The 144,179-nt window shown below is 42.7% G+C and overlaps 3 protein-coding genes and 1 long non-coding RNA gene across 12 annotated transcripts; 1 reads left to right on the forward strand and 3 right to left on the reverse strand.

Moving 5' to 3' along the window:
- The first annotated feature begins 9,526 nt into the window (after positions 1-9,526).
- LOC115150740 (hematopoietic progenitor cell antigen CD34) lies at positions 9,527-27,897 on the forward strand. 2 transcript variants are annotated; one of them, XM_029694339.1, is made up of 8 exons: positions 9,527-9,704; positions 19,807-19,914; positions 20,069-20,307; positions 20,800-20,880; positions 22,606-22,726; positions 22,816-22,868; positions 24,369-24,518; positions 26,563-27,897. In XM_029694339.1, the coding sequence occupies exons 1-8, from the start codon at positions 9,617-9,619 to the stop codon at positions 26,707-26,709; spliced, it is 987 nt and encodes a 328-aa protein (XP_029550199.1). In that variant the 5' UTR covers positions 9,527-9,616; the 3' UTR covers positions 26,710-27,897. The 2 variants fall into 2 exon arrangements, with proteins under 2 accessions (XP_029550199.1, XP_029550200.1); XM_029694340.1 differs by having other exon boundaries at positions 20,072-20,307.
- On the reverse strand, positions 22,870-57,795 carry LOC115150741 (uncharacterized). 3 transcript variants are annotated; one of them, XR_003867156.1, is made up of 4 exons: positions 57,690-57,795; positions 45,531-45,619; positions 43,511-43,649; positions 22,870-23,179 (listed from the first exon to the last, which is right to left on the reverse strand). It is a non-coding gene; the product is annotated as an uncharacterized LOC115150741 (long non-coding RNA). The 3 variants fall into 3 exon arrangements; XR_003867154.1 differs by lacking the exon at positions 57,690-57,795 and adding an exon at positions 55,074-55,249; XR_003867155.1 differs by lacking the exons at positions 22,870-23,179; positions 57,690-57,795 and adding exons at positions 36,578-38,308; positions 55,074-55,249.
- Positions 57,796-78,955: 21,160 nt separating this feature from the next.
- Positions 78,956-87,214, reverse strand: LOC115150742 (complement decay-accelerating factor-like). Of its 2 annotated transcripts, none has more exons than XM_029694342.1 (14): positions 87,144-87,214; positions 86,167-86,352; positions 85,928-86,030; positions 83,044-83,114; positions 82,675-82,860; positions 82,321-82,404; positions 82,076-82,153; positions 81,822-81,908; positions 81,577-81,654; positions 81,453-81,503; positions 81,311-81,352; positions 80,951-80,999; positions 80,137-80,219; positions 78,956-79,939 (listed from the first exon to the last, which is right to left on the reverse strand). In XM_029694342.1, exons 2-13 carry the CDS (start codon positions 86,291-86,293, stop codon positions 80,156-80,158), a joined length of 1,020 nt encoding a protein of 339 aa, XP_029550202.1. In that variant the 5' UTR covers positions 86,294-86,352; positions 87,144-87,214; the 3' UTR covers positions 78,956-79,939; positions 80,137-80,155. The 2 variants fall into 2 exon arrangements, with proteins under 2 accessions (XP_029550202.1, XP_029550201.1); XM_029694341.1 differs by lacking the exon at positions 87,144-87,214 and adding an exon at positions 86,531-86,823.
- A 28,677-nt stretch (positions 87,215-115,891) lies between these two features.
- LOC115150744 (complement decay-accelerating factor) lies at positions 115,892-125,086 on the reverse strand. 5 transcript variants are annotated; one of them, XM_029694343.1, is made up of 13 exons: positions 124,792-125,083; positions 124,428-124,613; positions 124,189-124,291; positions 119,756-119,826; positions 119,387-119,572; positions 119,030-119,116; positions 118,785-118,862; positions 118,540-118,617; positions 118,416-118,466; positions 118,275-118,316; positions 117,915-117,963; positions 117,101-117,183; positions 115,892-116,903 (listed from the first exon to the last, which is right to left on the reverse strand). In XM_029694343.1, exons 1-12 carry the CDS (start codon positions 124,853-124,855, stop codon positions 117,120-117,122), a joined length of 1,059 nt encoding a protein of 352 aa, XP_029550203.1. In that variant the 5' UTR covers positions 124,856-125,083; the 3' UTR covers positions 115,892-116,903; positions 117,101-117,119. The 5 variants fall into 5 exon arrangements, with proteins under 5 accessions (XP_029550203.1, XP_029550206.1, XP_029550204.1 ...); XM_029694346.1 differs by lacking the exon at positions 118,785-118,862 and having other exon boundaries at positions 124,792-125,086; XM_029694344.1 differs by lacking the exon at positions 117,101-117,183 and having other exon boundaries at positions 124,792-125,086.
- Positions 125,087-144,179: the final 19,093 nt, after the last annotated feature.

Consider the following 144,179-nt stretch of genomic DNA (forward strand, 5'->3'; position numbering starts at 1 on the left):
GTACGTTAAACTTCACAGCACAGTTGAAAGACATACACTACCATTCAAAAGTTTGGGGTTACTTAGAAATGTCCTTGTTTTCCATGAAAACATACATGAAATTATATTCAAAATGAATAGGAAATATAGTCAAGACGTTGACAAAGTTATGAATAATGATTTTTAATTGAAATAATAATTGTGTCCTTCAAACTTTGCTTTCGTCAAAGAATCCTCCATTTGCAGCAATTACAGCCTTGCAAACCTTTGGCATTCTAGTTGTCAATTTGTTGAGGTAATCTGAAGAGATATCACCCCTTGCTTCCTGAAGCACCTCCCACAAGTTGGATTGGCTTGATGGACACTTCTACATACCATACGGTCAAGCTGCTCCCACATCTACTCAATAGGGTTGAGATCCGGTGACTGTGCTGGCCACTCCATTATAGACAGAATACCAGCTGACTGCTTCTTCCCTAAATAGTTATTGCATAGTTTGGAGCTGTGCTTTGAGTCATTGTCCTGTTGTAGGAGAACATTGGCTCCAATTAATCGCTGTCCACAGGGTATGGCATGGCGTTGCAAAATGGAGTGATAGCCTTCCTTCTTCAAGATACCTTTTACCCTGTAAAAATCTCCCACTACACCAGCACCAAAGCACCCCCAGACCATCACATTGCCTCCACCATGATTGACAGACGGCGTCAAGCACTCCTCCAGCATCTTTTAATTTTTTTCTGCGTCTCATGAATGTTCTGCTTTGTGATCCAAACACCTCAAACTTAGATTTGTCTGTCCATAACACTTTTTCCAATCTTCCTCTGTCCAATGTCTGTGTTCTTTAGCCAATCTTAATCTTTTCTTTTATTGGCCAGTCTGAGATATGGCTTTTTCTTTGCAACTCTGCCTAGAAGGCCAGCATCCCTCTTCACTGTTGCATTGAGACTGATGATTTGAGGGTACTATTTAATGAAACTGCCAGTTGAGGACTTGTGAGGCATCTGATTCTCAAACTAGACACTCTAATGTACTTGTCCTCTTGCTTAGTTGTGCACCGGGGCCTCCCACTCCTCTTTCTATTCTGGTTAGAGCCAGTTTGCGCTGTTCTGTGAAGGGAGCAGTACACAACATTGTACGATATCTTCAGTTTCTTGGCAATTTCTCGCATGGAATAGCCTTAATTTCTCAGAACAAGAATAGACTGACAAGTTTCAGAAGAAAGTTCTTTGTTTCTGGCCATTTTGAGCCTGTAATTAAACCCACAAATGCTGATGCAAACCCTAGACCCACTCCAATTTGCATACCGCCCAAACAGATCCACAGATGATGCAATCTCTATTGCACTCCACACTGCCCTTTCCCACCTGGACAAAAGGAACACCTATGTGAGAATGCTGTTCATTGACTACAGCTCAGCGTTCAACACCAGAGTGCCTTCAAAGCTCATCACTAAGCTAAGGACCCTGGGACTAAACGCCTCCCTCTGCAACTGGATCCTGGACTTCCTGATGGGCCGCCCCCAGGTGGTGAGGGTAGGTAGCAGCACATCTGCCACGCTGATCCTCAAAACTGGAGCTCCCCAGGGGTGTGTGCTCAGACCCCTCCTTTACTCCCTGTTCACCCATGACTGCATGGCCAGGCACGACTCCAACACCATCATTAAGTTTGCAGACAACGCAACAGTGGTAGGCCTGATCACCGACAACGACGAGATGGCCTATAGAGAGGAGGTCAGAGACCTGGCCGGGTGGTGCCAGAATAACAACCTATCCCTCAACGTAACCAAGACTAAGGAGATCATTGTGAACTACAGGAAAAGGAGGACCGAGCACGCCCCCATTCTCATCGACGAGGCTGTAGTGGAGCAGGTTGAGAGCTTCAAGTTCCTTGGTGTCCACATCAACAACAAACTAGAATGGTCCAAACACACCAAGACAGTCGTGAAGAGATCACAACAAAGCCTATTCCCCCCGCAAGAAACTAAAAAGATTTGGCATGGGTCCTGAGATCCTCAAAAGGTTCTACAGCTGCAACATCGAGAGCATCCTGACTGGTTGCATCACTGCCTGGTACGGCAATTGCTCGGCCTCTGACCGCAAGGCACTACAGAGGGTAGTGTGTGCGGCCCAGTACATCACTGGGGCTAAGCTGCCTGCCCTCCAGAACCTCTACACCAGGCAGAGTCAGAAGAAGGCCCTAATACTTGTCAAAGACCCCAGCCACCCCAGTCATAGACTGTTCACTCTACTACCGCATGGCAAGTGGTACCGGAGTGCCAAGTCTAGGACAAAAAGGCTTCTCAACAGTTTTTACCCCCAAGCCATAAGACTTCTGAACAGGTAATCAAATGGCTACCCGAACTATTTACATTGAGTGCCCTCCCACCCCCCAACTCCCCCCCAAACCCTCTTTGTACGCTGCTGCTACTCTCTGTTTATCATATATGCATAGTCACTTTAACTATACATTCATGTACATACTACCTCAATTGGACCGACCAACCAGTGCTCCCGCACATTGGCTAACTGGGCTGTCTGCATTGTGTCCCGCCACCCACCACCCGCTAATCACTCTTTTACGCTACTGCTGCTCTCTGTTCATCATATATGCATAGTCACTTTAACCATATCTACATATACATACTACCTCAATCAGCCTGACTAACCAGTGTCTGTATGTAGCCTCGCTGCTTTTATAGCCTCGCTACTGTATATAGCCTCTTTTTACTGTTGTTTTATTTCTTTACTTACCTATTGTTCACCTAATACCTTTTTTGCACTATTTCGTTAGAGCCTGTAAGTAAGCATTTCACTGTAAGTTCTACACCTGTTGTATTCGGCGCACGTGACGAATAAACTTGGATTTGATTTGATTTGATACTCAACCAGTCTATAGAAGGCCAGGTTTATTGCTTCTTTAATCATGACAATAGTTTTCAGCTGTGCTAACATAATTGCAAAAGGGTTATCTAATGATCAAGTAGCCTTTTAAAATGATAAACTTATATTTGCTAACAAAATGTGCCATTGGAACACAAGAGTGATTGTTACTGATAATGGGCCTCTGTACGCCTTTGTAGATATTCCATTAAAAAATCTGCCGTTTCCAGCTACAATAGTCATTTACAACATTAACAATGTCTGCACTGTATTTCTGATCAATTTGATGTTATTTTAACGGACAAAAATGTGCTTTTCTTTCAAAAACAAGGACATTTCTAAGTGACCCCAAACCTTTGAACGGCAGTGTATGTTGCGTAGAAATCCAAAGAGGGTGGCCAGCAGAGATAGTTGGGATGGGCTGAGGGAAGCTGAGGGTTGGGATGTGGAATTGGAGACAAGTCGGAGTGGAGTTGCTGGGCGGGGGATAGAATGATGATCAAAGATAAAAGTATAAAAAATAAAGTCAAAATAAAATATAATAAAAAGTATGTTTGAATGACAGGGAGGGGCACTGTTTTACAGCTAATGCCGGTTTGCCTGATACCGATGCCGTGCAGGTGTTTGTACACATGTATATACACACACTCTAAATCAAATGCACACATACTCGGACACAAATGTAAATAGTGCCAGACATGCACTCAAACATATACAATTGGCCTTCCTGTTATGATTTTAGTTGTCCTTGATGTCCTTTGTTTTTTGCATTGTTGTTTTCTGTTTTGTTTTGTCTTTTTTCTCTTTAGTTCAGTTTCTTGGTTGTTGGTGCATTGAGGGTTTTCTTGGGGGTGGGGAATGGAATTATTTACATTTTTTCTTTTTTTCTTGGGGGGGACTGTGGGAGAGGTCTCGGATGGTTGAGGGACAGCTCTTGGGGAACTGTGGTGGGATTTTGGAGGGTTCGGGTCCCCGTTTTTGGCCTTGTGGGAGATCTGTCGACATGCCCTTGAGCAGGGCGTTGACCCTGGATACTTCTGCGTGTCCCTCTGAATGGGAGTTTGTTGGATGACTGGTGTGGTGTAGTTGTTGAGCGGCTTCACTGCAAGTACGTTGTATGTTTTGGATATTCAATAAAAAATATATAAAAATAAATAAATATTAGGAACACCTGCTCTTTCCATGACATAGACTGACCCGGTGAATCCAAGGTAACCTGTTAAATCCACTTGAATCAGTATAGATGAAGAGGAGAAGACAGGTTAAAGGATTTTTAAACCTTGAAACAATTAAGACATTGATTGTGTATGTGTGCCATTCAGAGGGCGAATGGGCAAGACAAAATAATGAAATGCCTTTGAACGGGGTATGGTAGTAGGTGCTAGGCGCACCAGTTTGAGTGTGTCTAGAACTGCAACGCTGCTGGTGTTGCAGTTTTTCTCGTTTGTATCAAAAATGGTCCAACACCCAAAGGACATCCAGCCAACTTCACACAACTGTGGGAAGCATTGGAGTCAACATGGGCCAGAATCCATGTGGAACACTTTCGACACCTTTTAAAGTCCATTCCCCAACGAATTGAGGCTGTTCTGAGGGAAAAGGGGGGTGAAACGCAATATTAGGAATGTGTCCTTAATGTTTTGTACACTCAATGTAGGCCTACTGTACACTCAATGTAGGCCTACTGTACACTCAATGTAGGCCTACTGTACACTCAATGTAGGCCTATAAATATTTACATGGCTAAATGGACAGAGACTGTGTTTTCAAACTCCTTAAACTACAACAGATTTGGCCAACAGTCAACATACTGTAAACAAATAAAAGCTATATTTAATGCCTAGGCCTTAAATCACAGCTAAATGTAAGGAGGAGAAATGCCTTCCAGATGAGCTTTTTCACAGGCTGGAGAGGAATGCACATGCTGTCTGTATTGGTTTCCTGGGCTGAGACGATGACAGACCGGGCTGCAGCACGCCATCTAAAGACAGACTATAGCTGGAGTCAGAAAGAGAGGGAAGGATAGAGCGCAGAGAGAGAGGAAAGTAAAAAGAGACAGAGTTAGAGAGACCGTGAGAGAGAAACAGATAGAGGAATTTGCCATGGCACTTCCAACTGCTCTTTCACAGTGGAAAAAAAGGGAATTCTGTGCTTTTACTGCTATATGAGAGGAAGTCATGATTCACTGGGACACCAGCAGCCAAAATGCCTCTAACTATTTAACAGCCTAAGTAGTGAATGTTTTACTGCTGTGACATAGGCGGTGTTCGCCAGCTGTGGTGTGTCCATTCCCCAGTTACCCATACTACCCCATCAACCCCCCAGTCCTACCGCATCAACCCCCCAGTTCTACTCCATCAACCCCCCAGTCCTACCCCATCAAACCCCCAGTCCTACCCCTTCAACCCCTCCAGTCCTACCCCATCAACCCCTCCAGTCTTCCTCCCAGGATGAGGGCAAAGCTTAGGCTGAGAAGCAGCAAGAAGCGAACTATCCACATCAGTGGCCGCTGTTTCCACCTACTCATTCAAGGGTTTTTCACTTCTGGCGCCGACAGAGATGGCCGCCTCGCTTCGCGTTCTTAGGAAACTATGCAGTATTTTGTTTTTGTATGTGTTATTTCTTACATTGTTACCCCAGGTAATCTTACGTTTTATTACATACAGCCGGGAGGAACTATTGGATATAAGAGCAACGTCAACTCACCAACATTACGACCAGGAATACGACTTTCCCGAAGCGGATCCTCTGTTTGGTCCATCACCCAGGACAATGGATCGGATCCCAGCCGGCGACCCAAAACAACGATGCCGTAGAAGGGGCAGACGGAGCGGTCTTCTGGTCAGGCTCCGTAGACTGGCACATTGCGCACCGCTCCCGAGCAAACTACTCGCCAATGTCGTCTCTTGACAACAAGGTAGACGAAATCCGTGCAAGGGTAGCCTTCCAGAGAGACATCAGAGACTGTAACGTTCTTTGTTTCATGGAAACATGGCTCACTCGAGATACGCTATCGGAGTCGGTACAGCCAGCTGGTTTCTTCACGTATCGCGCCGAAGAAGGGCGGGGGTGTATGCCTTATGATTAACGAGACGTGATGTGATCATAACAACATACAGGAACTCAAGTCCTTCTGTTCACCTGACTTAGAAATCCTCACAATCAAATGCCGACCGCATTATCTACCTAGAGAATTCTCTTCGATTATAATCACAGCCACATATATCCCCCCCAAGCAGACACATCGATGGCCCTGAACGAACTTCATTTGACTCTATGTAAACTGGAAACCACATATCCTGAGGCTGCATTTATTGTAGCTGGGGATTTTAACAAGGCTAATCTGAAAACAAGGCTCCCTATTCTGTCAGCATATCGATTGCGCTACCAGGGCTGGCAAAACCCTAGATCATTGTTATTCTAACTTCCGCGACGCATATAAGGCCCTCCCCCGCCCTCCTTTTGGAAAAGCTGACCACGACTCCATTTTGTTGCTTTCGGCCTATAGACAGAAACTTAAACAGGAAGCTCCCTGTTTAAGGTCTGTTCAACGCTGGTCCGACAAATCGGATTCCATGCTTCAAGATTGCTTCGATCACGTGGACTTGGATATGTTCCGCATTGCGGCGAACAACAACATTGACGAATACGCTGAGTCGGGTTTAATAGAAAGTATATCGGCGATGTCGTACCCACAGCGTCTATTAAAACATTCCCAAACCAGAAACCGTGGATTGATGGCAGCATTCGCACAAAACTGAAAGCGTGAACCACTGCTTTTAATCAGGGCAAGGTGACCGGAAACATGACCGAATACAAACAGTGTAGCTATTCCCTCCGCAAGGCAATCAAACAAGTTAAGCGTCAGTATAGAGACAAAGTAGAGTCGCAATTCAACGGCTCAGACACGAGAGGTATGTGGCAGGCTCTACAGTCAATCACGGACTATAAAAGGAAAACCAGCCCCATCAGAACAGGATGTCTTGCTCCCAGACAGACTAAACAACTTCTTTGCTCGCTTTGAGGACAATACAGTGCCACTGACACGGCCCGCTACCAAAACCTGCGGGCTCTCCTTCACTGCAGCCGACGTGAGCAAAACATTTAAACGTGTCAACCCTCGCAAGTCTGCAGGCCCAGAGGCATCCCCAGCCGCGTCCTCAGAGCATGCGCAGACCAGCTGGCTGGTGTGTTTACGGACATATTCAATCAATCCTTATCCCAGTCTACTGTCCCCACATGCTTCAAGAGGGCCACCATTGTTCCTGTTCCCAAGAAAGCTAAGGTAACTGAGCTAAATGACTACCTCCCCGTAGCACTCACTTCCGTCATCATGAAGTGCTTTGAGAGACTAGTCAAGGACCATATCACCTCCACCCTACCTGACACCCTAGACCCACTCCAATTTGCTTACCGCCCCAATAGGTCCACAGACGACGCAATCGCAATCACACTGCACACTGCCCTAACCCATCTGGACAAGAGGAATACCTATGTGAGAATGCTGTTCATCGAATACAGCTCAGCATTTAACACCATAGTACCCTCCAAACTCGTCTTCAAGCTTGAGACCCTGTGTCTCGACCCAGCCCTGTGCAACTGGGTCCTGGACTTCCTGAAGGGCCGCCCCCAGGTGGTGAGGGTAGGTAACAACATCTCCACCCCGCAAACCCTCAACACTGGGGCCCCACAAGGGTGCGTTCTCAGCCCTCTCCTGTACTCCCTGTTCACCCACAACTGCGTGGCAATGCACGCCTCCAACTCAATCATCAAGTTTGCAGACGACACTACAGTGGTAGGCTTGATTACCAACAACGACGAGACGGCCTACAGGGAGGAGGTGAGGGCCCTCGGAGTGTGGTGTCAGGAAAATAACCTCACACCCAACGTCAACAAAACCAAGGAGATGATCGTGGACTTCAGGAAACAGCAGAGGGAGCACCCCCCATCCACATCGACGGGACAGTAGTGGCGAGGGTAGAAAGTTTTAAGTTCCTCGGCGTACACATCACGGACAAACTGAAATGGTCCAACCACACAGACAGTGTGGTGAAGAAGGCGCAGCAGCGCCTCTTCAACCTCAGGAGGCTGAAGAAATTTGGCTTGTCACCAAAAACACTCACAAACTTTTACTGATGCACAATCGAGAGCATCCTGTTGGGCTGTATCACCGCCTGGTACGGCAACTGCTCCGCCCAGAGGGTAGTGGCTCTCCAGAGGGTAGTGAGGTCTGCACAACGCATCACCGGGGCAAACGGCAAAGGCTCTCCAGAGGGTAGTGAGGTCTGCACAACGCATCACCGGGGCAAACTACTTGCCCTCCAGGACACCTACACCACCTGATGTCACGAAGGCCAAAAAGATCATCAAGGACAACAACCACCCGAGCCACTGCCTGTTCACCCCGCTATCATCCAGAAGGCGAGGTCAGTACAGGTGCATCAAAGCTGGGACCGAGAGACTGAAAAACAGCTTCTATCTCAAGGCCATCAGACTGTAAAACAGCCATCACTTACATTGAGTGGCTGCTGCCAACATACTGACTCAACATCAGCCACTTTAATAATGGAAAAATGTATGTAATAAATGTATCACTAGCTACATTAAACAATGCCACTTTATATAATGTTTACATACCCTACATTACTCATCTCATATGTATATACTGTACTCTATACCATCTACTGCATCTTGCCATCTTGATGTAATGTATCACTAGCCACTTTAAATAATGCCACTTTATATGTTTACATATCCTACATTACTCATCTCATATGTATATACTGTACTCTATACCATCCACTGCATCTTGCCTATGCCGTTCTATACCATCACTCATTCATATATTTTTTTAATGTACATATTCTTATTCATTCCTTTACACTTGTGTGTATAAGGTAATTGCTGTGAAATTGTTAGGTTCGATTACTCGTTGGATATTACTGCATTGTCGGAACTAGAAGCACAAGCATTTCTCTACACTTGCATTAACATCTGCTAACCATGTGTATGTGACAAATAGAATTTGATTTGATTTGAATGTTACTGATAGGGGTTTGGTTAGGGGGATGGGGGATGAGGGAAAGGGAGGAAATGGATGAAGGGAGAGAGGGGAATCGAGGCCAAAGCAGGGACAGGGGCCATTAGGTATCAGGTTACGGGCCTGTTTCTTCAGCATCAAAAAATAAAAAATGTAAAGGCCTGTGTAGGAAGGTCTTGTTTTAGCATAACAACAGGTCACACCAATGTTTTGGCTAGCATCTTAAAAGCGAATTTTACCTCAGTGCATCTGCATAAGGCCATTAACACACAAATGGCCCACAGTCTACCTTCCATTGTGTGCAGAATGACTGCTTCCCTCCAAAACCCTTTTAGGAGTGATCTGGGGTCAAAATAGAAGTGAACCACTTTACAATGTGAAGTTATAGCCACTCATGATACACATTTCATTTTATAAACCGCAGGCATTCTAACTTTGAAGTTATTAATTAGCCAACATAATTTGTAGAACAAAATAACAGATTTTCAAACTACGTTCAACTATACACCCCATTTTTCTCTTCTTCTCCCTCCTTCTGCCTTGCCCCCCCCTAAGGAAGATAGCATTAACCAGTGAGAGAAGGGGTGTGGGGTTGAGCCTCAGCGAGGGAGGAGAGCCATATAAAAGTGCCAGAGCAAAAGTGGCGCTTTATCTGCCCCGCTCATGATAGGAGGAAACCCTCCTTCTCTCTCACACATTCACACTGGACAGGAGGAGAATGTTAGCAGCAGCATCCAAAAGGAGAATGAATGAGACCCACAAAATGATAGCTTTCGCTTTGCTTTTCATCGCCACACTCCTTCACGGTAAGTAAAACCTCATACATCCAGGCGTTCCAAGCTGAAGTTGAAAGAAAGCATGGCCATCTGCAGAGATAGGGAGGGTCAAGCTAGAGACTCTTCAGAAGTATCTTTGCAATCACTGTGCCTAGAGTATAGACTAGTCTTTACATGGCAGAATAGAAGCTATTGTCTGGAACATAAACACTGGAAACATGCCTGATAGCAGGCTAAAGCTCCCAATCCTGTACTATCTCCACTTGAACTTTGAGCCATATGTCTTTGTTCTGATGGCAACACCAAACGGCATTTAAACTAACATTACAACAATAGCAGTTATTTATGTTATACTTAATTGCATTAGACTTTTGTTGCCGTGGAGGATGACATATTGAGATAGTAATTTGTTTCATCTCAAACTCATGCCATGTTGATGGGATTTATTACAAATGATGTCAATGGTAGTGGAAGTATCAGATTCTATTTCTACGAGTAGAAGACAACTGGTTCAGCTATGGAAAGTGCCTCGATCTGAGGAACACATGCATGTAGATTAATGTTGAAAAGGAATCATTATACAGTACCAGTCAAAAGTTTGGACACACCTACTCATTCAAGGTTTTTTTTTATTTTGATTATTTTCTACATTGTATAATAATAGTGAAGACATCAAAACTATGAAATAACAGATATGGAATAATGTCTTAACCAAAAAGGTGTTAAACAAATCCAAATATATTTTCGATTTTAGATTCTTCAAAGTAGCCACCAATTTGCATTGACGATAACTTTGCACACGCTTGGCATTCTCTCAACCAGTTTCACCTGGAATGCTTTTCCAACAGTCTTGAAGGATTTCCCACATATGCTGAGCACTTGTTGGCTGCTTTTCCTTCACTCTGTGGGCCCACTCATCCCAAACCATCTCAATTGGGTTGAGGTTGGGTGATTTTGGAGGCCAGGTCATCTGATGCAGCACTCCATCACTCTTCTTCTTGGTCAAATTGCCCTCACACAGCCCGGAGCTGTGTTGGGTCATTGTCCTGTCAAAAAACAAATGATAGTCCAACTAAGCGCAAACCAGATGGTATCGCTGCAGAATGCTGTGGTAGCCATAGGGCTATCTTCTGTATAACACCCCTACCTTGTCACAACACAACTGATTGGCTCAAACCCATTAAGAAGGAAAGAAATTCCACAAATTAACTTTTAACAAGGCACACCTGTTAATTGAAATGCATTCCAGGTGACTACCTCATGAAGCTGGTTGAGAGAATGCCAAGAGTGTGCAAAGCTGTCATCAAGGCAAAGGGTGGCTACTTCTTAAGATTCTCAAATATAAAATATATTTTGATTTGTTTAACACTTTTTTGGTTACTACACGATTCCATATGTGTTATTTCATAATTTTGATGTCTCACTATTATTTTACAATGTAGAAAATAGTCAAAATAAAGAAAAAACTTTTGACTGGTATTGTATCTTACAAAATCTTGAATCTTAAGAATGCGTGGACACTTATTTAATATAACTACCCATTCAATGAAAAGATGAACATCACAATGCCATGCCAAGCTAGCTGACATAAATTACTGGTACCAGAATGCCTTACAGTTGTTCCAAGCAGTGTGAGGGAGAATGCATGGGTGCAAGAGGTGGAAAAGCAACAGGAGAAGCAAGAGGAACAGTAGGGACAGAGAAACAGAGAGGGAGAAAGATGGCGAGAGTGAGAAAAGAAGGGAAAAGAACAAAGCAGTCTATAGTTTGTTTAAAGACTATATTTCCTGAGAAGAAGTCTTTTTGCTTTCAAACAAATTCATATTTATACAATTTGTTTTATCGCTGGGTGCTACCATCAACTTTAGAGATGTGGAAGAGAGAGGGCTGTATTATGTTAGCACTACGCAGAATTACTGTAGTACGCTGGATTGAGTCAGAACTAAAAGACACTGGCATACAGTAGCTGTAGTAGGAGGGGCTTGTGAGAGATGGGGTTAGAGAAACGATTCAAAGAGGGAATCTACTAAGGTGTTGTGGAACCCCAGAACTTGATGCAATTGTAACTTTTTAATGTCACCTCTAAAAGTTCAACTAAACAAAACAGAGAATAGATGGATCTCATCTGCAATCTCTCCACCTTATTACAGCTTCACATGATGAGATTGTAAATGCCTGCCGGTCTGAGTTTGAATTTGAGTAAAACCACCTTGTTTTCTTAACTGAAGTCTCTAACATTTCTAGAGGTTGTGTTTGTAAACACACTACAAAGGATTTAAGCCATATGCTTTTCCTTGGTTTAAGGAGGCTTACTAGTTTCAGAGAGAACTTGACCTGACCTCAGGGCCTGTAATTATGTGAATCATAGATATTGTTTTAGCAACATCTACTGAACACAAATGGCCTACGGCTGAAATGGCCTACGGCTGAAAACCCAGCACCCAATCTGAGCCAGGGGTTGCTTGTAAATACCTACTCAGGTATACACACATTTATTTTACCTTTATTTAACTAGGCAAGTCAGTTAAGAACAAATTCTTATTTACAATGGGTGGGTTAACTGCCTTGTTTAGAGGCAGAATGACAGGTTTTTACCTTGTCAGCTCGGGGATTCGATCTAGCAACCTTTCGGTTACTAGCCCAACGGTCTAGGCTACCTGCCGCCCCGTAGCAGAATTAAGCAGATTTGTTTTTATCTCAGAGACAACACATGGACTTGTGATAATAATGTTGGGCTATTCCTAATGAGAAGTAGGCTGCTTTTCCACCCAGTTCTGCTGAGCTAATAAGAGTTGAAAAAGAAGAAAAAAATTGACCAAAAGAAATGAATCATTCTAAATGTAAAAGCATTCTGTTTTTTGTTAAAGGCAAGCCCATCTTTCCTTTTGAGTGTCCTGATGTTGTTTAGTCCAGTCTGGACATGACTGTTATTCAATATCACCTCCAGAGGCATGTTAGTAATTAGTCTGCAGGAGATATGAGATCTCCTTGTGATTCTCTTAGGACTGAATCTATGTCCAAACCTTTTCTTATTTACTCTGTCTAGACAGGAACATTTAAGATAATGTATACAGCAGTGAAACTGTAACGGACAATCGGTGGAGTGAAATACATACACAAGTAGAAACAGATGTCGTGTGTACTGAATCATGACTGAAGTCCCCAGCACTTAGCTGTCATAACCTCAGGGTGGGGCAGCCATGGGTGCAGCATTAGGGCCTGATTGAAAACATGAGATCCTCCATCCTCTTTCTGGGTTTAATGCCAGGGAAAAGATGTCTGGGTTGGTTCTGGGACAGACACAGAGATAAAGTTGGCAAGTCAGGATTCTGCTGTTTCAGAGGCAAGAGCTGCAATGCTGTGTTTATACCCCGAGGGACTGAGGTCCAATGTCACATTCCTCAGCCACTAAAAGCAGCACTTTCAGACGCAAATTCCTTAGGTCCACTAGGAGAGATGTACTATAGTGTCATACACAAGAGAAACCTGAAGAGTGACTAGAATTACCAGTAGAGTGAGGTTTTATTCAGCATCGTTCCACCTCTAAAAGCACAAGAAAAAGGATTGACACCTACCATCTCAGATTGTTCTGAAATCGTTTCTGTTAAGATTAGCATTCATGCAACATTATTTTGTTGAAATATAATTTGATCTCTGAGAAATTAAGCCAATTGATTGCATCTAAAAATTGGCAATTTTAATTTATACGATTCATATAATATTCAATAAATATAGTACCTAACATCCAATTTGGACCAAAAATATTTTAACAATGGGCTAGACATGAAGAATCTATACGAATGGTCAAAAGCTACCCACTGAACCCGCCCGAGCCAATCCCATCCCAACAACGAGTATATAGTATCAGTTCTCTGTCTGACAAGTAGTATGGAGCTGTGGCTCGGAGTATTGTTTCTCATCCTATGTAAGCAGCTTCATTAAATACTACCCGCAAAACACCAGTCTCAACGTCAACAGTGAAGAGGCGACTCCGGGATGCTGGCCTTCTAGGCAGAGTTGCAAAGAAAAAGCCATATCTCAGACTTGCCAATAAAAAGAAAAGATTAAGATGGGCAAAAGAACACAGACACTGAACAGAGGAACTCTGCCTAGAAGGCCAGCATCCCGGAGTCGTCTCTTCACTGTTGACGTTGAGACTGGTGTTTTGCGGGTACTATTTAATAAAGCTGCCAGTTGAGGACTTGTGAGGCATCTGTTTCTCAAACTTGACACTCTAATGTACTTGTCCTCTTGCTCAGTTCTGCACCGGGGCCTCCCACTCCTCTTTCTATTCTGGTTAGAGCCAGTTTGCGCTGTTCTGTGAAGGGAGTAGTACACAGTGTTGTACGTGATCTTCAGTTTCTTGGCAATTCCCCGCATGGAATAGCCTTCATTTCTCAGAACAAGAATAGACTCATGAGCTTCATAAGAAAGTTCTTTGTTTCTGGCTATTTTGAGCCTGTAATCGAACCCACAAATGCTGATGCTCCAAATAATCAACCTGTCTAAAGGCCAGTTTTATTGCTTCTTTAATCAGGACAACAGTTTTTAGCTGTGCTAACATAATTGAAAAAGGGGTTTCTGATAAAATGATAAACTTGGATTAGCTAACACAATGTGCCATTGGAACACAGGTTGCTGATAATGGGCCTCTGTACGCCTATGTAGATATTCCATTAAAAATCAGCCGTTTCCAGCTACAATAGTCATTTACAACATTAACAATGTCTACACTGTATTTCTGATCATTTTGATGTTGTTTTAATGGACAAAATATTTGCTTCTCTTTCAAAGACAAGGACATTTCTAAGTGACCCCAATCTTTTGAGCGGTAGTGTATATACATATTAGGAACACCTGCTCTTTCCATGACAGTAGACTCACTAGGTGAATCCAGGTAAAAGCTATGATCCCTTATTGATGTCACTTGTTAAATCCACTTTAATCAGTGTAGATGAAGGGGAGGAGACAGGTTAAAGTAGGAATTTTAAGCCTTGAGACATGGATTGTGTATGTGTGCCATTCAGAGGGTCAATGTGCAAGACGAAAGATTTAAGTGCCTTTGAACGGAGTATGGTAGTAGGTGTCAGACGACACCTTGTAGAGTCCAAGCCCGACAAATTGAGGCTGTTCTGATAGCAAAAGGGGGTGCAACAGAATATTAGGAAGGTGTTCTCAGTGTTAATACAGTGCCTTCAGAAAGTATTCACACCCCTTGGACTTTTTACACATTTTGTTGTGTTACAAGGTGGGATTAAAATTGATTTAATTGTCATTTTTTTGTCAATGATCTACACAAAATACTCTGTCAAAATGGAATACAAATTCTAACAATTGTAAAAAAATATATTATAATAATAATTTAAAAAAATAAGAAATATACTGTATCTTGATTAGATAAGAATTCAACCCCTTGAGTCAAGACCTTTGGCAGCGATAACAGCTGCGATTACAGCACATTATACTTTTTTTTATTCTTCAAGCTCTGTCAAGTTGGTTGTTGATTATTGCTAGACAGTCATTTTCAAGTCTTGCCATAGATTTTCAAGACGATTTAAGACACAATTCTAGCTAGGCCACTCAAGAACATTCAATGACATTTTGGTAAGCAACTCCAGAGTATATTTGGCCTTGTGTTTTAGGTTAATGGACTGCTGAAAGGTGAATTTGTCTCCCAGTTTCTGTTGGAAAGAAGACTGAACCAGGTTTTCCTCTAGGATTTTGCCTGTACTTAGCTCTATTCTGTTTATTTTTGTCCTAACAAACTCTAGTCCATGCTGATGACAAGCATACTCATAACATGATGCAGCCACCACCATGCTTGAAAATATGAAGAGTGGTACTCAGTGATGTGTTGTGTTGGATTTGTCCCAAACATAATACTGTGTATTCAGGACATAAAATTAATTTCTTTGTCACATTTTTTGCAGTTTTACTTTAGAGCCTTGTTGGAAACAGGAAACATGTTTTGGAATAATTCTTATTCTATACAGACTTCCTTCTTCTCACTCTGTCATTTACATTAGTATTGTGGAGTAACTACAGTGTTGTTGATCCATCCTCAGTTTTTTCCTATCACAGCCATTCAACTCTGTAATGGTTTTAAAGTCACCATTGGCCTCATGGTGAAATCCCTGAGCGGTTTTCTTCCTCTCCAGCAAACTGAGTTAGAAAGGACACCTGTGTCTTTGTAGTGACTGGGTGTATCGATACACCATCCAAAGTGTAATTAATAACTTCACCATGCTCAAAGGGATATTCAAAGTCTGCTTCTTTTTTTTTTAACCATCTACCAATAGGCGCCCTTCTTTGCGAGGCATTGGAAAACCTCCCTGGTCTTTGTGGTTGAATCTGTGTTTGACATTCACTGCTTGACTGATGGACCTTATAGATCATTGTATGTGTGGGGTACAGAGATGAGTTAGTCAGAAAAAAATAATGTTAAACACTATTGCTGCACAGAGTGAGTCCATGCAAATTATTATATGACTTGTTAAGCAAATTTGTACTCCTGAACTTATTTAGGCTTGTCAAAACAAAGGGTTTGAGTACGTATTGACTCGAGACATTTCAGTTTATCATTTTTAATGAATTTGAACACATTTCTAAAAACTTACTTCCACTTTGACAATATGGGGTATTGTGTGTAGGCTAGTGACACAAAATCAAAATGTTAGCAATTTTAAATTCAGGCTGTAACACAACAAAATGTGGAAAAAGTTAAGGGGTGTAAATACTTTATAAAGGCTCTGTATATATTTTTTTACTAAGTCCCTTAAACGAGATCCTAAGTCATTCAAACGAGATAATTCGTAGTCTCTTCTTTTTTTGCCTTGGGCTTCAGGGTATCCATTAGTAAACACAATTCAATTGCCACAAAATTGCAGGAAAAACCAAACACAAGTGACACCTGTATTAACAGTTGCTAGCCTACGTATACCAGTGTGAGAACCTCCCTCAGTACTGTTGACTCACCTGTTTACACGGCACGCTGACTGTTTGACACTTGTGGCACCTGCTTATCATACGGATTTAGCCAATCCAATCAATGCAACACACATTTAACACACTGCAACAACTGACTGTAAATGTTAAATTCCATAAGCAAACACGTTGGAAAGACAGTTGGAAATGTCCAACCTAGTGATACAGTAGCCTATCCAAAACCCTGCCAATTATTCTACAGACTTTTATTTTAGAATGGCTATGACCTGTTCTTGTTTGGACAATACTTATGTGGCTTTAACCAGAAAACAACAATGTGTTACTGTATGGGGAAATGACAGGGAGGGTAGGGAGGAGAGATATGTAATGAGATCTACAGAATTATCATAATGCCTAGTGGGTGAGGTAATGACGTTGTGTGAGAGGAGTGGAAAGGGAAAGGAGGGGGCCATTAGTATCTCAGTAAACATGTTCAATCTCAGGAAAAAGGGAGTCAGATGCATGGCTTATTAGTGTTTTTTTATACCAGTACGATCTATGTCATGTTTAGTCTATTAAACATACACCGCCCAGCATGGTATCCACTGTATTAGCACTGCCCGTAGTAGCTGACAATAGTAGCATTCAATAGTACAAACTATTAAGTCTGAACCTGATTCAACCCACAACAATAACTTACTTGAAAATTTAAATTGGCACATCACGTAAAACAGGCTTTCACCTCAGAGGGCCTGATGGGTAGAAGTAGTAAAAAAACAATTTTTGGGAAAAAAACGTATTAATTCAACATCACTGTGAGCCAACAATTTCAGTAAAGCAGTAGTATATTCCAGCAAGGAGTTCAGATGTTTAACAGGCTAGCTAGATGGAAACGTAATTCACCTAGATGATTTGATATTGTGTATTCCACTGACTAATGAGTCTGAAACTGGCACTGGTGTCGTCTAGGGAAGCACAGCTCTCCTATTACTTCTTCATGGCATGTGAGAGCTGGGACTGAGATGGAGTCACTATCAAATCCCATTAGTCTAAAAGACATGGCCATCCCCATGTAAGGGTATCAGTGATATATCAAGACCCTCATTCAAAAGGCCCCACTTACAGGCACAGACGGGCACAAGGGACTTATATTTCACATTATATTTCACTTTAAAACTTGCCATGGCGTTTATATGCCCATGGTTTCACCCTGTTGGAGGATAATGGGTGTTACACACTGGAGAGATATCCTTACCCTCTTTTAGCAGTGAGTGGCACCTCTCTTATAGCATAACGCCTGGCAAAGAAGACTTTAGACATACCATCTTTGATGGTCGGGTTATTGAAATATCAAATGCTTCAAGGGTTTAGAAATAAGTTCATTTTCGAGAGTGTTAAAGCGGTGCAGGTGTTATGAAACAAATATAAAAACAACATGCAACAATTTCAAATTTTTTACTGAGTTATAGTTCATATGAGGAAATAAGTTAATTGAAATATATTCATTAGGCAGTAATCTATGGATTTCACATGACTGGGAATACAGATATGCATCTGTTGGTCAAAGATATCTTTTAAAAAATGGGGCTCACAATGGGCAACAGAATCTCATCACTGTATTTTTATGCATTCAAATTGCCATCAATAAAATGCAATTGCATTCATTGTCAGTAGCTTATGCCTGCCCATACCATAAGCCCGTCGCCATCATGGGACACTCTGTTCACATTGTTGAACATCAGCAAACCGCTCGCCCACACGACACCATGCACATGGTTTGCAGTTCTGAGGCTGGTTGGAGACACTGCCAAATTCTCTAAAACGATGTTAGAGGTCAGCTTATGGTAGAGAAATGAACATTCAATTCTCTGGCAACAGCTCTGGTGGACATTCCTGCAGTCAGTATGCCAATTGCACTCTCTCAAAACATTGTGTTGTGTGACAAAACAGCACATTTTAGAGTGGCCTTTTATTGTGGCCAGCACAATGCAAACCTGTGTAACGATCATGCTGTTTAATCAGCTTCTTGATATGCCACACCTGTCAGGTGGATGGATTATCTTGGCAAAGGAGAAATGCTCGCTAACAGGGATGTGAACAAAATTTGTGTGAATGAAACATTTCTGGGATCATTTATTTCAGCTCATAAAACATGGGACAAACACGTCACATGTTGCGTTTATGTTTTTGTTCAGTGTATATTAATCCACATGAGTAGTTATGTAGTTTTGAAGAAGAAAGAATCTTATTTGTCTGTCCAGCTACATAGCTAACTGGGTATGAGGACATGAATGCACATACTAAGACTTTAAAGAGTGTAATAATATAACTTCCATTTCCAGTAAATGACACAGAGGCCTATGTATTAAAGCCAGTGTACTTGCTACATAGCTCTGATAATGTCTGTCATTAGACCAGAGGGAAATTTCCCTCGGAGGCTCGTACCTACCATCCCAGCGGGAGTGTGTCTGGGGTCAGGCTCCCTGGCTGGCGGCGACAAGAGAACGTTTATTTGCACTGGGGCCGTGTTCCCACGCATCCGGGACATCTACTTGAAACAGTTACTGAGGAAGTCCCGCAGCATCATCAAGGACCCCACTCGAGCTGTTCACTCCCTTACCATCGGACAGACGGTATCGGAGCATGGTCTGCAACAGTTTCTATCTAAAAGCCATCAGACTGTTGTACACTTGAACTGGACTGACGACCTGCACTGACTCTCCGTCCCTTAGCACACATGCATGCACACACACACATCACAATTGCTGCTACCACTCTTATTTACTATTGCTAATACTGCACAATTTAAACACTTGGCCCATAATCCCCCCTTTTCTGATACATGTGTAAACATTGTAGTATAAATTGTGCCTTCCTGTATTATACTGATGCTATCAGTTATGCAAGTCCAGGTGCTAAGTCAAGTCTGTTTGCACACATGCTGTAGAATTAATGTGGTGATATTAGCCAGGATAGGTCTGGGCTCAGTTGAGCATAGCTTGGAAAAACAATGTCATGTAAAAGTCAATACAAATGACCATGTAGCTTGGTGTAAATTAGAATAGCAACCTTCAAGCTAAGTGACACAGAAGACTCTACTCTTTCAGGATTGGACATCATTGTTGTGACAAAGTTGTCATAGTAGCTACAGTACATGTTGGGATGCAAGTGTTATAGTATAAGTTATCCAAATGTTGTTCTCTTCCAGGTGGCGTAGTTGCAGAATATGAGGTTGTTACTGGGCCCACACGGCCAGTGAATGATGCTGGAGTCATTCGTGGGGACGACATTGATACTACACAACAGTCAGATGAAGGTAAGAAACTTATCCATTAGCACATTATCTCCACAGAGCCACTATGGGTGTTGCTGTATTTATATGCCGTCCTATAGGCTCATCCCATAATTTTTTGTCAACAATGAATTAAATACAATTGGACATTGGCCCTAACCCTAATCCTTTTTTTCAGAAGCAGATACACTCTTTGTCCAGACCATTGTATTCCCCAGTATTCCTGGGCTGGACCTCTCATACCTCTCAGACATTTTAGATGACACCACAGCGGCTCCAGTCACCGAGGTGGTAGAGGAGACCATGAGGGAGGCCACAGGGAAGGCTGGTGAAGCAGCAACCACAGACGACCAGGAGACCCAGGCTCCCCAGCAGATTCTGACCTACCAGTCAAGTGACATTGTGCTCATCCCAGAGGTGATCCTAGAGTGCAGTGACAATACCATCCAAATTGGGCCTCCCGAGTGGCGCAGCGGTCTAAGGCACTGCATCGCAGTGCTAGAGGCGTGACTACAGTCCCGGGTTCAATACTGGGCTGTGTCGCTGCTGGCCGCGACCGGGAGACCCATGACGCGGCGCACAATTGGCCCAGTGTTGTCTGGGTTAGCGGAGGGTTATGTCCTTGTCCCATTGCGCTCTAGTGGCTCCTTGTGGCGGGCCAGGTGCATGCACGCTGACTTCAGTCACCAGTTGTTACGGTGTTTCCTCTGACACATTCGTGTGACTAGCTTCTGGGTTAAGCATGCACTGTGTTGCAGCAATGGGACAAGACTAACTACCAATTGAATATCACAAAATTGGGGTGAAAAAGGGGTAAAAAGTACAAAAACAATTATCATATTATTTGTATTTTTTATACCACCCAATCCAAGTTCAGTCTAACTGAGGTGGCCTGGTCTCTCTGCACAGGCTGGTGTGATGTGTGTTGATAAAGAAGCAGCCCAGGACAGAGATGCAGTAAGTCTGAAACTAAAGGCCTCGTCCAGCTGTGTAAGTACTGTCCACGCCACAGGTACGCACGCACACACGCACATGTATGGACACACCTCACCAAAGGAAAATCCCCTGCATTCCTGATCTGACATTCAGGAAACACTCTTCGCAGCAGTGTCCACCTCAGTTCAAACTGTATCCAGAGGGTAGTCTCAAGGTGGAAAATGTGAGCGGAAGCTAAGATGGTCAGAGTAAGAAGTTACAGATGACTGGGTCTTGAAGCAAAATCATAACAGGAAAAAGGAAAAGGAGTTTGTTTACAGAGATGCCACTTTCAATTTGCCCCTTTTCAGACCATTGCACATGAGCTAAGAAGGAAATTCCTCTTCATTAATCAGCAGTGATTAATATGTCTCCAGTGGGCAGTTTTCGAGGAGGCAAGTGGCACACCAGCCCTTCTCCCTAGTTTTGCCTGCCAGGTGAGGAGGGGGAGTCAAAATTGTTTGTTACAACTCAGGAGAGAGGTCCAGAGAGGGCGAGAAGAACGTGTTGAAAGGTTTGGCGTGAAGGGTGGCTGGGCGGTGGTGGGGCTGCTGCTGTAGCGTATGTATCAAAGTGATTTCTCAGCGTCTTGGGGCAGTGCCGGCTGGGCTAACAGGGATTCCGCTCCGTGAAGGTCGGGCCATGTAAGGGAAGGGATGTCTGGCATTTCTCAGCTGTGTCTGTCTGCCTGCCGTCTGGAGCTCCTGCTCCTCTGATCTGTCAAGATTAAATTGTATTAAATGGTTCCCTGAATAATGGGGGATAGACTCCTCTAAGAGGCCTATGTAACAGTATTGAATGGGACCGAGCTCCCCCCACTCTTTCTCCATTTAGGCTTGCATTGGAAAGCCCCTGCAGCATGGCATGTAATCAGTGACACGCACACTCTTACACCAGACTAAGCTTTATGACTTGATTGGCTTCATCCGGGTTAGACACCACATTTCCTTTGAAGTGGGGGATCTTAATGACACATCCATGTATGTTTCCAATCATATGAGGATCATATTTAGATATATAAAAAAAATGTTTTCAATTAAAAACAAATTACTGATGAATACTGATACAATTCTGAGGTAAATGGTGCACTACACAATATAGCTGCATCAGGGGCTGGAGGTAAAACATGTTTTACCTTGAGCGAACAGCAACTACTCAAACTTCTAATAGAACATTCCTGAATGATAGCCTACTTTATGTTATCAAATACATAATGTCATCCAATGACCCCTCACCCTTCAATTCTAACCCCTTGCAGAGAGTACTTGAAAATAAGATTATAGTTTGTGTGCTGTACATGCATTATATTCTACATGCTCTGAGTGCCATAGCAGATGAGGCCTTGAGAGCAGTCTAGTTTCCTTGGCACAGAGCCGTGAGCTTTGTAATGAGGCCAGCTGTCCACTCTGGGGCTGGGATCAAGGGTTTGATCAGAGCTGTCTGTGGGGGCTGGTGGCTCTATTTGGATCATGTTACATAGTGTGGAGTATAATTGCACAAGGTTTTGGTATCATTTTTTGTCTTATGGGAAAGAGGGAAATATGGGATGAGGTAAGTTCCTTTCAGGGTATACATTTCTAAAGAGCCATAGTTGTGAATGTGTATGCACAATAATGTACTGTATGTGAGCACACTTCGGGAAGACAATTCACACTTCAGTTATCTAAATGACAAGGACTAACGAGAAGTTCTGTAGCCAAGTGCAAACACTGTTTATTAATCCAACTAGTCTTTCCACAGGAGGAGACCAGGTCTAAAATTGAAAGTGTTCTGGAGCACCTGTGTGGGGTCGACTGTAAACTGGAGGTCTTTCAGGAGGACAACTCTAATGAAATCCTGATCTTTGGCCAATACATAGAAGGTCAGTCTCCTCCTCTGCTTTTTATGTGGGACAACTCCGATAGTCTGTTGTTGAAAAAATATGAACCAAATCATATTCTCTTCTTACAGCTGATGCTCAAGGAATGGCAGAGAAGTTCAACAATGACAATATAAAAGACAAGGTAGAGTCTCACTTCTCTTTATTTCTAATTAAAATACCAGGAAAACAACACATTATTCCAATTCCACATATGAAGTTCACATAATTCACACCACGTACACTTCCATGCCTGAATCATGAGAAAGACATTACGTTCAGTGGCCACTGCAGTCACACCTACAATAAAGGGCTTTAATTTGTGCACAGTGGTAAGTGAGGAAAAGTCACAGTGCTGATTTGGCTCCTGATATAACCACAGTGAAATAAACAAGGAGACACGCCTCCACCACAGACATGATTCCTCACTCACGGCTCCAAACTGCCGGGAAGATGCTGCATGACAAACAGAAGAAAGAAAAAAAAAACAGCTGGAATTCCTTTTTTTCCCCGGTGGACATGGTGTTGAGTGTTCCCAGCGGGAATGAGGAATGGGTGACGCCTTCTCATGCTCCCTCCAACCACGTTGTCCCTTTGACATTAGACACTCTGTGCTCCATCTATACACTCGTCCTTACACCCCTTGCAACATTAAAAACAGTTAAGTGAGCTGCACCCAGCCACACTTTTCTCATTATGTTGGTCAGTCAGTTCAATGGCACCTTTGTGTTCAGACTGTGGAGGGTTGGGAGATTATGCCCTTTCTCCACTCAGTCAGTTATCTCTATACTGTATAGCCTTACGATAGCCCTGGGTACATAAAGCCTATAGTCATCCTCTACAGCAGGGATGGGCAACTTTGATAGGGGCCACAAAAAAAACATAACTCATTATGTGGGTCTGCGTTTGTAGTTTTACAGCTATTTTACTGCAGTTCTACACACTTTACCATGCGGTGAAGACAAATGTTTCCAGTTTTTAATGATAACTGATGATCAAAATGGGCAGTACCCTGGTTAGTAATTCAACCATGCTTACCACAAGTTTAGATAGCTGGCTGCTAAACTAATTTACCAATCTAAAATAAAATTGCTAACAGGCTAATTGAGTTTGATTTATTTTAATTTCACCTTTATTTAACCAGGTAGGCCAGTTGAGAACAAGTTCTCATTTACAACTGCGACCTGGCCAAGATAAAGCAAAGCAGTGCGACAAAAAACAACACAGCTACACAACAAAATTCTAAAATTGCACCTTGTATATTCTATTATTCTAACTCTCAACAGGAAGTTGAGACCCCGACTATTTTAATTGGTTCATGGTCTACTGAAGGTGGCTGCCAGTTGCCCATCCCGGCTCTACAGTCTAGGGGTAAAATATCCTGATCCAGATGGCATCAGAGGCCCTGCTATTACTAGTGACAGTGTACAATCTATACCAGAAAAATGCAGATGACTGCTGTAATTCACACAGGGTATTTTGTAAGAAAGACCATATATAGTTCCAGCCATGCAGGGATTGTGGATTCTTTGCTTGTATAACTATTTAGAACTTTTCCCCCCTCCCCCCTGCGTCCCCCTCACATTTATTTATGAAAACCCTGAATTCCCGATATTAATGTGTATAACTCTCCTCGTCTCTCCAGATTGATTTTGAGGAAGCCGTTCCTCGCTGGGAGAAGAACTCCAAGCTAGTGCTGGTCTCCCTGCTGCTCACTGGACTGCTCCTGGCTATTCTGCTCATCGCAGGTTACTACCTGAAAACCCACCGCCCACCACCCAAGGGAGCGAGACTGGTGAGTGGTCATGATATGAGAGAGACCCATAGAAAACTAAAACTGTGTAAAGGACCCAGTTCACTGGGAAGACTGTGTGGTTGCTTGTCTATTTAAAATGTTATGACTGGATTTGAGGTGAGGCTATCCTTTGGTTGCTTCCTCACTCAAACCCACACTCACATAAACAGCTCTAAGTCTTCTCTGCTGTTTCCATTTCATCCTCATGCCAGGTGGCCACAAATGTTACATTTCTTTTCTCCGAAATAGCTTTCATATGGGCCACACCCATGTGCTGGTTTATACAAAAGAATGTGGAACTGCCTTCCTTTGGCGTCTTCTTTTCACAGTCAATCGTCATAGGCATCGTATAAACTAACCTCAATCTCATCTGATTGACACAAACATTCCTAACCTCAGCCCAGACTCCCTGTCTCCACCATACATGTTTAAATTGCATCATAGAGTGATTGTGTTTTATTTGTACATTTACATTTTTTAAATATTTTTTATTTATTTAACTAGGCAAGTTCAATCAATGAGATGAGATTGGAGATGCTGGTTGGAGCTGCCCTGCAATATAAAAAACACTCACAAAATGTGAGAGTTTGCTATTCACATGAAGCATTGCCTGATGTGAACCATGCCTCGAACAAAAGAGATCTCAGAAGACTAAGAATCGTTGACTTGCATAAAGCTGGAAAGGGTTACAAAAGTATCTCTAAAAGCCCTGATATTCATCAGTCCACGGTAGGACAAAATGTCTACAAATAGAGAAAGTTCAGCACTGTTGCTACTCTCCCTAGGAGTGGCCGTCCTGCAAAGATGACTGCAAGAGCACAGCGCAGAATGCTCAATGAGGTTAAGAAGAATCCTAGAGTGTCAGCTAAAGACTTACAGAAATCTCTGGAACATGCTAACATCTCTGTTGACGAGTTTACAATATGTAAAACACTAAACAAGAATGGTTTTCATGGGAGAACACCACGGAAGAAGCCACTGCTGTCAAAAAAAAACCATTTCTGCATGTCTGCATGCAAACGAGCACCTGAATGTTCCACAGCAATACTGGCAAAATATTCTGTGGACAGATGAAACTAAAGTTGAGTTGTTTGGAAGGAAGGAACACACAACACTACGTGTGGAGAAAAAAAAGGCACAGCACACCAACATCAAAACCTCATCTCAACTGTAAAATATGGTGGACGGAGCATCATGGTTTGGGGCTGCCTCAGGGCCTGGATAGCTTGCTACAGTATCATTGACAGAAAAATGAATTGCCATGTTTATCAAGACATTTTGCAGGAGAATGTAAGGCTATCTGTCCGCCAATTGAAGCTCAACAGAAGTTGGGTGATGCAACAGGACAACGACCCAAAACACAGAAGTAAATCAACAACAGAATGGTTTCAACAGAAGAAAATACACCTTCTGGAATGGCCCAGTCAGAGTCCTGACCTCAACCCGAATGAGATGCTGTGGCATGACCTCAAGAGAGTGGTTCACACCAGACATCAATAGGGGAACTGAAACAGTTTTGTAAAGAGGAATGGTCCAAAATTCCTCCTGACCGTTGTGCAGGTCTGATCCGCAACTACAGAAAACATTTGGTTGAGGTTATTGCTGCCAAAGGAGGGTCAACCTGTTATTAAATCCAAGGATTCACATACTTTTTCCACCCTGCACTGTGAATGTTTACACTGTGTGTTCAATAAAGACATGAAACGTATAATTGTTTGTGTGTTATTAGTTTAAGCAGACTGTTTGTCTATTGTTGTGACTTAGATGAAGATCAGATCAAATGTTATGACCAATTCATGCAAAAATCCAGGTAATTCCAAAGGGTTCACATACTTTTTCTTGCCACATGTCCTAAAATCAATACTCAGTGCAAACTGTATGTGATGTGCCATTGTTTGCCATTCCTTCAGTTGAATCTGTACTGTTATCACAATATTTCAGTAGTAAGTCCAAGCTCTATACCTCTTAACACTTATGGCCCATCTCAGCCTGCCGTCAGTGTTTCTTTAATTGAATCTATATGGTTCCTCTGTTGTGCCTGCAGGCCGAAGAGGGTTTCCAGGTGGATGAGGAGAACCAGGCCAACACCCTGGTGTCTGTGGCCCCTCTGCAGCCACAGAAGCCCCTGGACAAGACTCCCACCAACGGCCACTCCGCCACCCAGACCCCCGTTGCCGACACCGAAATGTGAACAAGCTCTGAATGACACCCCCACCGCCCCATTCCTCCATCACCACATTCCCAATACATCTCCCCCTCAGAGTTACCTGGGGATACTGCACTCTGACACTGACACAGATTCAACATCCAACCCCATCCTACCTGATCCAACCCTCCACCCCCAGGATGATGACAATGAGGAAACTGATGATGACGATGCCTGTAATGTGAAGAAGAGATTGTGATCACTGGCCTCTATTAGGTTTCAGTAGCGTCAGAGAACGAGCCTAGACTGAGTTTGGGGGACTGGACAGCTGGGACACAGACTGCAGTCCAGAAAAAAATCACAGTAAAAAAAGGGCAACAGATCACCGAAATTGACAGTTTGTGTTGCTGTTTCCAAATTCAAGTATAAATCAAGGTATATGCTATATCTTAAACACTTGCAGATCTGAAATGTACTCATTTGAACTAAAGGGTCATCGTAGTTTAAAGTATTGATTGCTTGGTTCATTTGTTTGTATGATCTTATGTGATTGTTTGCTTGACTCGCCTGTTCGAGGTAAGAAGTCAAATTTGGGTAACAGAAGTAGAGAAAAGAGTGATTCAATTAATGGAGATTATTTGAACCATTGAAGAGGTTGAATAGGCAGCTTTAAAATAAGTATCAATATGACTGGCTAGTGCAGAGATCAGAGTTGAATCCTGTTGCCTTTAATCGAGGCCTGTCATAAGTTGTGAGGGGCTGCTGTACGTTTGTTTCAGAATTATGTACAGTAGGCTTAGTGTGTCACTATTTCTATCAAGACAAACTTTCTATTGTAGTATTTTGAAACATGTTTTTTCTGTTCTGACTTACCACTGTGTCTTTGAAAATGTTGCACCAGGTAGACTCATTTTATCATTCAGGAAAACAGACAGACATAAGTTGTGTGTGGTGAATGTGATCAATAATATTAGTCTCTATGGTGCACTGCCGTTAGATTTCGACAAAACCCCCTAATAACATATTCAACATTCCAAAGACACTTTTTTATGTCCTCAATAAATCAGTTCATCATGAAACATACAGTATATTACATGGATGAAAGTAAAGCTGTATTTCAGCTATTGTTTTTTAAGGACTGATTGTTTTCATACAATATTGCATTTGTACATATGCCATTTTTCTCTGTTCGTAATATCTGTGTGTCCCATAAATTGTGATTGTGTCAATGTTGCTACTGTTTCTTTGTCTTTCTGACCATGTCACACAGCATGGCACACACACAAACTTCCATCTCTTTATAGACCCCATATGAGGAACAGTGAAGGCATTATTCCAATGAGGTTCTTATGATACCTACAGCTGTTTTGGGTATCAAAGGCTATACATTTTTTTCTCAACAACATACAGTTTACAGTATTAACTAGCATTGCCTGATGAACTTACCCACAGATTACATTATTTTGGACATTGAATTATCTGACAGTGTATGCTAATCATGTATATTTCTAGCAAGACCATTCTAAATATCATGATCATATGACAGACAGAAATGTTTGTTCATGGCCATAGAGATGACATGTGTTAATTGTTGCTGCAGAGTCCATACAGAAATAGATCTACCCTATTCTATGGGGAACTGACGAGCATCTGTAGTACACGGATAGCATGAGAGTTAGTGGGCCTGCCCTCGTACAGGTGTAGGATTTTAAATTTGATCACCCTATTGCAGGAGAACTTTCGAACTTGTAGTATATTTGAAGTTTAAAAGGCTTCTGAAGTTGAAATTTCAAAGTGGAAATTACAGACAATTTCCCTTACGAAAAATGTTTCATCCATTTTTACATTTTAGTCATGTAGCAGACGCTCTTATCCAGAGCGACTTACAGTAGTGAATGCATAATTTTTTTACTCCGTACTGGTCCCCTGTGGGAATCGAACCCACAACCCTGGCGTTGCAAACACCATACTCTACCAACTGAGCCACACGGGACCCTACAAAAAAAGCAAACTGGTTTAAATTAAGATCCTACATCTGTACTATAAAAGTTCTTACAAGTAGATCCTTATGGCCCAGGGAACAACTATGGTTGTTAATGTTTAAATCACCAGGGAGGTGTATGCAGAGAAAACCCTGCACAATGTGTACTGTACAGAAGTCATAGGAAGTATTCTGCCCTTATGCATTCTCATTTCGACATGAAACCCATCACTGGTGTGCTTGGCCAAAGAGCTCCATTTTATTAAATGTCATCTGACCATAGCACCAGTTCCAATCGGAGTGCCAAAGCCGTTCAGCAAACTCCAGACAGTGCCATGATCAGATGACATGAAAATAGAGCTCTTTAGCCACAAACACCAGTGGTGGGTTTCAAATAAACTGAAGCATATAAAAAAGTACCTCATACCTACTGTAAAATATAGTGGTGGGTCTTTGATGTTATTGGGCTATTTTGCTTCCACTGGTCCTGGGGAACTTGTTAACGTCAACGGCATCATGAACTTTACCTAGTACCAGGATATTTCAGCCAAAAACCTGGTAGCCTCTGCTAGGAGGCTGAAACTTGGCCGCAAGTGGATGTTCCAGCAAGACAACCACAAGCACACATCAAAATACACAAAGAAGGGGCCTCCCGAGTGGCACAGCAGTCTAATGCACTGCATCGCAGTGTTAGCTGTGCCACTAGAGATTCTGGGTTTGAGTCTAGGCTTTTTCGCAGCCGGCCGCGACCAGGAGACCCATGGGACGGCACACAGTTTGCCCAGTGTCATTCGGGTTAGGGGAGGGTTTGGCCGACAGGGTTGTCCTTGTCCCATCGCGCACTAGCGACTCCTGTGGTGGGCCGGGCGCAGTGCACGCTGACACAGTTGCCAGGTGTACGGTGTTTCCTGCGACACATTGGTGGGGCTGGCTTCCGGGTTAAGTGAGCATTGTGTCAAGAAGCAGTGCGGCTTGGTTGGGTTGTGTTTCGGATGACACACGGCTCTCGACCTTCTCCTCTACCGGGCCCGTACGGGAGTTGCAGCGATGAGACAAGATTTTAACGACCAATTGGATACCACGAAAATGTGGTAAAAGTAACAAAAAAAATCAAATACACAAAAAGGAATTATAAATTGACCACAAAATCTAATATGTTCAATGGCCATCTCAGTCTCCAGACTTGAACCCCATTGAAAACCTGTTATTTGAATTAAAAGATGACAGTCCTTAAGAGTAGACGAAGGATATCAAGGATCTGGAAATATTCTGTATGGAGGAATGGTCTAAGATCTCTTAGATCTCCAATCTCATAAAACATTTTGAGAAAAAGGCTCAGTGCTGTTATCCTTGCAAGGTGAGGTATTGTAAGGTATTGAAAACAGGGATGCGAATAATTTAAAGAAAAAAGTATTACTTCTTTAAAACAGCAAAAAACATTTGAGAAATTGCATTAGGATAAAATAATATAATTTCCTTTATTTTGTTGCATACAACAAAGCTCAGTAGTTTTGTATGATTTATTGTATAATGTATTTTTTGCAAATTTTTATCAAGGGTGCCAATAATATTGAACCTGACTGTAAATATAGTTAAAAAATCATACAACAAAGTCAAACAACACCTGGAATGTCCCTCATGTCATACATACCATGTGGTATTGCATAAATCTATACTGCGTAAACCAAAGCTTTGCCATTCTATGTTGTTTGAACTTTTCCGTAAAGTGATTAGTCCGAGTTTGGTAATGTACCACTATCTAGGAAGTCAACTAATCTCAAAGGAAAATCAGAGAGTGGTCTAACTAAATCTAATTCATCAAACTATGTTTCATTAGAGAGCGGTGTATTGTGGGTCTAATCCCACCCCATTTGTTTTTTTACAGCTCAAACTGATTACTTCAAATTCATATCATGGATAATTTTCTATTTCAGATGCAACAATTAGTGTAGGCCTATTGGGTAGCTCATACAGATAGAAAAATGTATCTTGTTGTACCCCACCATTAAGTACAGTTGAAGTCGGAAGTTTACATACACTTAGGTTGGCGTCATTAAAACTTGTTTTTCCAACCACTCCACAAATTTCTTGTTAACAAACTATAGTTTTGGCAAGAAGGTTAGGACATCTACTTTGTGCATGACACAAGTAATTCTTCCAACAATTGTTTACAGACAGATTATTTCACTTAATCACAATTCCAGTGGGTCAGAAGTTTACATACACTAAATTGACTGTGCCTTTAAACAGCTTGGAAAATTGTAGAAAATGTCATGGCTTTAGAAGCTCCTCATAGGCTAATTGACATCATTTGAGCCAATTGGAGGTGTACCTGTGGATGTATTTCAAGACCTACCTTCAAACTCAGTGCCTCTTTGCTTGACATTATGGGAAAAATCAGCAAAGAAATCAGCAAAGATCTCAGAAACAAAATTGTAGACCTCCACAAGTCTGGTTCATCCTTGGGAGCAATTTCCAAACGCCTGAAGGTACCACGTTCATCTGTACAAACAATAGTACGCAAGTATAAACACCATGGGACCACGCAGCCATCATACCGCTCAGGAAGGAGACGCATTCTGTCTCCTAGAGATGAACGTACTTTGGTGCGAAAAGTGCAAATCAATCCCAGAACAACAGCAAAGGACCTTGTGAAGATGCTGGAGGAAACAGGTACAAAAGTATCTATATCCACAGTAATAAGAGTCCTATATCGACATAACCTGAAAGGCCGCTCAGCAAAGAAGAAGCCACTGCTCCAAAACCGCCATAAAAAAGCCAGACTACGGTTTGCAACTGCACATGAGGACAAAGAGTACTTTTTGGAGAAATGTCCTCTGGTCTGATGAAACAAAAATAGAACTGTTTGGCCATAATGACCATTGTTATGTTTGGAGGACAAAAAAGGGGGAGGCTTGCAAGCCGAAGAACACCATCCCAACCGTGAAGCACAGGGGTGGCAGCATCATGTTGCCACGGTGCTTTGCTGCAGGAGGGACTGGTGCACTGCACAAAATAGATGGCATCATGAGGAAAGAAAATTATGTGGATATATTGAAGCAACATCTCAAGACATCAGTCAGGAAGTTAAAGTTTGGACACAAATGGGTCTTACAAATGGACAATGACCCCAAGCATACTTCCAAAGTTGTGGCAAAATGGCTTAAGGACAACAAAGTCAAGGTATTGGAGTGGCCATCACAAAGCCCTGACCTCAATCCTATAGCAAATTTGTGGGCAGAACTGAAAAAGCGTGTGCAAGCAAGGAGGCCTACAAACCTGACTCATTTACACCAGCTCTGTCATGAGGAATGGGCTAAAATTCTCCCAACTTATTGTGGGAAGCTTGTGGAAGGCTACCCGAAACATTTGACCCAAGTTAAACAATTTAAAAGGCAATGCTACCAAATACTAATTGAGTGTATGTTAACTTCTGACCCACTGGGAATGTGATGAAAGAAATAAAAGCTTAAATAAAATAATTCTCTCTGCTATTATTCTGACATTTCACATTCTTAAAATAAAGTGGTGATCCTAACTGACCTAAGACAGGGAATTTATACTAGGATTATTGTTTTTTTTTCGCCTTTATTTAACCAGGTAGGCTAGTTGAGGGCAAGTTCTCATTTACAACTGCAACCTGGCCAAGATAAAGCAAAGCAGACAACAGAGTTACACATGGAATAAACAAGCCAATAACACAATAAACAAGTCAATGACACAGTAGAAAAAAGAAAGCCTATATACAGTGTGTGCAAAAGGCATGAGGAGGTAGGCAATAAATAGGCCATAGTAGCGAATAATTACAATTTAGCAGATTAACACTGGAGTGATAAATGAGCAGATGATGATGTGCAAGTAGAGATACTGGTGTGCAAAAGAGCAGAAAAGTAAATCAAAACAGTATGGGGATGAGGTAGGTAGATTGGGTGGGCTATTTACAACTGCGGCAATCGGTTAGCTGCTCCAGCGATTTTTGTAATTCGTTCCAGTCACTGGCAGCAGAGAACTGGAAGGAAAGGCGGCCAAATGAGGTGTTGGCTTTGGGGATGATCAGTGAGATATACCTGCTGGAACGTGTGCTACGTGTGCTGTTATCGTGACCAGTGAACTGAGATAAGGCGGAGCTTTACCTAGCATAGACTTATAGATGACCTGGAGCCAGTGGGTCTGGCGACGAATATGTAGCGAGGGCCAGCCGACTAGAGCATACAGGTCGCAGTGGTGGGTGGTATAATGTGATTTGGTAACAAAATGGATGGCACTGTGATAGACTGCATCCAGTTTGCTGAATAGAGTGTTGGAAGCTATTTTGTAGATGACATCGCTGAAGTCAAGGATCGGTAGGATAGTCAGTTTCAGTAGGGTAAGTTTGGCGGCGTGAGTGAAGGGGGCTTTGCTGCGAAATAGAAAGCCGATTCTAGATTTGATTTTGGATTGGAGATGTTTAATATAAGTCTGGAAGGAGAGTTTACAGTCTAGCCAGACACCTAGGTATTTATAGTTGTCCACATATTCTAGGTCAGAACCGTCCAGGGTGGTGATGCTAGTCGGAAGGGCGGGTAGTGAACGGTTGAAAAGCATGCATTTGGTTTTACTAGCGTTTAAGAGCAGTTGGAGGCCACGTAAGGAGTGTTGTATGGCATTGAAGCTCGTTTGGAGGTTAGTTAACACAGTGTCCAAGGAAGGGCCAGATGTGTCAGGAATTGTGAAAAACTGAGTTTAAACGCATTTGGCTAAGGTGTACATAAACTTCCGACTTCAACTGTAGGTGCAGTACAGACATGCATTATCAGAATATTACATGATTTACCAAAATGTATTTATGGATCTCTACAGGGCAAGCTATAAATCAAAATTTGTCTCCATCATTAGTTAGAGCCCTTGTACTAACTTTAACCAATCAAAATAAGGAGTTGAAAAGAATCTCTGATTATAAAGCCAGTAGTGTAACTGTTCAGCTAGAAACAGCAAATAAATGGGAAGTAGAAATTGCGGCACTGATCTGCTTAATTGATATCAATGGTGTAGAACCATGACTGTTCAATCTCCTGGGCCACAAGTGCAGACATGGAGAGAGGAGCAGACAAAGCAGACTCCTACAACCAAATCAGGTCTATCCCAGGACACCCATTTCTGCTGACCACGAAGTCCATTTTAGGGGTACTGGGTAAGAGACAATATTTTTAATCCATTTCTCAGAGACTCATGCATAAAATACTATAAGGTAAGGAGCAAATGGGAAAAACTTTTTTCTAACCATCCCCAATTCTCAAAATACACAAGAGGAAAACCCTGTAGACCCTCCCTTCTTACCCCACTCTGACTCAGGGTGGCGGGACCACCCTCTCCCCTTCCATTAGGGCAGGGTTTCCCAAACTGCGGTGCTTGTTTTGGTTTTTTGCCCTAGCACCGATTCAAATAATCATCTAATCAAGCTTTGATCATTTGAATGAGCTGTGTAGTGTTGGGGGAAAAAAACTAAAACACGCACCCCTTGGGGTCCCGAGGACTGAGTTTGGGAGACTCTGCATTAGGGTGAGCCCCTCTCTCAGGATACCCCAGGCTCTCAGTCATTACAGTCAACAGCATGTAAAATATGATATAGACGCTGCTAGAAATGTAACACATTCCTTTGACATACACTTTCAATCCTATTACATCAACACGCCTCCTCCTACAACCAGATATATTGCACATATGATAGTACTTGTCTGGAGACTCTCATTCCGCAAATCTGTGTAATGGAAAAAAGTTAACTGAAGGCCATGACATGCCAGTAATCATACCACCAAAAAGTCAGCAATGATTTTTAATCAAATTATGAATGTATGAATGTGTTTTGATTTTCATTTGTTGTAAAAATGCACAGGGATAGAGATGCAAAGAACACACAAAGCTAGACAAAACCCTTCGATCAGAAAATGAGATATAAGGGGCCTGTTACTTCGTATGGCTGTTCAAATCAAACTACGCAGCAAAGTAATGGCAACTTGTGTAGGCCAGTGTCTACTCTGTATTATATTGCCCTCTGCTGTATTGAAGAAGGAATTACAATAACAGTTCAGGGACACTAAGGCAGTTGGATTAGACTGAACCGGGGTGTACTGGGCTAAAAACGGCACATTACGATGCAAAAGCGGTGAGGGAGGAGCACCCGACTCAAATCGAGAATCACCAGGCCTTAATGACAACAAAACAGCATGACGAATCTTTGAGAAATATAAAACACGTTAACATTTTCAAAGTAGTTTTCCTTGGAAAGGCAGCTTATGCGTTTTTACACTTTTGCACGTGAAAATACTGAATCCAAACTCACTACTCCATATGCTTGACATACACTTTTTTCCCCCGCCGACTTCGCCGTCGGCATTCAAAGGGGCATCCGGCTCATTCCCGGAAGGCAGCTCGGTTTCAAAACGAATGCAATCAGTTTTAACTCTGAGTAAGCTCCTCTCTATGGGGGAACCCGGGCGAGCTAAATCGAACTCCCTGGCTGGCACAAATTTTTATCCCGCTGCCGCATACCAAAACAGGAGGGAACAGAACATCAAGTACCACTTTCTCCAAGAACATTAGACATTGTGTAATACTTATGTAATACATTTTAATATCTGAAAAATGCTTTTGTACCTTATACCATCCTACTATAAGCTTATAGAATCCCATAGACCTATTATAAACATGTTAAAGGCAATAGTATAGCCATGTGAATGTTTATTTTGAGGCCGAAGGGATTATATAATACTTTACAACTACTAGTATAGAGAGCAATAGTAATGCCGTCTTTTTGTAGGCACTAACGGAAATTAATGGGATTTTGTAGGGTTTTTGGATAAATCCCGAAAAGAAGGTCTGTTGTAAACACAGGCTTCGTAGATCTATACGTTTTGTTCTCTGAGATAATATTAATCGGCTAACATCACTTTGTGAATTTTGAAGCATTTACGTAATCAAAATAAGCACATAATGGCTTCAAAATTCATACAGGTCATGTTTTAACTGACTGTTATTGTTATTATAATAATAATAACAAATAATAATAATAATAATAATAATAATATAGAACAAAATGTATAAGATCTCTTAAACCCGTGTTAACCTCATACCTTATTTTCTGCATTCACAATGCCATAGTAATGGCGGAACGAACCAGAGGTTTCATTTCCGTTTTTTAGGACTACAGTCTGGCGAGCTCTATAAAGAGCAATAGTAATGCCGTATTTTTGTAGGCACTAAGTCCTGCATGGCTAGTTGGCCAATTAATGGGGTTTCTGACGGTTTTTTGATGAACACCGAAAATACGGTCTATTGTAAACACATGCTTAGGAGATCTTATACGTTTTTAGTTCTATGAGATAATCTTAAATCAGCTAAGTTTTTTAAGCATTTATTTAATCAAAACAAGCACATAATGGCTTAATAATTCATACAGGTAATGTTGACTGACTGATATTATTCCATAGAACAAAACGTATAAGATCTCCTAAGCCTTTGTTACCCTTAGACTTTATTTTCGGTGTTTCTCCCAAAACGCCATCAACTTTCCCCATAGGAATGTCCGAAAGAACCAGAGGTAACTCATTTCGGTTTTTAGGACTACAAGCTGACGAGCACTAATTTATGCTTAATGTCGAATGGTTTACGGTAAACTGGGTCCCATCACCATGTGATCTCATCCAATGTTTGTAAACATGCGTCAACCACATGTGATTCCGACGTAGGCAAAATAATTCACCAAGGCCTGGCCAACCAGCAGAAGGGGGAGTGTCAGGGGCGGGCTTCTCGTGTTGCGCTATGGAAAAATCGATGGGGATACTGTAATAATGTGAGGGGTGCTTCATGGAAACAGGTGCTATCCAGTTATTGAAAACTGGATCTAACCGAAAGGGTCGCCAAGGGAGGAAAGAAGACATACGTTGAGGTAAGCTATCAGGCTAAATCATAATTTTATTCTAGGAATTACAGAAACGTGTTGCCAATTTCAGTAGCCTAATGCAAACGATGTAGTAACGACACATTTATCTAATACAATGTGTTATCACAAACATCTAGAAACAAATCTGATATAGCTTATAATATAGTGATTGTGGATATGGTCCTCTTAAAATGCTCTTCACCTTCAAATAAATATGAAAATGCCAATTTAGTAAACGATACATATAGTGGAGGTAGTAAACTAATCGAATACAACACCATTCTCAATTATGAGCGACAGGTAAATAGTTACATTTGTCTGCGTCAGAGCGAGTGCTATTGTGACAAATGCAATGGAATCCGGTGGGAATTGTAGCCTACCCCGCAGATACTGGAAACCCCTCAGAAACATAGCCTATATTAAGTAATCGGCTTCATGCTATTTGTTTTGGATAGAGGAATGTTAGGCAGGCTAAAACTGTTGGCGACGAGATGGCGTGTGAAGCGGGGATTGGGAATAGGATGCTGCGCAAGAGATGGATGTGCGTAAATAGGAGCGAGGAGGATGTTACGCACTTGCACTTAATATTGGCATGGTCACTATTTATTTCCTCATGGCGGTATAAAACATCAAACACAACAGAGCCCAATAATAAAAACGAGACAGAAAAACAACAAAAAAAGTAATTGTTTACAAACAAGTTGTTACTGATTAAATGAAGTTACTGTAGACTATAGTCATGTTTATAATAAGTTCGCGTTTATAAAGGACTATGCATGCTACTTACATAATATATTAATATGAATCTTATGACTGTTATGTGAATGAAGGCCATACTGACATATGTGGTGTTGTGATTGCATGACAGTGCGCACTTGATATACCTAGATGTAAACAAACCAAAACACCATGTAGGATACTTCCCAGGAGTGTAGGGGCGCTGTTGGGCATATTCACATGACTTGACTTTTCTCCATTCGTGGCATTGCTTTATCTTCTCCAGTATATAGGCTTCATATTAAGTAGATATTTTTGCACCATATTACAATAATTTACAGACAGAATAATCAACTGAAGGGGCCTAAATGAGCTCAGTTTTATAAATGTGAAAAATAAGAGAAGCGACAGGATTTCTCCTATTCTGTATTGGCATGACGGGATGTACACGTTAAGTCAGTTAGCAGGCTTGCCTCGTTTCTAGTGGGAACATAATGAAATCTACACCTGCCAGAGAAAGCCTTTTTCACAATAGGTCCTCGACACACCTGTTTGTGATGATACTTATTGTTGACAGTCAAACCACAACCCACTGGGCAAAAACTGGTTGAATCAATATTGTTTCCATGTCATTTCAACCCCAACATTTTATATGACGACGTACGACGTTGAATCAACATGGAAAACTGATTGGATTTGAAAAAAAGTCATCAACGTAAATGGAATTTAGTATTTTTTTCTCTCAACTTTTAACCTAAATCCAATGACCTTGTGACATTTTTTGTTAATTTCATGTTGAATTCATGTTAGCTGACAACTCAATCAAATGTAAATCAAAACTAGATGATGAACTGACATCTGTGTCCAGTGGGAAGCTTCCCAGCCCTGGCTAATGACCCTAATTATCGATGTCTAGGTCCATCCCATTGCTTCACCTCGGGGGGCAGGTCATGAAACTCCACAGGTGAAAATGATTCACAGTACAGGACCATCACTGATCGCCCCCACCAAGTAGATCTGCCCAGTCACTAAAAAAAGAGTCCGTCAGTATGCTTCACACCATAAATCTAGCATGTCAAAAAAGAAAGGTGCGTTAAAATAACTTCCCATGTTATAGTCTGAACAGAAAGAAGCATTCAGCAATTGTGCATTAAAAGCTTGCAAGATGCTGTAGACTGACTCCATTATTTTATGTTTCTATATATTTTGATATAAAAACAGCCGTTTCATAAACATTTCAAACGTTGACCATACCCACCCTCTACTGACCAGTTAATGATCTGGCCCACTTTCAGAGACAAGGAAAACCTGTGACATCAACAGCAGTTTTTCTGCTGTTCCAGCCAAACAAACAAAAGCAGACAGACATGTTTAAGAACAACTTTTCTTAATTTTAAAAAGCTGCAGTATTTCACAATGTTTTTGTTGAGGACTATGAAACAAAAACTTAAATGTGCAATTTAATTTAATTTAGCAAAAGCAGGTGCTATCTCTGGCTGCCAATACTCTGCATCTGTCAATCCGTAGCAATGGCAGGAAAACATCCATACTAAATGTTGTTGTTTACTGCAGGAACTGAATCACATGTAAATTAAATTTAGAGAAAAAAAGAGACCCTGGCACTTGTCTTTACAATGGAGCCTTATCCCTCCTACATGGAGATGAGAGTTTGGAAGGTGGAATACTGCTGAGAGATGACAGTGCTAAAATTAAACCCCACTGCCTGCTGGATGATGATGTATAAATAGACAAGTTGGAAGAAGCGGTGTTCGTTCACAGGCATCATTATCAGCTCTGCACTTAAAGTGCTGCTGAGGGGAAAAACCTATTGCGCAATTTTTTTTATTTGCGTCGCTTTGTTATCGTCCCTGTTAATAATACCATTTATTTCCAATACGTCACTGAGATGCAAAACTCCATTAGAGTAATTATCTGCATATACAGCAGTAAATTGCTTCATGTGAAGCCTAGTGAACTCATGGACTACTGACCAAAGTATTTGTACGAAACAGAAAAACCTGCAGATCATTTGTCTTCCACTCTCAGATCATGTGACGTGCAGCTTATATTTCACTACAGGCAGAGCAAGAGGTGGAACAGGATGTAAGCCAACTCTTCCGTCAATAGCCCCACCGCTAACCCCACCCTCCTGCCAGCCAAACACAATGTCACGCTTATCAGCAGCCTGATCAGGTTGTCCACTAATGTAGCTCATCTCTCAGACTCAATTTGTTGCTTTTTCTTTTAGAGTCCCTGGGGAGGTTCTCAGGGCGATGAGGAATGCAATATACCCTCAACACTTCATGCCTCAAACCTTATGTTTTTCCTCTGCCTCACTGCACCTCAGTGAGGTAGTCAAAAAAGCTTTGCTGCGCCATCTCCTTCATCACAGAGTGGCTGTTTCTGCTATCTACCATATAAGTCAATGTGCCCCTTCCTCTTACAATTATACAAGATATAACATGCAAAACATGGGGATAAATTATAATTCTTCATACGATTAACTTTAACAGTTTTGAATGTTATTGTACCTCCATTATCTCATTGCATGCCAGCTAAATTAGGACCTCTAATCTATCAGAGGATAATCTGTCAATGCTTTGTCACCTACCCCTCCTCCACCATGTTATGTCACTATGCCTTAAAGTATACATGACTCTACAAACATGTATGTATCATATAGGCGTTGCAATACCAACTGACACACTTGACAGCCTAAAAAAAAAAAAAAAGGGCCACACAACGGCCTCCCTATTTTGGTTTAAAAGGGAACGATGCGCCTTTAAAAGCAGTAGACAGTACGGTGACTTGGTAAGCAAAAGCGAACTTAGCTCTGAAGCAGAAAACAGAGCAGCTGCGAACAGTACAGAAAGATAGAAAGCGAGAAAAACAAAAGAGGGAAAGAGACCCAATTCACGTTTGACAATGTTGAAGCAGGGAGGAAAGAGAAGATAAAAAAAAAAACAGGGAGAGGGAAGAAAGAGGATGTCGCGGTGGCCCTAAAACTAGATGACGGTATAGTGGTGAGGCTGCCAGCCTGAGTAGTTCAAGAAGCTGCATTCAATGTGTTTAGGTATACGGGGGAATTCCTGGAACCGCTGAATAAATTCATTGGAGAGACAGTGAGCTTACACACTAGTCTTAAGAGCTTCTGGTTGTGAGTGAGGCTGACTGTCAAACTAAACGTTGTGAAAAAAAGAACACAACCAATCTGTTAATGTAACGGTCATTGTAGTGGAGAATATGGCAAGATGGGTGAGAGATGGGAAATTGTGAGAGGGAGACAGAAGAGGATATTTTGGAATTAGTTATATTCGTTTTTTTTACATCGGTAGGGCAACAGCCAGGGTAATTTTATTTTCAATTAGGAAGAACTTTAAAGCCTGTTTACCTTGCTCTCCATTTTTTTATGTTTGTATTTTTTAATTTGTGCTCTACTGCATTGTCATTTGAGATGCTGTCTTCTTTCAGGGAAGAGTGTGGATGCCTGCAGGATGCTGATTATGTGGCAGCCAGATGTTCTACTTTGGAATTAATATTCCTGCAGTGAGAGATATTCCTGTTTTCTTCTTATTCCAGATCATTTCTCCTCTGTAATACTCTGACACCTGCAGTGAAACCCTTAATGGGCCAAAATACTGTATGCTTGTCTAATGGACAGAGGGAGGCTCAGGGGAGGATACAAGGCATGTGTTGATTTTCAGAAAATCCGCAGGAGACCAAGGAGAGCCATGGGAAGCTAGACATCACTTTTTTACCCTAGCCTAGGTTCATCCATGGTGCCAACCAGCTGCACCCTCCCTTCCTACTCACTTTTCCTGCAGTGAGAGCAAGGGTGAGTGGCGTACTTTTCCTGCCAGGAAGTAAGTTGCAGTGTGGCTCTTGGAGACCTTGACGGATTGATCCCTCTCCTCCTCTGTGCCAGCAGAGCGACCAGCTGGTTATGTGCCTTTTTCTTTCGTCTCTTTCTCCCTGCTCTCGCTCTCTCTGTCTCTCTCCAAGCCCTGTCAGCCAGTCAGGGGAAGGATCCAGGCTATGCTTCCTGGAAGAGCTTCTTAAAGCAGCATCATAGAGCCCTGTATATCATGGCTCCAGATCAGAGAGTTGTTAACCTTGCTCGCTTGGTGACTCAACATTGGCAGCAGTAGTAATGGGATGGAATACTTCATCATGCAGCAACTGTAACACAGGCTAAGTGGATGCATTTGTCCCCTATTAGTCTAGGGCAGGTGTGTCAAACATATGGCCCCCGGCTCCAATCCGGCCCACAGGTGGTTTGAGTAACCCCCCCCCCCCAAAATAGTAAGAAAAACAAAAAACTTAATATACTTCAAAATGCATAAAACCAATACAAAACTGTAGAAGTTTCTTGACTGTGTCTAGGTCCCTAATAATCACCTAAATGAAAGCTAGACAATCAGGGAGCATCGAAAATTCAAAAAACAATGTATTTTTTCACATTTTGACAGCAAGGAAATATAACACATCAGTGCGGCCCTCCAGACCTTGTTGAAGACCGAATGCACCCCATGGGGCAATATTTGTTTGACACCCCATGTCTTGTGAGAACTCCTCATTGGAAGATCTAAACCCAATCAGTGACAAGCATTGTTTTTGTTGTTGTATGGGAGAGTCATGAGATCTTTTATAATGTAGCCTATCCAATGTTGATTGAGAAAGACAGATATTGTAACCAAGATATTGTGTCCCTAGTTCTGCTTAAAACCTGTTGGGGTGTAGGGGGCAGTATTTTCACGGCCGGATGAAAGACGTACCCAAATTAAACTGGTTACTACTCTGGCCCAGAAACAAGAATATGCATATTATTAGTAGATTTGGATAGAAAACGCTGAAGTTTCTAAAACTGTTTGAATGGTGTCTGTGAGTATAACAGAACTCATATGGCAGGCAAAAACCTGAGAAAACTCCAACCAGGAAGTGGAAAGTCTGAGAATTGTAGTTCTTTTGATTCTCTATCGAAACTACAGTTTCTGTGGGGTCACGTTGCACTTCCTAAGGCTTCCATTGGCTGTCAACAGCCTTCAGAAAGTTCTTTCAGCATACTCCTGTCACTGGGCAGATAATAGGAGCTCAGTCAATCAGTGGACTGCCTGTGGACAAAGGGATTGGATATGCGCGATCCCGCGAGGGCGCCATTCCTTCTTTTTCTTCTTGAATGAATATGCTATTGTCCGGTTGGAATATTATCGCAATTTTACGTTAAAAATACCATAAAGGTTGATTTTAAACAGTGTTTGACATGCTTCTAAGTACGGCAATGGAACATTTTGACTTTGTCTCTGGTACCGCGCTCGCACGTTATGCCTTTGGATAAGTGATCTGTACGCACAAACAATTCAGAGGTATTTGGACATAAATATGGATTATTTCGAACAAAAACATTTCTTGTGGAAGTAGCAGTCCTGGGAGTGCATTCTGATGAAGATCAGCAAAGGTAAGAGAATATTTATAATACTAATTCTGAGTTTAGGTGACCCCGAACTTGGCGGGTGTCTGTATAGCTTGCTGTGATGGCGAGCTATGTACTCAGAACATTGAAAAATGTGCTTTCTCCGTAAAGCTATTTTAAAATCTGACACAGCGGTTGCATCCAGGAGTAGTCTATCTACAATTCTTTAAATAATTTTTATATATTTTGTCAACGTTTATGATGAGTATTTTTGTAAATTGATGTGCACATTCACCGGAGGGTTTGGTGGGAATACATTTTCTGAACATCACGCGCCAATGTAAAATGCTGTTTTTGGATATAAATATGACATTTATCGAACAAAACATACATGTATTGTGTAACATAATGTCCTAGGAGTGTCATCTGATGAAGATCGTCAAAGGTTAGTGCTTCATTTAGCTGTGTTTTGGGTTTTATTGACACATGTCCTTGCTTGGAAAATGGCTGTGTGATTATTTTTGTCTATGTACTCTCCTAACATAATCTAATGTTTTGCTTTCGCTGTAAAGCCTTTTTGAAATCAGACAATGTGGTTACATCAAGGAGAAGTGTATCTTTAAAATGGTGTAAAATAGTTGTATGTTTGAAAAAGTAGAATTTTGACATTTTGAATTTGCCACCCTGATATTTCACTGGCTGTGTCCCGCAGGTGGCTAGCGTCCCACGTAGCCCATAGAAGTTAACATACTCTTTCTCTATCCAACTCTGCATGAATCTTTTAACCAACATAGGAACTCATTCCTTGAAACATACTCACTCAAACAGTGAAGATGACATCTCTTTTATGTTGTCTCTTGCAGTGCTGACACCCCATGATGGCCAGAAGGGATGGGTGCATTCCAGAATGTTATTAAGAGGAGAGATGGGCCTGCTGTTCTCTACTTGACAACAGGCATCTGTGCAAGGTAATCAAAATGGTCTCTCATGCAACAAAGTGGAAATCAAATTCAGCCTTCCCAACAGACTAAGTTCTCTCTACACATGATTCCAAGCCATGAACCTCTGAGATTTAGTTAACTGCAAGAAGCCTTTACAGTTTCATTGGCTAAATAGTCGAGTCATCATATCTATGTCTACATTAATTCATTTACAGTTAGAAGAATATCATTATACAGTTGAAGTCAGAAGTTTACATACACTTAGGTTGGAGTCATTAAAACTCATTATTCAACCCCTCCACAAATTTCTTGTTAACAAACTATAGTTTTGGCAAGTCGGTTAGGACTTCTACTTTGTGCATGACAAGTAATTTTTCCAACAATTGTTTACAGATTATTTCACTTATCATTCACTATATCACAATTCCAGTGGGTCAGAAGTTTACATACATTAAGTTGACTGTGCCTTTAAACAGCTTGTAAAATTCCAGAAAATGATGTCATGGCTTTAGAAGCTTCTGATAGGCTAACTGACATCATTTGAATCAATTGGAGGTGTACCTGTGGATGTATTTCAAGGCCTACCTTCAAACGCCGTGCCTCTTTGCTTTACATCATGGGAAAAATCAAAAGAAATCAGCAAAGATCTCAGGTAAAAAAAATTGTAGACCTCCACAAGTCTGGTTCATCCTTGGGAGCAATTTCCAAACGCCTGAAGGTACCATGTTCATCTGTACAAACAATAGTACGCAAGTATAAACACCATGGGACCACGCAGCCGTTATACCGCTCAGGAAGGAGACGCGTTCTGTCTCGTAGAGATGAACGTACTTTGGTGCAAAAAGTGCAAATCAATCCCAGAACAACAGCAAAGGATCCTGTGAAGATGCTGGATACAGGTAAAAAGTATCTATATCCACAGTAAAACGAGTCCTATATCGACATAACCTGAAAGACCGCTCAGCAAGGAAGAAGCCACTGCTCCAAAACTGCCATAAAAAAGCCAGACTATGGTTTGCAACTGCATATGGGGACAAAGATAGCACTTTTTGGGGAAATGTCCTCTGGTCTGATGAAACAAAAATAGAACTGTTTGGCCATAATGACCATCGTTATGTTTGGAGGAAAAAGGGGAGGCTTGCAAGCCGAATAACACCATCTCAACTGTGAAGCACAGGGGTGGCAGCATCATGTTGTGGGGGTGCTTTGCTGCAGGAGGGACTGGTGCACTTCACAAAATAGATGGCATCATGAGGAAAGAAAATTATGTGGATATATTGAAGCAACATCTCAAGACATCAGTCAGGAAGTTAAAGTTTGGTCGCAAATGGGTCTTCCAAATGGACAATGACCCCAAGCATACTTCCAAAGTTGTGGAAAAATGGCTTAAGGAGAACAAAGTCAAGGTATTGGAGTGGCCATCAAAAAGCCCTGACCTCAATCATATAGAAAATTTGTGGGCAGAACTGAAAAAGCGTGTGCGAGCAAGGAGGCCTACAAATCTGACTCAGTTACACCAGCTCTGTCTGGAGGAATGGGTCAAAATTCACCCAACTTATTGTGGGAAGCTTGTGGAAGGCTACCCGAAACGTTTGACCCAAGTTAAAATTGTTTAAGGCAATGCTACCAAATACTAATTGAGTATATGTAAACTTCTGACCCACTGGGAATGTGATGAAATAAATAAAAGCTCAAATAAATCACTCTACTATTATTCTGACATTTCACATTCTTAAAATAAAGTGGTGATCCTAACTGACCTAAGACAGGGAATTTTTACTAGGATTAAATGTCAGGAATTGTGAAAAACTGAGTTTAAATGTATTTGGCTAAGGTGTATGTAAACTTCCGACTTCAACTGTATGTGTATTCAGTTGATCTTCCCGTAGGGTTTCTTACACCAGAGCATGCAATTGGTCACACTGGGCATCTTCCTCCTTGTAAGGTATCCATGATGGTACATGTGCACTTCAGCTTTGGTACCCATCCTGCAAAGGAATAAAAAAGGTCTTAAATCAAAACCTGTTCATACATGACAGTACTTGTAATAATTGACAAATCCAAAAAGGAGAGACGAGAAAAGCTAAAATATGCCAAAAGTGATACGTTGATGACCCTGATGATGGTTGACTTTGTTAAATGTATTTATTTATTTCACCTTTATTTAACCAGGTAGGCCAGTTGAGAACAAGTTCTCATTTACAACTGCGACCTGGCCAAGATAAAGCAAAGCAGTGCAACAAAAACAACAGTAACACATGGGATAAACAAACGTACAGTCAATAACACAATAGAAAAATATATACAGTGTGTGCAAATGTAGTAAGATTAGGGAGGTAAGGCAATAAATAGGCCATAGTGGCAAAATAATTACAAATTAGCATTAACACTGGAGTGGTAGATGTGCAGTAACTGAAACGTTTGTCTATGCACTATCCACATATGCACTTATTAGCCTTTATGATTGGCATCATGCTGTGATGTATTGAACTTGCATTTGAAACCTATGCAACTGTGGCTGATACTGTTCAATAAGTACTGAAAGCAAGGAACAGACAGCTCCCACTGTTTATCAACATTTGATAGTAACCATTTTTATTCTGAAACTTCTACAGGGCTGGATGCCTTGGGAGGCCAATGGAGATTCAGACACAGCCCTGACCATAACTTCCCCTGGAAACTGGTTTCAGACGGTGTTTTAGAGTATCAATAACATATCTAGCACCATTTGAAATCAGTGTTCTTGGTGTAAGGAGGACACCATTTAAAGCAGGATGGATGAATGCATACAGTAGGCCTACGGCAGTCTCAGTTTCGCACACATTTGGCTAGGTGGTACTGGTGGGGGTTAACATTATTTGTTGACTATCGCATGACAATAAAAACATTCTATTCCGTGTCCAATTATGTAACAATTATGTAAATGTCACACTGGAATATGTTATTATTGGAATCGCAGCGCCAGCACAACACACCTCCCCAGTGACTGACAGCAACCCCAGGATCACACCTCACCGCCTCACATCATGACCCCTCTTGCCAAGGCTGACTGTTTTCTTTTGGTGTTTAGAGTCTCTTCTATTTCTAGCACCATTTGAAATCGGTTACAATGTAGGGGGAATATCATCTGAACAGAAGATGAAAAAAACACCCTTGGTTCCTCCACACAAGTTCTCTTTGATCAAGTCACATCCTTTTTGCTCAAATCTCAAGTAACCTGAGCTAGCTTGTTGTAGGTAGTCAAATGTGATCAAACGCACATCCTGGGTGCAGGACCGAAAGAAGTTGGTATAAAAGAAGTAGAGCCTGCACACTCATACTGTAGGCTCCACCATGTACCTTTATTAATAAACAAACAACATTTAGATCCTGCAAGGATCTTTGTCAGGTAATTTCACCAGAAGTGTACCACACCCATATTTATAGACATAAGACAAGCACCAATTATATGGCTGAGCGATTAGTGCTTTTTGAGGTCCGTTCGGTTTCGACTAAGAAAAAATAATCATGATTTTCAATTTCGATTATATATTTTTATATTTTTTTTACATTAAATGCACTATGCATTATGTGGGTTGAATGATGTAAAAACACAGAATAAAAACAATACAAGTCCCATGATGGTCATGACTGCGTATCACTTATTAACCATCAGTTATTCACATTATTTTAAAGGAGCAATCAGCAGTTGCTACGTCCATTTCTGGACTTATAAATAAATTATATGTACCCATTGATTCTTGAAGAATATAACTTAAATATGCCTCATGAGCTTAGTTCAACTGTCGTACCCCATCAGAACCCAAAATATAAGCTTGTTTTACGCCAACCTTGTAAACAAAGTATACATAAACAAACACTATATAGGCTAAAAACATTGTTAAACTATAATTTTGATATCATGGATGGTCCGTCTTGCATCCATAGCTTTGTCTATGCATTTGAGAGAGGTTACATGTCTCCTGTCCCATCCCTAGGCTTCTTACAAAAAAAAACGGGTGAGGAGGAGCTTTGTTTTGTTTCAACTGCTGATTGCCGTTTTAATAAAAGATTTCAGCTGTGTATATTACATTTTTATTATTTGATGACTTTATTATTTAATTCCAGGTATACAGCTCATCTATTTAGCACTGCTGCCTATGCCTTCCTACAAAAATCACAATTTTAGTAGTTCTTCAAAGTAAATAAGGCATACTTTTATGACTGCTGAATTCCAACTATCAATCACTTAAATTATGTTTTCAGGTAGATACCTCAAAGAAAGTGTTCTCTCTGTATCCCCTCTTGATCGTGCATTCTTCTGTCTCTTGAGTAGCAGGTATAAAAGAAACAGACCGAACAAGTAGCCGTACACTGGATCATGGCAATTGTAGTTAATTATCACGTTTACTGCGCTAAAATACACTACATGACCAAAAGTATGTAGACACCTGCTCGTCAAACATCTCATTCCAAAATCATGGGCAATAATATGGAGTTAGTCCCTTCTTTGATGCTATAACAGTCTCCACTCTTCTGGGAAGGTTGTCCACCAGATGTTAGAACATTGATGCATGGACTTGCTTCTATTCAGCCACAAGAGCATTAGTAAGGTCGGGCAATGATGTTGGGTGATTAGGCCTGGATCACAGTCGGCATTCCAATTCATCCCAAAGATGTTCAAAGGGGTTGAGGTCAGGGCTCTGTGCAGGCCAGTCAAGTTCTTCCACACCGATCTCAAGAAACCATTTCTGTATGGAGTCATAGCTTTAAAAATGGACCAATAGAAGTATAATGAGGGGTTCCTGCAGATGCAGGAATGCCCACATGCAGGAATGCCCCGAACTGCAGGCTGCAGTTGCACCCTTCTCCTACGCAAAGGGAACGTATGTGCCTCACATAGTCCATCGCTTGAAAAAATTAAGAAAAACTGCAATATTGCAACAATACGGCCAGTATGCATTAATATACACACACACACACACACTTGATGACTGATAAGGGGCACTGTGTTGAAGCCACCGTGCCACTCCCTCACCATTGTAAAAAAAAATAAAAAAAATTGTAAGCTATAGAAATGCATTGATTAATTGATTCTATTGCAGACCTTAATGCATACTTTTACTACATTATATTATGTGAGCTAAATATACAAATAAAATAATATAAAAACATTAAAACGTAACATTTTGGGAGATTACTAACGTTACAGTTCCAACTACAAGAAAATACATGTAATTTCTTTGACATTTCATTAAAATACAGTGCCTTCAGAAAGTATTCACTCCCCATGACTCTTTTCACATGTTGTTGGAAATCATTTCATTGAAATACTGTAGAATTCCATTCATTCTTATGGAGGACTGCTCCTACTTGGGAGTGCCAATATGGCCAACCGGTGGCTTCAGAGCCTCTCAATGGCCAATACACAGCATCAGCAAAACAGGGTTCATATACATTACCTTCGGAAAGTGTTCAAACCCCTTGAATTTTTCTGTATTTTGTTACATTACAGCCTTATTCTAAAATTGATTTAAAAAATCTGCAATCTACACACAATATCCCATAATGACAAAGTGAAAACAGGTTTTTAGAAATGTTTACAAACTTATTAAAAATAAAAACAGAAATTATTTACATAAGTATTCAGACCCTTTGCTATGAGACTCAAAATTGAGCTCAAGTGCATCCTGTTTCCATTGAGCTATTTCTACAACTTGGGAGTCCACCTGTGGTAAATTCAACTGATTGGACATGGTTTGGAAAGGCACACACACCTGTCTATATAAAGGTCCCACAGTTGACAGTGTATGTCAGAGCAAAAACCAAGCCATGACGTCAAAAGAAGTCCATTGAGCTCTGAGACAGGATTGTGCCGAGGCAAAGATCTGGGGAAGGGTACAGAAACATTTCTGCAGCAGGTTGCCAAGAACACAGTGGCCTTCGTCATTCTTAAATGGAAGAAGTTTGGAACCACCAAGACTAGAGCTGGCCGCCCAGCCAAACTGAGCAATCAGGGGAGAAAGGCCTTGGATCAGGGAGGTGACCAAGAACCCGATGGTCACTCTGAAAGAGCTCCAGAGATCAGCATCATGCTGTGGGGATGTTTTTCCGCGGCAGGGACTGGGAGACTAGTCAGGATAGAGGCAAAGACGAAACAGAGACAGAGACAGAGAGATACTTGATAAAAGCCTGCTCCAGAGCGTTCAGGACCTCAGAATGGGGCGAAGGTTTGCCTTCCAACAGGACAACGACCCTGAGCACAGCCAAGACAACGCAGGAGTGGCTTCAGGACAAGTCTCAATGTCCTTGAGTGGCCCAGCCAGAGCCCTGACTTAAACCAGATCGAACATCTCTGGAGAGACCTGAAAATAGCTGTGGAGCGATACTCCCCATTCAACCTGACAGAGCTTGAGAGGATTTGCAGAAAAGAATGGGAGAAACTCCCCAAATATAGGTGTGCCAAGCTTGTAGCGTCTTACCCAAGAAGACTCGAGGCTGTAATTGCTGACAATGGTGCTTCAACAAAGTACTGAGTAAAGGGTCTGAATACTTATGTAAATGTGATATCAGTTTTTTATAGTTGATAAATTTGCTAACATTTCTAAAAACCTGTTTTTGCTTTGTCATTATGTGGTATTGTGTGTAGATTCATGAGGGGAAAAAAATATTGAATACATTTTAGTGTGTGAGTGTAAGACTGTGCAACGCTTTCATCAAAGGCAAAGGGTGGCTACTTTGAACAATCTAAAATATTTTGATTTGTTTAACACTTTTTTTGGTTACTACATGATTCCATATGTGTTATTTCATAGTTTGTCTTCACTGTTATTCTACAATGTAGAAAATAGTAAAAATAAAGAAAAACCCTTCAATGAGTAGGTGTGGCTCAACTGTTGACTGGTACTGTATGTTTCCCAAGTGCTGGGTGTTTGAAAATGTTCTCGTATAACAATTCATTTATTTATTTTTTAAAACACCCGAACATCAAGAAAAATAGAATGAATATCAATAGTCAGGTGGTTTATGCCTACTAGTTGAATATCCTTGCCATCAGCTTACTCTATATATAAACAATTGTGAGTCCCTCTACCATCTCTGCCTACCATTGCACAATACTAAAATGTCAAAAATTATATTTGATTCCTGCAGCATTTAATATCCAATGCCTTATTCAAAACTGTCCATGAATGGCTACAAAAATACATTTAGGGAATAACAGTACTGTTCTTGCTGACAATAATGTGTTTTTTCCCCCGTACTTTATTTTGGCATTAATAGTGTCACATCAGTTTGCAAACAATGTACAAAAAGTATAATTTAGTTAATAGAGCTGCATACAAACATACAAAACGCAGGTGTCAATAGAGCTGCATACAAAACGCAGGTGTTTCAGCCTAGCTCAGGTAAAATAAAATAAAAGTGCCCATCCAAGAAGGCTCAAGGTCATTGGCCACAGATAAAATGAAGTCAAATCATGTTATGTGTACCATAGCTTTGATTGGACTGATCATGTCAACATCATACTTCCAAAATCTTAGCTAGACAAGCGGTCATAATCATGAATCATGTCGACAATCTACTGGCAAATCCTTTTCAATCCTTGTCATATGAAGAGAAATGTATAGACAAAATGTATCGGTGCTCATCGGCCATTATGACATAATGGTGCATAATAGCGCTCCATGGTGCTGAAAATAAATATCTGCTGTTGGGACAGCTTTATGTAGGCCCTAACAGTTTGTGGGCACCGTTTGTCACCGTTATAGTGCAATTCATGTATTGTTGAGTGTTGAGGCTTTGCTGGCATGCATCCCCCGTTTTTTTGGGGGGGGGGGGGGGGGGGGGGGGGGGGGGGTTTGTCCCACCAAGATGTACATCCTAAAATCGCCACTGGTGTGGATTAAATCGACTTTAAAAGATGCTATCAAAAGGCCGGACGGGAGTAAGAGCTACCTAATTTTGTTGTCAACTTTTTACATAAAACAGCGCTACCATGTTGCTCTTTTTACAGTTTTCTAAAACCAGCAGAGAACGTTCTCTCTCCATTTAACTCCACTCTAATCTTGACGGGCGTTTCTTAAAACCCCCACATCCAATCCCCTTGATCCCTCACATAACTAGACCAATCATATGCTTCAGTGTGCCGCGGTTCAGTGCTGAGGCAAGCCAGAACAATAATATGGGTTCCGCCCGTGATGTTCAATTGCAGATGCTGATATCAAAATGACTTGGAGCACAGTACAAAAGTTAACGCGCTAATTAGTCAAATAAAGGCAGTCGTTTTCAATGCGTGAGAAGAGGGTGAAATGCGTGAGAGTTGGCAGCCCTGTCTTATAAAACAGCTCAGCTAGCAATGCTAAGGTTTTGGTAAAAGTGGCCGTAACAAGCAAAGGATCATGATTATGGTTTTCATCCTGCCCGAGCCTGTCGACCCGTGATTGGTCTATGTCAGCACGTGGTCCTGTGTCACGACAAATATGAATGGATCACTATTTAAAGATGCACCAAAATATGTTTTATAACTAACCCAAGATGGACCAGTCTGTCTTCGTCGCCCCCTCATGTCTACTTCTAGTTAATAGAAGTAGACATGCAATCATAATTGACTGTATCGCATATAAAGCACCCACAAGCTACCGGTGGCTGAAAACACAATCATTGCGGGATGAACGAGTGACGAATTTCCAACCAAGGACGTTCCATTAAAAAATAATTCCTACCTCCCTCGCCCTGCAAGAGTATAATCGTCAGACGTCATCAGAAGTGTCCACTTAATTTGAGGGCCGATGGGATAGGGTGTGTCTTTTAAGTGTTTGGAATGCAACCTACGTCCTCAAGGGGTGCACGTTTTGGGTTTTGCCCGAACACTAAGCAGCGGATTCAAATAACCAAGTCATTATCAAGTTTTGATTATTTTATTTGGCTGTGTAGTGCTAGGGCAAAAACCAAAACGTGCACCCGCGGTCCCAGTACCGAGTTTGGGAAACCCTGGTGTAGAGTATCGTTGTACCATCTAAACCGCTGTGAAATATACTTCCCATAACCAAAAATATTGTATTTTCAGCTGGTGTATAAAACCAAAAGAAAAAGACAAAATACGAAACTTACGAACGGGAAGCATATACATAGCGCACATAGAACAGATCTTCCGCTTCTTAGACTTGATTTCAATGACTGACATATCTATTTGTATATACATTTGGTCAGGTCGTCCAAAAGTTACATATTGCAGCTTTAATTCAAGTCTCGATTTGTAGCGAATTTTGAAAGAATTCACCGTGGAGATCAAACTTGATCACAATAAATGAACAGTGCTAGGTTGCTATGCAGTAGCCGACCAGCAGAGCTTGTTACCTCACGCTCCAGGTTACTGGAGGCCCAGTCTAGATTCTGAGTTCATGGGCACAGACATCTCACATTGGCTTCAGGAGCCAGTTGGTTAGATATGATTCCACCATGGGCAACAATAACTGGCTACTAGTTCGTTTACACCTAAATATGTTCACATCATAGTTAGTTTATCCACTGACCACCGCATTTAGGAGGATGGCTAAATGACTGAAAGTAGTTAGTGAGCTCACTGGTCAGGCAGTAGCCACTACTAGCCAACTCATCTTGGATTTCGTAATTCTTTGATACATCTGGGTCAATTTGCTCATAAAAAAACTACAGTTTGTGGAAAGGTCAAAATAGCAATTAGTGAACTCGTTTTATGAATGTTCAGAGAGTGAAAGTAAAATAGATTGGTAGCTAACTGGTGAGGCTTTTATTTATTTCATAATTAAGCTGAAGCGGGGGTTTCCACGTTGTTCTGTCCTCACCACAACCTTAGACAGCTATGCTGCGCATCCACAACCCCAAGAAGGCTAAACCAATCATCCAACGTAATTCATGAATATTAATGACTATTTATTAAGAACAAATTCTTATTTATAATGATGGCCTACCAAAAGGCAAAAAGCCTCCTCCAGGGGACTGGGAATAAAATAAAAATATAGGACATAACACACATCACAACACTACATAAAGAGAGACCTAAGACAACATAGCATGGCAGCAACATGAGAACACAGCATGGTAGCAACACAACAACTACATGGTAGCAACAACATGGTAGGAGCACAAAATATGGTACAAACATTATTGGGCACAGACAACAGCACAAAGGGCAAGAAGGTAGAGACAACAATACATCACGCAAAGCAGCCACAGCTGTCAGTAAGAGTGTCGATAATTGAGTCTTTGAATGAAGATATGGAAATAAAACTGTCCAGTTTGAGTGTTTTTTGCAGCTCGTCCCAGTCGCTAGCTGCAGCGAACTGAAAAGAGGAGTGACCTGGGACCTTTGACAGAATGTGACTGACATAACTGGTGTTGGATGTGGAGGATGAGGGCTGCAGTAGGTATCTCACATAGGGGGGAATTGAGTTCTAAGAGGGTTAAAAATAAGCATCAACCATTGCAAATAGTATACAGAGATGACCAGTTTACAGAGGAGTATAGAGTGCAGGAGTGGATCTATTTTCCTTAGCCCTACCCTTTGATAACCTAACGTAGCAGGCATAAAAAGATGCCTGAGCAAAGTTCCCACATCCATTTTTTAGGGGAAATGAAACAGTGGCATAAAGCAAAGATAAGTAGTACTTCAAAGTATGTTTAAGTAGTTTTGGGGGGTATCTGTACTTTACAATTGATATTTTTTGACAACTTTGAGTTTTACTCCAGTACATTTGTAATTAAAGTATGTACTTTATACTCCCATACATTTTCCCCCGACACCCAAATCTATTCTTTACATTTCGAATGCTCAGGCAGGACAGCATTATGGTCCAATCAACGCATTGTCATCCCTACTGCCTCTGATCTGTCAGACTCACTAAACACAAATACTGCTTTTGTAAATTATGGCTGAGTGTTGCAGTGTGCCCCCTGGCTGCCCGTAAATAAGAAGAAGAAGAAAAAAAAATCCAGCCATCTGGTTTGCTTAATATAAGGAATTTGATTAGCTTTTACTCTTTACTTTTTCTCAAGTATGACAACTGAGTACTTATTCCACCTCTGAGGGGTACTTTAAGTACATTTAAAGCAGATACTATTTGACTTTTACTCAAGTAGTATTTTACTGGATGACTTTCACTTGTACTTGAGTCATGATCTATTAAGGTATCTTTACTTAATACTCAATTATGACAATCGAGTACTTTTTCCACCACTGAAACGGAAGTTAGGTTGAAAATACTGTAACCCTGAAAACTGTATGTTAGGGTTTCTGGCGACCCCACATAGACTAAAATGCGATTTATGGTCATTCCGACATCTGCATTGGCCGTACAGCATTTACTGAGAGGAGGCCTCTGCAGAAGTCAGGGCATTCATACGCGCTTCGCAGAGCAAAACTGTTGTGAAGGAAGTAGTCAAGGAAGAGTGTGTGTTTATACAGGACATACCGCATCCACTTACCATCAACCAGATACTGCAGATACCGCATTGTTACAAGATTTGAGGGTAAAGGCACTGCGGTCGGTCAATCAATACAATGTCTTCATTGGTCGTTCAGCGTTTACGGTAATATGGCCTCTGCAGAAGTCAGGGCATTCATACTTCTTGCGTTTCACGGAGCAGCGCAGAGCTGTTGAAAGAAGTTGTCAAGGAAGTGAGTTTGTGTTTATCCAGGACCTCCCGCCCTCACCTACCATCAACCAATCATGTCAATGCGGAGCTATACTGAGCCCTCCACATTGTTAAACATTTGAGAGGCTCACGGTGATGCGGTACAGAACTCAATTTGGCCTATGCATGCCTTCGAAGCAGTGGTGATTTTAGCGTGTAAATCTTGGCGGGGCTAACTCCAAAACATTATTTTGATGCATGCCAGCAAAGCCACTACACAACAACACATTCATTGCACTATAACGGTGCCCAAACTATTAGGGCCTATATAAAGCTGTCCCAACAGCAGAGATTTCTTTTCAGCACCATGGAGTGAATACTTACCACTGCTACAAGCGAAGCCTTGTCTGGCAGCGAAACAGTTCATTCAGCCTCATTTTAGCTTATATGGCTGAATTGCTTTAAAAAAAAAGTGGTTTCTACGGACAATTGAGATGTACAAACTGGCATGAGGGAACAATGAGCGGATAAGAGGCAATCTGTAATTTCGATTAACTACTTCAAGGTCTCAGAGTGAGTGACGTCCCCGATTGAAACGCTATTAGCGCGTACCCGTTAACTAGCTATCCATTTCACACCGGTTACACTACTAAGAGGCCAGATCTGCATTTTGGAGCTGCCTTGCTCAAGAAAGCAAAAAAAGAGACTGTTTGTGTGGCTTTATTAACTCAATTATTATTGAAAAAATTATATTGTTTGCAAAGTGATATGTGACACGTAGTAATGCCAAAATAACATGTATAATATATAATATATATATATTAGCTAAACAGGTGGAGCTCTGCCTGATTTGTAACTATGAAAATAATTTTGTCAAACAGATTGTAAACTCAAATGCTTACGTTTGCTTCTAGAGTGGGAAAAATAGAAGTAGAGTTTGGTTAGGTGTAGGGGCAGATTTATGTAATCTTGTCTTCAGGAGATTTTATTATCTATTTACTTTATTTAGTCTGATCAGTGGAACAATTCTAATTCTTAACACTGGGCTAAAATATAGGGTAATTTATTTTATTGTCAGCAAGAACACTACTGTTATTCCCCAAACGTATTTTATTATTCCACTTCTTCAAAATGTTTCCAGTGTAACCACATATTTGAATTCTGATATGCCTACTTGTTTCTTTGAAAATGAATGATATGAGACTATGCAATGCAATGGCGTCACACCATCCAAATGGCACATCCGACAGCATGTTCAAATCAAACAGAAATTGGCCCTTACAAAATTTGAGGCGAAAAGCGATGCGGTACAAAGCTCAATTTGAGGCTCCGCGATTGCGTCACACCATCCATACGGCGCCTCCGACCAAATTTTCGGATCAAGCAGAAATGAGCTTGTACACAATGATGCGGTATGGAGCTTGATTTGGCATCTGCAAGCCTGTGGAGGCTCCGCAATTGAGTCAAACCCTCTGTACGGAGCCTCCGAACCACATTGCCAGATCAATCATGAATCGGTTTGAACCCTTTGCAAACATGTTGTGCAGTTTGCAGATGTGTCACTACCAACTCATGCTACTAAGAAATACCACAAGGTGGCAGCCGTTCACTGTGAAAAGACAGGCAATTCATACACTTGTTAGTTCTATCATGGCCAAACTGTAGTCGATGACGGGCTATGGGAAAGTCTAGCCCAACCTTCCTTTTATGTTATTTTCATAGGTAGACTGGCTCTGGCAGCCAAAACAGCCAAATACTCCAGCTACACATGAATCGATTCTCAATTGCGATACGGTTCTAGTATTTCATACCACATGAAAATAATTTCACAAGTGCAAAATATACACTTACTGTACATGGTTTTAGCCGGCTTTAACACAGTTGCAGCAGACTGTATTTTTCAGTGACAGCACCTTTCTCAAGGCCTTCTTCCGTTACGCACAGGGGTTCGGAGCATGCTAGGTAGCTAATTAGCAAAGGTGGTCCCTCTGGCTTGCGGTCCAAACACTTAAAAGACACACCCTATCCCCTCAGCCCTCAAATTAAGTGGACACTTCTGATGACGTCTGATGAGTTGACACTTGCAGGGCGAGGGAATAATTTATTGATTTTAAATGGACCGCTATTGCCCGGAGCATGCTAGGCTATCACTCGTTCATACCAAGGATGTGTTTTCTGTCATTATGGAACTGTTATGTGTGCCTTATATGCGCTACAGTCAATTATGATTGCATTTCATATCTTGGCTAGAAGACAACGCCTCCGCAGACATCGAATGTTAGCCATCCTAGTATATCAGGTCAATCGAAAATTACAATGTATAAGTGTGATGTCAGGGAAAGTTATATGCGCAAGCTAACGTTTCCAAAAGCCAACCAAACAAAGACATCATTACTTTTATGTGTTTGAGCCGTCATGTGCATTAGTAGCATAATTTCTAACTTATTTACATTCGTTTCTACTTACACTTGCATGCTGACTTCTCCATAGTAATGATTTGTGTTACATTTTGCCTGACTTAGCGGATATACAATCATCGCAAATTGAATTATGGGGCATTTCAGACCCCGGAGTGAACATAATTGTACACTCGCAAACTCGATCAAAAATGAGGGCTGAGGGGCTTACGTTGTCAACTTTCCTTGATTGGCTAATCATTTGGACCAACGACAAAGATGGCCGCGGGGATTCCCTCAAGAGCATAAGGCGAGGGTAAGTGGAGGAGTGTGTGTCTTTTATGAGTTTGAAACGCAGCCTCGGTCTTCCATAAACACGAGCTGTAACATGGATATATGGCCGTGTGGGAACACTAGCCCTACCCCTACAAAGGTGAGTATCAATTTAACAAAAATTATTTATCGCTGATATGATCATATTGCTTAACAAAAGACATGTGTAAGGCAATGGAACAGAGTCATGATCAAGAGCTAGGGAAAGTCTATAATCAGGTTAATTGACACACAAAGATGAATGTAAAATGGCAGGAATATAATTTGGTTAATTTGTTTAATCCAAAAGTATTTATTATTGTTTGTTTTATTAACCCTCTTTCAACTGCTATGCAGTAGCCTACTGTTTGGAAGCAGTTGGGGTCAACTGTTACATCGCATGTTGTCCTCCCTCCATCCAACCAGATGACAAAGCCGTCTCTTATCTACTCCAACACGCTGTACTACTGCTCCAGCAGTTCTGTGGTTATTGTTCACACAGCAGTTGGTGTCCTTAAAAATACTGATTAAGGCCAGAGGCTAAAATGACCTTTTTGCATGTTCTTATCTATTTTGAGATTTTTTAGTATGTTGGTCCATTAATATTAAAAAATAAAATAAAGTTAAAATGATGATGATGAATGTTAATTGTCATTAGTTTATCATGCCACCATCATCAAAATGTCATGAATTATAACCACTTTTAAATGGACATACATCTGTAATTTCAAAGCTCACTACAATGAATCACACATCATTTACAATCCCATTTCATAGAGAATGTTACAAAGTAGACTATATATGTATTAACTTACTTCGAAGAGATGGTGATTGGGTCTAAACATGTTTGACGTTTGGTTGTCTAAATTCACTGTCCTTGTCTTTAACTGTTATTTCCCGAAAGTCAGACTTTTCCCATATGCCAACACATTTTTCTAAGCCTCAGAAGCATCTGCATTCATCAAATTTGCATGGCTATCCTTAGAATTATTCTCCATACTTATCCATAGGGAATTGTTGATATGTTGTCAATCTTATTCTACATTACATTTACTTCTGAAAAAATTCATTTTATGTACCTTTCTTTAGTATTTTACAGATAGAAAGATGAAAAAAGTATGCATCCACAATGTGTAAGCCCGGTCCTGGAGTGTCTTAACGAAATGAAATCAAAATATTTAGACTATATTTAGACTAATATGCACATATTTAATGAGAACACTTAATTTGCATATTGTATACAATATTTCAGAAAAATTATAATACAAAAAAACGATTATATATGTGTCCACATTCAACTGATAAAAGTTTATTCTGATAGGGTGCAGTGCCTGGCCTTAAGTTTGTTTGAGCACAAGCAGTCTTAAAAATAATGTTATTAGGAAAATACAAAGAGACAACTAAGAAAGACACAGTGCTCAAATGAACAACAATCAATCATGGATAATGGCCATCATATTCAAATCCAGTTTGTTTGACAGGTAGTGTTTTTCTAGGGACAGTTCTAAATTTACTGGAAGGCTACAGGCCAGAAGGTTGCCAACCATCACGGACGAGTTCACTCTCCCTGCCTGTTTCATTACACTACGATCAAAGCCGGATGCAGACAATGATAAACTAGGGGGTAGTCAGATTTTCCACATTTTGATACCATATCTATAATTATATAAAATATACAGTACCAGTAAAAAGTTGAAACACCTAATTCAAGGGTTTTTCTTTATTTTTACTATTTTCTACATTGTAGAATAATAGTGAAGACAAACTATGAAATAACATATGGAATCATGTAGTAATCAAAAAGTAGCCACCCTTTGCCTTGACAGCTTTGCACACTCTTGGCATTCTCTCAACCAGCTTCATGAGGAAGTCACCTGGAATGCATTTCAATTAACAGGTGTGCCTTGTTGAAAGTTAATTTGTGGAATTTCTTTCCTTAATGTGTTTGAGCCAATCAGTTGTTGTGACAAGGTAGGGGTGGTATACAGACGATGGCCTTATTTGGTAAAAGACCAAGTACATTTTGAGAAACGACAGTCCATCATTACTACAAGACATTGAAGGTCAGTCAATCCGGAAAATTTCAAGAACTTTGAAAATTTCTTCAAGTGCAGTCGCAAAAATCATCAAGCGCTATGATGAAACTGGCTCTCATGAGGACCGCCACAGGAATGGAAGACCCAGAGTTACCTTTGCTGCAGAGGATAAGTTCATTAGAGTTACCAGCCTCAGAAATTGCAGCCCAAATAAATGCTTCACAGAGTTCAAGTAACAGACACATCTCAACATTAACTGTGTGAATCAGGCCTTCATGGTCGATTTGCTGCAAAGAAACCACTACTAAAGTACACCAATAGGAAGAAGAGACTTGCTTTGGCCAAGAAACATGAGCAATGGACATTAGACCGGTGGAAATCTGTCCTTTGGTCTGATGAGTCCAAATTTCAGATTTTTGGTTCCAACCGCCGTGTCTCTAAGACGGCGAGTAGGTGAACGGTTGATCTCTGCAGCTGTAGTTCCCACCAAACCATCTCAATTTGGTTGAGGTTGGGGGATTGTGGAGGCCAGGTAATCTGATGCAGCACTCCATCACTCTCGTTCTTGGTCGTTCTCGTTCTTGGTCAAATAGCCCTTACACAGCCTGGAGGTGTGTTTTGGGTCATTGTCCTGTTGAAAAACAAATGCTAATTACAAACCAGATGGGATGGCGTATCGCAGCAGAATGCTGTGCTAGCCATGCTGGTTAAGTGTGCGTTGAATTCTAAATAAATCACTGACAGTGTCACTAGCAAAGGACCTCCACACCATAGCACCTCCACACCATAACACCTCCACACCATAACACCTCCTCTTCCATGCTTTATGGTGGGAAATACACATGCAGAGATCATCCGTTCACCCACACACACAAATCTACACTTTGGACTCCAGACCAAAGGACAAATGTCCACCAGTCTAATGTCCATTGTTTGTGTTTCTTGGCCCAAGCAAATCTCTTATTATTATTGGTGTCCTTTAGTAGTGGTTTCTTTGCAGAAATTCGACCATGTAGGCTTGATTGAGAATGCTACTCATTGACTACAGCTCAGCGTTCAATACCATAGTGCCCTCAAAGCTCATCACTAAGCTAAGGACCCTGGGACTAAACACCTCCCTCTGCAACTGGATCCTGGACTTCCTGATGGGCCGTCCCCAGGTGGTAAGGGTAGATAACAACACATCAGCCACGCTGATCCTCAACACGGGGCCCCTCGGGTGCGTGCTCAGTCCCCTCCTTTACTCCCTGTTCACTCATGACTGCACGGCCAGGCACGACTCCAACACCATCATTAAGTTTGCTGATGACACAACAGTGGTAGGTAGACCTGATCACCGACAACGATGAGAGAGCCTATAGGGAGGAGGTCAGAGACCTGACCGTGTGGTGCAAGGACAACAACCTCTCCCTCAATGTGATCAAGACAAAGCAGCTGATCGTGGAATACAGGAAAAGGAGGACCGAGCACGCCCCCATTCTCACCAACAGGGCTGTAGTTGAGAAGGTTGAGAGCTTCTAGTTCCTTGGCGTCCACATCACCAACAAACTAACGTGGTCCAAGCACACCAAGACAGTCGTGAAGAGGGCGCATGACAAAACCTATTCCCCCTCAGGAAACTGAAAAGATTTGACATGGGTCCTCAGATCCTCAAAAGGTTTTACAGCTGCACCATCAAGAGCATCCTGATCGGTTGTATCACTGCCTGGTATGGCAACTGCTCAGCCTCCGACTGCAAGGCACTCCGGAGGGTAGTGCGTACGGCCCAGTACATCACTGGGGCCAAGCTTCCTGCCATCCAGGACCTCTATACCAGGCGGTGTAAGAGGAAGGCCATAAAAATATTCAAATACTCCAGCCCTCCTAGTCATAGACTGTTCTCTCTGCTACCGCACGGCAAGTGGTAGCGGAGCGCCAAGTCTAGGTCCAAAATGCTTCTAAACAGCTTCCACCCCCAAGCCATAAGACTCCTGAACAGCTAATCAAATGGCAACGCAGACTATTTGCATTGCCCCTCCACCCTCTTCTACCCTGCTGCTACTCTCTGTTATTATCTATGCATAGTCACTTTAATAACTCTACCTACATGTACATATTACCTCAATTAGCTCTACCACCGGTGCCCCCCCACATTGACTCTGTACCGGTACCCCCTGTATATAGCCCCGCTATTGTTATTTACTGATGCTCTTTAATTATTTGTTATTCTTATCTCTTACTTTTTTTGTTAGGTATTTTCTTAAAACTGCATTGTTGGTTAAGGTCTTCACCTGTTGTATTCAGCGCATGTGACAAATACAATTTGATTTGATTTCACACAGTCACCTCTGAACAGTTGATGTTGAGATGTGTCTGTTACTTGAACTCTGTGAAGCATTTATTTGGGTTGCAATTTCTGAGGCCGGTAACTCTAATGAACTTATCCTCTGCAGCAGAGGTAACTCTGGGTCTTCCATTCCTGTGGTGGTCTTCATGAGAACAAGTTTCATCAAAGTGCTTGATGGTTTTTGCGACTACACTTTCAATGTTCTTGAAATGTTCCGTATTGACTGACCTTCATGACTTGAAGTAATGATCGACTGTCGTTTCTCTTTGCTTATTTGAGCTGTTATTGCCATAATATAGACTTAGTCTTTTAGCTCTATTTGGTATCTTCTGTATACCCCCGCTACCTTGTCACAACACAACTGGTTGGCTCAAATGCATTAACTTTTAAGAAGGCACACCTGTTAATTGAAATGCATTCCAGGTGACTACCTCATGAAGCTGGTTGAGAGAATGCCAAGCGTGTGCAAAGCTGTCATCAAGGCAAAGGGTGGCTATTTGAAGAATAAAAAATATTTTGTTTAACACTTTTTTTGGTTACTACATTATTCCATATGTGTTATTTCATAGTTTTGATGTCTTCACTACAGTTGTGGCCAAAAGGTTTGAGAATGACACAAATATACATTTTCACAAAGTCTGCTGCCTCAGTTTGTATGGTGGCAATTTGCATATACTCCAGAATGTTATGAAGAGTGATCAGATGAATTGCAATTAATTGCAAAATCCCTCTTTGCCATGCAAATGAACTGAATCCCCCAAAAACATTTCCACTGCATTTCAGCCCTGCCACAAAAGGACAAGCTGACATCATGTCAGTGATTCTCTCGTTAACACAGGTGTGAGTGTTGACAAGGCTGGAGATCACTCTGTCATGCTGATTGAGTTCGAATAACAGACTGGAAGCTTGAAAAGGAGGGTGGTGCTTGGAATCATTGTTCTTCCTTTGTCAATCATGGTTACCTGCAAGGAAACACGTGCCATCATCATTGCTTTGCACAAAAAGGGCTTCACAGGCAAGGATATTGCTGCCAGTAAGATTGCACCTAAATCAACCATTTATTGGATTATGAAGAACTTCAAGGAGAGCGGTTCAATTGTTGTGAAGAAGCTTCAGGGCGCCCAAAAAAGTCCAGCAAGCGCCAGGACCATCTCCTAAAGTTGATTCAGCTGCGGGATCGGGGCACCACCAGTACAGAGCTTGCTCAGGAATGGCAGCAGGCAGGTGTGAGTGCATCTGCACGCACAGTGAGGCGAAGACTTTTGGAGGATTGCCTGGTGTCAAGAAGGGCAGCAAAGAAGCCACTTCTCTCCAGGAAAAACATCAGGGACAGACTGATATTCTGCAAAAGGTACAGGGATTAGACTGCTGAGGACTGGGGTAAAGTCATTTTCTCTGAATCCCCTTTCCGATTGTTTGGGGCATCCAGAAAAAAGCTTGTCCAGAGAAGACAAGGTGAGCGCTACCATCAGTCCTGTGTCATGCCAACAGTAAAGCATCCTGAGACCATTCATGTGTGGGGTTGCTTCTCAGCCAAGGAAGTGGGCTCACTCACAATTTTGCCTAAGAACACAGCCATGAATAAAGAACGGTACCAACACATCCTCTGAGAGCAGCTTCTCCCAACTATCCAGGAACAGTTTGGTGACGAACAATGCCTTTTCCAGCATGATGGAGCAACTTTTTTTTTTACCCCTTTTTTCTCCCCAATTTCGTGGTATCCAATTGGTAGTAGTTAGTCTTGTCTCATTGCTGCAACTCCCGTACAACTCGGGAGAGGCGAAGGTCTCGAGCCATGCGTCCTCCGAAACACAACCCAACCTAGCCGCACTGCTTCTTGACACAACGCATATCCAACCCGGAAGCCGGTTGCACCAATGTGTCAGAGGAAACACCGTACACCTGGCGACCTGGTCAGCGTGCACTGCGCCCGGCCCGCCACAGAAGTCGCTAGTGCGCAATGAGACAAGGATATCCCTGCCTGCCAAGCCCTCCCTAACCCGGACGACGCTGGGCCAATTGTGAGTCGCCCCATGGACCTCCCGGTCGTGGCCAGCTGCGACAGAGCCTGGGCTCGAACCCAGAGTCTCTGGTGGCACAGACCACTGTGCCACCCGGGAGGCCCCATGATGGAGCACCTTGCCATAAGGCAAAAGTGATACCTAAGTGGCTCGGGGAACAGAACATTGATATTTTGGGTCCATGGCCAGGAAACTCCCCAGACCTTAATCCCATTGAGAAATTGTGCTCAATCCTCAAGAGGCGGGTGGACAAAAACCCACAAATTCTGACAAACGCTAAGCATTGATTATGCAAGAATGGGCTGCCATCAGTCAAGATATGTCCCAGAAGTTAATTGACAGCATGCCAGGGCGGATTGCAGAGGTCTTGAAAAAGAAGGGTCAACACTGCAAATATTGACTCTTTGCATCAACTTCATGTAATTGTCAATAAAAGCCTTTGACACCTATGAAATGCATGTAATTATACTTCTGTATTCCATAGTAACATCTGACAAAAATATCTAAAGACACTGAAGCAGCAAACTTTGTCGAAATTAATATTTGTGTCATTCTCAAAACTTTTGGCCACGACTGTATTATTCTACAATGTAGAAAATAGAACAAATAAAGAAAAACCCTTGAATGAGTAGGTGTTCTAAAACTTTTGAATGGTACTGTATGCCACCAACATGTTTCTGTGCCAATGCACCAGATAACCAATAAACAAAGCATACCTACCAACTTCGGGCACTTCAATATCATTTCGTGTTTTCAGCACCACAATAAATAGACTATGTCAATCTCGACAGAGAGAAAATACATCCATCCCTACCTTGAAGGCCTACCCAGTATCGAAGACTTGACTTGACAATCTCTAAATGTCGTTAAACTTTTTGTTTTTTTATAACAGATGTCTCTTTTCATTCATCAAATGAGCGCTGCACAGTTTGGATTGATCAATTGATTGATTTTATTTGTCAGTAATAAACTTTAATGTGTGTGTATTTATTTTTAAGTGGATTGCAGGATTGCACAATAAAGTCGGTGACTTATTTCCTACGTGATCCCTATTTTTTTCCCCCCCGAAATACATATACAATTACATAGATAAAGACCAACAAAATGCTCCACCTCCAGATAAGTTTAGCTCAGAAAAAAAAACATCCTCTCACTGTCAACTGCGTTTATTGTCAGCAAACTTAACGTGTAAATATTTGTATGAACATAAGATTCAACAACTGAGACATAAACTGAACAAATTCCACAGACATGTGACTAACAGAAATTGAATAATGTGTCCCTGAACAAAGGGGGGGGGGGGTCAAAATCCAAAGTAACAGTCAGTACCTGGTGTGGCCACCAGCTGCATTAAGTACTGCAGTGCATCTTCTCATAGACTGCACCAGATTTGCCAGTTCTTGCTGTGAGATATTACCCCACTCTTCCACCAAGGCACCTGCAAGTTCACGGACATTTCTGGGGGGAAATGGCCCTAGCCCTCACCCTCCGATCCAACAGGTCCCAGATGTGCTCAATGGGATTGAGATCCAGGCTCTTCGCTGGCCATGGCAGAACACTGACATTCCTGTCTTGTAGGAAATCACGCACAGAACGAGCAGTATAGCTGGTGGCATTGTCATGCTGGAGGGTCATGTCAGCGCACAGCGTTGAGATTGCCTGCAATGACAACAAGCTCTGTCCGATGATGCGACACACCGCCCCAGACCATGACGGACCCTCCACCTCCAAATCGATCCCGCTCCAGAGTACAGGCCTCATGTTACACTCATTCGACGATAAATGCGAATCCGACCATAAACCCTGGTGAGATAAAACCACAACTTGTCAGTGAAGAGCACTTTTTGCCAGTGTCCTGTCTGGTCCAGTGACGGTGGGTTTGTGCTCATAAGCGACGTTGTTGCAGGTGATGTCTAGTGAAGGCCTCCCTTACAACAGGCCTACAAACACTTTTTTTTCTTTTTTTTAACCTTTATTTAACTATGCAAGTCAGTTAAGAACAAATCATTTTTTCTAATGACGGCCTAGGAACAGTGGGTTAACTGCCTTGTTCAGGGGCAGAACGACAGTTTTTTACCTTGTCAGCTCGGGGATTCGATCTTGCAACCTTTGGGTTACTAGTCCAACGCTCTAACCACTAGGCTACCTACCGCCTCATTGCGGGCAGTCTGGAGGACTGATGGAGAGATTGTGCGTTCCTGGTGTAACTCGGGCAGTTGTTGTTGCCATCCTGTACCTGTCCTGCAGGTGTGATGTTCGGATGTACCGATCCTGTGCAGGTGTTTTTAATGTGGTCTGCCATTGTGAGGATGATCAGCTGTCCGTTCTGTCTCCCTGTAGAGCTGTCTTAGGTGTCTCACAGTACAGACATTGCAATTCATTGCCCTGGCCACATCTGCAGTCCTCATGCCTCCTTGCAGTATGCCTAGGGCACATTCACGCAGATGAGCAGGGACCCTGGGCATCTTTCTTTTGGTGTTTTTCAGAGTCAGTAGAAAAGCCTCTTTAGTGTCCTAAGTTTTCATAACTGTGACCGTAATTGCCTACCGACACTGTTAGTGTCTTAACGACCGTTCCACAGGTGCATGTTCGTTAATTGTTTATGGTTCATTGAACACGCATGGGAAACGGTTTTTAAACCTTTTACAATGAAGATCTGTGAAGTTATTTGGATTTTTACGAATTATCTTTTAAAGACAGGGTCCTGAAAAAGGGATGTTTCTTTTTTGCTGAGTTTATAAGGGGGAGTTAAAGTTTAAATTCTTACAAGCGTGTTATGGTCTGTAGCTTATTCTTTAGATGTTTGGGGCTGCTGTTGATCCATGATGTGCAGGCATAATCAAAGTAACACTGGACTCGCGTAGTTGCCTGAGTCTTTTATGGTGTCTATAGCTAGGTTTCCATTCAATTGGTGACAGATTTTCATGCAAATATTCTAAAAATAAAAATAAATAATTATATATATATATATATATATATTCTAAAATCTGCATAAAAACAATATACGCATTTTCCCATCAGAGTTGTTTCCATCAAATTACTTGTTGCAGATAAAAGTCTATTTAAATATGTAGTGCACATAAAAATAACTTTTGTCGTTAAATTCTCATGTACCGAATAAAAAGTTAATGGGTTTCCATTGCATTTTTAACTCTAGGCCTACTGATGGTTTTGTCCGAATTGTTTTTGCATACAGTGCCTTGCAAAAGTTTTCATCCCCCTTGGCGGTTTTCCCATTTTGTTGCATTACAACTTGTAATTTAAATAGATTTTATTTGGATTTCATGTAATGGACATACACAAAATAGTCAAAATTGGTGAAGTGAAATCCCCAAAATAAGCAAAGACATTTTGTGTTCACCAAAAGGCATGTGGGAGACTCCCCCAAACTTATGGAAGAAGGTACTCTGGTCAGATGAGACTAAAATGTGGCTTTTTGGCCATCAAGGAAAATGCTATGTCTGGCGCAAACCCAACACCTCTCATCACCCCGAGAAAACCATTCCCATGGTGGTGGCAGCATCATGCTGTGGGGATGTTTTTCATCGGCAGGGACTGGGAGACTGGTCAGAATTGAAGGAATGATGGATGGCGCAGGGACATTCTTGAGGGAAACCTGTTTGTCTTCCAGAGATTTGAGACTGGGATGGAGGTTCACCTTCCAGCAGGACAATGACCCTAAGCATACTGCTAAAGCAACACTTGAGTGGTTTAAGGGGAAACATTTTAAATGTCTTGGAATGGCCTAGTCAAAGTCCAGACCTCAATCCAATTGAGAATCTGTGGTATGACTTAAAGATTGCTGTACACCAGCGCAACCCATCCAACTTGAAAGAGCTGGAGCAGTTTTGCCTTGAAGAATGGGCAAAAATCCCAGTGGCTAGATGTGCCAAGCTTATAGAAACATACCCCAAGAGACTTGCAGCTGTAATTGCTGTAAAAGGTGGTTCTACAAAGTATTGACTTTGGGGGGGTGAATAGTTACGCACGCTCCAAGTTTTCAGTTTTTATGTATTATTTCTTGTTTGTGTCACAATAAAAATATGTTGCATCTTCAAAGTGGCAGGCATGTTGTGTAAATCAAATGATACAAACCCCCCAAAAATCCATTTTAATTCCAGGTTGTAAGGCAACAAAACAGGAAAAATGCCAAAGGGGTGTATACTTTCCCTAGCCACTGTAGGTATAGCGAATGTGCCCACTCTGGTATTGGCATGAGTGCTCTAGCCTACAGCTTACAGATACAGTGTGGGTATAGCTTACTACAGAGCTAGTTAACTATATTCTTACAGGAGCCAGATGTAAAAAAGGTTAATTGCAGTGGGGCCGGACATTTTCCATATGCAATTATTCTTTGGAAGAAATGTATTAAGAAAGCTACGCACAACCACCAATTAAGCACTTTTCCTAATTTTATATGAATGGACGAGAAAGCACTATCAACACTTGTAGGTTCCCAACGGTAAGCCTTGTGTTCTAGATGACTTGACTATAGAGTGGGAGACAAATCTCTACACTCTTGACTCCATTTATATTTGGGTGTCTGTAACTAGCCAAGCCGCCAAGGAGTTGTTCATATTTGTGGACAAATTACTTGTCATGGCAACTGCAAACAAGTACAAGCCCATTCAATACCCCTTCATATCCGGCCACGGTTGAGTTATATGGAGCACCCACATACATCTTTCCCAACAATCTCAAAGTCGTTCTTTTTCCTCGCCTGATTTAATTGGTTTTTCGGTGTGATGTCGACTGTTTTTTCTCCTGCTGCTTTCTAGATGGAAAAATGCAGGGCTCCCTGTATGACTTCAGCATTCCTAGAGAGGACAGCCACACTCTGCAAATTCTTATGGACGCCTTCCGCTTTCAAAAAATGGACACATCTACAGTGATTTGGCATGGGTCCTCCGATCCTCAAAAAGTTCTACAGCTGCACCATCGAGAGCATCCCGACTGGTTGCATCACTGTTTGGTATGGCAACTGCTCTGCATCCGACTGCAAGGCGCTACAGAGGGTAGTGCGCAATGTTCCCGAGGGGAGCTGCGCACTGTCTCGCAGAAGAAATATCAGCCCCTCAGAGAAGCAAGAGATTGAACTTCACTGAACTTTCTAGAGTTTCCCCTTTTAGTTAACACTATTAACGTTTCGCTCTACTCTGGGAATTATTCTCGAATCAACTCAATATTAGCCACTTTCAATGTAACATACCGAAACAAAACAAACTATACAAGACATTATAAAAGACAGCTGTGCAAGAGATTTTCTTCTAGGCAGATCGCATTGGAGTAGGATTCTATTGCATTGACAAGCATGACTCAGGCCCGTACTCTACACAGACCGGTGCGTTATAACCAGTCAGAGCTGCAGTAGACCTATATGCAAATAGTCATTGCAATATATGGATCTGTGTCATTTACTTTGAAATGGACTGTATTTACAGCATGAGCTGCCGCCAGATCAAAACGAGAGCTGAATGTAGCCACCTGTGCACATTTGTTCATGTTCTTTGCTAGTTAGTGAGTTATTAGCCCAGTTATACCTAATTTCTAGTCAACACTGGATGAGTTTTTGCTTCCTACAAGAGCACAAAATGTGTGCCTTTCTAGCCATCTTTGAAAAGTTAGTCAGGTAAAGAGCTTTGTTTTATGTCTTAAAGGGGCAGTGTTATATTTTTTAGTAGCCAATAGGCGGAGGGTAGCATAATTTGTCTGATTCTCTGTAATAATGGTATGGGAATAATAATGAATTATATTTAGTAAAGTGGTTTCTTGCATCTGCATACGCCATTCCAAGATCGCGTAGCAGTTGGACGTGTGTTTTGTCTTGTCCAGTTTTGTTCCATGTAAATATAGTTTTTTCCCGTATATTGTTCGTATATATTTTAATCTCACTTTCCATCTACGGACTGAATATACTCTCCTGCAACCTGCCTCACCCAATGTGGTACTGATCTGCTCTGTTTATACTTTAGAACCGGAAACCTTATCAGAAGCTAGCCAGCTAACTAGCTAGCCACTGCTAGTGGTCTTCACCGTTAACTCGGACACCAGCAAGCCTCAGCTCGGTCAATACCTGCCAGTCTGCACAGCGTGATATCAACCCAGAGCATATCGGACTGCTTTTTGTCTACCACATCTCCAGATTTCTACCGCAAGCTATGAACCTTTACACCGGATCATCGCAGCTAACTAGCCGCAATCCGAGTGGCTACTCCTGGCTAACGTCTCTGTCCCGACGCAAGCACCAGTTAGCCTTGAGCTAGCCTCGAGCTAGGCCCATCTCACGGCTAGCCGAAGAGGTCCACCTGCCAATTCTTGGTCTACAATACCTCTTTTGCCGATTTGACCTGGACCCTTTACTGGCGACACGGAGCCCCGCCAATCCATCACGACTGGTCTGCCGACGTAAACGTCCGAGGTGTTTTCAAAAGGCTCTTCCGTTGCGATGTCGCCGGAGGCCCATCTGCTAGCCCCGGCCCGCTAGCTATCTGAATCGCCATGTCTGCAGCTCGCCGAGCATAGCAGCGACTACTGAATCGGCTCCCTGACTCCTCTATTGCTACTCATTGGACATTATGATTACTCAGCTACACATGCCTCTCTCTAATGTCAATATGCCTTGTCTATTGCTGTTTTGGTTAGTGATTGTCTTATTTCACTGTAGAGCCCCCAGCCCTGCCCAATATGCCTTCGATAGCCCTTTTGTTCCACCCACCACACATGCTAGGACCTTAACTGGTGCCTCTAGAGACAAAACTTCTCATCGTCACTCAATGCCAAGGTTTACCTCCACTGTACTCACATCCTACGATTCCCTTGTCTGTACATTATGCCTTGAATCTATTCTTCCACACCCAGAAATCTTCTCCTTTTACACTCTGTTCTGAATGCACTAGACGACCAGTTCTTATAGCCTTTAGCCGTACCCTAATCCTACCCCTCCTCTGTTGCTATGGTGATTTAGAGGTTAACCCAGGCCCTGCAGCCAACAGCACCACTCCCATTCCCCAGGCACTCTCATTTGTTGACTTCTGAAACCTTAAAAGCCTTGGTTTCATGCATGTTAACATTAGAAGCATCCTCCCTAAGTTTGTTTTATTCAGTGCTTTAGCACACTCCGCCAACCCAGATGTCCTAGCCGTGTCTGAATCTTGGCTTAGGAAGGCCATCAAAAATCCTGACATTTCCATCCCCAACTACAACATTTTCCAATAAGATAGAACTGCCAAAGGGGGCGGAGTTGCAATCTACTGCAGAGAGAGCCTGCAGAGTTCTGTCATACTATCCAGGTCTGTGCCCAAACAATTCAAGCTTCTACTTTTAAAAATCCACCTTTCCAGAAACAAGTCTCTCACCATTGCCGCTTGTTGTAGATCCCCCTCAGCCCCCAGCTGTGCCCTGTACACCATATGTGAATTGATTGCCCCCCATCTATCTTCAGTGGTCGTATTGTTAGGTGACCTAAAGTGGGATATGCTTAACACCCCAGCCTTCCTACAATCTAAGCTAGATACCCTCAATCTCACACAAATTATCAAGGAACCTACCAGGTACAACCCTAAATCCATAACCATGGGCACCCTCTTAGATATCATCCTGACCAACTTGCCCTCAAAATACACCTCTGCTATCTTCAACCAGGATCTCAGCGATCACTGCTTCATTACCTGTGTCTGTAATGGGTCCGCGGTCAAACGACCACCCCTCATCACTGTCAAACGCTCCTTAAAACACTTCAGCGAGCAGGCCTTTCTAATCGACCTGGCCCGGGTATCCTGGAAGGATAATGACCTCATCCTGTCAGTAGAGGATGCCTGGTTGCTCTTTAAAAGTGCTTTCCTCACCATCTTAAATAAGCATGCCCCATTCAAAAAATGTAGAACTAAGTACAGATATAGTCCCTGGTTCACCCCAGACTTGACTGCCCTTGACCAGCACAAAAACATCCTGTGGCATTCAGCATTAGCATCAAATAGCCCCCGCGATATGCAACTTTTCAGGGAAGTCAGGAACCAATATACACAGTCAGTTAGGAAAGCTAAGGCTAGCTTTTTCAAACAGAAATTTGCATCCTGTAGCACTAATTCAAAAAAGTTTTGTGACACTGTAAAGTCCATGGAGAATAAGAGCAGCTCCTCCCAGCTGCCCACTGCACTGAGGCTAGGAAACACTGTCACCACCGATACATTTACGATAATCGATAATTTCAATAAGCATTTTTCTACGGGTGGCCATGCTTTCCACCTGGCTACCCCTACCCTGGCCATCAGCTCTGCACCCCCTGCAGCAACTTGCCCCCCTCCCCCCGCTTCTCCTTCACCCAAATCCAGACAGTTGATATTCTGAAAGAGCTGCAAAATCTGGATCCCTACAAATCAGCTGGGCTAGACAATCTGGACCCTCTCTTTCTAAAATTATCAGCCAAAATTGTTGCAACCCCTATTACTAGACTGTTCAACCCCTTTCGTATCGTCTGAGATCCCCAAAGATTGGAAAGCTGCCGCGGTCATTCCTCTCTTCAAAGGGGGTGACACTCTAGACCCAAACTGTTATACACCTATATCCATCCTGCCCTGCCTTTCTAAAATCTTCGAAAGCCAAGTTAACAAACAGATCACCGACCATTTCGAATCCCACCGTACCTTCTCCACTATGCAATCTGGTTTCCGAGCTGGTCATGGGTGCACCTCAGCCTCGCTCAAGGTCCTAAACGATATCATAACCGCCATCGATAAGACAGTACTGTCGACCTGGCCAAGGCTTTCGACTCTGTCAATCACCGCATTCTTATCGGCAGACTCAATAGCCCTGGTTTCTCAAATGACTGCCACGCCTGGTTCACCAACTACTTCCAAGACAAAGTTCAGTGTGTCACATCGGAGGGCCTGTTGTCGAGACCTCTAGCAGTCTATGGGGGTGCCACAGAGTTCAATTCTCGGGCCGACTATTTTCTCTGTATACATCAATGATGTCACTCTTGCTGCTGGTGATTCTCTGATCCACCTCTACGCAGACGACACCATTCTATATACATCTGGCCCTTCTTTGGCCACTGTGTTAACAAACCTCCAAACGAGCTTCAATGCCATACAACACTCCTTCCGTGGCCTCCAACTGCTTTTAAATGCTAGTAAAACTAAATGCATGCTCTTCAACCGATTGCTGCCCGCACCTGCCCACCCAACTAGCATCACTACTCTGGACGGTTCTGACTTAGAATATGTGGACAACTACAAATACCTAGGTGTCTGGTTAGACTGTAAACTCTCCTTCCAGACTCACATTAAGCATCTCCAATCCAAAATGAAATCTAGAATCGGCTTCCTATTTCGCAACAAATCCTCCTTCACTCATGCTGCCAAACATACAGTCGTAAAACTGATTTTCCTACCGATCCTTGACTTCGGCGATGTCATTTACAAAATAGCCTCCAACACTCTATTCAGCAAACTAGATGTAGTCTATCACAGTGCCATCCGTTTTGTCACCAAAGCCCCATAGACTACCCACTACTGTGAACTGTATGCTCTCGTTGGCTGGCCCTCGCTACAGATTTGTCACCAAACCCACTGGCTCCAGGTCATCTATAAGTCTTTGCTAGGTAAAGCCCCGCCTCATCTCAGCTCACTGGTCACCATAGCAACACCCACCCGTAGCACGCGCTCCAGCAGGTGTATTTCACTGGTCATTCTCAAAGCCAACACTTCCTTTGGCCGCCTTTCCTTCCAGTTCTCTGCTGCCAATGACTGGAATGAATCGCAAAAATCACTGAAGCTGGAGTCTTATATCTCTCCCTCTAACTTTAAGCATCAGCTGTCAGAGCAGCTTACCGATCCCTGTACCTGTACACAGCCAATCTGTAAATAGCACACCCAACTACCTCATCCCCATATTGTTATTTATCTTCTTGCGCTTTTGCACCCCAGTATCTCTACTTGCACATCATCATCTGCACATCTATCACTCCAGTGTTAATGCTAAATTGTAATTATTTTGCCTCTATGGCCTATTTATTGCCTTACCTCACTACTCTTCTACATTTGCACACACTGTACATAGATTTTTCTATTGTGTTATTGACTGTACGTTTGTTTGTGTAACTCTGTGTTGTTTTTGTCGCACTGCTTTGCTTTATCTTGGCCAGGTCGCAGTTGTAAATGAGAACTTGTTCTCAACTGGCCTACCTGGTTAAATAAAGGTAAAATAAAAAAATCAAACAACGCAACATTTTCAGTCATCTCCTTTTTTGAAGGACAAGTGCATAAACATGTTAATGACAAGCACTGCATGTTTTGCTTTTCTTCAAAAGTCTCATGGAATGTAGGCCTACATTGAAGTTGCACAGAATTTTCACAATGTTCAAGTTTGCGCTCAGCAAATGTGAAATTGCTCAGTGACGATTTTTTTTGGAGGGAACATTGGTAGTGCTTACGGCCGAGTACATCACTGGGGCCAAGCTTTCTGCCATCCAGGACCTCTAAACCAGGCGGTGTCAGAGGAAGGCCCTAAAAATTGTCAGACTCCAGCCTCCCAAGTCATAGACTGTTCTCTCTGCTACCGCACTGTAAGTTCCCAGTCTAGGTCCAAAAGGCTCCTTAATAGTTTCTACCCCCAAGCCATAAGACTGCTAAACAGTTAATCAAATGGCTACCTGGACTATTTGCAATGCCCTTTTTTTTACACTACTGCTACTCGCTGTTATTATCTATGCATAGTCAGTTTACTCCTCCCTACATGTACATATTATCTCAATTACCTCAACTAACCAGTACCCCTTGTATATAGCCTTGTTATTATTTGTTTTTTTAGCAAATATTTACTTACGTACTCTAAAAAAACTCTGCATTGTTGGTTAAGGGCTTGTTGTATTCGGCACATGAGACAAAACATTTACATTTTATATTATGAAATAATCTTTCTTCATGAAAAAATATATCTGTGGTGGCCTATCAGTAAAGACCCATGGCCATAGTTATCACTTGTTGCCTTATTGTTGTGTTACCCTTAGATCTCCTCTTGCGTCTAGCCCTATAAATGCTGTCAAGAAAGCCTACACATACTGTATGACCAGTCTACATCAAGGTGAGGGGGAAGAATCCACATTTTGAGCTACAGAAAGGGACACCAGAAGCCTCATCCTGGGACCTCTAATGCTAAAAGCAACAGTTCAAGGCTCTGAGACCGTGAATGGACGCACACCACTGCAGTGTAAGCACAGGTCAAAGAGGAACTTTTTTAGCATGTTGAGATAATGGCCTTGTTATTCCCAGTAAGCGTACTTGTGAATGTATCGAGTTTCGACATTTGGCAATGACTGTCACGACTTCCGCCGAAGTTAGTCCCTCTCCTTGTTCGGGCGGCGTTCGGCGGTCGAAGTCACTGACCTTCTAGCCATCGCTGATCCACTTTTCATTTTCCATTGGTTTTGTCTTGTCTTCCATCACACCTGGTTCCAATTCCATCAATTACATGTTGTGTATTTAACCCTCTGTTCCCCCTCATGTCCTTGTTGGTAATTGTTTCTTGTAGTGCTTATGCACGGTATGCTGGTATTTACCGGGTTTTGTTTGACCCATTTATTGTTTTGTTCTGTTGACGGTGGTTTATGGATATTAAATGACATCGTTGTAAATCAGTTTTCGCTCTCCAGCGCCTGACTTCTCTGCCGCCAGTATGCATTGCACTACAATGACAGTGACCTACAGTGCTCTCAGAAAGTATTCACTGCCCTTGTTTCTCTGCTAAAACAGGAGCAATAAAGGACTAGTTCACACATTTTGTGGGGGGGAATATAATATTATATATATTTGTATTTATTTATCAGGGACCTTCAGCACCCCATACATTTTTCAAATGCAAATAGTACTTTCGGTAGTGCTCAAAGCAGGCCATTCCGAAGGCAGCATTTATTATTCAAACTCGAAGCAATGAGCGCAATCAGCCCTCCATGACAACATAATCAGAAACAACAGAGTAGGCTGATAAGTCCTTAAGTTTTGGGTTATGCTCATGTAAAACAGTTTGGCTAATCTAGATTTCCATACTTCCAAGTCCTATTCTTGAAGATCAAGGGGTATAACATTAACTGGAAATCTGACACTGTTTTTTGTTTTATGTAAAGATATAGCCTAATCATATTATTATCTGTAGTAGAAGCCTACGTAACCAACCCATAAAGTAAAATGCAACATCCATTTATTGCCAGCTATTTATGGCCAGCTGCAATGCATGTCGTTCAACTGGTAATATTAATTTGTATCTTCTTCTAATGCCTCTTGAGCAGATTAATGTTTATTGGGATGAGTCTTGTCCTTGAGGCAGAACTGAGCGAATTCTGCTAGATAGCCAATGTCGACTGTATACTGAACAAAAACATGCAACAATTTCAAAGACTTTACTGAGTTTCAGTTCATAGAAGGAAATCAGTCTATTTAAATCAATTCATTAGGCCCTAATCTATGGATTTCACATGACTGGGCAGGGGCGCAGCCATGGATGGTCCTGGGAGGGCATAGGTCCACCCACTAGGGAGCCAGGCCCAGCCAATCAGAATGATTTTTTTTCCCCCACAAAGGGGCTTTTTTTCAGACAGAAATACTCCCCAGCTTCCCCACTCCCCCTCATCAGACAATCCCGCAGGTGAAGAAGCCGTATGTGGAGGTCCTGGGCCGGCGTGGTTACACGTGGTCTGCGGTTGTGAGGCCAGTTGGATGTACTGCCAAATTCTCTAAAACAATGTTGGAGGTGACTTATGGTAGAGAAATTAACATTAAATTATCTGGAAACAGCTCTGTTGGACATTCCTGCAGTCAGCATGCCAATTGGAAGCTCCCTCAAAACTTGAGACATCTGTGGCATTGTGTTGAGTGACAAAACTGCACATTTTAGTGTCCTTTTATTATCCCAGCACAAGGTGCACCTGTGTAATGATCATGCCGTTTAATCAGCTTCTTGATATGCCACACCTGTCACGTGGCTGGATTATCTGGCTAAGGAGAAATGCTCACTAACAGGGATGTAAATAGGGTTGCCAACTGTCCCGTATTAGCCGGGATGTCCCTTATATTGGGCTAAATTGGTTTGTCCCATACGGGACCTCCCTTGTCTCGTATATTCATCCAATCACAGTGTTGTGTAAACGCTCCAATTCCTGCAAAGTAATTTCTGTTATTGTTCGGTCGGTTTGGCATATCAAGGAAATATGGATAAACCTGCAAAAAAGAAAAGACTGTACAGCTACAACAAACAATGTGAGGCAAAAAAGACGTGGGTTAAGGATGTCAGTGGTGACTCGATGAAAACTTTCTGTACTTTATGCGTCGGGAATTCTCAATTGGCCATGAAGGGGACAATGACCTAACTCAGCATGCATCCACAGAAATGCACAAGGCCACGCTAGCTAAAGGTGCTAGCAATATCGGTGCATTCTTCGTGACGTCTACTGCGGAAACTGACATAATTGGAAAAAACCTCTCCATTTACCAGTTATTGAGCAGAGCCAACAATCGCATTCTGAAAGCTAATTACCCAGCTCACATAGCTCATAATGCCTGCAAGCACGCTTGCGATCTGCGGTCAGTGGATATTGAGACAATTGTTTTACAGATCTACAGCCACTTATCAGTATCCGCTTCCCGAAGAGAGGAACTGCGTGCATTTTCTTTTGCTTTTGTTGACACTGAGTGGCGTGAAATTCTGCAACATGTTTGCACACGATGGCTCTCTTTGTCCAGCTGTCGATCGTCTCAAGCAAAGCTGGCCAGTTCTTACATCATACTTCAGGTCCCTAAGGGAGACCTGTCCTGTGGCACTGAATGGTATTTTTGAGTATGAAGAAAAAACGGAAGCTGCTGTGCTTTTTCTACAAAGTGGGTGTGTTTTTGACCAACTTGTAAAAAAGCTGGAGGAAACAACGCTCTGCATCACAGATGTTTACGAGGAAGTCCAAAAGTTCAAAATGTAAGATGCTTCAGCTGAAACAGGACAGTTTTCTTTCTGAGTAGACCAAGCAGCTGATGGACAAACAATTGTCAGCACAAAGGTCCAAGCAGCAACAGGACTTTGAAATTCTATGACACTGTCATTACATACATTGACAAGTGGTTTGATTTCTAACCAGAACATGTAATGGTGAAACTGATGTGCCTCTATGAGGAGCTCTCCTCCACTGACCTGGAGCAGGTGGTGGTTGCCCTCAAAATGACAGAGACAGTCAGTATGGACCAACTCTATGAAGAGTTTTGTACTAGCCAGGAGGAAATACAGAAAGCCAGACAGGATACCACAAAATCCACCAGTGAGAAGTAGGTGGCAGTTTTCCAAAACCTAAGGAAAGCCAACTTGATCAACATGTTCAGGATTGTCTCATTTGTCCTCCATGTGCCAGACTCAAATGTCTTTGTAGAGAGGATTTTCTGTCTGATGACCATTTAAATGGTCAGACTCAAGAAACCAATGTAGCACAGAGCTGATCAAAAATGAACTTCAAATATCTGGGAACTGTGACTTGTCATGTAATGACTTCTCTCTGGCTATGCAAGAGGAGGCAGGATTGCATGAATCAGTCAAGAGCAGCAAAAAATATGTAGACTTGGTGAGTGACTCATGCCCCTCTTTTCCTCTTTTGCATTTGAAAAGTTTATTTTTTTGCTGTAAAGGTCCAAATTGTGATTTCTTTGATCATTTATTTTGAGGTTTATTCACATAAGTTTACATAATGATACAGTTTTAGTAAAGCTATAGGCTAAATGGAATATAGAAATGTTTTGCCTTTCCAATTGAATATGAATATACACTGTATACCCGCGACCTTTTGTCCCTTATTTGGTAGTGAAAAAGTTGGCAACCCTAGATGTAAACTAATTTATGCACAGCATTTGAGAGAAATAAGCTTTTTGTGCATATGGAACATTTCTGGGATATAGTATAGTAACTATAGCAGATTACATTTACAAATTAACCTATCCAACCATGATTATTAGACAATGTACATACTTTCATATTTACACAAATGTGTCTCAAAGAAGGAGAAAAGGCAGTTATCATAAAAAATTATTTGATCTCTTAAATCACACAATACACACTATAAAATCAAAGTACAAAACCTCTAAGTAAATAAGATTGACATTATTTTGTGACATTTGGGGCTGCAGGAAATGAACATGAAGAGCTGGTTTCCTGGACCCAGATTAAGCCTACTTGAAAAGGAATACAGCGCTGTAGGCTTAACCTGGGTCCAGGAAACTGTCCCTTACTGTTATTTTCCAGTGAGCCACAATCAGTAAGCACACATTTAGAAATTGTCAGTAACTATCAACCTGGGGATTTCCTCAATCATACATTTTGTTTAGTGCACTAATCTTATTACAGGGGCTTCTGCCCACACAACAGAGCAAGATTTTAATACTGGTTTCCGAACATTGGGTTAAAACATTTCTGCTGAACTGACTTTCAAATAAAACTTAATAAAAAGTGCAATTATAACTTCCATTCAGTAATGCCACATACATAAGGGCACTGTAAATGAAATGGCTTTGTCCAACCAGGGAATGATCAGAGGAACAACCTGCTGGCACTTATTTTCAAGACTACAGATGCAGACTAGCAGATAGGTGCAGTCCGAGCCCTGGAAAGGAATGAGACATTTTAGACAAAGCATTGACTCAGCAGAGCAGTTTTAACAATAGTGTCACTATTTAGATTACTCAAGCTCAAAGACAAACACAAACCGTATAGTCATATGAGTGAGACTTTGGTTAAAAGACGGTGAACATATTTTTGAATAATGGTTTTAATATAATGATATGTATGAACTGTAGGTACCTTGGGTAGGCATTCAACTTTAGTTATTTTGAAATTGTAATAATTCCTTTGTTCGACTTGGGTCTTCTCCCATCTGGTACGAGCTATGTATCATTTTCAAACAATGACATTTTGTCAGGATTACCATGTTTACATATAATAGTGCAGTAAAGAAATATATTCTGCATGCCAATCTCAGTATTTTAGCAGTGTTTAGTTGGGTAGTTTGTGTTCCAGTGTGGTAGGCAGTTAGAAAGCTGGTCAGCTCAGCACTGTGTATGGTAGGTCTAGCCTACTAGCCCACCTACCTTTAGAACAACATACTCTATTATCTTTTTCAAAGCTAATAAGTCTGTCCAAGAGTGCCTTAGCAAAGGATTTCCTTACTTCCTTGATTTTTCAACACACAGCAGGAAAAATGTAAAGCTTTAGCAGATTGGCCAAAACAGGGAAAAGCAACCATAGCATGTACAGGAGCAAGTTGGAGAAGTTTCCAGCAAAAAGTTTGATCATGCAAATCCCGGATACTGTAGGGAATACATAAATACAGTATAAATTCCCATGGCCAGACTGAATGTTAGTTGATGGGTTATGTAAATAAAGTTTTGTTAACAAATATTGTTTAGGTCAATTAATTAGCCAACCGTATGGCTAGTTTATCCAAGTAATTTGTTGATTTAATGACGGTGTAAGTCAGTTGCCAGAAGCTTTGGTTAATGTACATACAGTATAGTTAGTAAGAGGAAAATAATATCTGTGATTTAGTTGTAGGTGAAATCGTGCTTAATCATGGACTATTTTTTAGAAAGATTAATTATTAAATGTAGGTTCTCACCCTTTCCTCTTATAAGAATGATACAGTATGAACAGCACAATAAGTGCAACTGCAAAAGATAAAGAATCAATCATTAGTCCACTGTATGATCTTCAAATGGTCAAGAGAAAGTGTAACACAAATCTGATAAACATTTGAAAGTAGGCAGTTAACTAGGCTTACTAGTGTAACAAATCAAGTAATGTGGAGGAAATTCCTGATGGGCTACAGAAGGGAATGTTTCCCCAGTACAGTATAAAACAAAGTACCCAGTTTAGTTAGAACATATCTTTGAACTCAACAGCTTCTTCATCAAAAAGTGTATTAGAAACAAATATCCCCCCTCTCACTTGTGATTGTTTCAAATGATGGAATTCTTACCTATGACAGTGCTGATCACAATTCCCACAACTGCTGCATTCTCTGAAAGAGAGATTCAGTATTATTTTGTGAAGTATGAGCTAGCAAAATATACTACAAAAATAATAATCTAATAATAATCACTTGAATCAACTTAACTCACCAGTAGCTGATTTGGTGTCATGTTCCCCAACACAGTTATTCCTCCCTGAAACTGCAAATACCAAATTAAACTAATAATCAAGCCCTTGATTACACTGGGATAGATTTACTTGGATTTCCTCTACCTCGTATTGTGGGTGGAACAGTCGATGATGTTGTTATTGAAATAGTTGCTGTTGGTTTCAAAGGAATGTCATTGACATCTATGAAATAGAAATGTACAATGGTTATTCAGTATTGCACCTTCATGCAGTGCTTTCATTTTTAATAAGTGTACACCACTGTTACTCCCTGAAACGGCAAATACCAAATTTAATTCATTATCAAGCCCTTGATTACACTGGGATAGATTTGATTAAATGTCCTCTACCTCGTATTGTGGGTGGAACAGTCGATGATGATGTTGTTGTTGTTATTGAAAAAGCTGCTGTTAGTTTCAAAGGAATGTCATTGACATCTATGAAATAGAAATGTGCAATGGTTATTCAGTATTGCACCTTCATGCAGTGCTTTCATTTTTAATAAGTGTACAACACTGTTACTCCCTGAAATTGCAAATACCAAATTAAACTAATAATCAAGCCCTTTATTACACTGGGATAGATTTACTTGGATTTCCTCTACCTCGTATTGTGGGTGGAACAGTCGATGATGTTGTTATTGAAATAGTTGCTGTTGGTTTCAAAGGAATGTCATTGACATCTATGAAATAGAAATGTACAATGGTTATTCAGTATTGCACCTTCATGCAGTGCTTTCATTTTTAATAAGTGTACACCACTGTTACTCCCTGAAACTGCAAATACCAAATTAAACTAATAATCAAGCCCTTGATTACACTGGGATAGATTTACTTGGATTTCCTCTACCTCGTATTGTGGGTGGAACAGTCGATGATGATGTTGTTGTTATTGAAATAGTTGCTGTTGGTTTCAAAGGAATGTCATTGACATCTATGAAATAGAAATGTACAATGGTTATTCAGTATTGCACCTTCAAGTGTACACCACTGTTACATATGACACTGACAGGGATTTACAGAAGGAAGATCAATGACAATATTCCTTATCATAGTCTGATGCATGCCTGCAGTGTCTAGATGTAGGGTGAAGGCGGATCTACAACAAATTGATTTACTTGAACTGTTTATAATGTATCCTCTGTAAAGCATATAACCCATAACAGTTGGCAGATAATTGATCAAACATAAATGGAATCCATACCTTTACATTCAGGAGGTAATGAGTTGTATTCACCATCTTCATTGCACTCAATTGATTTGTTTCCAATGAGGGTGTAACCTTCATTACAGGAGTAGTGTATTACACCACCATACTCTGGGAACTCTTCGCCAGGCTTCTCTGTGATCGTGCCATTCATTATCTCAGGAGGTTTATCACAAGTTACCACTGAGGAAGACATACATGGGTGCATTATATTTGTGGTCTTTCTTCAAACAAGTTCAATGCCTTATTTTCATTTTATTTAACCTTTATTTTGACAAGGAGTCATGCTTTGACAGGGAGTCATTCTTTGACAGGGAGTCATGCATAGATGTCCAAGTGTGTCAATGGCAAATATGGGAGAATTACCATCACATCTTGGTCTTCCACTCCAACCTGTGGCATAACACTGCCTGTAACTTGGGCCCGTAAGCTGATAACTAGAAGAGGGGGAGAGAGCATGTGAGAGGTGGTCAATGATGTATATAAACCCTGAATTGCTTATGCCATCTATTGGCTACTGAGAGGTTTTGAAGCCTACGGTCGGCCATATTTGCACTCCCCAGTAGGAGCAGTCCTCCATAGGAATGAATGCAATTCTACAGTACAGTGCCTTCAGAAAGTATTCACACACCTTGACCTTTTCCAATTTTTGTTGTGCTACAGCCTGAATTTAAAATTGATTAAATTGAGATTTTGTGTCACTGATCTACACATAATACCCCATAATGTCAAGTTGGAATTATGTTTTTATAAATGTTTGTAAATGAATTAAATGCTGAAATGTCTTGAGACAATAAGCATTCAACCCTTATGTTATGGCAAGCCTAAATAAGTTCAGGACTAAAAATGTGCTTAACAAGTCACATAATAAGTTGCATGGACTCACTCTGTGTGCAATAGCAGTGTTTACATTATTTTTAAATGACTACCCCACACATACAATTATATATAAGGTCCCTCAGTCGAGCAGTGAATTTCAAGCACAGATTTAACAACAAAGACCACAAAGAAGGGCTCCTATTGGTAGATTAGTAAAACTTTGGATTGTGTATCAATACACACAGTCACAACAAAAATACAGGCACCCTTCCTAACTCAGTCACTGTAGAGGAAGAAAACTGCTCAGGGATTTCACCATGAGGCCAATTGTGATTTTAAAACAGTTGTTCTGCAGTTTTAAGGGTAGGAACATGCTTCTTTATCACATTTGGTTATCAAAATTGCCTTAACGTACTAATATGTTTCAGTTCATCTTAATAAATTAATTTCTATACCTTCCAAAATAGAGGTCGACCGATTATGATATTTCAACGCCGATACCGATTATTGGAGGATCAATAAAAGCCTATACAGATTAATCGGCAGATTTTTTAAAATTTATTTATTTGTAATAATGACAATTACAACAATACTGAATGAACACTTATTTTAATTTAGTATAATACATCAATAAAATCAATTTAGCCTCAAATAAATAATGAAACATGTTCAATTTGGTTTAAATAATGCAAAAACAAAGTGTTGGAGAAGAAAGTAAAAGTGCAATATGTGCCATGTAAGAAAGCTAACATTTAAGTGCCTTGCTCAGAACATGGGAACATATGAAAGCTGGTGGTTCCTTTTAACATGAGTCTTCAATATTCCCAGGTAAGAAGTTTTAGGTTGTAGTTATTATAGGAATTATAGGACTATTTCTCTCTATCCGATTTGTATTTCATATACCTTTGACTATTGGATGTTCTTATAGGCACTTTAGTATTGCCAGTGTAACAGTATAGCTTCCGTCCCTCTCCTCGCTCCTACCTGGGCTCGAACCAGGAACACATCGACAACAGCCACCCTCGAAGCAGCGTTACCCATGCAGAGCAAGGGGAACAACTACTCCAAGCCTCAGAGCGAGTGACGTTTGAAACACTATTAGCGTGCTCCCCGCTAACTAGCTAGCCATTTCACATCGGTTACACCAGCCTAATCTTGGGAGTTGATAGGCTTGAAGTCATAAACAGCAAGAGCTGCTGGCAAAACGCACGAAAGTGCTGTTTGAATGAATGCTTACGAGCCTGCTGGTGCCTACCACCGCTTAGTCAGACTGCTCTATCAAATCATAGACTTAATTATAATATAATAAAAACACAGAAATACGAGCCTTAGGTCATTAATATGGTCGAATCCGGAAACTATCATCTTGAAAACAAAATGTTTTTTCTTTCAGTGAAATACGGAACCGTTCCATATTTTATCTAACGGGTGGCATCCCTAAGTCTAAATATTCCTGTTACATGGCACAACCTTCAATTTTATGTCATAATTACGTAAAATTCTGTCATTAGTTCGCAACGAGCCAGGCGGCCCAAACTGTTGCATATACCCTGACTCTGCGTGCAATGAACGCTAGAGATGTGACACAATTTCATGTTAGCAGGCAATATTAACTAAATATGCAGGTTTAAAAACATATACTTCTGTTTTGATTTTAAAGATTGATGTTTATGGTTAGGTACATTGGTGCAACGACAGTGCTTTTTTTCGCAAATGCGCTTGTTAAATCATCACACGTTTGTCGAAGTAGGCTGTGATTCGATGAGAAATGAACAGGCTCCGCATCGATTATATGCAACGCAGGACACGTTAGATAAACTAGTAATATCATCAACCATGTGTAGTTAACTAGTGATTATGTTAAGATTGATAGTTTTTTATAAGATAAGTTTAATGCTAGCTAGCAACTTACCTTGGCTTCTTGCTGCCCTCGCGTTACAGGCAGTCAGCCTGCCATGCAGGCTCCTCGTGGAGTGCAATGTAAGGCAGGTGGTTAGAGCGTTGGACTAGTAACCGGAAGGTTGCAAAAACGAATCCCCCCTGAACAAGGCAGTTAACCCCCGATCCTAGGCCGTCATTGAAAATAAGAATGTGTTCTTAATCTGACTTGCCTAGTTAAATAAAGGTGTAAAAAAAAAAAATTGGTGGCCAAAAATACCGATTACAGATTTGTTATGAAAACTTGAAATCGGCCCTAATTAATCGGCCATTCCGATTAATCGGTCGACCTCTATTCCAAAATATGTTTTACAGCAGTGGGGGAGTGCCAAGATGGAGGCACGGTGGCTTCAACACAGCACCCCTTATCAGCCATCTAATTCATATATACATTATTGGAGGTGGTGGGGTGGTTGTCTGGCATTGAATCTTTTGGCAAAATAATTCTAACATACTCTGATGATACATTAGATACATGATGAAGCATACTCACCCTTTATCACAGATTGCTCTTGCTGATGCACCAAAAAGCGTGCCTTCCTCACTAAACTCATATTTCAAATGTGGTTTCTCCCTGGGGGCACCACAGTCCTTCTCTGAAATGAATAATCATAAGTTAACGCCAGCAACAAACAATCAAACAACAGTAAATAAATCAAACAACCGTAAACACACAATAAAAATCGCACTTGACAGAAAAACTGAGAAAAGTGCTTGTATTTTGCCGCATACTTTTGCAGGTTAATTCGAGCGTGCTCCACTTTCCACTCGTGCAGGTGATTCTTTCAGATCCTTGCTCTTTCAAGTAGCCATTGGCACACTGAAAAGTGGCTTCCTTCCCCTCCGGAAAATCGTTCATTAATAGCGCTTCATTCGTTAGAACAACATTTCCCTCTACTTGAGGTTTGGGACACTCGGCTGTGAGGATATGATATAGTAGAATATGTCAACTCCACACACAATGAGAGTTACGTTGGCCAGCTCAAGTTAACAAAGTGTCTATTTGTAACCAAAACATTAAGTTAAAACTTTTATAAACGTTAGCTAGCAAACGGTTACTGTAGAGTAACGTTACCATGGCTAGAAACTTACTCACCATTTCCACTTGCTATAAAGATAAGGCATATCAAGCACTTAGTCCATGAATTTGAATAAAACATTATTGGCTGTCCTTTTTAAAGTTGATTTTATGTGAAGACAAGTCGGTCTCTCGATCTAACAAGTTCTCTCTGATGTTGTTGGCACTATCAAGCTGGCTGTCTAATCAGTACCAACCAGTCCATGGACGACTTCAACTGTCGCTTGAAGATATTTTCACTTTCCAGCAACCATGGAAACCCTGTTCACCTAAAACGGGGTTTCCAGTAGTTACCACACCCACAAAGTCAATACACAACCGTATCGTAAATAAATCCTTAAAACAAAAATGTGCTTTTTGGGTAGGGTTAGGAATAAGGTTAGCATATTGGTTATGGTTAGGCTAATGATATAAATCACATTTTAAGAAGATATGGTGTATGACTTTGTGGCTGTGGTAACTTGTGACGCCCGTAACACCATGCGCAGAGTTGCCCAGAGCTACTCCTCAATAACTTACAAGTGATAACCTAATAATACAGTATTATAATTAATCATTAATTAAGGAGAAAATGGAGTTCATGTAATTTTGTAATTTTGACTGAAGTGGAGAAAGCTATGAGTTAACTGACCATATCACTGAATAGATTCCATCCTCCCCTGCCTTGTGACCTGTGGACAAGTTTGAGTTTCGGTTACTGAAGATAAATGATGCACTTGATCTGTCAACGTGTCTTATTGTGCTTCATGCGCTTGAAACTGCACAGGATAGAGGTCAGGGATTTGGGCAGGCTTTGTTAAACTCCCCATATGCTCTATGTTTATATACTTCGCATATTACAATGGTCATTAATAATGTATGTATTTTATATAGAGCTTTTCATTACATGAAGAACCTCAAACGCTTTAAAAACGAAACAAAAAACTCAAAAATAATTCATTTATTGATGGTAGTTCGTTCATGTGTTGGCTGGACAATGATCTTATACGGTGGCGGCGTGTCCAGAGGACATCAACTCAAGGGACTCGAGCACGGACTCCTGCTTCCCCTTCAGCATCCGAGCGCACAGTCCTCCTTATCATTTGCTCGTGTATGAACATGACGTTACATTGATATGGTTAATGTATAATTCAATATAAGGGCATGGGAACAAGTATACAGAATTACATTCTGAGTGACAGGAATTCATTGGAATAAATCTATCAAACGACAATGATAACTATTTTCCATTTCCAGCATAGGAATAGCTGAGCTTTTTTTCCACAGTTGGAGAAATCTAGGGCGTATCCTCCCCTAAACTCTTGGAGATGTCTCCAAAACAGCACCGTTGCCTTGGTAAGTAGATTGATTGTCAAAGAAGAAATATCCCTGACAGCAGTGTCCGTTCTAGCTGGTTTGGCTCCCTGGGTGAACCCACCCTTCAGCCCCCCCCCCCCATACAAAAAAAAGCACCATTCTGCACTAACTGTAATTTCTATTCAGACATTTTGTCACAGAAAATGTCATACTCTTCGGCGAATATGTCGTATGGGAGATAGAAGGACCAAGGCGCAGCGGGATTGTGGACACTCATGTTTATTACTGATAAAAACATGTAAGGTATCCACTTGAGAAAAACCAAAACAACAAACAATACTCACAACCGCAAGAGTGTGGCAGGCTCAAACAAACGCAGTGCACACAACAATTCCCCACAACCCCAAAGACAAACACACACACCTATATAGGACTTCCAATCAAAGGCAACTATACACACCTGCCTTCAATTGGAAGTCCCAATCATCAACATTAAACAAACACAAACCACCTGCCACATCCTGACCTAGACTAAGCAATATGCCCTCTGCTGGTCAGGACGTGACAGTACCCCCCTCTCAAGGTGCAGACTCCGGGATGCACCTAAAAAAGAAAAACACAAGAAAATCCCCAATACCCCAACAAAACCAACAAACAATACCCCCTAAACAAAAAGGGAGGGAAGGGAGGGTGTCTGCCGTCACCGACGGCACTGTGCTACACCCTCCCTCCCCAAAGCACCTATCCTGGAGGTGGCTCAGGTGCTTGCCGTTCCAGGCAGTCGGGGCAGTCCGGCCAGTCTGGCGGCTCGGGACAGTCGGGGCAGTCTGGCAGCTCGGGACAGTCGGGACAGTCTGGCAGCTCGGGGCAGTCTGGCAGCTCGGGGCAGTCGGGGCAGTCGGGGCAGTCTGGCAGCTCGGGACAGTCTGGCAGCTCGGGACAGTCGGGGCAGTCTGGCAGCTCGGGACGGTCTGGCAGTTCAGGGCAGTCTGGCCACGCCGGCAGTTCAGGGCAGTCTGGCCACGCCGGCAGTTCAGGGCAGTCTGGCCACGCCGGCAGTTCAGGGCAGTCTGGCCACGCCGGCAGTTCAGGGCAGTCTGGCCACGCCGGCAGTTCAGGGCAGTCTGGCCACGCCGGCAGTTCAGGGCAGTCTGGCCACGCCGGCAGTTCAGGGCAGTCTGGCCACGCCGGCAGTTCAGGGCAGTCTGGCCACGCCGGCAGTTCAGGGCAGTCTGGCCACTCCGGCAGTTCAGGGCAGTCTGGCCACTCCGGCAGTTCAGCGCAGTCTGACGGGCAGCTCTGGCGACTGTTGACTGGCGGGCAGCTCTGGCGACTGTTGACTGGCGGGCAGCTCTGGCGACTGTTGACTGGCGGGCAGCTCTGGCGACTGTTGACTGGCGGGCAGCTCTGGCGACTGTTGACTGGCGGGCAGCTCTGACGACTGTTGACTGGCGGGCAGCTCTGACGACTGTTGACTGGCGGGCAGCTCTGACGACTGTTGACTGGCGGGCAGCTCTGACGACTGTTGACTGGCGGGCAGCTCTGACGACTGTTGACTGGCGGGCAGCTCTGACGACTGTTGACTGGCGGGCAGCTCTGACGACTGTTGACTGGCGGGCAGCTCTGACGACTGTTGACTGGCGGGCAGCTCTGACGACTGTTGACTGGCGGGCAGCTCTGACGACTGTTGACTGGCGGGCAGCTCTGACGACTGTTGACTGGCGGGCAGCTCTGACGACGGTTGACTGGCGGGCAGCTCTGACGACGGTTGACTGGCGGGCAGCTCTGACGCCGTCAAACAGCCCTTGTGCCCCCCCCTAAAAAAATCTTGGGGGTGCCTCTCGGTCTCCCTTACCCGTCGTGTCTCCCAGTCCTCACCAGCCTTCTTCCGCTGCTTGGTCCTGTGTTGGTGGGGAATTCTGTCACAGAAAATGTCATACTCTTCGGCGAATATGTCGTATGGGAGATAGAAGGACCAAGGCGCAGCGGGATTGTGGACACTCATGTTTATTACTGATAAAAACATGTAAGGTATCCACTTGAGAAAAACCAAAACAACAAACAATACTCACAACCGCAACAGTGTGGCAGGCTCAAACAAACGCAGTGCACACAACAATTCCCCACAACCCCAAAGACAAACACACACACCTATATAGGACTTCCAATCAAAGGCAACTATACACACCTGCCTTCAATTGGAAGTCCCAATCATCAACATTAAACAAACACAAACCACCTGCCACATCCTGACCTAGACTAAGCAATATGCCCTCTGCTGGTCAGGACGTGACACATTTGGAACAACACAAATAATTAATCATAACATTTAAAATGATATAAATATAAAAATATATCCAAAAACGATTTCGCACAAACCAAAAAAAAATGCAATATGTCTGTGAAACTATATATTTATAGTATTATGAATGAATTGTGGTTTATTTGGTAGCATTTTGTAGTGTGACTGATTTTACTAATTGCATTAGTACCGTACATAATTAGAGGTGCACTATTTGATAGATTCCCACGCTCCCCCTACCTTGGGCTTCCAGTGGGGAGACCTGAGGTCAACCTCCCCCCACACCCCTCCCCATCTCGTAATTCTGATTGGGAGACCTTCCCAAGCAGTAGCCTGCCTAGATCACAAACTTGTAAGGACCGACGCTGGAGTCGAGAAACAGGTACGGGGAGTCAAACATTTTATTGGAACAGACGCATAACAAGATGGCGCCGACAGAGATGGTCACCTCGCTTCAGGTCCTTATGAAACTATGCAGTAATTTGTTTTTTAATGTATTATTTCTTACATTGTTAGCCCAGAAAATCTCAAGTGTTATTACATACAGCCGGGAAGAACTATTGGATATAAAAGCGATGTCAACTTACCATCATTGTGACCAGGAATACGTATTTCCCAAAGTGGATCCTTTGTTCGGACCTCCACCCTGGACATGCGATCTTATCCCAGAGGCTGACCAAAAACAACACGGTCGCCGCAGGAGAGGCGGACAGAGCGGCCTACTGGTCAGACTCAGAAGGCGAGCACACCATCCACCGCTTCCGAGCATATTACTCGCCAATGTACAATCGCTAGATAACAAGGTGGACCAAATTAGGGCACGAGTTGCCTTCCAGAGAGACATCAGAGATTCTCTGTTTCACGGAAACATGGCTCACTCGGGATATGTTGTCAGAGTCAGTACAGCCACCCGGTTTCTTCACGCATCTCGCCGACAGAAACAAACATCTCTCTGGTAAGAAGAAGGGCGGGGGTGTATGCCTTATGATTAACGACTCATGGTGTATTCACACAACAACAACTCAAGTCCTTTTGTTCACCCGACCTAGAATTCCTTACAATCAAATGCCGACTGCATTATCTTCCAGGGAATTCTCTTCGATTATAGTCACAGCCATGTATATCCCCCCACCCCCCAAGCAGATCCCTCATAGGCCCTGAAAGAACTTCACTGGAATCTATGTAAACTGGAAACCATACATCCTGAGGCTGCATTTATTGCAGCTGGGGATTTTAACAAAACTAACCTAAGAACCATACTTCCTAAATTCTATCAGCATATCGAATGCATGACAAGAGCTGGTAGCTTTCTGGATCATTGCTACTCGAACTTCAGCGATGCAAACAAAGCCCTCCCCCACCCTGCCTTCGGCAAATCTGACCATGACTCCATTTTCTTGCTCCCAGCCTATAGACAGAAACTAAAACAGGAAATGCCCGTGCTCAGGTCAATACAACACTAGTCTGACCAATCGGATTCCATGCTTCAAGATTGCTTCGATCACATGGACTGGGATATGCTCCAGATAGCCTCAGACAATAACATTGATGTATACGCTGACTCGGTGATCGAGTTAGTTAGCAAGTGCATTGGAGATGGCGTTCACTCTGTGACCATTAAAACCTTCCCTAACCAGAGACCGTGGATTGATGGCAGCATTTGCGCAAAACTGAAAGCACGAAACACCGCTTTTAATCATGGCAAAGTGACCGGAAACACGACCGAATACAAACAGTGCAGCTATTCCCTCCGCAAGGCAATCAGACAAGCAAAGCGTCAGTATAGAGACAAAGTAGAGTCGCAATTCAATGGCTCAAACGTATCTGGCAGTGTCTACAGTCAATCACGGATTACAAAAAGAAAACCAGCCCCGTTGCGGACACCGATCTCTTCCTCCCAGACAAATAAAACAACTTCTTTGCTCACTTTGAGGACAATACAGTGCCACTGACATGGCCTGGTACGAAAGCCTGTGGGCTCTCCTTTTCATTTACATTTTACATTTACATTTAAGTCATTTAGCAGACGCTCTTATCCAGAGCGACTTACAAATTGGTGCATTCACCTAATGATATCCAGTGGAACAACCACTTTACAGAACAGTTTTGACTCGGCTGAGCGGGAACTGTGCTTCCTCAGAGGTATGGAGGCGAGCAGGCCAGAGGTGGATGAACGCAGTGCCCTTGTTTGGGTGTAGGGCCTGATCAGAGCCTGAAGGTACGGAGGTGCCGTTCCCCTCACAGCTCCGTAGGCAAGCACCATGGACTTGTAGCGGATGCGAGCTTCAGTGGAAAGAGTGGAGGAGCGGGGTGACGTGAGAGAACTTGGGACGGTTGAACACCAGACGGGCTGCGGCGTTCTGGATGAGTTGTAGGGGTTTAATGGCACAGGCAGGGAGCCCAGCCAACAGCGAGTTGCAGTAATCCAGACGGGAGATGACAAGTGCCTGGACTAGGACCTGCGCCACTTCCTGTGTGAGGCAGGGTCGTACTCTGCGAATGTTGTAGAGCATGAACCTACAGGATCGGGTCACCGCCTTGATGTTAGTGGAGAACGACAGGGTGTTGTCCAGGGTCACGCCAAGGTTCTTAGCACTCTGGGAGGAGGACACAAGGGAGTTGTCAACCGTGATGGCGAGATCATGGAACGGGCAGTCCTTCCCCGGGAGGAAGAGCAGCTCCGTCTTGCCGAGGTTCAGCTTGAGGTGGTGATCCGTCATCCACACTGATATGTCTGCCAGACATGCAGAGATGCGATTCGCCACCTGGTTATCAGAAGGGGGAAAGGAGAAGATTAATTGTGTGTCGTCTGCATAGCAATGATAGGAGAGACCATGTGAGGATATGACAGAGCCAAGTGACTTGGTGTATAGTGAGAATAGGAGAGGGCCTAGAACAGAGCCCTGGGGGACACCAGTGGTGAGAGCACGTGGTGCGGAGACAGATTCTCGCCACGCCACCTGGTAGGAGCGACCTGTCAGGTAGGACGCAATCCAAGCGTGGGCCGCACCGGAGATGCCCAGCTCGGAGAGGGTGGAGAGGAGGATCTGATGGTTCACAGTTTCAAAGGCAGCAGATAGGTCTAGAAGGATCAGAGCAGAGGAGAGAGAGATAGCTTTAGCAGTGCGGAGAGCCTCCGTGACACAGAGAAGAGCAGTCTCAGTTGAATGCCCAGTCTTGAAACCTGACTGATTAGGATCAAGAAGGTCATTCTGAGAGAGATAGCAGGAGAGCTGGCCAAGGACGGCACGTTCAAGAGTTTTGGAGAGAAAAGAAAGAAGGGATACTGGTCTGTAGTTGTTGACATCGGAGGGATCGAGTGTAGGTTTTTTCAGAAGGGGTGCAACTCTCGCTCTCTTGAAGACGGAAGGGACGTAGCCAGCGGTCAAGGATGAGTTGATGAGCGAGGTGAGGTAGGGGAGAAGGTCTCCGGAAATGGTCTGGAGAAGAGAGGAGGGGATAGGGTCAAGTGGGCAGGTTGTTGGGCGGCCGGCCGTCACAAGACGCGAGATTTCATCTGGAGAGAGAGGGGAGAAAGAGGTCAAAGCACAGGGTAGGGAAGTGTGAGCAGGACCAGCGGTGTCGTTTGACTTAGCAAACAAGGATCGGATGTCATCAACCTTCTTTTCAAAATGGTTGACGAAGTCATCCGCAGAGAGGGAGGAGGGGGGGCAGGGGGAGGAGGATTCAGGAGGGAGGAGAAGGTAGCAAAGAGCTTCCTAGGGTTAGAGGCAGATGCTTGGAATTTAGAGTGGTAGAAAGTGGCTTTAGCAGCAGAGACAGAAGAGGAAAATGTAGAGAGGAGGGAGTGAAAGGATGCCAGGTCCGCAGGGAGGCGAGTTTTCCTCCATTTCCGCTCGGCTGCCCGGAGCCCTGTTCTGTGAGCTCGCAGTGAGTCGTCGAGCCACGGAGCAGGAGGGGAGGACCGAGCCGGCCTGGAGGATAGGGGACAGAGAAAATCAAAGGATGCAGAAAGGGAGGAGAGGAGGGTTGAGGAGGCAGAATCAGGAGATAGGTTGGAGAAGGTTTGAGCAGAGGGAAGAGATGATAGGATGGAAGAGGAGAGAGTAGCGGGAGAGAGAGAGCGAAGGTTGGGACGGCGCAATACCATCCGAGTAGGGGCAGAGTGAGAAGTGTTGGATGAGAGCGAGAGGGAAAAGGATACAAGGTAGTGGTCGGAGACTTGGAGGGGAGTTGCAATGAGATTAGTGGAAGAACAGCATCTAGTAAAGATGAGATCAAGCGTATTGCCTGCCTTGTGAGTAGGGGGGGAAGGTGAGAGGGTGAGGTCAAAAGAGGAGAGGAGTGGAAAGAAGGAGGCAGAGAGGAATGAGTCAAAGGTAGACGTGGGGAGGTTAAAGTCACCCAGAACTGTGAAAGGTGAGCCATCCTCAGGAAAGGAACTTATCAAGGCGTCAAGCTCATTGATGAACTCTCCAAGGGAACCTGGAGGGCGATAAATGATAAGGATGTTAAGCTTGAAAGGGCTGGTAACTGTGACAGCATGGAATTCAAATGAGGAGATAGACAGATGGGTCAGGGGAGAAAGAGAGAATGTCCACTTGGGAGAGATGAGGATTCCAGTGCCACCACCCCGCTGGCTCGATGCTCTAGGGGTATGCGAGAACACGTGGGCAGACGAGGAGAGAGCAGTAGGAGTAGCAGTGTTATCTGTGGTAATCCATGTTTCCGTCAGCGCCAGGAAGTCTAGGGACTGGAGGGTAGCATAGGCTGAGATGAACTCAGCCTTGTTGGCCGCAGACCGGCAGTTCCAGAGGCTGCCGGAGACCTGGAACTCCACGTGGGTCGTGCGCGCTGAGACCACCAGGTTAGAGTGGCAGCGGCCACGCGGTGTGAAGTGTTTGTATGGCCTGTGCAGAGGGGAGAGAACAGGGATAGACAGACACATAGTTGACAAGCTACAGAAGAGGCTACGCTAATGCAAAGGAGATTGGAATGACAAGTGGACTACACGTCTCGAATGTTCAGAAAGTTAAGCTTACGTTGCGAAAATCTTATTGACTAAAATTACGAAAATGATACAGTACTGCTGGCTGGTGGAGTAGGCTAGCTAGCAGTGGCTGCGTTGTTGACTTTGTTTGAACGTGTAGCTGGCTAGGTAACCTCGATAGTTTCTGTACTACATCTTGTCATGATACAAAAGCAATTTTGTAGCTAGCTAACATAACACTAATCAAGACGTTCCTTTGTAATGTATTTAGTTTCTACAATGCTGCTCGTCGGTAATAGTTGGCTAGGTATGGAACAATGGCGTCGCGGGGGACGGAAATAGCTGGCTAGCTAACCTCGATAATTACTAAACTACACAATTATCAAGCTATGACAAAGACAACTATGTAGCTAGCTAGCTAACACTGCACTAGTCAAATCGTTCCGTTGTAATGTATTAGTATCTACAGCGCTGCTAGTCGGTAACGGTTGGCTAGCTAGCAAACCCACTAGCTAGCAGTGGGTTTGATGACTAGGTGTGTTGACTAAGTCTGGAGTCTGGACAAGGCGTCGCGTCGCGGCTGGCTAGCTAACCTCGATAATTACTCCAAACTACACAATTATCTTAGATACAAAGACAGCAAAGACAACTATGTAGCTAGCTAACTAACACTAACACTAAACTAATCAAGTCGTTCCGTTGTAATGTAATAGTTTCTACAGTGCTGCTAGTCGGTAGAGGTTGGCTAGCTAGCAGTGTTGACTAGCTAGCTAGCAGTGTTGACTACGGAAAAAATAGCTAGCCTCGATAATTACTCTAATTACTCTAAACTATACAATTATCTTTGATACAAAGACGGCTATGTAGCTAGCTAAGAAAAAATGCTCAGATCAAACAAACCAAACCGTTGTAATGTAATGAAGTGTAATATTACCTGTGGAGCGAAGCGAAGTGCGACTGCTCGCTCCAGACCGGAAGTAGTTTTCCTTGGCCAAAGTGAGTAAAACATTTAAACGTGTTAACCCTCGCAAGACTGCCGGCCCAGACGGCATCCCTAGCCGCATCCTCAGAGCATGCGCAGACTAGACGTCGACCGATTAATCGGAATGGCCGATTAATTAGGGCCAATTTTTCATAACAATCGGTAATCGGCATTTTTGGACACCGATCATGGCCGGTTACATTGCACTCCACGAGGAGACTGCATGGCAGGCTGACTACCTGACTACCTGTTATGCGAGTGTAGCAAGGAGCTAAGAGAAGGTGCTAGCTAGCATTAAACGTATCTTATAAAAAACAATCAATCTTAACATAACCACTAGTTAACTACACATGGTTGATGACATTACTAGTTTATCTAGCTTGTCCTGCGTTGCATATAATCGATGCGGTGCCTGTTAATTTATCATTGAATCATAGCCTACTTCGCCAAATGGGTGATTTAACAAGCGCATTCGTGAAAAAAGCACTGTCGTTGCACCAATGTGTACCTAACCATAAACATCAATGCCTTTCTTAAAATCAATACACAAGTATATATTTTTAAATCTGCATATTTAGTTAATATTGACTGCTAACATGAATTTCTTTTAACTAGGGAAATTGTGTCACTTCTATTGCGTTCTGTGCAACAGAGTCAGGGTATATGCAGCAGTTTGGGCCGCCTAGCTCGTTCCGAACTGTGTGAAGACTATTTCTTCCTAACAAAGACAGCCGCCAAATGGGGGAAGATTTAACAAAAGCGCATTTGCGCATTTGCAAAAAAAAAAGTACAGTCGTCGCTCGAATGTACCTAACCATAAACATCAATGCCTTTCTTAAAATCAATACACAGCAGTATATATTTTTTAAACCTGCATATTTAGTTAAAAGAAATCTAGGTTAGCAGGCAATATTAAACTAGGCAAATTGTGTCACTTCTCTTGTGTTCATTGCACGCAGAGTCAGGGTATATGCAACAGTTTGGGCCGCCTGGCTCGTTGCGAACTAATTTGCCAGAATTTTACGTAATTATGACATAACATTGAAGGTTGTGCAATGTAACAGGAATATTTAGACTTATGGATGCCACCCGTAAGATAAAATACGGAACGGTTCCATATTTCACTGAAAGAATAAACGTTTTGTTTTCAAAATGATCGTTTCCAGATTTGACCATATTAATGACCTAAGGCTCGTATTTCTGTGTGTTATTATCTTATAATTAAGTCTATGATTTGATATTTGATAGAGCAGTCTGACTGAGCGGTGGTAGGCAGCAGCAGGCTCGTAAGCATTCATTCAAACAGCACTTTCTTGCGTTTGCCAGCAGCTCGTCACTGTGCTACAAGCATTGAGCTGTTTATGACTTCAAGCCTATCAACTCCAGAGATTAGGCTGGTGTAACCGATGTGAAATAGACAGCTAGTTAGCGGGGTGCGCGCTAATAGCGTTTCAATCGGTGACGTCACTCGCTCTGAGACCTTGAAGTAGTTGTTCCCCTTGCTCTGCCCGGGCCGCGGCTTTTGTGGAGCGATGGGTAACGATGCTTCGAGGGTGGCTGTTGTCGATGTGTTCCTGGTTCAAGCCCAGGTAGGGGTGAGGATAGAGACGGAAGATATACTGTTACACTGGCAATATTACAGTGCCTATAAAAACATCCAATAGTCAAAGGTATATGAAATACAAATGGTATAGAGAGAAAAATGCCTATAATAACTACAACCTAAAACTTCTTACCTGGGAATATTGAAGACTCATGTTAAAAGGAACCACCAGCTTTCATATGTTCTCATGTTCTGAGCAAGGAACTTAAACGTTAGCTTTTTTACATGGCACATATTGCACTTTTACTTTCTTCTCCAACACTTTGTTTTTGCATTATTTAGACCAAATTGAACATGTTTCATTTTTTATTTGAGGCTAAATTCATTTTATTTACTCATTATATTAAGTTAAAAAAACAGTGTTCAGTCAGTATTGTTGTAATTGTCATTATTACAAATAAATAAATAAATATATATACTTTTTTAAAATGGCAGATTAATCGGCATCGGCCTTTTTGGTCCTGCAATAATCGGTATCGGCGTTGAAAAATCATAATCGGTCGACCTCTGGCGCAGACCAGCTGGCTGGTGTGTTTACGGACATATTCAACCAATCCCTATTCCAGTCTGTTGGCCCCACATGCTTCAAGATGGCCACCATTGTTCCTGTTCCCAAGAAAGCTAAGGTAACTGAACTAAATGACTATCGCCAAATTGCACTCACTTCTGTCATCATGAAGTGCTTTGAGAGACTAGTCAAGGACCATATCACCTCCACCCTACCTGATACCCTCGACCCACTCCAATTTGCTTACCGCCCCAATAGGTCCACAGACGATGCAATCGCCATCACACTGCACACTTCCCTATCCCATCTGGACAAGAGGAATACCTATGTAAGAATGCTGTTCATTGACTACAGCTCAGCATTTAACACCAAAGTACCCACCCACACAGACAGCATGGTGAAGAAAGCGCAACAGCGCCTCTTCAACCTCAGGAGGCTGAAGAAATTTGGCTTGTCATCTAAAACACTCACAAACAATCGAGAGCATCCTGTCGGGCTGTATCATTGCCTGGTACAGCAATTGCACCGCCCTCAACTTCCCTCAACCATGGCAGGTAGCCTAGTGGTTAGAGCATTGGGCCAATAACCGAAAGGTTGCTATATCGAATCCCTGAGCTGACAAGGTAAAAATCTGTTTTTCTGCCCCTGAACAAGGCAGTTAACCCACTGTTCTTCGGCCGTCATTGTAAATAAGAATTTGTTCTTAACTGACTTGCCTCCAGAGGGTAGCATCACAACGCATCACCGGGGATAACTACCTGTCCTCCAGGACACCTACAGCACCCGATGTCACAGGAAGGCCAAAAAGAACATCAAGGACAACAACCACCCGAGCCACTACCTGTTCACCCCGCTATCATCCAGAAGGCGAGGTCAGTACAGGTGCATCAAAGGTGGGACCGAGAGACTGAAAAACAGCTTCTATCTCAAGGCCATCAGATTGATAAACAGCCATTACTAACATTGAGTGGCTGCTGCCAACATACAGACTTAAATCTCTGGTCACTTAAATAAACAGACTTAATAAAGGTGTCACTTTAATGTTTACATAGTGGTTTCACTTTAAATAATGGCACTAAAATAATGTTTACATATCCTACATTACTCATCTCATATGTATATACTGTATTCTAACCATCTACTAAATCTTGCCTATGCCGCACGCCATCGCTCATCCAAATATTTATATGTACATATTCTTATTCATCCCTTCACATTTGTGTGTATAAGGTAGTTGTTGTGAATTTGTTAGATTACTTGTTGCGGGATCGGGGCACCACCAGTACAGAGCTTGCTCAGGAATGGCAGCAGGCAGGTGTGAGTGCATCTGCACGCATAGTGAGGCGAAGACTTTTGGAGGATTGCCTGGTGTCAAGAAGCGCAGCAAAGAAGCCACTTCTCTCCAGGAAAAACATCAGGGACAGACTGATATTCTGCAAAAGGTACAGGGATTAGACTGCTGAGGACTGGGGTAAAGTCATTTTCTCTGATGAATCCCCTTTCCGATTGTTTGGGGCACCCGGAAAAAAGCTTGTCCAGAGAAGACAAGGTGAGCGCTACCATCAGTCATGCCAACAGTAAAGCATCCTGAGACCATTCATGTGTGGGGTTGCTTCTCAGCCAAGGGTGTGGGCTCACTCACAATTTTGCCTAAGAACACAGCCATGAATAAAGAACGGTACCAACACATCCTCTGAGAGCAGCTTCTCCCAACCTTTTCCAGCTTGATGGAGCATTTTTTTATAGTTTTTTTAGCCCTTTTTTCTCACCAATTTCGTGGTATCCAATTGGTAGTAGTTAGTCTTGTCTCATCGCTGCAACTCCCGTACAACTCGGGAGAGGCGACGGTCTCGAGCCATGCGTCCTCCGAAACACAATCCAACCTAGCCGCACTGCTTCTTGACACAACGCACATCCAACCCGGAAGCCAGCTGCACCAATGTGTCAGAGGAAACACCGTACACCTGGCGACCTGGTCAGCGTGCACTGCGCCCGTCCTGCCACAGGAGTCGCTAGTGCGCAATGAGACAAGGATATCCCTGCCGGGCCAAGCCCTCCCTAACACGGACGACGCTGGGCCAATTGTGCGTCGCCCCATGGACCTCCCGGTCGCGGCTGGCTGCGACAGAGCCTGGGCTCAAACCCAGAGTCTCTGGTGGCACAGACCACTGTGCCACCCAGGAGGCCCCATGATGGAGCACCTTGCCATAAGGAAAAAGTGATACCTAAGTGGCTCGGGGAACAGAACATCGATATTTTGGGTCCATGGCCAGGAAACTCCCCAGACCTTAATCCCATTGAGAAATTGTGCTCAATCCTCAAGAGGTGGGTGGACAAACAAAAACCCACAAATTCTGACAAACTCCAAGCATTGATAATGCAAGAATGGGCTGCCATCAGTCAAGATATGTCCCAGAAGTTAATTGACAGCATGCCAGGGCGGATTGCTGTCAACACTGCAAATATTGACTCTTTGCATCAACTTCATGTAATTGTCAATAAAAGCCTTTGACACCTATGAAATGCATGTAATTATACTTCAGTATTCCATAGTAACATCTGACAAAAATATCTAAAGACACTGAAGCAGCAAACTTTGGAAATTAATATTTGTGTCATTCTCAAAACTTTTGGCCACGACTGTATTATTCTACAATGTAGAAAATAGAACAAATAAAGAAAAACCCTTGAATGAGTAGGTGTTCTAAAACTTTTGAATGGTACTGTATGCCACCGACATGTTTCTGTGCCAATGCACCAGATAACCAATAAACAAAGCATACCTACCAACTTCGGGCACTTCAATATCATTTTGAGTTTTCAGCACCACAATAAATAGACTGTCAATCTCGACAGAGAGAAAATACATCCATCCCTACCTTGAAGGCCTACCCAGTATCGAAGGCTTGACTTGACAATCTCTAAATGTCATTAAACTTTTAGTTTTTTTATAACAGATGTCTCTTTTCATTCATCAAATGAGCGCTGCACAGTTTGGATTGATCAATTGATTGATTTTATTTGTCAGTAATACATTTTAATGTGTGTGTATTTATTTTTAAGTGGATTGCAGGATTGCACAATAAAGTCGGTGATTTATTTCCTATGTGATCCCTATTTTTTTCCCGAAATACATATACAATTACATAGATAAAGACCAACAAAATGCTCCACCTCCAGATAAGTTTAGCTCAGCAAAAAAATAAATATCCTCTCACTGTCAACTGCGTTTATTGTCAGCAAACTTAACGTGTAAATATTTGTATGAACATAACAAGGTTCAACAACTGAGACATAAACTGAACAAGTTCCACAGACATGTGACTAACAGAAATGGAATAATGTGTCCCTTAACAAAGGGGGGGGGGGGGTCAAAATCCAAAGTAACAGTCAGTACCTGGTGTAGCCACCAGCTGCATTAAGTACTGCAGTGCATCTTCTCATGGACTGCACCAGATTTGCCAGTTCTTGCTGTGAGATGTTACCCCACTCTTCCACCAAGGCACCTGCAAGTTCCCGGACATTTCTGGGGGGAAATGGCCCTAGCCCTCACCCTCCGATCCAACAGGTCCCAGATGTGCTCAATGGGATTGAGATCCGGGCTCTTCGCTGGCCATGGCAGAACACTGACATTCCTGTCTTGCAGGAAATCACACACAGAACGAGCAGTATAGCTGGTGGCTTTGTCATGCTGGAGGGTCATGTCAGGATGAGCCTGCAGAAAGGGTACCACATGAGGGAGGAGGATGTTTTCCCAGTAACGCACAGAGTTGAGATTGCCTGCAATGACAACAAGCTCAGTCCGATGATGCGACACACTGCCCCAGACCATGACGGACCCTCCACCTCCAAATCGATCCCGCTCCAGAGTACAGGCCTCGTGTTACACTCTTTCGACGATAAACACGAATCCGACCATAAACCCTTGTGAGATAAAACCACAACTCGTCAGTGAAGAGCACTTTTTGCCAGTGTCCTGTCTGGTCCAGTGACGGTTGGTTTGTGCTCATAAGCAACATTGTTGCAGGTGATGTCTAGTGAGGACCTGCTTTACAACAGGCCTACAAGCACTCAGTCCAGCCTCTCTGGACTGATTTGTTCATTTTTTTATCTTTATTTAACTAGGCAAGTCAGTTAAGAACAAATCATTTTTTCCAATGACGGCCTTGGAACAGTGGGTTAACTGCCTTGTTCAGGGGCAGAACGACAGTTTTTTACCTTGTCAGCTCAGGGATTCGATCTTGCAACCTTTCGGTTACTAGTCCAACACTCTAGCCACTAGGCTACCTACCGCCTCATTGCGGACAGTCCTCCAGACTGTCCGCAATGAGGCGGACAGTCCTCTGGAGGACTGATGGAGGGATTGTGCGTTCCTGGTATAACTCGGGCAGTTGTTGTTGCCATCCTGTACCTGTCCTGCAGATGTGATGTTCGGATGTACCGATCCTGTGCAGGTGTTTTTAATGTGGTCTGCCACTGTGAGGACGATCAGCTGTCCGTTCTGTCTCCCTGTAGAGCTGTCTTACGTGTCTCACAGTACAGACATTGCAATTCATTGCCCTGGCCACCTCTGCAGTCCTCATGCCTCCTTGCAGTATGCCTAAGGCACGTTTACGCAGATGAGCATGGACCCTGGGCATCTTTCTTTTGGTGTTTTTCAGAGTCAGTAGAAAGGCCTCTTTAGTGTCCTAAGTTTTCATAACTGTGACCGTAATTGCCTACCGTCTGTAAACTGTTAGTGTCTTAATGACCGTTCCACAGGTGCATGTTCGTTAATTGTTTATGGTTCATTGAACACGCATGGGAAACGGTGTTTAAACCCTTTACAATGAAGATCTGTGAAGTTATTTGGATTTTTACGAATTCTAAAATCTGCATAAAAACAATATGCGCATTTTCCCATCAGAGTTGTTTCCATCAAATTACTTGTTGCAGATAAAAGTCTATTTAAATATGTAGTGCACATAAAAATAACTTTTGTCGTTAAATTCTCATGTACCGAATAAAAAGTTAATGGGTTTCCATTGCATTTTTAACTCTAGGCCTACTGATGGTTTTGTCCCAAAAAATGTTGCGTACAGTGCCTTGCAAAAGTTTTCATCCACCTTGGCGTTTTTCCAATTTTTTTGCATTACAACTTGTAATTTAAATAGATTTTTATTTGGATTTCATGTAATAGAACATACACAAAATAGTCAAAATTGGTGAAGGGAAATCCCCAAAATAACTTGTTAAAAATGTTTTTTTTTACGGAAAAGTGGTGCGTGCATATGTGTTCACTCCCTATGCTATGAAGCCCCTAAAATAAGATCTGGTGCAAGCAATTACCTTTTAGAAGTCACATAATTAGTTAGATTGCACACAGGTGAACTTTATTTAAGTGTCACATAATCTGTCACATGATCTCAGTATATATACACCTGTTCTGTGTCACTCGCCTTCTACTGCTCATCCTGTGTCTCCTTGACCTGCCGCCACTCCCCCAGTACTCTCCCTCTCTCTCTGTCTCTGTGTGATTGTGTGGGCGGAGACAGGTGTGCTGGAGTCAGAGCAGATCCCCACCAGCTGCAACCTGTTCCATAATAAAGACCTCTACAAATACTCCACGCTGCCAGATCGTAATCTCTGCTCAGTCAGTCTACGTTTCTAGCTGTTTGTTACTATTCATATCCTGACACTGTTTTCCTCTCCGCTACAGTTTTGCCCACTCTGACTCTGGTCCCTGTCTTCAGACCCACGTCTCGTCATCCTGCTACTCTGTCCTGGATTCCCCACTCTACTACTCCCTTGGATTCCCCTCCGGACCTGCTTACCCTGGCTCAACCAGTCTTGCTCCAGCCTCAGCCTCCACACCTGGTTTCTAGCAACCCGCCTGAGCTTCCCCTGACCTGCACTCCATCTCCCCCCGTGTTTCAATAAATACCTTGGTTACTTCATCCCAGTCTCCTCGTCTGAGTCTGCTCTTGGGTTCCCCTGTTCCACTCCGCGTAACAGTTCTGAAAGGCCCCAGAGTCTGCAACACCACTAAGCAAGGTGCACCACAAAGCAAGCGGCACTATAAAGACCAAGGATCTCTCCAAACAGGTCAGGGACAAAGTTGTGTAGAAGTACAGATCAGGGTTGGGTTATAAAAAATATCCCAAACTTTGAACATCCCACGAAGCACCATTAAATCAATTATTCAAAAAATGAAAGAATATGGCATCACAAAAACCTGCCAGGAGAGGGCCGCCCACCAAAACTCACGGACTAGGCAAGGAGGGCATTAATCAGAGAGGCAAAAAAGAGACCAAAGATAACCCTGAAGGAGCTGCAAAGCTCCACAGCGGAGATTGGCGTATCTGTACATAGGACCACTTTAAGCCGCACACTCCACAGAGCTGGGCTTTACAAAAGAGTGGCCATAAAAAAGCCATTGCTTTAAAGAAAAAATAAGCAAAGACATTTTGTGTTCACCAAAAGGCATGTGGGAGACTCCCCCAAACTTATGGAAGAAGGTACTCTGGTCAGATGAGACTAAAATGTGGCTTTTTGGCCATCAAGGAAAATGCTATGTCTGGCGCAAACCCAACACCTTTCATCACCCCGAGAAAACCATTCCCACAGTGAAGCATGGTGGTGGCAGCATCATGCTGTGGGGATGTTTTTCATCGGCAGGGACTGGGAGACTGGTCAGAATTGAAGGAATGATGGATGGCGCAGGGACATTCTTGAGGGAAACCTGTTTGTCTTCCAGAGATTTGAGACTGGGATGGAGGTTCACCTTCCAGCAGGACAATGACCCTAAGCATACTGCTAAAGCAACACTTGAGTGGTTTAAGGGGAAACATTTAAATGTCTTGGAATGGCCTAGTCAAAGTCCAGACCTCAATCCAATTGAGAATCTGTGGTATGACTTAAAGATTGCTGTACACCAGCGCAACCCATCCAACTTGAAGGAGCTGGAGCAGTTTTGCCTTGAAGAATGGGCAAAAATCCCAGTGGCTAGATGTGCCAAGCTTATAGAAACAAACCCCAAGAGACTTGCAGCTGTAATTGCTGCAAAAGGTGGCTCTACAAAGTATTGACTTTGGGGGAGTGAATAGTTACGCACGCTCAAGTTTTCAGTTGTTATGTATTATTTCTTGTTTGTGTCACAATAAAAATATGTTGCATCTTCAAAGTGGCAGGCATGTTGTGTAAATCAAATGATACAAACCCCCCAAAAATCCATTTTAATTCCAGGTTGTAAGGCAACAAAACAGGAAAAATGCCAAAGGGGTGTATACTTTCCCTAGCCACTGTAGGTATAGCGAATGTGCCCACTCTGGTATTGGCATGAGTGCTCTAGCCTACAGCTTACAGATACAGTGTGGGTATAGCTTACTACAGAGCTAGTTAACTATATTCTTACAGGAGCCAGATGTAAAAAAGGTTAATTGCAGTGGGGCCGGACATTTTCCATATGCAATTATTCTTTGGAAGAAATGTATTAAGAAAGCTACGCACAACCACCAATTAAGCACTTTTCCTAATTTTATATGAATGGACGAGAAAGCACTATCAACACTTGTAGGTTCCCAACGGTAAGCCTTGTGTTCTAGATGACTTGACTATAGAGTGGGAGACAAATCTCTACACTCTTGACTCCATTTATATTTGGGTGTCTGTAACTAGCCAAGCCGCCAAGGAGTTGTTCATATTTGTGGACAAATTACTTGTCATGGCAACTGCAAACAAGTACAAGCCCATTCAATACCCCTTCATATCCGGCCACGGTTGAGTTATATGGAGCACCCACATACATCTTTCCCAACAATCTCAAAGTCGTTCTTTTTCCTCGCCTGATTTAATTGGTTTTTCGGTGTGATGTCGACTGTTTTTTCTCCTGCTGCTTTCTAGATGGAAAAATGCAGGGCTCCCTGTATGACTTCAGCATTCCTAGAGAGGACAGCCACACTCTGCAAATTCTTATGGACGCCTTCCGCTTTCAAAAAATGGACACATCTACAGTGATTTGGCATGGGTCCTCCGATCCTCAAAAAGTTCTACAGCTGCACCATCGAGAGCATCCCGACTGGTTGCATCACTGTTTGGTATGGCAACTGCTCTGCATCCGACTGCAAGGCGCTACAGAGGGTAGTGCGCAATGTTCCCGAGGGGAGCTGCGCACTGTCTCGCAGAAGAAATATCAGCCCCTCAGAGAAGCAAGAGATTGAACTTCACTGAACTTTCTAGAGTTTCCCCTTTTAGTTAACACTATTAACGTTTCGCTCTACTCTGGGAATTATTCTCGAATCAACTCAATATTAGCCACTTTCAATGTAACATACCGAAACAAAACAAACTATACAAGACATTATAAAAGACAGCTGTGCAAGAGATTTTCTTCTAGGCAGATCGCATTGGAGTAGGATTCTATTGCATTGACAAGCATGACTCAGGCCCGTACTCTACACAGACCGGTGCGTTATAACCAGTCAGAGCTGCAGTAGACCTATATGCAAATAGTCATTGCAATATATGGATCTGTGTCATTTACTTTGAAATGGACTGTATTTACAGCATGAGCTGCCGCCAGATCAAAACGAGAGCTGAATGTAGCCACCTGTGCACATTTGTTCATGTTCTTTGCTAGTTAGTGAGTTATTAGCCCAGTTATACCTAATTTCTAGTCAACACTGGATGAGTTTTTGCTTCCTACAAGAGCACAAAATGTGTGCCTTTCTAGCCATCTTTGAAAAGTTAGTCAGGTAAAGAGCTTTGTTTTATGTCTTAAAGGGGCAGTGTTATATTTTTTAGTAGCCAATAGGCGGAGGGTAGCATAATTTGTCTGATTCTCTGTAATAATGGTATGGGAATAATAATGAATTATATTTAGTAAAGTGGTTTCTTGCATCTGCATACGCCATTCCAAGATCGCGTAGCAGTTGGACGTGTGTTTTGTCTTGTCCCGTTTTGTCCAATGTAAATATAGTTTTTTCCCGTATATTGTTCGTATATATTTTAATCTCACTTTCCATCTACGGACTGAATATACTCTCCTGCAACCCGCCTCACCCAATGTGGTACTGATCTGCTCTGTTTATACTTTAGAACCGGAAACCTTATCAGAAGCTAGCCAGCTAACTAGCTAGCCACTGCTAGTGGTCTTCACCGTTAACTCGGACACCAGCAAGCCTCAGCTCGGTCAATACCTGCCAGTCTGCACAGCGTGATATCAACCCAGAGCATATCGGACTGCTTTTTGTCTACCACATCTCCAGATTTCTACCGCAAGCTATGAACCTTTACACCGGATCATCGCAGCTAACTAGCCGCAATCCGAGTGGCTACTCCTGGCTAACGTCTCTGTCCCGACGCAAGCACCAGTTAGCCTTGAGCTAGCCTCGAGCTAGGCCCATCTCACGGCTAGCCGAAGAGGTCCACCTGCCAATTCTTGGTCTACAATACCTCTTTTGCCGATTTGACCTGGACCCTTTACTGGCGACACGGAGCCCCGCCAATCCATCACGACTGGTCTGCCGACGTAAACGTCCGAGGTGTTTTCAAAAGGCTCTTCCGTTGCGACGTCGCCGGAGGCCCATCTGCTAGCCCCGGCCCGCTAGCTATCTGAATCGCCATGTCTGCAGCTCGCCGAGCATAGCAGCGACTACTGAATCGGCTCCCTGACTCCTCTATTGCTACTCATTGGACATTATGATTACTCAGCTACACATGCCTCTCTCTAATGTCAATATGCCTTGTCTATTGCTGTTTTGGTTAGTGATTGTCTTATTTCACTGTAGAGCCCCCAGCCCTGCCCAATATGCCTTCGATAGCCCTTTTGTTCCACCCACCACACATGCTAGGACCTTAACTGGTGCCTCTAGAGACAAAACTTCTCATCGTCACTCAATGCCAAGGTTTACCTCCACTGTACTCACATCCTACGATTCCCTTGTCTGTACATTATGCCTTGAATCTATTCTTCCACACCCAGAAATCTTCTCCTTTTACACTCTGTTCTGAATGCACTAGACGACCAGTTCTTATAGCCTTTAGCCGTACCCTAATCCTACCCCTCCTCTGTTGCTATGGTGATTTAGAGGTTAACCCAGGCCCTGCAGCCAACAGCACCACTCCCATTCCCCAGGCACTCTCATTTGTTGACTTCTGAAACCTTAAAAGCCTTGGTTTCATGCATGTTAACATTAGAAGCATCCTCCCTAAGTTTGTTTTATTCAGTGCTTTAGCACACTCCGCCAACCCAGATGTCCTAGCCGTGTCTGAATCTTGGCTTAGGAAGGCCATCAAAAATCCTGACATTTCCATCCCCAACTACAACATTTTCCAATAAGATAGAACTGCCAAAGGGGGCGGAGTTGCAATCTACTGCAGAGAGAGCCTGCAGAGTTCTGTCATACTATCCAGGTCTGTGCCCAAACAATTCAAGCTTCTACTTTTAAAAATCCACCTTTCCAGAAACAAGTCTCTCACCATTGCCGCTTGTTGTAGATCCCCCTCAGCCCCCAGCTGTGCCCTGTACACCATATGTGAATTGATTGCCCCCCATCTATCTTCAGTGGTCGTATTGTTAGGTGACCTAAAGTGGGATATGCTTAACACCCCAGCCTTCCTACAATCTAAGCTAGATACCCTCAATCTCACACAAATTATCAAGGAACCTACCAGGTACAACCCTAAATCCATAACCATGGGCACCCTCTTAGATATCATCCTGACCAACTTGCCCTCAAAATACACCTCTGCTATCTTCAACCAGGATCTCAGCGATCACTGCTTCATTACCTGTGTCTGTAATGGGTCCGCGGTCAAACGACCACCCCTCATCACTGTCAAACGCTCCTTAAAACACTTCAGCGAGCAGGCCTTTCTAATCGACCTGGCCCGGGTATCCTGGAAGGATAATGACCTCATCCTGTCAGTAGAGGATGCCTGGTTGCTCTTTAAAAGTGCTTTCCTCACCATCTTAAATAAGCATGCCCCATTCAAAAAATGTAGAACTAAGTACAGATATAGTCCCTGGTTCACCCCAGACTTGACTGCCCTTGACCAGCACAAAAACATCCTGTGGCATTCAGCATTAGCATCAAATAGCCCCCGCGATATGCAACTTTTCAGGGAAGTCAGGAACCAATATACACAGTCAGTTAGGAAAGCTAAGGCTAGCTTTTTCAAACAGAAATTTGCATCCTGTAGCACTAATTCAAAAAAGTTTTGTGACACTGTAAAGTCCATGGAGAATAAGAGCAGCTCCTCCCAGCTGCCCACTGCACTGAGGCTAGGAAACACTGTCACCACCGATACATTTACGATAATCGATAATTTCAATAAGCATTTTTCTACGGGTGGCCATGCTTTCCACCTGGCTACCCCTACCCTGGCCATCAGCTCTGCACCCCCTGCAGCAACTTGCCCCCCTCCCCCCGCTTCTCCTTCACCCAAATCCAGACAGTTGATATTCTGAAAGAGCTGCAAAATCTGGATCCCTACAAATCAGCTGGGCTAGACAATCTGGACCCTCTCTTTCTAAAATTATCAGCCAAAATTGTTGCAACCCCTATTACTAGACTGTTCAACCCCTTTCGTATCGTCTGAGATCCCCAAAGATTGGAAAGCTGCCGCGGTCATTCCTCTCTTCAAAGGGGGTGACACTCTAGACCCAAACTGTTATACACCTATATCCATCCTGCCCTGCCTTTCTAAAATCTTCGAAAGCCAAGTTAACAAACAGATCACCGACCATTTCGAATCCCACCGTACCTTCTCCACTATGCAATCTGGTTTCCGAGCTGGTCATGGGTGCACCTCAGCCTCGCTCAAGGTCCTAAACGATATCATAACCGCCATCGATAAGACAGTACTGTCGACCTGGCCAAGGCTTTCGACTCTGTCAATCACCGCATTCTTATCGGCAGACTCAATAGCCCTGGTTTCTCAAATGACTGCCACGCCTGGTTCACCAACTACTTCCAAGACAAAGTTCAGTGTGTCACATCGGAGGGCCTGTTGTCGAGACCTCTAGCAGTCTATGGGGGTGCCACAGAGTTCAATTCTCGGGCCGACTATTTTCTCTGTATACATCAATGATGTCACTCTTGCTGCTGGTGATTCTCTGATCCACCTCTACGCAGACGACACCATTCTATATACATCTGGCCCTTCTTTGGCCACTGTGTTAACAAACCTCCAAACGAGCTTCAATGCCATACAACACTCCTTCCGTGGCCTCCAACTGCTTTTAAATGCTAGTAAAACTAAATGCATGCTCTTCAACCGATTGCTGCCCGCACCTGCCCACCCAACTAGCATCACTACTCTGGACGGTTCTGACTTAGAATATGTGGACAACTACAAATACCTAGGTGTCTGGTTAGACTGTAAACTCTCCTTCCAGACTCACATTAAGCATCTCCAATCCAAAATGAAATCTAGAATCGGCTTCCTATTTCGCAACAAATCCTCCTTCACTCATGCTGCCAAACATACAGTCGTAAAACTGATTTTCCTACCGATCCTTGACTTCGGCGATGTCATTTACAAAATAGCCTCCAACACTCTATTCAGCAAACTAGATGTAGTATATCACAGTGCCATCCGTTTTGTCACCAAAGCCCCATAGACTACCCACTACTGTGAACTGTATGCTCTCGTTGGCTGGCCCTCGCTACAGATTTGTCACCAAACCCACTGGCTCCAGGTCATCTATAAGTCTTTGCTAGGTAAAGCCCCGCCTCATCTCAGCTCACTGGTCACCATAGCAACACCCACCCGTAGCACGCGCTCCAGCAGGTGTATTTCACTGGTCATTCTCAAAGCCAACACTTCCTTTGGCCGCCTTTCCTTCCAGTTCTCTGCTGCCAATGACTGGAATGAATCGCAAAAATCACTGAAGCTGGAGTCTTATATCTCTCCCTCTAACTTTAAGCATCAGCTGTCAGAGCAGCTTACCGATCCCTGTACCTGTACACAGCCAATCTGTAAATAGCACACCCAACTACCTCATCCCCATATTGTTATTTATCTTCTTGCGCTTTTGCACCCCAGTATCTCTACTTGCACATCATCATCTGCACATCTATCACTCCAGTGTTAATGCTAAATTGTAATTATTTTGCCTCTATGGCCTATTTATTGCCTTACCTCACTACTCTTCTACATTTGCACACACTGTACATAGATTTTTCTATTGTGTTATTGACTGTACGTTTGTTTGTGTAACTCTGTGTTGTTTTTGTCGCACTGCTTTGCTTTATCTTGGCCAGGTCGCAGTTGTAAATGAGAACTTGTTCTCAACTGGCCTACCTGGTTAAATAAAGGTAAAATAAAAAAATCAAACAACGCAACATTTTCAGTCATCTCCTTTTTTGAAGGACAAGTGCATAAACATGTTAATGACAAGCACTGCATGTTTTGCTTTTCTTCAAAAGTCTCATGGAATGTAGGCCTACATTGAAGTTGCACAGAATTTTCACAATGTTCAAGTTTGCGCTCAGCAAATGTGAAATTGCTCAGTGACGATTTTTTTTGGAGGGAACATTGGTAGTGCTTACGGCCGAGTACATCACTGGGGCCAAGCTTTCTGCCATCCAGGACCTCTAAACCAGGCGGTGTCAGAGGAAGGCCCTAAAAATTGTCAGACTCCAGCCTCCCAAGTCATAGACTGTTCTCTCTGCTACCGCACTGTAAGTTCCCAGTCTAGGTCCAAAAGGCTCCTTAATAGTTTCTACCCCCAAGCCATAAGACTGCTAAACAGTTAATCAAATGGCTACCTGGACTATTTGCAATGCCCTTTTTTTTACACTACTGCTACTCGCTGTTATTATCTATGCATAGTCAGTTTACTCCTCCCTACATGTACATATTATCTCAATTACCTCAACTAACCAGTACCCCTTGTATATAGCCTTGTTATTATTTGTTTTTTTAGCAAATATTTACTTACGTACTCTAAAAAAACTCTGCATTGTTGGTTAAGGGCTTGTTGTATTCGGCACATGAGACAAAACATTTACATTTTATATTATGAAATAATCTTTCTTCATGAAAAAATATATCTGTGGTGGCCTATCAGTAAAGACCCATGGCCATAGTTATCACTTGTTGCCTTATTGTTGTGTTACCCTTAGATCTCCTCTTGCGTCTAGCCCTATAAATGCTGTCAAGAAAGCCTACACATACTGTATGACCAGTCTACATCAAGGTGAGGGGGAAGAATCCACATTTTGAGCTACAGAAAGGGACACCAGAAGCCTCATCCTGGGACCTCTAATGCTAAAAGCAACAGTTCAAGGCTCTGAGACCGTGAATGGACGCACACCACTGCAGTGTAAGCACAGGTCAAAGAGGAACTTTTTTAGCATGTTGAGATAATGGCCTTGTTATTCCCAGTAAGCGTACTTGTGAATGTATCGAGTTTCGACATTTGGCAATGACTGTCACGACTTCCGCCGAAGTTAGTCCCTCTCCTTGTTCGGGCGGCGTTCGGCGGTCGAAGTCACTGACCTTCTAGCCATCGCTGATCCAATTTTCATTTTCCATTGGTTTTGTCTTGTCTTCCATCACACCTGGTTCCAATTCCATCAATTACATGTTGTGTATTTAACCCTCTGTTCCCCCTCATGTCCTTGTTGGTAATTGTTTCTTGTAGTGCTTATGCACGGTATACTGGTATTTATCGGGTTTTGTTTGACCCATTTATTGCATTGTTCTGTTGACGGTGGTTTATGGATATTAAACGACACCGTTGTTTCGCTCTCCAGCGCCTGACTTCTCTGCCGCCAGTATGCATTGCACTACAATGACGGTGACCTACAGTGCGCTCAGAAAGTATTCACTGCCCTTGTTTCTCTGCTAAAACAGGAGCAATAAAGGACTAGTTCACACATTTTGTGGGGGGGGAATATAATATTATATATATTTGTATTTATTTATCAGGGACCTTCAGCACCCCATACATTTTTCAAATGCAAATAGTACTTTCGGTAGTGCTCAAAGCAGGCCATTCCGAAGGCAGCATTTATTATTCAAACTCGAAGCAATGAGCCCAATCAGCCCTCCATGACAACATAATCAGAAACAACAGAGTAGGCTGATAAGTCCTTAAGTTTTGGGTTATGCTCATGTAAAACAGTTTGGCTAATCTAGATTTCCATACTTCCAAGTCCTATTCTTGAAGATCAAGGGGTATAACATTAACTGGAAATCTGACACTGTTTTTTGTTTTATGTAAAGATATAGCCTAATCATATTATTATCTGTAGTAGAAGCCTACGTAACCAAACCATAAAGTAAAATGCAACATCCATTTATTGCCAGCTATTTATGGCCAGCTGCAATGCATGTCGTTCAACTGGTAATATTAATTTTTTATCTTCTTCTAATGCCTCTTGAGCAGATTAATGTTTATTGGGATGAGTCTTGTCCTTGAGGCAGAACTGAGCGAATTCTGCTAGATAGCCAATGTCGACTGTATACTGAACAAAAACATGCAACAATTTCAAAGACTTTACTGAGTTTCAGTTCATAGAAGGAAATCAGTCTATTTAAATCAATTCATTAGGCCCTAATCTATGGATTTCACATGACTGGGCAGGGGCGCAGCCATGGATGGTCCTGGGAGGGCATAGGTCCACCCACTAGGGAGCCAGGCCCAGCCAATCAGAATGATTTTTTTTCCCCACAAAGGGGCTTTTTTTCAGACAGAAATACTCCCCAGCTTCCCCACTCCCCCTCATCAGACAATCCCGCAGGTGAAGAAGCCGTATGTGGAGGTCCTGGGCCGGCGTGGTTACACGTGGTCTGCGGTTGTGAGGCCAGTTGGATGTACTGCCAAATTCTCTAAAACGATGTTGGAGGTGACTTATGGTAGAGAAATTCACATTCAATTATCTGGAAACAGCTCTGTTGGACATTCCTGCAGTCAGCATGCCAATTGCAAGCTCCCTCAAAACTTGAGACATCTGTGGCATTGTGTTGAGTGACAAAACTGCACATTTTAGTGTCTTTTTATTATCCCAGCACAAGGTGCACCTGTGTAATGATCATGCCGTTTAATCAGCTTCTTGATATGCCACACCTGTCACGTGGCTGGATTATCTGGCTAAGGAGAAATGCTCACTAACAGGGATGTAAATAGGGTTGCCAACTGTCCCGTATTAGCCGGGATGTCCCTTATATTGGGCTAAATTGGTTTGTCCCATACGGGACCTCCCTTGTCTCGTATATTCATCCAATCACAGTGTTGTGTAAACGCTCCAATTCCTGCAAAGTAATTTCTGTTATTGTTCGGTCGGTTTGGCATATCAAGGAAATATGGATAAACCTGCAAAAAAGAAAAGACTGTACAGCTACAACAAACAATGTGAGGCAAAAAAGACGTGGGTTAAGGATGTCAGTGGTGACTCGATGAAAACTTTCTGTACTTTATGCGTCGGGAATTCTCAATTGGCCATGAAGGGGACAATGACCTAACTCAGCATGCATCCACAGAAATGCACAAGGCCACGCTAGCTAAAGGTGCTAGCAATATCGGTGCATTCTTCGTGACGTCTACTGCGGAAACTGACATAATTGGAAAAAAACCTCTCCATTTACCAGTTATTGAGCAGAGCCAACAATCGCATTCTGAAAGCTAATTACCCAGCTCACATAGCTCATAATGCCTGCAAGCACGCTTGCGATCTGCGGTCAGTGGATATTGAGACAATTGTTTTACAGATCTACAGCCACTTATCAGTATCCGCTTCCCGAAGAGAGGAACTGCGTGCATTTTCTTTTGCTTTTGTTGACACTGAGTGGCGTGAAATTCTGCAACATGTTTGCACACGATGGCTCTCTTTGTCCAGCTGTCGATCGTCTCAAGCAAAGCTGGCCAGTTCTTACATCATACTTCAGGTCCCTAAGGGAGACCTGTCCTGTGGCACTGAATGGTATTTTTGAGTATGAAGAAAAAACGGAAGCTGCTGTGCTTTTTCTACAAAGTGGGTGTGTTTTTGACCAACTTGTAAAAAAGCTGGAGGAAACAACGCTCTGCATCACAGATGTTTACGAGGAAGTCCAAAAGTTCAAAATGTAAGATGCTTCAGCTGAAACAGGACAGTTTTCTTTCTGAGTAGACCAAGCAGCTGATGGACAAACAATTGTCAGCACAAAGGTCCAAGCAGCAACAGGACTTTGAAATTCTATGACACTGTCATTACATACATTGACAAGTGGTTTGATTTCTAACCAGAACATGTAATGGTGAAACTGATGTGCCTCTATGAGGAGCTCTCCTCCACTGACCTGGAGCAGGTGGTGGTTGCCCTCAAAATGACAGAGACAGTCAGTATGGACCAACTCTATGAAGAGTTTTGTACTAGCCAGGAGGAAATACAGAAAGCCAGACAGGATACCACAAAATCCACCAGTGAGAAGTAGGTGGCAGTTTTCCAAAACCTAAGGAAAGCCAACTTGATCAACATGTTCAGGATTGTCTCATTTGTCCTCCATGTGCCAGACTCAAATGTCTTTGTAGAGAGGATTTTCTGTCTGATGACCATTTAAATGGTCAGACTCAAGAAACCAATGTAGCACAGAGCTGATCAAAAATGAACTTCAAATATCTGGGAACTGTGACTTGTCATGTAATGACTTCTCTCTGGCTATGCAAGAGGAGGCAGGATTGCATGAATCAGTCAAGAGCAGCAAAAAATATGTAGACTTGGTGAGTGACTCATGCCCCTCTTTTCCTCTTTTGCATTTGAAAAGTTAATTTTTTTGCTGTAAAGGTCCAAATTGTGATTTCTTTGATCATTTATTTTGAGGTTTATTCACATAAGTTTACATAATGATACAGTTTTAGTAAAGCTATAGGCTAAATGGAATATAGAAATGTTTTGCCTTTCCAATTGAATATGAATATACACTGTATACCCATACCGCCATGGCATCGTGCACTGGCACGCGACCTTTTGTCCCTTATTTGGTAGTGAAAAAGTTGGCAACCCTAGATGTAAACTAATTTATGCACAGCATTTGAGAGAAATAAGCTTTTTGTGCATATGGAACATTTCTGGGATATAGTATAGTAACTATAGCAGATTACATTTACAAATTAACCTATCCAACCATGATTATTAGACAATGTACATACTTTCATATTTACACAAATGTGTCTCAAAGAAGGAGAAAAGGCAGTTATCATAAAAAATTATTTGATCTCTTAAATCACACAATACACACTATAAAATCAAAGTACAAAACCTCTAAGTAAATAAGATTGACATTATTTTGTGACATTTGGGGCTGCAGGAAATGAACATGAAGAGCTGGTTTCCTGGACCCAGATTAAGCCTACTTGAAAAGGAATACAGCGCTGTAGGCTTAACCTGGGTCCAGGAAACTGTCCCTTACTGTTATTTTCCAGTGAGCCACAATCAGTAAGCACACATTTAGAAATTGTCAGTAACTATCAACCTGGGGATTTCCTCAATCATACATTTTGTTTAGTGCACTAATCTTATTACAGGGGCTTCTGCCCACACAACAGAGCAAGATTTTAATACTGGTTTCCGAACATTGGGTTAAAACATTTCTGCTGAACTGACTTTCAAATAAAACTTAATAAAAAGTGCAATTATAACTTCCATTCAGTAATGCCACATACATAAGGGCACTGTAAATGAAATGGCTTTGTCCAACCAGGGAATGATCAGAGGAACAACCTGCTGGCACTTATTTTCAAGACTACAGATGCAGACTAGCAGATAGGTGCAGTCCGAGCCCTGGAAAGGAATGAGACATTTTAGACAAAGCATTGACTCAGCAGAGCAGTTTTAACAATAGTGTCACTATTTAGATTACTCAAGCTCAAAGACAAACACAAACCGTATAGTCATATGAGTGAGACTTTGGTTAAAAGACGGTGAACATATTTTTGAATAATGGTTTTAATATAATGATATGTATGAACTGTAGGTACCTTGGGTAGGCATTCAACTTTAGTTATTTTGAAATTGTAATAATTCCTTTGTTCGACTTGGGTCTTCTCCCATCTGGTACGAGCTATGTATCATTTTCAAACAATGACATTTTGTCAGGATTACCATGTTTACATATAATAGTGCAGTAAAGAAATATATTCTGCATGCCAATCTCAGTATTTTAGCAGTGTTTAGTTGGGTAGTTTGTGTTCCAGTGTGGTAGGCAGTTAGAAAGCTGGTCAGCTCAGCACTGTGTATGGTAGGTCTAGCCTACTAGCCCACCTACCTTTAGAACAACATACTCTATTATCTTTTTCAAAGCTAATAAGTCTGTCCAAGAGTGCCTTAGCAAAGGATTTCCTTACTTCCTTGATTTTTCAACACACAGCAGGAAAAATGTAAAGCTTTAGCAGATTGGCCAAAACAGGGAAAAGCAACCATAGCATGTACAGGAGCAAGTTGGAGAAGTTTCCAGCAAAAAGTTTGATCATGCAAATCCCGGATACTGTAGGGAATACATAAATACAGTATAAATTCCCATGGCCAGACTGAATGTTAGTTGATGGGTTATGTAAATAAAGTTTTGTTAACAAATATTGTTTAGGTCAATTAATTAGCCAACCGTATGGCTAGTTTATCCAAGTAATTTGTTGATTTAATGACGGTGTAAGTCAGTTGCCAGAAGCTTTGGTTAATGCACATACAGTATAGTTAGTAAGAGGAAAATAATATCTGTGATTTAGTTGTAGGTGAAATCGTGCTTAATCATGGACTATTTTTTAGAAAGATTAATTATTAAATGTAGGTTCTCACCCTTTCCTCTTATAAGAATGATACAGTATGAACAGCACAATAAGTGCAACTGCAAAAGATAAAGAATCAATCATTAGTCCACTGTATGATCTTCAAATGGTCAAGAGAAAGTGTAACACAAATCTGATAAACATTTGAAAGTAGGCAGTTAACTAGGCTTACTAGTGTAACAAATCAAGTAATGTGGAGGAAATTCCTGATGGGCTACAGAAGGGAATGTTTCCCCAGTACAGTATAAAACAAAGTACCCAGTTTAGTTAGAACATATCTTTGAACTCAACAGCTTCTTCATCAAAAAGTGTATTAGAAACAAATATCCCCCCTCTCACTTGTGATTGTTTCAAATGATGGAATTCTTACCTATGACAGTGCTGATCACAATTCCCACAACTGCTGCATTCTCTGAAAGAGAGATTCAGTATTATTTTGTGAAGTATGAGCTAGCAAAATATACTACAAAATAATAATCTAATAATAATCACTTGAATCAACTTAACTCACCAGTAGCTGATTTGGTATCATGTTCCCCAACGCCATTATTCCTCCCTGAAACTGCAAATACCAAATTAAACTAATAATCAAGCCCTTGATTACACTGGGATAGATTTACTTGGATTTCCTCTACCTCGTATTGTGGGTGGAACAGTCGATGATGTTGTTATTGAAATAGTTGCTGTTGGTTTCAAAGGAATGTCATTGACATCTATGAAATAGAAATGTACAATGGTTATTCAGTATTGCACCTTCATGCAGTGCTTTCATTTTTAATAAGTGTACAACACTGTTACTCCCTGAAACGGCAAATACCAAATTAAACTAATAATCAAGCCCTTGATTACACTGGGATAGATTTACTTGGATTTCCTCTACCTCGTATTGTGGGTGGAACAGTCGATGATGTTGTTATTGAAATAGTTGCTGTTGGTTTCAAAGGAATGTCATTGACATCTATGAAATAGAAATGTACAATGGTTATTCAGTATTGCACCTTCATGCAGTGCTTTCATTTTTAATAAGTGTACAACACTGTTACTCCCTGAAACGGCAAATACCAAATTTAATTCATTATCAAGCCCTTGATTACACTGGGATAGATTTGATTAAATGTCCTCTACCTCGTATTGTGGGTGGAACAGTCGATGATGTTGTTGTTGTTGTTATTGAAATAGTTGCTGTTGGTTTCAAAGGAATGTCATTGACATCTATGAAATAGAAATGTACAATGGTTATTCAGTATTGCACCTTCAAGTGTACACCACTGTTACATATGACACTGACAGGGATTTACAGAAGGAAGATCAATGACAATATTCCTTATCATAGTCTGATGCATGCCTGCAGTGTCTAGATGTAGGGTGAAGGCGGATCTACAACAAATTGATTTACTTGAACTGTTTATAATGTATCCTCTGTAAAGCATATAACCCATAACAGTTGGCAGATAATTGATCAAACATAAATGGAATCCATACCTTTACATTCAGGAGGTAATGAGTTGTATTCACCATCTTCATTGCACTCAATTGATTTGTTTCCAATGAGGGTGTAACCTTCATTACAGGAGTAGTGTATTACACCACCATACTCTGGGAACTCTTCGCCAGGCTTCTCTGTGATCGTGCCATTCATTATCTCAGGAGGTTTATCACAAGTTACCACTGAGGAAGACATACATGGGTGCATTATATTTGTGGTCTTTCTTCAAACAAGTTCAATGCCTTATTTTCATTTTATTTAACCTTTATTTTGACAAGGAGTCATGCTTTGACAGGGAGTCATTCTTTGACAGGGAGTCATGCATAGATGTCCAAGTGTGTCAATGGCAAATATGGGAGAATTACCATCACATCTTGGTCTTCCACTCCAACCTGTGGCATAACACTGCCTGTAACTTGGGCCCGTAAGCTGATAACTAGAAGAGGGGGAGAGAGCATGTGAGAGGTGGTCAATGATGTATATAAACCCTGAATTGCTTATGCCATCTATTGGCTACTGAGAGGTTTTGAAGCCTACGGTCGGCCATATTTGCACTCCCCAGTAGGAGCAGTCCTCCATAGGAATGAATGCAATTCTACAGTACAGTGCCTTCAGAAAGTATTCACACACCTTGACCTTTTCCAATTTTTGTTGTGCTACAGCCTGAATTTAAAATTGATTAAATTGAGATTTTGTGTCACTGATCTACACATAATACCCCATAATGTCAAGTTGGAATTATGTTTTTATAAATGTTTGTAAATGAATTAAATGCTGAAATGTCTTGAGACAATAAGCATTCAACCCTTATGTTATGGCAAGCCTAAATAAGTTCAGGACTAAAAATGTGCTTAACAAGTCACATAATAAGTTGCATGGACTCACTCTGTGTGCAATAGCAGTGTTTACATTATTTTTAAATGACTACCCCACACATACAATTATATATAAGGTCCCTCAGTCGAGCAGTGAATTTCAAGCACAGATTTAACAACAAAGACCACAAAGAAGGGCTCCTATTGGTAGATTAGTAAAACTTTGGATTGTGTATCAATACACACAGTCACAACAAAAATACAGGCACCCTTCCTAACTCAGTCACTGTATAGGAAGAAAACTGCTCAGGGATTTCACCATGAGGCCAGTTGTGATTTTAAAACAGTTGTTCTGCAGTTTTAAGGGTAGGAACATGCTTCTTTATCACATTTGGTTATCAAAATTGCCTTAACGTACTAATATGTTTCAGTTCATCTTAATAAATTAATTTCTATACCTTCCAAAATAGAGGTCGACCGATTATGATATTTCAACGCCGATACCGATTATTGGAGGATCAATAAAAGCCTATACAGATTAATCGGCCGATTTTTTTTATTTTTATTTTATTTATTTATTTGTAATAATGACAATTACAACAATACTGAATGAACACTTATTTTAATTTAGTATAATACATCAATAAAATCAATTTAGCCTCAAATAAATAATGAAACATGTTCAATTTGGTTTAAATAATGCAAAAACAAAGTGTTGGAGAAGAAAGTAAAAGTGCAATATGTGCCATGTAAGAAAGCTAACATTTAAGTGCCTTGCTCAGAACATGGGAACATATGAAAGCTGGTGGTTCCTTTTAACATGAGTCTTCAATATTCCCAGGTAAGAAGTTTTAGGTTGTAGTTATTATAGGAATTATAGGACTATTTCTCTCTATCCGATTTGTATTTCATATACCTTTGACTATTGGATGTTCTTATAGGCACTTTAGTATTGCCAGTGTAACAGTATAGCTTCCGTCCCTCTCCTCGCTCCTACCTGGGCTCGAACCAGGAACACATCGACAACAGCCACCCTCGAAGCAGCGTTACCCATGCAGAGCAAGGGGAACAACTACTCCAAGCCTCAGAGCGAGTGACGTTTGAAACACTATTAGCGTGCTCCCCGCTAACTAGCTAGCCATTTCACATCGGTTACACCAGCCTAATCTTGGGAGTTGATAGGCTTGAAGTCATAAACAGCAAGAGCTGCTGGCAAAACGCACGAAAGTGCTGTTTGAATGAATGCTTACGAGCCTGCTGGTGCCTACCACCGCTTAGTCAGACTGCTCTATCAAATCATAGACTTAATTATAATATAATAAAAACACAGAAATACGAGCCTTAGGTCATTAATATGGTCGAATCCGGAAACTATCATCTCGAAAACAAAATGTTTTTTCTTTCAGTGAAATACGGAACCGTTCCATATTTTATCTAACGGGTGGCATCCCTAAGTCTAAATATTCCTGTTACATTTGTCGTGACGTTGTATTAGTTAATGTGACGACTGTTGCTCATCGAATGATTAACGGTTTATAATTGCGTGATTAAATGAATTAAGCAATGAATCAAGCAATTATTAACTCATCAACCTGGGGCACCATGGGAACATTGTTTTGATTGAGTTTCTATTTCCCAAATTAACTCAAAGGATATCAGAATATCGATTACAACAGTCGCTAAATTAATCAATTTCCTCTACAGTCTCATAATCTGAACGTGGTATAATCCGGGAATCTGCACGGACCCGGGCTTTACCACTGAATTTACCACACCAATCTTAGTTGATTATTTATTTACTAGCAAGCTAAAATGATGATAAAAATACACATACACAAAACACATTCTAGCTATTGATTAGGACTTAGTATAACGGGCCAACACACTATGGCGCTTGTTACCCAAAATGGGGATTTTAAAGAGAGAGAAACAAAGGAAGTACACGAGAGAAATATACATTTGGGTTCATTTGTCAGCCATGCTTATTTAACTAGCCTTGCCCCGAACTGCCGCTCTTATGGGTCAGAATATAATGATGTAATTACGTGTTGGAGGTCTCAGGTGGGAAGCTCCGCGTGGGTTGTTTAGGCTTCTAAATGACGCACTTCTCCGGCGCAACTCTCTGGTTGTCCTCACGATGTCAGTGTCCTTCTTGGCTAAATGGTCTGATCCCTCACCCTTGATCTGAAAGGGGTCTTCTGAGGACAGACAGCTCTGTAGCTCAGAGCTCACAGCTTCGGCCCGAATGGTGTCGATACCACGATTCAATGGAGAGTGGAGGCTGGGTGGTTCGGCTTGAATTCACCCGCTTAGACACAGCTACTCGTCCGTAGCTCGTGTAGAAAAAGATTTCTTTGTCTTCAACCTTGTGTTTCGTTTTGGGGTTCGTCGACTTTGTTAGACCTTAGCTGCAGCTTGGGGTCAATTAGTCTCCTATGTTAATTCTTCACTCTCCTGTCTTATACCCTCGGGTCAGAAGTGGGTGTAACCACCTTTAGGGCAATTCTCTGGGCGGACCAAGTAAAGGGGGCAAGGCTTAGATTTGGCTAAAAATCCGATTTTAGACACTAACTTCACATTTCATCTTTACCAAAACATTCTGTTTGATTTGGATATTTTCCAAACAGCGTACAATGTATAAACATCAGGCATATACTGGGAAAACTCTTAAAGGTACAATGTTTTCATAATAACGTCATCTCTTAACCTTTAAAAACAATACAAAAGTTACATACATTTTAATATTCCACCTCTCGTCATGACCACCATTGTGGCTGACGGAAACCATTGTTCCAAAGTCCCTTTATTGCATGTTTAATGTTCTGAGGCCAGTTCTCCATTGTTAGGACAAAGGAATTTCTCTGTGGCCTAAGTTTTATTATGGGCGTGAGGTGTCATAAAACCCCCACATCTTCAGACCCCTAGATCTCTCCTCCTCTGTTGGGGGTTTGGGAGATAATCTGTAGGGTGGTGGTCTCCTGTACCCTGACCTGATCAGGACAGTCATGACACATTGCACAACCTTCAATTTTATGTCATAATTACGTAAAATTCTGTCATTAGTTCGCAACGAGCCAGGCGGCCCAAACTGTTGCATATACCCTGACTCTGCGTGCAATGAACGCTAGAGATGTGACACAATTTCATGTTAGCAGGCAATATTAACTAAATATGCAGGTTTAAAAACATATACTTCTGTTTTGATTTTAAAGATTGATGTTTATGGTTAGGTACATTGGTGCAACGACAGTGCTTTTTTTCGCAAATGCGCTTGTTAAATCATCACACGTTTGTCGAAGTAGGCTGTGATTCGATGAGAAATGAACAGGCTCCGCATCGATTATATGCAACGCAGGACACGTTAGATAAACTAGTAATATCATCAACCATGTGTAGTTAACTAATGATTATGTTAAGATTGATAGTTTTTTATAAGATAAGTTTAATGCTAGCTAGCAACTTACCTTGGCTTCTTGCTGCCCTCGCGTTACAGGCAGTCAGCCTGCCATGCAGGCTCCTCGTGGAGTGCAATGTAAGGCAGGTGGTTAGAGCGTTGGACTAGTAACCGGAAGGTTGCAAAAACGAATCCCCCCTGAACAAGGCAGTTAACCCCCGATCCTAGGCCGTCATTGAAAATAAGAATGTGTTCTTAATCTGACTTGCCTAGTTAAATAAAGGTGTAAAAAAAAAAAATTGGTGGCCAAAAATACCGATTACAGATTTGTTATGAAAACTTGAAATCGGCCCTAATTAATCGGCCATTCCGATTAATCGGTCGACCTCTATTCCAAAATATGTTTTACAGCAGTGGGGGAGTGCCAAGATGGAGGCACGGTGGCTTCAACACAGCACCCCTTATCAGCCATCTAATTCATATATACATTATTGGAGGTGGTGGGGTGGTTGTCTGGCATTGAATCTTTTGGCAAAATAATTCTAACATACTCTGATGATACATTAGATACATGATGAAGCATACTCACCCTTTATCACAGATTGCTCTTGCTGATGCACCAAAAAGCGTGCCTTCCTCACTAAACTCATATTTCAAATGTGGTTTCTCCCTGGGGGCACCACAGTCCTTCTCTGAAATGAATAATCATAAGTTAACGCCAGCAACAAACAATCAAACAACAGTAAATAAATCAAACAACCGTAAACACACAATAAAAATCGCACTTGACAGAAAAACTGAGAAAAGTGCTTGTATTTTGCCGCATACTTTTGCAGGTTAATTCGAGCGTGCTCCACTTTCCACTCGTGCAGGTGATTCTTTCAGATCCTTGCTCTTTCAAGTAGCCATTGGCACACTGAAAAGTGGCTTCCTTCCCCTCCGGAAAATCGTTCATTAATAGCGCTTCATTCGTTAGAACAACATTTCCCTCTACTTGAGGTTTGGGACACTCGGCTGTGAGGATATGATATAGTAGAATATGTCAACTCCACACACAATGAGAGTTACGTTGGCCAGCTCAAGTTAACAAAGTGTCTATTTGTAACCAAAACATTAAGTTAAAACTTTTATAAACGTTAGCTAGCAAACGGTTACTGTAGAGTAACGTTACCATGGCTAGAAACTTACTCACCATTTCCACTTGCTATAAAGATAAGGCATATCAAGCACTTAGTCCATGAATTTGAATAAAACATTATTGGCTGTCCTTTTTAAAGTTGATTTTATGTGAAGACAAGTCGGTCTCTCGATCTAACAAGTTCTCTCTGATGTTGTTGGCACTATCAAGCTGGCTGTCTAATCAGTACCAACCAGTCCATGGACGACTTCAACTGTCGCTTGAAGATATTTTCACTTTCCAGCAACCATGGAAACCCTGTTCACCTAAAACGGGGTTTCCAGTAGTTACCACACCCACAAAGTCAATACACAACCGTATCGTAAATAAATCCTTAAAACAAAAATGTGCTTTTTGGGTAGGGTTAGGAATAAGGTTAGCATATTGGTTATGGTTAGGCTAATGATATAAATCACATTTTAAGAAGATATGGTGTATGACTTTGTGGCTGTGGTAACTTGTGACGCCCGTAACACCATGCGCAGAGTTGCCCAGAGCTACTCCTCAATAATAACTTACAAGTGATAACCTAATAATACAGTATTATAATTAATCATTAATTAAGGAGAAAATGGAGTTCATGTAATTTTGTAATTTTGACTGAAGTGGAGAAAGCTATGAGTTAACTGACCATATCACTGAATAGATTCCATCCTCCCCTGCCTTGTGACCTGTGGACAAGTTTGAGTTTCGGTTACTGAAGATAAATGATGCACTTGATCTGTCAACGTGTCTTATTGTGCTTCATGCGCTTGAAACTGCACAGGATAGAGGTCAGGGATTTGGGCAGGCTTTGTTAAACTCCCCATATGCTCTATGTTTATATACTTCGCATATTACAATGGTCATTAATAATGTATGTATTTTATATAGAGCTTTTCATTACATGAAGAACCTCAAACGCTTTAAAAACGAAACAAAAAACTCAAAAATAATTCATTTATTGATGGTAGTTCGTTCATGTGTTGGCTGGACAATGATCTTATACGGTGGCGGCGTGTCCAGAGGACATCAACTCAAGGGACTCGAGCACGGACTCCTGCTTCCCCTTCAGCATCCGAGCGCACAGTCCTCCTTATCATTTGCTCGTGTATGAACATAACGTTACATTGATATGGTTAATGTATAATTCAATATAAGGGCATGGGAACAAGTATACAGAATTCCATTCTGAGTGACAGGAATTCATTGAAATAAATCTATCAAACGACAATGATAACTATTTTCCATTTCCAGCATAGGAATAGCTGAGCTTTTTTTCCACAGTTCGAGAAATCTAGGGCGTATCCTCCCCTAAACTCTTGGAGATGTCTCCAAAACAGCACCGTTGCCTTGGTAAGTAGATTGATTGTCTAAGAAGAAATATCCCTGACAGCAGTGTCCGTTCTAGCTGGTTTGGCTCCCTGGGTGAACCCACCCTTCAGCCCCCCCCCCATACAAAAAAAAGCACCATTCTGCACTAACTGTAATTTCTATTCAGACATTTGGAACAACACAAATAAATAATTATAACATTTAAAACGATATAAATATAAAAATATATACAAAAACGATTTCGCACAAACCCCCCAAAAATGCAATATGTCTGTGAAACTATATATTTATAGTATTATGAATGAATTGTGGTTTATTTGGTAGCATTTCGTAGTGTGACTGATTTTACTAATTGCATTAGTACCGTACATAATTAGAGGTGCATTATTTGATAGATTCCCACGCTCCCCCTACCTTGGGCTTCCAGTGGGGAGACCTGAGGTCAACCTCCCCCCACACCCCTCCCCATCTCGTAATTCTGATTGGGAGACCTTCCCAAGCAGTAGCCTGCCTAGATCACAAACTTGTAAGGACCGACGCTGGAGTCGAGAAACAGGTACGGGGAGTCAAACATTTTATTGGAACAGACGCATAACAAGATGGCGTCGACAGAGATGGTCACCTCGCTTCAGGTCCTTAGAAAACTATGCAGTAATTTGTTTTTTTTAATGTATTATTTCTTACATTGTTAGCACAGAAAATCTCAAGTGTTATTACATACAGCCGGGAAGAACTATTGGATATAAAAGCGATGTCAACTTACCAACATTACGACCAGGAATACGTCTTTCCCAAAGTGGATCCTTTGTTCGGACCTCCACCCTGGACATGCGATCTTATCCCAGAGGCTGACCAAAAACAACACGGTCGCTGCAGGAGAGGCGGACAGAGCGGCCTACTGGTCAGACTCAGAAGGCGAGCACACCATCCACCGCTTCCGAGCATATTACTCGCCAATGTACAATCGCTAGATAACAAGGTGGACGAAATTAGGGCACGAGTTGCCTTCCAGAGAGACATCAGAGATTCTCTGTTTCACGGAAACATGGCTCACTCGGGATATGTTGTCAGAGTCAGTACAGCCACCCGGTTTCTTCACGCATCGCGCCGACAGAAACAAACATCTCTCAGGTAAGAAGAAGGGCGGGGGTGTATGCCTTATGATTAACGACTCATGGTGTATTCACACAACAACAACTCAAGTCCTTTTGTTCACCCGACCTAGAATTCCTTACAATCAAATGCCGACTGCATTATCTTCCAGGGAATTCTCTTCGATTATAGTCACAGCCATGTATATCCCCCCACCCCCCAAGCAGATCCCTCGTAGGCCCTGAAAGAACTTCACTGGAATCTATGTAAACTGGAAACCATACATCCTGAGACTGCATTTATTGCAGCTGGGGATTTTAACAAAACTAACCTAAGAACCATACTTCCTAAATTCTATCAGCATATCGAATGTGCGACAAGAGCTGGTAGCTTTCTGGATCATTGCTACTCGAACTTCCGCGATGCAAACAAAGCCCTCCCCCACCCTGCCTTCGGCAAATCTGACCATGACTCCATTTTGTTGCGCCCAGCCTATAGACAGAAACTAAAACAGGAAATGCCCGTGCTCAGGTCAATACAACTCTAGTCTAACCAATAGGATTCCATGCTTCAAAATTGCTTCGATCACGTGGACTGGGATATGTTCCAGATAGCCTCAGACAATAACATTGACGTATACGCTGACTCGGTGAGCGAGTTAGTTAGCCTGTTGAGGTGTAGGGGGCAGTATTTTCACTACCGGATGAAAAATGTACCCAAATTAAACTAGTTACTACTCTGGCCCAGAATATGCATATTATTAGTAGATTTGGATAGAAAACACTCTGAAGTTTCTAAAACTGTTTTAATGGTATCTGTGAGTATAACAGAACTCATATGGCAGGCAAAAACCTGAGAAAAATCCAACCAGGAAGTGGAATGTCTGAGAATTGTAGTTCTTCTTTTGATTCTCTATCAAAACTACAGTTTCTGTGGGGTCACGTTGCACTTCCTAAGGCTTCCATTGGCTGTCAACAGCCTTCAGAAAGTTCTTTCAGCATTCTCCTGTCACTGGGCAGATAATAGGAGCTCAGTCAATCAGTGGACTGCCTGACGACAAAGGGATTGGATATGCGTGATCGCGCGGGTGCGCCGTTCCTTCTTTTTCTTCTTGAATGAATAGGCTATTGTCCGGTTGGAATATTATCGCAATTTTACGTTAAAAATACCATTAAGATTGATTTTAAACAGCGTTTGACATGCTTCTAAGTATGGTAATGGAACATTTTGACTTTTCGTCTCTGGTACCGCGCTTGCGCGTTATGCCTTTGGATAGTGCTCTGTACGCACGAACAAAATGGAGGTATTTGGACATAAATATGGATTATTTCGAACAAAAACAAAATTTCTTGTCAAAGTAGCAGTCCTGGGAGTGCATTCTGACGAAGATCAGCAAAGGTAAGAGAATATTTATAATACTAATTCTGAGTTTAGGTGACCTCGAACTTGGCGGGTGTCTGTATAACTTGATGTGATGGCGAGCTATGTACTCAGAATATTGAAAAATGTGCTTTCTCCGTAAAGCTATTTTAAAATCTGACACAGCGGTTGCATCCAGGAGTAGTCTATCTATAATTCTTTAAAAATTGTTATATATTTTGTCAACGTTTATGATGAGTATTTTTGTAAATTGATGTGCACATTCACCGGGGGTTTTGATGGGAATACATTTTCTGAACATCACGCGACAATGTAAAATGCTGTTTTTGGACATAAATATGAACTTTATCAAACAAAACATACATGTCTTGTGTAACATAATGTCTTAGGAGTGTCATCTGATGAAGATCGTCAAAGGTTAGTTCTTCATTTAGCTGTGTTTTGGGTTTTTGTGACACATGTCCTTGCTTGGAAAATGGCTGTGTGATTATTTTTGTCTATGTACTCTCCTAACATAATCTAATGTTTTGCTTTCGCTGTAAAGCCTTTTTGAAATCGGACAATGTGGTTACATCAAGGAGAAGTGTATGTTTAAAATGGTGTAAAATAGTTGTATGTTTGAGAAAGTTGAATTATGACATTTTGTTGTTTTGAATTTGCCGCCCTGATATTTCACTGGCTGTGTACCGCAGGTGACAAGTAGCGTCCCACGTAGCCCATAGAAGTTAGCAAGTGCATCGGAGATGTCGTTCACTCTGTGACCATTAAAACCTTCCCTAACCAGAAACCGTGGATTGATGGCAGCATTTGCACAAAACTGAAATCCCGAACCACCGCTTTTAATCATGGCAAGGTGACCGGAAACACGACCGAATACAAACAGTGCAGATATTCCCTCCGCAAGGCAATCAGACAAGCAAAGCGTCAGTATAGAGACAAAGTAGAGTCGCAATTCAACGGCTCAAACGTATCTGGCAGTGTCTACAGTCAATCACGGATTACAAAAAGAAAACCAGTCCCGTTGCGGACACCGATCTTTTCCTCCCAGACAAATTAAACAACTTCTTTGCTCACTTTGAGGACAATACAGTGCCACTGACATGGCCCGGTACGAAAGCCTGTGGGCTCTCCTTTTCCTTGGCCAAAGTGAGTAAAACATTTAAACGTGTTAACCCTCGCAAGACTGCCGGCCCAGACGGCATCCCTAGCCGCATCCTCAGAGCATGCGCAGACTAGAGGTCGACCGATTTAACGGTAATGGCCGATTAATTAGGGCTGATTTTCAAGTTTTCATAACAATCGGCATTTTTGGACACCGATCATGGCTGATTACATTGTACTCCACGAGGAGACTGCGTGGCAGGCTGACTACCTGTTATGCGAGTGCAGAAAGGAGCCAAGGTAAGGTGCTAGCTAGCATTAAACGTATCTTATAAAAAAATCAATCTTAACATAATCACAAGTTAACTACACATGGTTGATGATATTACTAGTTTATCTAGTTTGTCCTGCGTTGCATATAATTGATGTGGTGCCTGTTAATTTATCATTGAATCATAGCCTACTTCGCCAAACGGGTGATTTAGCAAGCGCATTCGTGAAAAAAGCACTATCGTTGCAACAATATGTACCTAACCATAAACATCAATGCCTTTCTTAAAATCAATACACAAGTATATATTTTTAAACCTGCATATTTAGTTAATATTGCCTGCTAACATGAATTTCTTTTAACTAGTGTCACGTCCTGACCAGTAGAGGGGGTAGTTGGGTCAGGACGTGGCAGAAGGGAGTGTGTGTTTGTTATTGTTTCATTGATTTTGGCCGTGTGACTTCCAATCAAGCACAGCTGTAGAGGGTTGTGGTTGATTGGGAGTCACACATAAGGTGCCTACTTTGCCTTGTGGGGTTGTGGGTGGTTGTTTTTTACACTGCTTGTATTAGCCTGTAGAACTGTCACTGTTGTCACCCTTTTTGTTGTTAAGTGAATGCTCTACTCCTTTTTTGGCAATAAATGACCATGAGTATTCACATACCTGCTGCGCCTTGGTTCATTTCAGAAGACAGCCGTTACAGAACCACCCACCGTACCAGGACCAAGCAGCAGAAGAGGAGGAAGCCACAGGAGAGAAAAAAGGAGGAATGGACATGGGAGGACGTCCTGGATGGCAAGGGAGCCTACACCTGGGAAGAGATCCTGGCCGGAAGGGATCGCCTCCCATGGGAACAGGTGGAGGCACTCAGGAGAGTGGAGGCAGCTGGACAGAGGAACCAACGGGAATGTTTTGCTGGTACACGACTAGCGTTCAAACCCGAGAGGCAGCCCCAAGATTTTTTTTTGGGGGGGGCACACGGGTAGCTTGGCCAGGCCAGGGAAGAGCCGTAAGCCAGCTACCCGTGATTACAGGGAGGTGCGTATGAGGTGGAGGGCGCCATGTTACGCTGTGGTACGCACCATCTCGCCTATACGGACGCACAGCCCAGTTCGCCCAGTACCATCGCCCCGCAGGTGCCAGGGCAAGGGGAGCATCGAGCCGGAAGGGGTGATGCCAACCCTGCACTCAAGACCGCCAGTGTGCCCTTTTGGTCCGGTGTTTCCCGCTAGACGCACTAGCATGGAGGTGCGTGTCTCCAGGCGGGCAAGTCCAATACCAGCCCCACGCATCAGGAGTCTAGTGCGTCAGCCCAGCCTCGCCAGTCAACAGTCACCAGAGCTGCCCGCCAGTCAACAGTCACCAGAGCTGCCCGCCAGTCAACCATCACCAGAGCTGCCCGCCAGTCAACAGTCGTCAGAGCTGCCCGCCAGTCAACAGTCGTCAGAGCTGTCCGCCAGTCAACAGTCGTCAGAGCTGTCCGCCAGTCAACAGTCGTCAGAGCTGCCCGCCAGTCGCCAGTCGTCAGAGCTGCCCGCCAGTCAACAGTCGCCAGAGAGGTCAGACTGCGCTGAACTGCCGGAGTGGCCAGACTGCGCTGAACTGCCGGAGTGGCCAGACTGCGCTGAACTGCCGGAGTGGCCAGACTGCCCTGTACTGCCGGAGTGGCCAGACTGCCCTGTACTGCCGGAGTGGCCAGACTGCCCTGTACTGCCGGAGTGGCCAGACTGCCCTGTACTGCCGGAGTGGCCAGACTGCCCTGCACTGCCGGAGTGGCCAGACTGCCCTGCACTGCCGGAGTGGCCAGACTGCCCTGCACTGCCGGAGTGGCCAGACTGCCCTGCTCTGCCGGAGTGGCCAGACTGCCCTGCTCTGCCGGAGTGGCCAGACTGCCCTGTTCTGCCGGAGTGGCCAGACTGCCCTGTTCTGCCGGAGTGGCCAGACTGCCCTGTTCTGCCGGAGTGGCCAGACTGCCCTGTTCTGCCGGAGTGGCCAGACTGCCCTGTTCTGCCGGAGTGGCCAGACTGCCCTGTTCTGCCAGAGTGGCCAGACTGCCCTGTTCTGCCAGAGTGGCCAGACTGCCCTGTTCTGCCAGAGTGGCCAGACTGCCCTGTTCTGCCAGAGTGGCCAGACTGCCCTGTTCTGCCAGAGTGGCCAGACTGCCCTGTTCTGCCAGAGTGGCCAGACTGCCCTGTTCTGCCAGAGTGGCCAGACTGCCCTGTTCTGCCAGAGGTGCCCGCCTGCCCTGATCTGCCAGGGTGCCCGGCCTGTCAGAATCTGCCAGAGTGGTCCTCCTGCCCTCCGGTCCAGCCCGAGTGGCCCTCCTGCCCTCCGGCCCAGCCCGAGTGGCCCTCCTGCCTTCCGGCCCAGCCCGAGTGGCCCTCCTGCCTTCCGGCCCAGCCCGAGTGGCCCTCCTGCCTTCCGGCCCAGCCCGAGTGGCCCTCCTGCCTTCCGGCCCAGCCCGAGTGGCCCTCCTGCCTTCCGGCCCAGCCCGAGTGGCCCTCCTGCCTTCCGGCCCAGCCCGAGTGGCCCGCATGCCTTCCGGCCCAGCCCGAGTGGCCCGCATGCCTTCCGGCCCAGCCCGAGTGGCCCGCATGCCTTCCGACCCAGCCAGAGTGGTCCGTCTGCCAGGGTCAACCCGAGTGGCCCGTCTGCCCGGCGCAGCTATCGGCGCCAGCAAAGTGGGCGACGCCGAAGGTGGAGCGAGGTCCACGTCCTGCACCTGAGCCACCTCCAGGATAGGTGGGTTGGGGAGGGAGGGTGTAGCACAGTGCCGTCGGTGACGGCAGCCACCCTCCCTTCCCTCCCTTATTGTTTAGGTGTTAAATTTTGTTGAGGATTTTCTTGTTTTCCTTTTTTTAGGTGCATCCCGGCGTCTGCACCTTGAGGGGGGGGTACTGTCACGTCCTGACCAGTAGAGGGGGTAGTTGGGTCAGGACGTGGCAGAAGGGAGTGTGTGTTTGTTATTGTTTCATTGATTTTGGCCGTGTGACTTCCAATCAAGCACAGCTGTAGAGGGTTGTGGTTGATTGGGAGTCACACATAAGGTGCCTACTTTGCCTTGTGGGGTTGTGGGTGGTTGTTTTTTTTACACTGCTTGTATTAGCCTGTAGAACTGTCACTGTTGTCACCCTTTTTGTTGTTAAGTGAATGCTCTACTCCTTTTTTGGCAATAAATGACCATGAGTATTCACATACCTGCTGCGCCTTGGTTCATTTCAGAAGACAGCCGTTACAACTAGGGAAATTGTGTCACTTCTCTTGCGTTCTGTGAAACAAAGTCAGGGTATATGCAGCAGTTTGGGCCGCCTAGCTCGTTGCGAACTGTGTGAAGACTATTTCTTCCTAACAAAGACAACCAACTTCGCCAAACAGGGGAAGATTTAACAAAAGCGCATTTGCAAAACAAAGGCACAGTCGTTGCACGAATGTACCTAACCATAAACATCAATGCCTTTCTTAAAATCAATACAGAGCAGTATATATTTTTTAAACCTGCATATTTAGTTAAAAGAAATCCAGGTTAGCAGGCAATATTAAACTAGGCAAATTGTGTCACTTCTCTTGCGTTCATTGCACGCAGAGTCAGGGTAAATGCAACAGTTTGGGCCGCCTGGCTCGTTGCGAACTAATTTGCCAGAATTGTATGTAATTATGACATAACATTGAAGGTTGTGCAATGTAACAGGAATATTTAGACTTATGGATGCCACCCGTTAGATAAAATACGGAATGGTTCCGTATTTCACTGAAAGAATAAACGTTTTGTTTTCGAAATGATAGTTTCCGGATTTGACCATATTAATGACCTAAGGCTCGTATTTCTGTGTGTTTATTATGTTATAATTAAGTCTATGATTTGATATTTGATAGAGCAGTCTGACTGAGCGGTGGTAGGCAGCAGCAGGCTCGTAAGCATTCATTCAAACAGCACTTTCTTGCGTTTGCCAGCAGCTCTTCACTGTGCTTCAAGCATTGAGCTGTTTATGACTTCAAGCCTATCAACTCCCGAGATCAGGCTGGTGTAACCGATGTGAAATGGCTAGCTAGTTAGCAGGGTGCGTGCTAATAGCGTTTCAATCGGTGAAGTCACTGGCTCTGAGACCTTGAAGTAGTTGTTCCCCTTGCTCTGCAAGGGCCGCGGCTTTTGTGGAGTGATGGGTAACAATGCTTCAAGGGTGGCTGTTGTCGATGTGTTCCTGGTTCGAGCCCAGGAGAAAGAGAAACGGAAGCTATACTGTTACACTGGCAATATTAACATGCCTATAAGAACATCCAATAGTCAATAGAGAGAAATAGTCCTATAATTCCTATAATAACTACAACCTAAAACTTCTTACCTGGGAATATTGAAGACTCATGTTAAAAGGAACCACCAGCTTTTATATGTTCTCATGTTCTGAGCAAGGCACTTAAATGTTAGCTTTCTTACATGGCACATATTGCACTTTTACTTTCTTCTCCAACACTTTGTTTTTGCATTATTTATACCAAATTGAACATGTTTCATTATTTATTTGAGGCTAAATTGATTTTATTTATGTATTATATTAAGTTAAAATAAGTGTTCATTCAGTATTGTTGTAATTGTCATTATTACAAACAAAAAAAATAATAATAAAATAGAAATCGTCCGATTAATCGGTATCGGCTTTTTGGTCCCCCAATAACCGGTATCGGTATCGGCGTTGGAAAATCATAATCGGTCGACCTCTGGCGCAGACCAGCTGGCTGGTGTGTTTACAGACATATTCAACAAATCCCTATCCCAGTCTGTTGTCCCCACATGCTTCAAGATGGCCACCATTGTTCCTGTTCCCAAGAAAGCTAAGGTAACTTGAACTAAATGACTATCGCCCAATTGCACTCACTTCTGTCATCATGAAGTGTTAAGAGACTAGTCAAGGACCATATCACCTCCACCCTACCTGATACCCTAGACCCACTCCAATTTGCTTACCTCCCCAATAGGTCCACAGATGATGCAATCGCCATCACACTGCACACATCCCTATCCCATCTGGACAAGAGGAATACCTATGTAAGAATGCTGTTCATTGACTACAACTCAGCATTAAACACCATAGTACACTCCAAACTCATCATTAAGCTCGAGACCCTGCGACTCGACCCCGCCCTGTGCAACTGGGTCCTGGACTTTCTGATGGGCCACCCCCAGGTGGTGAAGATAGGAAACAACTTCTCCACTCCACTGATCCTCAACACTGGGGCCTCACAAGGGTGCGTTCTTAGCCCTCTCCTGTACTCCCTTTTCACACATGACTGCATGGCCATGCACGCTTCCAACTCAATCATCAAGTTTGCAGACGACACTACAGTGGTAGGCCTGATTACCAACAACAACAAGCCAGCCTGCAGGGAGGAAGTGAGGGCCCTCGGTGTGTGGTGTCACAAAAATAACCTCTCACTCAACATCAACAAAACAAAGGAGATGATCGTGGACTTCAGGAAACAGCAGAGGGAGCACCCGCCCCATCCACATCGACGGGACAGTAGTGGCGAAGGTGGAAAGTTTTAAGTTCCTCGGCGTACACATCACGGACAAACTGAAATGGTCCACCCACACAGACAGCATGGTGAAGAAGGCGCAACAGCGCCTCTTCAACCTCAGGAGGCTGAAGAAATTTGGCTTGTCATCTAAAACACTCACAAACAATCGAGAGCATCCTGTCGGGCTGTATCATCGCCTGGTACAGCAATTGCACCGCCCTCAACTGCCCTCAACCGTGGCAGGTAGCCTAGTGGTTAGAGCATTGGGCCAATAACCGAAAGGTTGCTAGATTGAATCCCTGAGCTGACAAGGTAAAAATCTGTTTTTCTGCCCCTGAACAAGGCAGTTAACCCACTGTTCTTAGGCCATCATTGTAAATAAGAATTTGTTCTTCACTGACTTGCCTCCAGAGGGTAGTGTGGTCTGCACAACGCATCACCGGGGCAAACTACCTGTCCTCCAGGACACCTACAGCACCTGATGTCACAGGAAGGCCAAAAAGAACATCAAGGACAACAACCTCCCGAGCCACTACCTGTTCACCCCGCTATCATCCAGAAGGCGAGGTCAGTACAGGTGCATCAAAGGTGGGACTGAGAGACTGAAAAACAGCTTCTATCTCAAGGCCATCAGACTGTTAAACAGCCATTACTAACACTGAGTGGCTGCTGCCAACATACAGACTCAAATCTCTGCTTACTTAAATAAACAGACTTAATAAAGGTGTAACTTTAATAATGTTTACATAGTGGTGTCACTTTAAATAATGGCACTAAAATAATGTTTACATATCCTACATTACTCATCTCATATGTATATACTGTATTCTACACCATCTACTAAATCTTTCCTATGCCGCACGCCATCGCTCATCCATATATTTATATGTACATATTCTTATTCATTCCTTCACATTTGTGTGTATAAGGTAGTTGTTGTGAATTTGTTAGATTACTTGTTAGATTTTTACTGCATAGTCGGAACTAGAAGCACAAGTATTTTGCTACACTTGCATTAACATCTGCTAACCATCTGTATGTGACCAATAAGGAAGGCAGGTATGCATAATGATGGCGGCAGGAGTGCGTAATGCTGGGGAGCCTGGCACCCTCGAGCGCCAGGGAGGAAGAGCGGAAGCAGGCGTGACAATACTCCCCTCTAGGAGCGCCACCCGGCGGCCCACCTGAGCCATCCTGACGGGCCGGGCCGAGGCACGGGCGCTGGATAAGCTGGCTGGTGTTAAATTCCGACAAACCGGCAGAGGCGTGAGAGCCTGGTGAGCCGGCTGAGGCATGAAGGCCTGTCGATCCCGCTAAGGCGTGGGAGCCCGAGGATCCTGCGGAGGTGTAGCGGCCTGACTGGGTGTAAAAACCTGACAATCCGGATGAGGCCTGACATGGGATGTGCGCCTTCCGAGCCAAACGGGTCAAGAAACCTCTTGAGCCAGCTAAAGCGTGACAGCCCAACGAGCTGGCTTAGGCACACCCAGTTCCATCGGTGGCGGCCCCCGGACCCGACATCACCACCAACTGGAAAGCCAACACTCCCCGATGCTTCGTTTGGTGGCTTCAGCATTCTGTAAGGACCGACGCTGGAATAGAGAAGCAGGTACGGGGAGTCAAACATTTAATCGGAACAGACATGAACCAAGACAGGAACAGCGTCAGCACATGGGTATACAAGGACATATGACAATCAATGCTGAAGCGGGGAACAGAGCAGGGGACAGACAGATATAGGGAAGGTAATGACAGAGGTGAATGAGTCCAGGTGAGTCCAATAAACGCTGATGTGCGTGACGGGGGAAGGTAGGTGCGTGTAATAATGGTGGCAGGAGTGCGTAATGCTGGGGAGCCTGGCGCCCTCAAGCTCCAGATGGGAAGAGCAAGAGCAGGCGTGACAAAACTAGAATCAGAGTGCCCACTCCGACAAGGTTAATTGACCCACAGTCCCACACGGTGACATGATATCATTGACGTGATGCGCAAATGAGCGATAGAAAACCGATCGCGCAAATGTCACCATTCCACATGTTTTGGTGCCCCTGGTAAGATGCTGCCCATGTCGCCTATACCTAAATCCACCACTGCCTGACAGGGTGTGTTTAAAAACAGAAACTGATTTATTAGAGACACTCATGGGTGTCTCCATAGCACTCTAAAAGAAAAAAGAGCGGGAATTGTATAGCTTTATAATTTTGTTTTTCATGTGTACATGTTGAATTTCCTTTCCATCCACTTAAAATCTCATTTGGCTGGCACTGTCCATTCTGCACTCTAAAATGAGAGAACTGAAAGAGTGGTTGGATAACAAAAAACTGTGTAATTCATTTCATTAGCATGAAGTTGAACAATATGGATCCTTCTTTAACTAGATCAGGGGTTCCCAAACTTTTTCACTCAGGACCCCTTCCAGCATTGGGGAACAGCTCACACCCCCCTGCACTCGCACCATATCTTGGGGTGGCAGGTAGCCTGGTGGTTAGCGTGTTGGACTTGTAATTGAAAGGTTGCTACATCAAATCCCCGAGCTGACAAGGTAAAAATCTATCATTCTGCCCCTGAACAAAGCAGTTAACCCACTAGGCTGTCATTGAAAATAAGAATTTGTTCTTAACTGACTTGCCTAGTTAAATTAAGATAAAATAGAAAAGTTGTGCCATTTCTATGGGCACAAACTGTTCACACCTCTCTTGTTGGCAGACAGAACATTTTAGAAGTTTAATGCTTATTTCCTGCAATTTTACACATTTAGTCATGGGGTGCAGAGAAAATGTTGCCATTTTAAAGCAAATTTTCTTGCAATTCTATACTTTGACGGGGGAAGGCATGACTCAAACATTACTACAAAATCTATGGGATAAAAAAAATAGCTAAAAAACGTTAGGTGACATGGGCTAGTTGATCTGGTAATTTCTGACAAGTTTTAAATAGCTCTATGCAATAACTGAGATGGAAAGAGGAAAACTGATTATGTACTACCCAATTTTGAAATTGCACCTTGTGCATTCTTCCATCACAGCTTTGGAGAGTAAGTTGAATGCTGGACTGAGTTCCTTTTTGGGGTGGGGGTCACTCTGAAGATGTGGGTTCCATTTCATGGAAACATTCCATTGTTTACAGTAACTTGAGGGCAAGCCCAGCTCAGTGGGGTTGGCCCTCACTACCACAAAGACTATTGGGTAACTTCAAGGGCATTCACTCCAAACTCATTAAAACCTCAGTAGATTGGTGACAGCTGTCCTCTTTACATTTACAGTTGCCCGAGAAACCTGGCTCAAAAATAGAATAAAGAACTACATGCTGTATACCAAATAAGGTATTTGTCACATGAGGTATTTGTGTTGGCTCGATAGCAAAATAATCTGGGCAATGATAAACCTTCCCCAAAGGTATGCTGCCACATGACAAACTTGAAATATGATTTGGAACTGTTACCAATTTTCAGCAGTAAACAGTCAAGATAATGTTTCAGCATACAAAATATTTTTCCACATAACATGCAAACCTGTTATTTGAAATAACTTATTCATTGTACCAGTCTCTCCATTGTGTCATAAAGTCTCTTCCCTCCCCATATACTTTAACCTAGCTGATAGTCCCTTTTTCACATTTTCATAATCCCTATATTCCCTGATCTCGCCCTGTGCCCTTATACCCTGTTAGAAAGTCTGTTAAAAAGTCACCACCCTTTTCTGGCTCTGAGGTCAGGGCCTGTTAATACTCATTGATATTGTTGTGTTAATGAACTCACATCTGCCCAAATGGTTTGAGTAATCTAGGATTTCCTAAACTCAGGAATGCTGAGGAGGACAGTGGTTAATAGCTGCAATACCATTATGATTATTTGATGTGTGGACCTAACTGCAAGTGATATGAGGAATTTCAATTTTGGAACTATATTTTACTTGTTATGCTGGTGGAATGACCAATGTACAATTTTATTATGTGTGTTGTACATGACAGAAATTGCTTTCAGATAGTATAGAAAGCAATTTATGTCATGTACAACACACATAGTAATATTGTACATTGTTCATTCCACCAGCATCTTAAAAAGTGAATGATTGAATTGCTTTCAAATGCTGTCATATCCAGTAAATATGAATAGGTCAATGAGTCAGCGAGGATGTCGTCAATCTGTGTTATGCTTCCACTGTGACATTAAGTTCCCTCTGCTAGAGAACTGATAACCAAACTACTTTGCATTGAAATCACTCCCCGTGTCAGCAATGTGCAAACTCATCACTTTCTCAACACAAGACTGAAGTTGAACTAATTAATTTAGATATTAATTATTGAGATCATCTGCCTATGAGTTCATCAGTTGTGAAACTGTGCACTTGGGCAAAGCCTTATTAAAAACCCAACTGTCTAAATATTGAGATAGTATAGAAGTAGTTATGAAACACATTAAAGGCCCAGTGCAATAAAAAACTTACTGTGTTTTATATACAGTGCATTCAGAAAGTATTCAGACCCTTTAACTTTTTCCACATTTTGTTACTTTACTGCCTTATTCTAAAAGGGATTAAAAATAAAATAATCCTCATCAATCTACACACAATACCCCATAATGACAAAGCGAAAACAGGTTTTTATGAATGTTCGCACATTTATTCAAAGTTAAAAACAGAAATGTACATTAGTATTCAGACCCTTTGCTATGAGACTCAAAATTGAGCTCAGATGCATCCTGTTGCCGTTGATCAGCCTTGAGACATTTCTACAACTTGGAGTCCACCTGTGGTAAATTCAATTGATTGGACATGATTTGGAAGACCTATAAAATGTTCTACAGTTGACAGTGCATGTCAGAGCAAAAACCAAGCCATGAGGTCGAAGGAATGCCGAGACAGGATTGTGAAGAGGCACAGATTTGGGGAAGGGTACTAAAAAATGTATGCAGCATTGAAGGTCCCCAAGAACAGAGTGGCCTCCATCATTCTTAAATGGAAGAAGTTTTGAACCACCAAGACTCTTCCTAGAGCTGGCCGCCCGGCCAAACTGAGCAATTGGGGGAGAAGGCCTTGGTCAGGGAGGTGACCAAGAACACGATTGCCCTTCTGACAGATCTCCAGAGTTCCTCTGTGGAGATGGGAGAACCTTCCAGAAGGACAACCATCTATGCAGCACTCCACCAATCAGGCCTTAATTGTAGAGTGGCCAGACGGAAGCCACTCCTCAGTAAAAGGCACATGACAGCCCGCTTAGGGTTTACCAAAAGGCACCTGAAGAACTCTGACCGTGAGAAACGAGGTTCTCTGGTCTGATGAAACCAAGATTAAAGTCTTTGGCCTGAATGCAAAAAAATCACGTCTGGAGGAAACCTGGCGCCATCCCTACGGTGAAGCATGGTGGTGGCAGCATCATGCTGTGGGGATGTTTTTCAGCGGCAGGGACTGGCAGACTAGCCAGGATCGAGGGAAAGATTAACGGAGCAACGAACAGAGACATCCTTGACAAAAACCTGCTCCAGAGCACTCAGGACCTCAGACTGGGGTGAAGGTTCACCTTCTAACAGGTCAACAACCCTAAGCACACAGCCAAGACAACACAGCAGTGGCTTCGGGACAAACCTCTGAATGTCTTGCAGTGGCCCAGCCAGAACCCGGACTTGATCCCGATCAAACATCTCTGGAGAGACCTGAAAATAGCTGTGCAGCGATGCTCCCCATCCGACCTGACAGAGCTTGAGAGGATCTGCGGAGAAGAATGGGAGAAACTCCTCAAATGCAGGTGTTCCAAGCTTGTAGTGTCATATCCAAGAAGACTCAACGCTGTAATCGCTGCCAAAGGTGCTTCAACAAAGTACTGAGTAAAGGGTCTGAATACTTTTGTAAATGTGATATTTCTGTTTTTTATTTTATAAATTATCAAAAATATCTAAACCTGTTTTTCTTTGTCATTATGGGGTATAGTTGTAAGGTTCTGCTTTTCATTTCTTATACAACCTTGTGTTCTTTTTCTTTGTTCTTGAACGTAGCCCTGTTTCTTTGTGTTCTTGAACGTAGCCCTGTTTCTTTGTGTTCTGGAACGTAGCCCTGTTTCTTTGTGTTCTGGAACGTAGCCCTGTCTTGAATTTTTTGTTCATTGATTTCACCTGTGTTCGTTTCCCACCTGGTCTCATCAGCTCTCTATTTAGTTCAGTTCTTTCTGTTTGTATGGTTGTGAGGTATTGTTTATTTTTGACTGCCTACCTGTGTTTGACCATTGCCTGCCTGTGAACACAATTCTTGCCTTCTGCGAAGGCTTAATAAACATCTGTCGCGCTCTGCGCGTGACTCTACACCTTGTTCGTCCTGAGTATGCATTACAATAGTGTGTAGATGAGGGGAAAAAACAATTTAATACATTGTAGAATACTGCAGTAACGTAACAAAATGTTTAAAAAAAGGAAGATTCAACAACTGAGACAAACTGAACAAGTTCCACAGACATGTGACTAACAGCAATGGAATAATGTGTCCCTGAACAAAGAGGGGGGTCAAAATCAAAAGTAATAGTCAGTATCTGGTGTGGCCACCAGCTGCATTAAGTACTGCAGTGCATCTTCTCCTCATGGACTGCACCAGATTTGCCAGTTCTTGCTGTGAGATGTTACCCCACTCTTCCACTAAGGAACCTGCAAGTTCCCGGACATTTCTTGGGGAATAGCTCTAGCACTCACGCTCCGATCCAACAGGTCCCAGACGTGCTCAATGGGATTGAGATCCGGGCTCTTCGCTGGCCATGGCAGAACACTGACATTCCTGTCTTGCAGCAAATCCAGCACAGAACGAGCAGTATGGCTAGTGGCATTGTCATGCTGGAGGGTCATGTTAGGAAGAGTCTGCAGGAAGGGTACCACATGAGGGAGGAGGATGTCTTCCCAGTAACGCACAGCGTTGAGATTGCCTGCAATGACAACAAGCTCAGTCCGATGATGCTGTGACATACCGCCCCAGACCATGACGGACCCTCCACATCCACATCGATCCCGCTCCAGAGTACAGGCCTCGGTGTAACGCTCACTCCTTCGACAATAAACGCAAACCCGACCATCACCCCTGGTGAGACAAAACAGAGACTCGTCAGTGAAGAGCACTTTTTGCCAGTCCTGTTTGGTCCAGCGACGGTGGGTTTGTGCCCGCGGCATTGTTGCCGGTGATGTCTGGTCTAGTCCAGCCTCTCTCAGCCTATTGCGGACAGTCTGAGGACTGATGGAGGGATTGTGCGTTCCTGGTGTAACTTGGGCAGTTGTTGTTGCCATCCTGTACCTGTCCTGCAGGTGTGATGTTCGGATGTACCGATCATGTGCAGGTGTTGTTACACGTGGTCTGCCACTGCGAGGACGATCAGCTGTCTGTCCTGTCTCCCTGTAGCGCTGTCTTAGGTGTCTCACAGTACGCACATTGCAATTTATTGCACTGGCCACATCTGATGTCCTCATGCATCCTTGCAGCATGCCTAAGGCACGTTCACGCAGATGAGCAGGGTCCCTGGGCATCTTTGTTTTGGTGTTTTTCAGAGTCAGTAGAAAGGCCTCTTTAGTGTCCTAAGTTTTCATAACTGTGACCTTAATTGCCTACTAAGCTGTCTCTAAGCTGTTAGTGTCTTAATGACCGCTCCACAGGTGCATGTTCATTAATTGTTTATATTCATTGAACAAGCATGGGAAACAGTGTTTAAAACTTTTACAATGAAGATCTGTGAAGTTATTTGGATTTTTATTAATTATCTTTGAAAGACAGGGTCCTGAAAAAGGATGTTTCTTTTCTTGCTGAGTGTGTATGTGTACACACATATATATATATATATATATATGCTCCAAAAAATAAAGGGAACACTAAAATAACACATCCTAGATCTGAATTAATGAAATAATCTTATTAAATACTTTCTTCATTACATAGTTGAATGTGCTGACAACAAAATCACACAAAAATAATCAATGGAAATCCAATTTATCAACCCATGGAGGTCTGGATTTGGAGTCACACTCAAAATTAAAGTGGAAAACCACACTACAGGCTGATCCAACTTTGATGTAATGTCCTTAAAAAAAGTCAAAATGAGGCTGGTGCAACGTGGCGTTGGTGGATGGAGCGAGACATGATGTCCCAGATGTTCTCAATTGGATTCAGGTCTGGGGAACGGGCGGGCCAGTCCATAGCATCAATGCCTTCCTCTTGCAGGAACTGCTGACACACTCCAGCCACATTTTCGCTGCTCTGGCACCCCAATGGTGGAACAAGCTCCCTCACGACGCCAGGACAGTGGAGTCAATCACCACCTTCCGGAGACACCTGAATCCCCACCTCTTTAAGGAATACCGGGGATAGGATTAAGTAATCTTTCTAACCCCCCCACCCACCCTCCCCTCCCCAAAAAAGATATAGATGTACTATTGTAAAGTGGTTGTTCCACTGGATATCATAAGGTGAATGCACCAATTTGTAAGTCGCTCTGGATAAGAGCGTCTGCTAAATGACGTAAATGTAAATTTCTAGCATTGTCTTGCATTAGGAGGAACCCAGGGCCAACCGCACCAGCATATGGTCTCACAAGGGGTCTGAGGATCTCATCTCGGTACCTAATGGCAGTCAGGCCACCTCTGGCGAGCACATGGAGGGCTGTGCGGCCCCCCAAAGAAATGCCACCCCACACCATGACTGACCCACCGCCAAACCGGTCATGCTGGAGGATGTTGCAGGCAGCAGAACATTCTCCACGGCGTCTCCAGACTCTGTC

This window comes from Salmo trutta, chromosome 16, assembly GCF_901001165.1.
Source record: "Salmo trutta chromosome 16, fSalTru1.1, whole genome shotgun sequence".
Lineage (NCBI taxonomy): Eukaryota > Metazoa > Chordata > Actinopteri > Salmoniformes > Salmonidae > Salmo > Salmo trutta.

Bases quoted from the DNA above. Each gene is read 5' to 3' on its own strand.
- LOC115150742 (XM_029694341.1), bottom strand. From the start codon at position 86,594: ATGTTTTATTCAAATTCATGGACTAAGTGCTTGATATGCCTTATCTTT. The intron at 82,154-82,320 runs GTAGAGGAAATC...TCTATTTCATAG, and splicing joins TGTTCCACCCACAATACGAG to ATGTCAATGACATTCCTTTG. The intron at 81,909-82,075 runs GTAGAGGAAATC...TCTATTTCATAG, and splicing joins TGTTCCACCCACAATACGAG to ATGTCAATGACATTCCTTTG.
- LOC115150740 (XM_029694339.1), top strand. From the start codon at position 9,617: ATGTTAGCAGCAGCATCCAAAAGGAGAATGAATGAGACCCACAAAATG. The intron at 9,705-19,806 runs GTAAGTAAAACC...GTTCTCTTCCAG, and splicing joins CATCGCCACACTCCTTCACG to GTGGCGTAGTTGCAGAATAT. The intron at 20,308-20,799 runs GTGATCCTAGAG...CTCTCTGCACAG, and splicing joins ACATTGTGCTCATCCCAGAG to GCTGGTGTGATGTGTGTTGA.
- LOC115150744 (XM_029694343.1), bottom strand. From the start codon at position 124,855: ATGTTTTATTCAAATTCATGGACTAAGTGCTTGATATGCCTTATCTTT. The intron at 118,863-119,029 runs GTAGAGGACATT...TCTATTTCATAG, and splicing joins TGTTCCACCCACAATACGAG to ATGTCAATGACATTCCTTTG. The intron at 118,317-118,415 runs GTGAGTTAAGTT...TCTCTCTTTCAG, and splicing joins TGATACCAAATCAGCTACTG to AGAATGCAGCAGTTGTGGGA.